The sequence below is a fragment of the Chiloscyllium punctatum genome, chromosome 32, assembly GCF_047496795.1.
Source record: "Chiloscyllium punctatum isolate Juve2018m chromosome 32, sChiPun1.3, whole genome shotgun sequence".
Classification (NCBI taxonomy): Eukaryota; Metazoa; Chordata; class Chondrichthyes; order Orectolobiformes; family Hemiscylliidae; genus Chiloscyllium; species Chiloscyllium punctatum.
In genome coordinates, this window is record NC_092770.1 from 2372700 (window position 1) to 2516878 (window position 144179).

Genomic DNA, 144179 nt, shown 5'->3' on the forward strand with positions numbered 1-144179 from the left:
GATCCTGCAAAGGGAGTTAGATAATAAGTTGAAAAGTAGGACCTCTCGGGTCGTAATCTCAGGATTACTTTCTGTGCCATATGCCAGTTAGACTAAGAATAGGAAGACACTACAGTTAAGTCCATGCTAAAGAGCTAGTGTAGGAGGCAGAGCTTTAAATTTCATTGGGATGTCTTCCAGGACAGATGGGACCTGTACTAAAAGGTGCAACCTAAACTTGAAGGACACCAATATCCTGTCAGGGGGGTTTGCTTGTGTCACTCAAGAGGATTGAAACGAGTGTGGTGCAGGGGGCAAGTAGTAGGTCAGTAGGTCAGCAAGTGAGATGACTGAGAAGGAGTCAGAGACTAAGACCAGTAAGGCTAAGACAAAGAACAGACATGGAAAGGTTACTGAATATGAAGGGACTGGCAGTATGAAGTATATTTGTTTTATTGTGAGCAATGTGACAGGTAATTCAGATGAATTTAAAGGTTAAATTAGTGCATATAACTATGATGGAGCTATTGCAGTGACTTGATTAAGAGAGGAACAAGACTGGCAGCTTAAGGTTCTGGGATTAGGATATTTCAAGTGAGATAGAGAGGGATGTGAAGAGGTGGAGGAGTTATGTTACTGATTAAGGAGAATATCACAGCTGACCCAAAAGAGGAAACCTAGGAAGGTTCATCCAGCAAGGCAATGTGGGTAGAGCTCAGGAATAGGACAGGCGCAGTAACTTTAATGGGGTATACTCCAGATCTCCCAACATCCGGTGGGAGATAGAGGAACAGTCACGTGGATAGATTACGGAAAAATGTAAAAACAACAGTGTTGGTGTGATGGGTGATTTTAACTTCTCCTATATTGACTGGGACTCCAATATTGTATCCAGTGTGTCCGACTAGGGAAGGAGCCATACTACAACCGGTTTTGGGGAATGATTAGATTACTTAGTGTGGAAACAGGCCCTTTGGCCCAACAAACCCACACCAACCCTCCGAAGAGCAACCCACCCAGACCCATTCCCCTATATTTACCCCTTCACCTAACACTATGGGCAATTTAGCATTGCCAATTCACCTAACCCACACATTTTTGGATTGTGGGAGGAAACCGGAGCACCTGGAGGAAACCCACACAGAGAATGTGCAAACTCCACATAGATAGTTGCCAGAGGTGGGAATTGAACCCGAGTCTCTGGCGCAATGAGGCAGTAGTGCTAACCACTGTGCGACCGTACAGCCCGAATGATCTCAGCCAAGTGATCAAAGTTTCAGTGTGGAAGAATTTCAGGTACAGTGATGAAAATTCCGGATTTCAAAACTATTTCTGGATAAGGATAAGAGTAGTCCTCAGAATAACATATGAAACTGGCTATCTACGACAATATTAGGCCGATACAGGGGAATGTAGATTGGGGACAGCTGTTGGAGGGTAAATCCACATCTGTCATGTGGTAAATTTTTTAAAGGCCAGTTGATTAGTGTTCAGGACTAGCACGTAGGCAGTGGTTAGCACTGCTGCCTCACAACTTCAGGGACCTGTGTTCAATTGCACCCTTGGGCGACTGTCTGCATGGAGTTTGCACATTGTCCCCATGTCTGCATGGGTTTCCCCCGGGTGCTCTGGTTTCCTCCCACAGTCACAAATATGTGCAGATTAGGTGAATTGGCTGTGCTAAATTGCCCATAGTGTGCAGGGATGTGTAGGCTAGGTGCATTAGTTAGGGGAAATGTGGAGTAATAGGGTAGCGGAATGGGTCTGGGTAGGATACTCTTCTGAGGGTTGGTGTGGACTTGTTGGGCTAAAGGACCTGTTTCTACATTGTAGGGATTCTAGGATTCTATGTTTCAGTGGAAACAAAGGATTGGATGGCAAAATTCTGGAACGTTAGATAAGAGAACTTGTGAACTTAGTCAAAAAGAGAAAGGAGGCACACAAGTTTTAGGACAGAGCCTCAAAGAGTATAAAGAAAGGAGGAAACAACTTAAGCAAGGAGTTAGGAGGGCTAAAATGAGTCATGAAATATCATTGGCAAACAGGATTGAAGAAAATCCCGAAGTGTTTTATAATGTATATAAGGAGTAAGCGAGTGGCTAGGACAGTGTAGGCTCACTCAAGGACAAAAGAGGAAATTTGTGTGTGGAGCTGGAGGAAGTGGTGAGGTCTTTAATAATACTTTGCATCGGTTCACAAAGGAGTAGGAGCTGGTGGATGATGAGTTTAGGGAGGAGTATGTTAATATTCTAGGGCATGCTGATATAAAACAGGAGGTATTGGGTGTTTTGAAAAACATTTACTTAGACAAGTCCTCAGGACCTCCAAGTGCTCTATCCCAGACTACGGAGGGCAATGAGGAAGGAAGTTACTAGGGCTTTGTATGAAATTTTTATGTCCTCTTTAGTCACAGGAGAGGTCATAGAGAACAGGAGAAGAGCCAATATTTTCCTTTGTTTGAAAAGAGCAGTAGGGATAAACTTGGGAAATAACAGGCTAATGAACCTAATGTAAAAAATAGGGAAATCATTGGAAAAGATTCTTAGAGACAGGATTTACTCACACTAGGAAAAATACAGATTTATTCGCGATAGGCAGCATGACTTTGCGCAGGAGAGGTCATGTCTCACAAACTTGATTGAGGTTTTTGAAGCGACAAAGGTAGTTGATGAAGGCAGGGCAGCAGATGTTGTCTATGTGGACTTTAACAAGATCTCTCAAGGCAGGCTGATACAGAAGGTGAAGTCACAAGGGATCTATGGTAAGCTGGTAAAATGTGTACAGAACATAGCTTGGTCATAGAAGACAGAGAGTAATGGTAGAAGAGTGATTTTCTGACTAGATATCTGTGATCAGTGGAGTTCTGTTGGGATTAGTGCTGGGAACCCTATAACATATATGATTGACATTCTCATCCAAATCAATGGTCTGGCAGTTAATCTGAAGATGATGCACAAATTGGGGGAGCTGTGGATAGTGAGGAGAATTGCCAGGGGATACAGCAGGATATAAATAGGCTAGAGACTTGTGTGAAGAAATGGCAGATGGAATTCAATCCAGACAAATGTGAGGTAATGCATTTTGGAAGATCTAATGCAGGAGGGAAATAGATAGTAAATCGCAAACCTCTTAGAAGCATTAACATACAGATGGATCTAGGCATACATATCCACAGTTCCCTGAAAGTGGCAACACAAGTGAATAACATGGTGAAGACTTCATCCTTCATCGGTTGGGGAATACAGTATAAAAATTAACAAGTCGTGTTGCAGCTGTATACAACTTTGATTAGGCCACTTTTGATTTTACTTTATTTAATTTGAGTTGATTTATTGTCATATGTATTTATTACAAATATAGTGAACAAGGTTATTTAGTGTCACTACTCCGACACCATCTTAAAACACAAAAAAAACAAAACACAGAATATAGGTTTGAAATATTGTGTACTGTTCTGATTACCACAGTACCAGAAGGATGTAAAGAATACAGAAAAGGTTTACCAGGACGTTGCCTGGTTTGGAGGGTATTAGATAAGAGGGGGGATTGGACAAACTTGTTTTCACTTGAACATCAGAGGCTGAGAGACAGCCTTGATAGAAATTTACAAAATAATGAGAGACATGGATAGTCAGAGTCTTCTTCTAGGGTAGAAATGTCAATTATGAGGTGATGTAGGTTTAAGGTAAAGGGGGAAAGTTTAAAATGAAGGCAAGTTTTTACACCAGTGCCAGGAATAAGCTAAAAGAGGAAATGGTAGAAGCAGGTGCAATAGGAATGTTTAAGAGCCATCTTGACAAATATATAAATAGGAAGGTAATAGAGAGAGTATGGTTGACATAGAGGCAAGTAGTTTTTAAGATTAGAAAGGTGTCACATGTCAGCAAAGGGCCCGTTCCATTACTGTACTGTTTGTGATTCATCGTTACAAGACTGGGAAAGTAGAAGATTTCAGTTTTGAGACGATGTCACAGTTGACAGGACAGAGCTAGATAAAATCAGTTGAGTCAAATTTAAAGATTTAAGATATAAGGATAGCTTCTTTGGATGTGAAACTGTGAAAAGGTGGCATTGGGAAGTGGGTTGAAAACGCTGTCTTACGTATTAACATCTGTCAAACTGTTCCCTATATTTAGGTAGCTTGGCTTGTTTTATCTTTTCCTATTTTGTAATAAATAACTGTTCATTATCAAAGAAAATCTGTAGTCTTCTTTATGTTTCAGTGACCACATTAAAATAAAACAAAGATTATCATGCCAAAGTTTTATTTTGGGATTTGATTCATTCGGTAGCAACGTCAGCTGGGATTATGCGGTACAGACAGAGAAGAGATGTCTGAAGATACTTTTGGAAGAGCATTTCATACTTACATGGCCTTCCGGGAGGCAGATGACTACCTCTCACAGGTTCAATGGAAGATAATTAAACTGACAATGTGCAAGTACAATGAAGATAGAACTTCAAAATGAGTCAGGACAAGAGAATAGTCGGAGAAATGCTGAATGGGTGTCAAACATTTCCCGTTATGTACCAATTATATCAGTTTCAACTCATGCAAAAACTGGAAAATATCAATACTATCATTGCAAGACAAACTGACTGGAGAGAAAGTCATAATCTTATTCACACACAAGTGCAGCTCAGTCTGGCTACAAGGAAGATATCTCTTACTCAGTAAAAAGGAAGACCTACAGTAAGATCAGCCTGCAATCAGGTAAATGAATGGCTTTCATAAACCCAGCACCATATTAGACAGGGAACTGTTGTGAGCTCTCTTGCTCTGACATCATTATAACATAGTGATTTTTGAGACAATTCGTAGCTCAGATTGATGATAAATATGTAAGTTAGCTCACTGAGCTACAAGATGTGCAGGTCAGGTGAATTGGCTATGCTAAATTGCCCGTAGTGTTAGGTAAGGGGTAGATGTAGGGGTATGGTTGGGTTGTGCTTCGGCGGGGCGGTGTGGACTTGTTGGGCCGAAGGGCCTGTTTCCACACTAAGTAATCTAATCTAATCTAAAAAAGATTTATTTTCAGACATTTTATCACCATACTAGGTGATATCATCAGTGAGAGCCTCTGGTGAAGCACTGGTGGTATGTCCCACCTCTCTATTGATAGGTCTTGGTTTCTAAAGGAGGTTGATGTCAGTTCCGGTTCTTTTTTCAAGGGAAGGTAGATGGGATCTAAGTTAATGTGTTTATTGAAGGAGTCCTGATTAGAATACCATACCTCCAGAAGTTCTAATGCATGTTTTGGTTTCATCTACCTTAGGATGTGTGTGTTGTCCCAAAGTCTATCCAACCCAGACTTTGGGTCTGCTATGTGGATGAGGTGAGGGAGGAGAGGGGAGGAAACTGGCGATATTGACATTGGGACCTCCAACCACACAGCATCAACATGGAAGAGGTGTTCTTCCTCCATGCGTCAGGTGGCTAGGATTTGGTGGTGGATGAAGACCAGAACTTGCTTGTCCTTGGCAGAGTGAGAGAGGGAGTTGAAGTGGTCAGGTTGTTTGATGCATATATCCCAAAGATGTTCTCTGAAATGTTCCATGAGTTGGCATCCTGTCTCCCCACTGTAGAGGAGACCACATCAAGAGCAACGGAAACAGTAGTGAGGCATTTGGAGGTACAGGAAAATCTCTGCCAGATGTAGAAGGATCCTTTAGGATCTTGGATGGAGCACAGGTTTTACACCTCATGGTGGCAAGGGAAGGTGCCGGGAGTGGAGTGTGGTTTGGTGAGAGGAGTGTGGATCTAACAAGGGAATCGCAGAAGGAATGATCTCTGCTGAATACTGATAAGGTTGGGGAGGGAACTATATTTCTGGTGGTTGGGTTTGACTGTAAGTGATGGAAATGGGGGATGATGCACTGTAGCTGGAGATTAGTGGAGTGGAAGGTGAGGACCAGGGGTTCAATCCTTGTCATAGTTGAAGGGGTGGGATTCAAGTGTAGAGGTGCAAGAAGTGGAAATGTGCTGGAGGGCATTTTCAACCATAGGGGGAGGGGAAATTGCTGTCCTAGAAATAGGAAGCCATCTTGGATGTTCTGGAGTGGAATTGCTTCTCTTGGGAGCAGATACAGCAGAGGAATTAGGAGTAAGGGATATTGTTTTTTAAACAGGAGGGGCTATAGTCCAGGTGGTTATGGGTGGGTTTGAAATATTTGTCAGTGTTGACTTGATTGCTGGAAATGGAGACGGACAGGTCTAGAAAGGTGGGGGGGGGGGGGGGGTGTTGTCTGAGATGATCCAGGTGAAGTTGAGGCCAGGGTGGAAGGTGTTTGTGAAGGTGATGAACTGTTCAACCCCCTCATGGGGGCATGAGGTGGTGCTGAGACAGTCACCAATGTGACAGCAGGAAAAAGGGTAATGGTGCCATTGTAACTGCAGAAGATGGACTGTTCCACATATCCAATGAAGATGTAGGCATACCTGGGGCCTATTCAGGTGCCTGTGGCTACCCCTTTGGTCGTAAGGAAGTGGAAGGTTTCAAAAGGGCAGGTCGTGCCTCACAAACCTTATTGAATTCTTTGAGAAGGTGACTAAGGAGGTAGATGAGGGGAAAGCGGTAGATGTGGTATATATGGATTTTAGTAAGGCGTTTGATAAGGTCCCCCATGGTAGGCTACTGCAGAAAATACAGAGATATGGCATTGAAGGTGAGTTGGAGGTTTGGATTAGGAATTGGCTCTCTGGAAGAAGACAGAGGGTAGTAGTTGATGGCAAAGGTTCATCTTGGAGTGCCGTCACTAGCGGTGTTCCGCAAGGATCTGTTTTGGGACCATTGCTGTTTGTCATTTTTATAAATGACCTGGAGGAAGGGTTAGAAGGTTGGGTGAGCAAGTTTGCGGATGATACGAAAGTCGGAGGAGTTGTAGACAGTGAGGAAGGATATGGCAGGTTACAGCGGGATATAGAGAAGCTGCAGAGCTGGGCAGAAAGGTGGCAAATGGAGTTCAATGTAGCTAAGTGTGAAGTGATTCACTTTGGTAAGAGTAATAAAAAGATGGATTACTGGGCTAATGGTAGACTACTTGGTAGTGTGGAAGAGCAGAGGGATCTTGGTGTCCATGTACACAGATCTCTGAAAGTTGCCACCCAGGTAAATAGTGCAGTGAAGAAGGCATATGGCGTACTGGCTTTTATTGGTAGAGGAATTGAGTTCCGGAGTCCTGAGGTCATGCTGCAGTTGTATAAGACTCTGGTGCGGCCGCATCTGGAATATTGTGTGCAGTTTTGGTCGCCATACTATAGGAAGGATGTGGAGGCACTGGAACGGGTGCAGAGGAAGTTTACCAGGATGTTGCCTGGTATGGTAGAAAAATCCTATGAGGAAAGGCTGAGGCACTTGGGGTTGTTTTCATTGGAGAAAAGGAGGTTTAGGGGTGATTTGATAGAGGTGTACAAGATGATTAGGGGGTTAGATCGGGTTGACAGTGAGAACCTTTTTCCACGTATGGAGTCAGCTATTACAAGGGGGCATAGCTTTAAATTAAGGGGGGGTAGATATAGGACTGATGTTAGGGGTAGGTTCTTCACTCAGCGAGTCGTAAGTTCATGGAATGCCCTGCCAGTAGCAGTAGTGGACTCTCCCTCTTTATGGGTATTTAAGCGGGCATTGGATAGGTATATGGAGGATAGTGGGTTAGTGTAGGTTAGGGGTGCTTTGATCGGCGCAACATCGAGGGCCGAAGGGCCTGTACTGCGCTGTAATGTTCTATGTTCTATGTAAAAGGAGTTGTTATTGAGGATCAGGACCAGTTCAGCCAACCAAATGAGGGGTTCAGTGGAGGGGTACTGGAAGAAAAAGAGAGGGCTTGGAGGCCTTCATCGTGGTGGATGAACATGTACAGGGACTGGATGTCCATGGTAAAGACAAGACATGGGGACCAGGAAACTATGTAGTCATGGAGGAGGTGGAGAGCCAAACTGTTGTGTGGAGCTCCTGGATCAAGGGGGAAATGATAGTGTCTAGATATGGAGAGAATTTCGGTGGAGCAGGAGCAGGCGGAGATTATGGGTCGACTGGGCAGTGGTAGAACCGAGCAGTGCGGGATTCCAGGACTATGAGGTTGGAGGCTGTGGATTGGCGATCCTAAGATAATGAGGTTGTGGATGATCTGGGCAATGGTGGTTTGGTACTTGGAGGTGAGGTCATGGTCAAGGAGGCAGTAGCAGTTGGTGTCTGCCTGGCTTCAGCAGTGTAGAGGAACTGAACATTCCAGGCAGATCAATTAGTCTTCAATGGGGTGGCACAGTGGCACAGTGGTTAGCACTGCTGTCTCACAACACCAGAGACCCAGGTTCGATTCCTGCCTCAGGCAAATGTCTGTGTGGAGTTTGCACATTCTCCCCCTGTCTGCGTGGGTTTCCTCTAGGCGCTCCGGTTTCCTCCCACAGTCCAAAGATGTGCTGGTTGGATGAATTGGCCATGCTAAATTGCCCATAGTGTTAGGTGAAGGGGTAAATGTAGGGGAATGGGTCTGGGTGGGTTGCTCTTTGGAGGGTCGGTGTGGACTTGTTGGGCCGAAGGGCCCGTCTCCATACTAAGTAATCTAAAGTTTGACACAAGACTCCTATATATTCATGAGGACATCACAGGATTAATAACATTACCATGTCTAATGTCTGACCAATTCTTTTTGTTCCCATGCTTTTGATGCACTGAGTACATTCATTCAAACACCATTAACAAGTGGCTTATTGACTAAATTACAAATATTTTTGTGCAGATTAAGAATTTTTTAAAAATAAAGCAGCTTTTGATGTTTTACCTTTAAAAGCATTCTAAAATTTAAAAATGTAACATCAAAAACATTCCAAAATTAAGATGTATCAAATCTTAGCATAGAAAAGGTTAGTGCACCAAATGTGGCATTTACATTTTAGCATAAAAGCAAAAATATGTTTTAGTTAAGTATTGCTATGCTGGAAATTTGCATTGAACAGATCTGGGGAAAAAAAAAAGCCAGGTCTGACAGTATCAGTGGATGGAGAAACTAAATAAAAAGTCATGCCTAGTGCAGTATGATTTCAGAACAGAGTAATTCTGGACACAATTAACTGTTTCTCCCTCCAGATCTAGAACACAGAACCATACAGCACAGGAAAAGGCCCTTTTGTTTAAGGTTATGCTGAACATGACACCAAATTAAACTAATCCCCTCTGCCTGCCCTTGGTCCATATCCCTCCATTAATTGCATATTCATGCACTTAAGTCCCTTAAACACCCTGATGGTGTCCACCTCCACCACCCTTGGCAGCATATTCCTGACTCACCACTACAGCTCCTTTGAAATTTTCCCCCCTCACCTTAAAAAGTAGGTCACCTAGTTTCAGGCGTTTCAACACTGGGGAAAAAAAAAGATTCAAAAGGCAACCCTATCTGCACGACTCAATTTTAAACTTCTACCAAGTCTCCCCTCAGCCTCTGCTACTCAAGAGAAAACTACCTGAGTTTTTCTAGCCTCTCCTTATAGCTCATTCCCTCTCATCCAGGCAGCATCCTGGTAAACCTTTTACATACACTCTCCAAAGTCTCCACCTCCTTTCAATAATATGACAACCAGAATTGAATGCAACACTCTAAAGTGTGACCTAACCAATGACTTCGAGCTGTAACATGATATCCTGACTCTTGTATTCAATTTTGAAAAATGTGGTGCTGGAAAAACACAGCAGGCCAGGTAGCATCCGAGGAGCAGGAGAATCAAAGTTTTGGGCATAAGCCCTTCTTCAGGAATGAGGCTAGTGTGCCAAGTGGGCTGAGATAAAGGGGGGGGGGGAGAAATTTGGGGGAGGGGCACTGGGAATATGATAGGTGGAAGGAGGTAAGTGTGAGGGTGATAGGCCAGAGAGGAGGTGGGGGCAGAGAGGTCAGGAAGAAGATTGCAGGTCAAGAGGGCAGTGCTGAATCCGGGGGGGGGGGTTGGGACGGAGATAAATAAAAAAAGGTGGGGGGGAGGGGAAGTGAGGAAGCTGGAGAAATCTACATTCATCCCGTGTGATTGGAGGATTCCTAGGCAGAAGATGAGGCACTCTTCCTCCAGGCGTCGTGTGGTCAGGTTCTGGCAATGGAGGCGGCCAAGGATCTGCATGTCCTTGGCGGAGGGGGAGTTAAAGTGTTCAGCCACAGGGCGGTTGGGTTGGTTGGTGCGGGTGTCCCAGAGGTGTTCCCTGAAAGTGTTCCACAAGTAGGCAGCCTGTCTCCCCACCGTAGGAGTGCATCCTTGAAAGAGGATTCGCAGTAGGTTAAGATCAACTAGGAGAAAGTGAGGACTGCAGATGCTGGATGCATCCTTGAAAGAGGATTCTTGTATTCAATTTCCCAACTAATAAAAGGCAAGCATGCCATGTGCCTTCTTTACCACCCTATTTGTGTGTAACCACTTTCATGGAGTTATGGACTTGAACCCCAAGATCCCTCTGTACATCAATGCTGTTCAGGATCTTCCCATTAACTATATAATTCCTCAGCATTTGATCCCTTAAGTGCAGCATTTCTCAGCTACCCAGATTAAACTCCATCTGCCATTCCTTCTTCCATATCTGCAACTTATCCATATCCTGTTGGATCCTTTGATAATTTTTTTTTTTTTTTTTTTACACTATCCACAGCTCCACCAATCTTTGTATTGTCTGCAAAATTTACTAACCCACCAACATTTTCATCCAAGTCATTTACATATAATCATAAACTGCAGAGGTCTCACTATAGATCTCTGCAGAACACCATTAGTCACAGACCTCCAGCCTGGAAAAGCACCCTTCCACCACTCCCCTCGGTCTATGGGCAAGCCAGTTCACAATCTACATGGCCATGTCACCATGGATCCCATGCATCTTAATCTTCTGATGAGTCTACCATGAAGGACCTGGTCAAAAGCCTTCCCAAAATCCATGGTGAGCATTGAAGCTTTTGAGATGATAGAGACAATCAAGTTAGTAAAACATGACCTGCCCTGATCAAAGCCACATTGATTGTCCCCAATTAAGGCTACGCTTTTCCAAATGCATGCAAATTCCATCCCTAAGAATTTTCTCCAATAAATTACCAACCAAGGAGAGACTCACTGGTCTATATTTTCCTGGATTACCCGCATTTCCTTTCTTGAAGGGAGGAAGGACACTAGCTACTCACCAGTCCTCCAGAATCTCTCCAGTGGCTAGCACGAATGCAAAAATCTTCAAAGCCCCTGCAATCACCTCTTGCCTCCCACAACAATCTGGGGTTGATACCTTTGGGAACTGGGATTCATCCACCTTAATGCTCTTCACGTCTTTCTTGATCAAAAGAAAAAGAAAATGCCCTAGAAGCATGCTTCACACAAGTCTCACTATCCTTCATATCCTTCTCCTTGGTGAATATTCAGATGAAGTACTTATTTAGGATCTTGTCCACATGCTCACCTCCAAATACAAGTGCTCTCATTTATCCTCAAGTGGTCTTGCCGTTTCTTCAGTTGTCCTCTTGTTTTTAAGTGCATAGAATGCCTTGGGATTCTCTTTAATCTTACTTGCCAAGGTCATTTCATGGTCCCTTCCTGTTCTCCCAATTCCCTTTTTGAGCTCTTCACTCAAGTCCTTTCCTGAGGAGTTTTTCCAGTGTTCTGTCTTTGAAGCAAAGCTTGGTCTTTTGTTGTGCAATTTGTTTTTCCAAGCTTTGAAGCTGCATTACCTTTGAACACCAAAAAGGTCAAGTTTGAAGAAAAAAGTTCAAATAAATTTGTATGGTGAGTTTAATGTTTTTATAATGTTTTCTGGTGCCATTGAAATTATGTACAGAAAGAATTTATCACAATCTTTTACATGAAAGATTAAAAATCTATACAAATTTTACAAAGATTATTGCTTACAAAATAATACAATGACAATACACATTAGTTTAAAGCTTTGAAAAGATTAGATTCTCAATGGTCAACCCAAAATATTGTTGCACAAGCTATTTAGTCACCTCTGTTCTACTGAGCTTCAAATATTTTCATATCTTCATTTCAGAAACTAACATTGTTACATATTATGCATGACAAAGTTTCAAACTCATTTACGTAGAGCTGGATAAATAGCAAAACATTTTCTTCCATTAAATTAGTTTTCATTGACCATAATTACTTATTTGTCTCAGCCTTTAAAGCAAGGACTCGTTTAAATACTTCAAGATCAAATCAGAGGTTTTTCCCCCCATTTTATTGGGCTAACATTAAATGATTCACTCAGTTGAAATTTGCATTACTATCAAATGCTGTAAGTTCAACAGCAGCCTTCCAAACTAAGGATAACAATGTCACTAAGATATCACACATTTCCCACTCCACATTGTAGCAAATATAGATATTTTTAAAAATTTATACTTCACATCTGTTTCAACAAGTCCCAAAATCTTCAACAATCCTCAGCCACAACTAAATCAATCATAGGGGTCAAAGGTTTCAATCTTACTGTCCATATCTCATCCAACACCAACTCCTGATCCCCATCTTTTCAGTCCTTGCAGGTCTATGATACCTGTTGCCCAAAATCATGTTCAAATTTAAAAGTCATTCTTCATGATTGCAGGTCTTCCTCCCAATGTCTTTCACCTTCAAAGTCTACAATTTTGTTTTTGACTTTGCTGTTTACTGGCTCTGTGCCTCACCTTTCTTTCTCCACCCACCTCCCCCAACCAAGATTTGGGAGCTAAGAATTAAGTATAGAATTTCCTCAATTTCCCTTAGTTCTCCACCTCCCTTTAATGCCTTTCTGAAAACAGCACTGACCAAGATTTTTGGTCACTTTCCTCAATGCTTTGCTGTGGGCTAAGCCTCCCATGTTTTACTTTATATTGTAAAGACACCTTAAGTGCTTCAATATATTGAAGTTGCAGCATAAATGCAATCTGGTGTTGAAAAATGGGAAATTTAAAGAGTTACTGTAATGCCCCTTCTGCTCATTAAAATATTTGCAATGTTTTATTTGCTCTATTTGGTTAAACAAATGAAGGGGAAGGCAGAGAGTTAACATTAAATGAAAGAGTTTTATGGCTTCTGAGGTATATGAAATACTTCACAAGGAAGATCACTAAAGCATATTAACGAAACAAAAAATTTTAGATCATTAACTGTTTGTAAAATAAACACAAGTAACATTCCTTAGAAATTAACTTTTTAAAACTCCTTAACATTATGGGAGCCTTCAACTTTTTAAACAAAATATACTCAAGTATTTTTCTACAATTTGCACTTTAATGTATTATGATTCTAAATAATATGTAGCTTAATTACACTCTGAACAGGGGTTTCATATGTAATGCTGCAACATAACTCCCCATATGTCCAGAAAAGGGCCAGAATACAAGTTAAAACATTTTGCATCATACTTATTATTTCTCAAATAATTAATTTACCATCTCCCTTTTGCACAATTATTCTAAAACAAAAGTTGGGAACTAAAGCTGGATTCTTGTCCACACTCAGTCATACAAGAATCAACTGAATGGAGATTAACCTCCTTCCTTGAAACATAAAAATGCAACCTGAACTCAAATACTCAAAGCCAGAGTTGTGGGGCAGGAGTAGAAAGAATTTTCAATTTCTAAAATGAAATGTTTATTTTATATTTAGAAAAATGCAATTTCAGCTGACCAATCACCAAACTATTTAATGTCTGTAACCATTCTAACTAAACAGGACATGCCAATATTGCATCTACATAAAATAGTAGAGCATCAATTTCTGACTGTTTTGGCAGATCCCATTACTATGAAAATTCCCATATTTCTGTCCTCAAAAAAGCCTGATTGAAAATAAAAGTTTTGCTTAAATGTGCGTGAATATACAAAGAATCAGTTGTTTGCAAATACACCTAGTGAAAAAGAATGTTGGAGCATTCTATTAACTGTGCATATGATTATGTCCCATCAGAATACTAGATTTATTTGTCCATGTAATTACTGGATCAAGTTTCCCTTGTGAAGGATTTTTAATAGCAGCAAAAGTGAAATTAAAAAAAATGTGGAGAATATTCTAACCTTCAAAGTAAAAATGTTAACAGCCAGATGTGAAAATGTCTCAAGGCATCAAGCAGTAAGCAAATCACCTTAATGTTTTAATCATTTTTAAGAAGTGAAATGATCATTGTTCCTCACTGCACCACAGAAGGATATTTTTCACAGTTCATCATCTGTGCTGAAGCTGCTTCTCCTACTGCTTCCTTTAGATGCACCGGGTGGTGATGTTGTAGACAACAGTGGATCAGATGTCAGTGGAGAGATTGTATTGTCTAATAGAATGCTATCGAGCCGGTTTTCCGGTTTCAAAGCAGCACTGAATGACAAGTCTGTAAAGTGTGACAATGGATCCAAGAAGTTACAGGATGCTTCATTAAGTTCACTCAACATTTGTGACAAGCTTGGCTGCTGCAGATAATCAGGGCTATTGTCCCCTTGGTAGGACTCATGCTTGACAATGTGAGTTACCAGCTCAGTTGGATTAATGGCTGATGACACAGTGGGCAGTCCGTGGACCCGGGCTTGCATTTCCAGCTCCTGAGAAGAGAAAGCCATCTTAGATGCATTGGATTTTGCATTTTGTAAATGACAAATGATAGCTTGCATTAAAATATGGAGGAAATAATCTTGAACACTAGAGTGTAGGGCCTTTCCATTGCTTAGTTAAATGTGGACTAAATTGTAATAGTGTCAGCCAAATGCCTGAAGGACTAAAATTTGACCCTTTTGACATATTTGTGGAAGGTCTAATTACAATATCCATCTCAACCTCAGTCCAAACTTACATCTATAGTTAAGTTAGAGACATATCCACCTTGTTAAAATCTTTTGCCTGGAACAAATAGCAATGTCGGAGCAAAGGAAGAAATGGAACCAAACAGCCTGTTCCAGATGCTGATTAAATGTTTGTGTACATCTAGGGCTCTACTCCTAAAAGTAGAACATGTTGTTATCTGCTGTCTCCAAGTTACTTATACCAAATTAGATGGCTCTACACTTTGCCCTAGATTTCAGAAGTTACAAAACTTCAAAATCTTTGTGACACTATATCCAAGCCCCTTTGCAAAATACTGTACACATTAACTACATTATGCTCCACCTAAAAACTCAAGTTAAGCACAAGTGTTCCCTTTATAAGTGCCTTACTGACCAAAACCCAAAACGTTGTCGTCTCTCCATGTTTCCACCTCACCAAGGGAAACTGATTGGTCTGACTGTAACAGGTTTAGCCACACACTTCTGAGCAAGGGTGCAATGTTTGCAGTTCTCAACACTACCACGCCCTAAGAGTGAAACAAGTTCTCCCTGTTCTAATCTAATCTTTCCATCAACCGCTTTACAATCCCTAGTAAACTGATATCACCAATGAAAAACCAGTATACCTATCCACTTTATCCAAAAGTTTGTTATTTCATACATCTTAATTAACTCAGCCTTCAGCTCTATTAGAAAGAGCCTTAGTCTAGCCAATTTCCTCAAAGCTGGCAATTTTCAAGCCATGATAATATTGTAAATCCCATTACTCAAGAGTGATAGTACTTTTTCTGTACTGTCATAACTAGAACCATACACAAGATTCCATTTGTGGACTGAGTTTCCTTCTGTAGTTTCAAGATTATAGCCCTGCATTTGTATTCAACAGCTCTACTAGTGAAGGAAAGCATCTTAATATCTTCTTTACAAACTTATCTACCTCTCCAACGCCTTCAAGGGCGTGTGTACAAACACAATACAGCAACCCCTTTTGAATAACCATGTGTTTGTTGTATGTTCCATTTCACCACATTTGCCCTTCTCATTTATAAGCTATACACTTTTCCAAAATGCGTTCTACTTGACATTTCTCTGCTCATGCAAGCAAACCATTGATCTCTTCCTGCAGTTGACAGGTATCCTTTCCATCAACTACCCAATGTTTTTATTGTCAGCAAGTGTCTCAATCATACCTCCAACATTTAAATTCCAAATTTAATACATTAGATAACAAGGAAACCAAAGCTGAGCCGTATGCAACACTACTTGAACAGCTTTCCATTCAATAGACAATAGGTGCAGGAGTAGGCCATTCTGCCCTTCAAGCCTGAACCACCAATCAATATATCATGGCTGATCATCCTTAATCAGTATCCTGTTCCTGCCTTATCTTCATAACCCTTGACTCTACTATCCTGCAGAGATCTATCCAACTCTTTCTTAAATGAATCCAGAGACTGGGCCTCCACTGCCCTCTGGGGCAGAGCATTCCACACAGCCACCACTCTCTGGGTGAAGAAGTTTCTCCTCATCTCTGTCCTAAAATGGTCTACCCAGTATTTTTAAGCTGTGTCCTCTGGTTCGGCACTCACCCATCAGCGGAAACATGCTTCCTGCTGCCAGAGTGTATAATCCTTTCATAATCTTATATGTCTCAATCAGATCCCCTCTCAGTCATCTAAACTCAAGGGTATACAAGCCTAGTCGCTTCAATCTTTCAGTGTAAGGTAATCCCGCCATTCCAGGAATTGACCTCATGAACCTACGCTGCACTCCCTCAATAGCCAGAATGTCTTTCCTCAAATTTAGAGACCAGAACTGCACATAATACCCCAGGTGTGGTCTCACCAGGGCCCTGTACAGCTGCAGAAGAACCTCTTTGCTTTTCTCGTCAATCCCTGTTATGAAGGCCAGCATGCTATTAGCCTTCTTCACTACCTGCTGTACCTGCATGCTTACCTTCATTGACTGGTGTACAAGAACACCCAGATCTCTTTGTACTGCCCCTTTACCCAAATTGATTCCATTTAGGTAGTAATCTGCCTTCCTGTTCTTGCCAAAGTGGATAACCATACATTTATCCACATTACAGGGTGATCTGGACAGATTAGGTGAGTGGTCAGATGTAGTGTAATCTCCTAACATCCTCATCACATTTCACCCTGGCACCCAGCTTAGTATCATCGGCATATTTGCTAAATGTTATTACTAATACCATCCCTGCAGTACCCCACTGGTCACTGCCTGCCATTCCGAAATGGAGCAGTTTATCATTACTGTTTCCTGTCAGCCAACCAACTTTCAATCCAAGTTAGTACTTTGCCCCCAATACCACACGCCCTAATTTTGCTCACTAACCTCCTATGTGGGACTTTTTTCAAAAAAGTGTTCTGAAAGTTCAGGTACTCTACATCTACTGGATCTCCCTCGTCCATCTTCAGAGTTACATCCTCAAAAGAACATAACCATTACCCTTTGCTGCCTGCTGAGTAAGTGTTGGATCCAACGGTTTCTTGTATCTCATGAATGTTTTTCTTAAGTCTGCGAAACCTTGCCCAATTCCTTAAAAAAGGATTGCATAAACATCTCTTGTACCACCTCCATCAATTCTCATTACTCTTTCAAAATATTGAAGTTAGCAACACATTACCTTCCCTGACAGAAACAATGCTGATTATCCCCAATTAATGTGCTTCTCCAAGTAGCAGCTAATATCATAGTGTTCTTTCCAGTAGTTTACCCAAAGTTTAATTGGGTGGCCTGTATTTACAGGTATTGGCATTTCCTGAATGTGGCACAATTGAGGACTGCAGATGCTGGAGATTAGAGTGGTGCTGGAAGAGCACAGAAGGTCAGACAGCAGAGGAGGCGGAAAGGAAGACATTGTGGGCAAAAGCCCTTCATCAGGAATTTCCTGAATGTGCTCATCTGGGACATATGGTGTGTACATGACTTCACATGCACCACATGCTGTCATAGTCTGTTACCTATAGACTACCTAGAGAATGCAGTTTGTTCCTTAGCTGTAGGAAAACCTATTCACTCCTAAACTCTTGAGGATACTCATTAATACTGCTACACATCCTCTTTGCTGAACACTATGAAATTACGTAACACCCAATTCCCTTCCTTGAAGCAGACCTATAACGACATCGAACAGAGTGCTTGTAACTCTTCAGTTATTATACTCTATTGTGCATTCAAGTGCACGATGAATTCTGTTTATAAAATTTCAATTTCTCCCTTATTCCAAAGCCAACTTTGAATTTACTGTTATCTATTCTACTGCTAATGATCTCTCCCAGTATTTTGTACATGATATTGTGATTCCCACACCCTTGTTGATTTTAGTTTCAAAACACCAAGACCACTAACAAATTTCTACAAAGGAAGTGTCAGCTCTGTTCAAATGCAACTACCTAGCTTGTACAGGTTCTATCTTCTCCAGAGCCAATTCCATTGACCCAGGAATCTAAAGCCCTCCCTCCTGCACCATAATTTCCAGCCACATGTTTCTTAAAGTCCTATTTCTTGACAGATTACTACTTTTACAAACAAGATTGCCAAGTTCTACTTAACTCAGTTCAACAGAGGACCACATCTCTTGACCTACCAACATCACTGGCACCAGTGTGCCTCACAACTCAAAATATTCACCTTGCCCCAGAAAAACAGCCAGCAGCCACTGACATTTTTGTCCTGAGGAAGCAAAATGCCATATGGAATTATAGAACTTCAGAAATGCTCACCCTATCTGATCCAAAATAAAACCTTCCCATCACTACTGCTGCTTCACTCTTCTTCCCTGGTCAGCCTGCAGTCACGTGAGTGTGGTTGTTGATGCATTCTTCAACTGAAGGCTTTTGCTCCAGAAGTAACCACACCCTTAAAGCTCTTCTACTAAAGGTTACAACACTTGCATCTACCTGAAATGTGGAAAATTACCCAGGTATATCTTCTACACAAGGCAGGACAAAGTCAATACTGGGGCAGTAATTGGCCAGTTAAGTGCTGGAAGATGTCATCAGTGCTAAGCAGCTCCTTCTCAGCAATACCCAGATTGGGTTCTGCCAGGACCACTCAGCTCCTAACCTCATTACAGCTTTGGTTCAAACATGGACAAAAGAGCTGAATTTCAGAGATGGAGAGAGTGTGACAACCCTTAGCATCAAATCTAATCTAATCAAGGCTGCATTTGCCTCAGAATAACATCAAGAAGCCCAAGCAAAATTGCAGTCAGGAGAAAGGTCTCTGTTGGGTGGAGTCATACCTGGCACACAGCAAGATGGTCTTGGCTATCAGAGGCCAGTCATCTTCAGAACATCACTGTAGGAATTCCTTAGGTTCAAAGTCTTCAGCTGCTTCAATGACCTTTCCATCATAAGGTTAGAAGTGGCAACGTTTGATGATTGAACAATGTTCAGTACATTCCCAACTCCTCAGATACAGAAGCAATCCATGTTCAAGTGCAACAAGATCAGAATATCCAGGCTTAGGCTGACAAGTCACAAGTAATGTTCACACCACAAATGCCAGGCAACGTCTGCCTTTTGACACTTACTTGATATTGTTTTATCATTACTGAACACTGCCTACCCCACCAAACTAACAAGTTGGGTTTATAATTGACCTGAAACAACTGGACCCGCCAAATAACTAGTGGTTACAAGAGTAGCTCAGGTGAGGAATGGAATACTCATTGTCTGAATGAGTGCAGCTCCAGTTTGACACCATCCAAGCAAAGCAGCCTGTTTAATTGATATTACATCCACTCCTTCCACCACAGACTCCGTAGCAACAATGCATCTTACAGATTGGCAAAATTCAACATTGTGTACTAAGGTTTTATCCCCTGTACCTTCGAAACCTCAAATACATCCATCTAGAAGGTTTATAGAAGCAAATACATGGGAACACCACCTTCTTGACTTGGAAACATAACTGTTCCTTCAGTGTCGCTGGATCAAAATCCTGGAATTCCCTTCTTAAGAGTATTGTGGATCAAACCACACAGTACATGAACTGCTGCAGTTCAAAAGGTGGCATCTCACCACCACCTTCAAGGGCAATAAATACTGTCTAGCCAGTCTTGCCCATGTCCTATTCATGAATAATACCAAAAATGGGGGACAACCACCCCTTTCAAGGGAGAGGCAATAAATGCTGGTTATACCAGAAAACCCAGCTACATTAAAGAAATTTAAAAAGCGATGGCTGTCTCCCATCCTCAATTCCAAAAAAGCCTTTCACCTTCAGATTTCCAGGCTCTTACACATGAGAGATTTGTCCTTTCCCTCTCACCATCATAAAATTGGGGTGAACCTTTACATGTTAAATATTAACTGAACGTAGCAAAGACAGGATTGCATCTTTCAGAATCTCTGGAATGGCACAGGGGCAATGAATTTCAGCAGTCCCTATACACATGTGCCAGACCTGATGGGGTTCATCAAGACCAGCATATCCACTGGGGGCGGAACCTACCTCAGATGCCTGCCCAGCGGCCACTACTGAGGAACCTTATCCAGAGGGGACAGGTAGGCGCCAGTATTACACTTTTTGGAGTGGGAACGAGACAACAAAAGCCTACAGGGACAAGTAGTGGGCCCAGGCTTTAACTGTAGAATGCAGAAGTTGCACTCTTTTCAGGCCAAGAAAGCAACTTCTGTATTAAGTCAGCTTATTGACTAAAGTTTTTCCTTCAGATTACACTCAAACATCTGGAAATAGACTCTAGCAGAGGAAAGATTATAAGAACACTTTAATCAGAACATTAAAAGCCTTATTTTTACAAAGAAAGTTATTTACATGACTGTGTTCTTCATTTGGGCCAGAACTAAAGTACACCAAAAAAATTAAAAGTGTTCTGTAGAAGACACCACTTAAAATGGGGTGGCTCAGTGGTTAGCACTGCTGCCTCACAGCAGCAGGGTCCCAGGCTCAATTCCAGCCTCGGGTGCTGTGTGTGGAGTTTGTACATTCTCCCAGTGTCTGCGCGGGTTTCCTCCGGGTGCTCCGGTTTCCTCCCACAATCCAAAGATGTGCAGATCAGGTGAATTGGCCATGCTAAATTGCCCATAGTGTTGGGTGCATGGGTGAGGGAGATGGGTCTGAGTAGGTTACTCTTCGGAGGGTCAGTGTGCATTGGTTGGGCTGGAGAGCCTTTTTCCACACTGTAGGGAAAACAAAAATGGGTCCATGAACTGCAAGGAAGCACATCAGTTTTTTTTTAAAAAGAACCTATAACTGAAGTGAGAGTTAGACTACTCTATAGCTGCTCTGCGGATGCTGCCTGAACCGCTGCGCTCTTCCAGCATCACTAATCCAGAATCTGGTTTCCAGCATCTGCAGTCATTGTTTTTACCTGTTTTTACTCAGAACTGTGAAACAGCCATGGCCCAAACTAACTTGTTTCAATGTGGCACATTGACATCCAACAGAAAACTGCTTTGCTTAGTTATCAACGAACCCTGGACAACAAACTAAATTTTGCATCTTTTACATATTTCAATAGTCTATTGAGCAATGGAAATAGTCAATGCTAACAAACACATGTCCATAATTGCCCACCTAAATCTAATCAGATCTTCCCAGGATCACAAGATACAAACTTAATGTAACCTTTAGTCCAACGATCAAAAGAACTTTATTTCAGAGAGGAGTGCAACTGCCTTTTATTTAAAAAGGGATTTCACCAAACGTTGTCAAGAAGTCCTTGCCAAAAAAATTAGTAAGTTATCGGAGAAGATTCGCCACTGGCTGGAGTCATATAAAGTACAAAATTAGCAATGTTCAAGCCCTATCATCTTCAGCTGTTTCAGTGACTTTCTCTCCATCATAACTAGGGAAGTCAACATTTCAGAAAACTTGCTGAATACAGTATTTAAATCTAGTTGTAATTACTCAAATTAAGCAGTCTATACCCTATAACAAAGTGGATAGCATCCTGCTAAATGCTGATTAACGTTTCACTGCAAGTGTCAGGCATTGACCAGCACCAACACGAAACTAAATCCTTCCTCTTGAAATTCAACAGTATAACCAGGAGGTAGGGGAAGTGTTGCTGGGAGCTCATCATCTACCAAAACTAACTGTACCAAGTACATGTACTGCAGCTACAGAGCAAATCTGAATGTGGTCTCGGTCTCTCACCAGATCCACTAAATCCTGTTTACAAGCTGCAAAAACATAGTACAGTGGAATACTATGAACTTGCCTGGATGACCGCAGCACCAACAAAACCCAAAAATCTGACACTTTTCAGACCCAACAGCCCATCAGCAGTACCATCTTAATGAAATTCATTTCTTCTAATTTATAGGGATAACGTGAAAGCAGTGTGCAACATCCATCAAAGCAAATTTGCTGAACCCACTGTCACTTCTAAAACAATAATTGCCACCATCTAGAACAAAGGCAGCATACATTAGGCACACAACAACCTACCTTCTCCCAATTCATACATCACCTCGACATCCAACCATCTTCTCATTCCTTTAATACCACAAGCTGAAATTTCTGAAGCACCCTACCACTTTGGGAAAATCTTCACCATTGTTTGCAGTGATTCAGAGGCAACTCATCACCACCTTCAAGGGAGGAGGCTGTGAGGCATCTTTGCCAGTGATATCTGCAACTTTTGCTTCTTGTTTCTTTCACCACTCAGAAGAGCAACTAGTCTTCTTTTGCTGGCAGCACTAAGGTGCTTCTTCCCTCTGTTCAAGCAACTGCTTAGTACAAACAATCTTTGACCTTTAGGTTAGACATACCTGAATCCGTAGCAGCAGCCGTCGGTTAGCTTGTTCCAGTTTTTTTTGCCTGTTTTCTAATTCTCGCACACGGTGTTGCTCTTTCTGAAGCCACTTTATGTACTCCACAGATGCTTTCAAAATGGTACCTTTGTTCCAACGCACATCACTGCAGCGTAAAATGTCATCTTTTAATAAAAGTCTGCCTCAGCAAAATTTTATCAAAAAAGGACACGTTTAAAATAATTAAATGCTCAGCCATTTCATAGTGTTTACTCTAAAGTTAGAACAAAATGATAATGTTAAAGTTCTAGATTCTTGGTTAAAGGTTTGAAGAGCTTGTCTACCTAGAAAAAGATACCTAATCCAAAAATCTGCAACTAAAATCAAGCTTCAACTGTCAACATATATCAGACATCACTTCAAACTGACTGCTAATTCCTGAAGGTTAAGAACACTACCCATTAAGTTCAACAGTTTAATATCGGTATCCTGTCTGATTTCAAATGTCATTTAATGTAGTAAAGAAAATACTTGAACTTGCTATCAAGCATTAGTCTTACTATTTTTGGACCCAATTTTAAACTGGTAGGGGTTCTTAAAATGCGTAATTTACAATGTATGGCTATCATGACCATTCTGTTCTTCAATGCAAATACCAGCATTAAATAGTTTTCAGAAGAACAACATCAGGGATCTTCTGCATAAAAATTAATTAGGATAGACATACATTAACCCCTTATGATAATAATGCATTTTACAGCTATTTTATAATTAAACTGTGAAAAAAACCCAAAATAATTAAAACAATTACAGGTCAAACCATGCAGCACAGATGAAGAAATAAGACTTTAAAAAGTTTGAAGTGATTGATAAGTTGTGCAGTGAAAAACAATCAGATGATTTTTTTTGCAGAAACGTAACTGAAATCCAAGATCAGGAGTTTTAAACAAGGATTCTCGAACCTCTTTATACTTACGGATCATTTGACTTTGGAATTAAGGTACCAAGTTCTTTGATACGATAATTGATGTTGAATCTTCGTCTTCGTTCAACTTTGAAATAACAGATAGACTAAGTTAGTTGTATAATGTAGTTAAATTTCATGTTCTGTAGGTAAATATAATTAAACCCAAATATTGCATAATGATATTGAATTAGACTACACTTACTCAAGTTGTGATTATCTTTCTTTTGCCTTTCTTTAACAAGTGCACGTGTTTCAGCATCTGCCACAGTTAATGAGGACTGGTTAGGTTCAAGCAGCCATTATTTCAATTTTAAATGGAATACAATCATACACATTGACAAACTTGTGCCTACACTAACAACCTTCATTTATACATTCAGCTAGGAAAACCATCACAAAGCAAAGCAATTTCTGATTAAGCCCCTATCCTTGAAGCATTTAAACTTACATCTTTAAAATTTTCCGAAATTAATTTAGTTGTTTTTTTTTAAAAGCAGGGCTATCTAACAAATAATTTTTTTACTGTTGTATCCCAGCAACCAATCTTAATCCAGTTAACCAAAAACTACCCTCTGGTCTCCTTCCTATCGAAAATTTGAATAATAAACTAGTGTTCTAAATAGATCACACAATCTGGAAGACTTCTATATTGATTTATGAGAGACACAGACACCAACACCTTCCTAAATTCATTAGGCTTTAAAAGAACGTGATATTAATAACAATGTTAGACAGAATCTTATTCTTGGTTACTAAACATGGTTATAAAACCATCTGAAACCACCTTTTCATGTCAAATTGGTGGAATGTAATTGAAATATTTTCCTACCGTCAGACCATGCAAAAAATAAAATGGATGGATTACTGGGTGTAATTTCGGAGGAGAGTTTAGTAATAGAATACACATTTCTGGCACAAACTAGAAGAAACTATTTTCATTTTAAAAGCAACTATTTGTACGAAGGAGTCACTAAGGCAAAAGGTTCATTGTACAGGATACAAAATGAAAAAACATACAGCAATATAAAAGCTTTGGATTTCAAAGCCTGAGGAGTGGCAAAGTTAAACAAAAATTCTAGGTCTTGGAGATGTTGAGACAAAAATCCTCAAATACAGAACATAATAGCAAGCTTGACTTCAGTACTGATAGAAGACATGAATGTCAAGTGTTTGATGTTCTTTCTATTTATAGCTGAAAAAAAATTAAAGTTCAACAACATATCACTGTGATATGGATAAAATGGAGTCAAAAGGCAAACAGAGGAAGAGCACCAGATTGGAGTGATTAGAAGCCAAAGTAGAATTACCTATTAGAAGTCAGGGTTTTATTTTTAATGTGACCAGAAGTACAATTATTGAGAACATTGCCAATAGCGGATTAAGGTACTAAGTTATCAAGTACCCTGATATTCCTCAGCTATCGGTACAAAAGCACAGTTTATATTTCACCAACACAAAAATTGTAGTGTCAGATTCGGACCAGATTGTAATCTGACATGTTAGACAGCACATTGTTGTACCAAAGCAAATAATAAAAGAACTGGAGGCAGAAATTGGGAAGGACGGTTCTTTGATAATGCCTATACAGGTCGCTCTGCTATGACGCATATTTTGTTAACACAAAACCATAGTACAATTGAGGAATTAGGGACACTGTCAAAAACAGGAACTTTTAAAACGTGTATTGGCTGTAAAGCAATTACATTGTTTTAGAAACAGCGTTTAAAGTGTTGGCACATTTTTTCTATAACGCAGGGTTGTACAATAACTCAACTATCACATTATAGAAGAACTACCTGTTTTTACTAGGAATTTTTGTAAAAAGCATTAAGAATCTAAAAAACAAGAGGAATTTTGCATTCTTGCATACGAAGACCTCTTAATAGAGAAGAAGTTTCACCATAGTTGAGTGGTCATGTTACAGCTGTACAGGACATTGGTTAGGCTTCTGTTGGAATATTGCATGCAATTCTGGTCTCCTTCCTATCAAAAAGATGTCATGAAACTTGAAAGGGTTCAGAAAAGATTTACAAGGATGCTACCAGGCTTGGAGGATTTGAGGTATAGGGAGTGATTGAATAGGCTGGGGCTGTTTTCCCTGGAGCATTGGAGGCTGAGGGGTGACCTAAGAGAGGTTTATACAACCATAAGGGGCATGGATAGGGTAAATAGACAAAGTCTTTTCCCTGGGGTGGGAGAGTCCAGAACTAGAAGGCAAAGGTTTAGGGCGAGAGGGGAAGATATGAAAGGGACTCAAGGGGCAACCTTTTCACTGAGGGTGGTATGTGTATGGAATGAGCTGACAGAGGAAGTAACAGGGGCTAGTACAATTGCAACATTTAAAAAGGCATTTGGATGGGTATATGAATAGGAACGGTCTGAAGGGATATGGGCCAGGTGCTGGGAGGTGGGACTAGATTGGGTTGGGATATCTGGTCGGCATGGATGGATTGGACCGAAGGGTCTGTTTCCATGCTGTACATCTCTGTGACTCTATTAAAACAGGATTTGACACTGCTAGAATTTAAACTACAATTAATGATCTCTGGTTGATAATTTTCTAAAGGACATCAACTTCGTAAAGAATTAAACAATTATAGGGAAAAGTAGTATTTGGCATTAAAGATCCTGCTCAAAGTTCTCTTTCACAAGAGATCTGAAGGAGTCTCAAAATCGGCAATTGGCAACATAGAATAAAATGTTATCTTTCTCTTTCCTCAACTGAGATTTTTAAAAAAGAAAACAAACATGTTAGTTTCTCTGTGTCTAAAAAAGAAAAGAGGACATTAAATAACTGACTTTAGGGGAGAACATAAAGATACATAACAGCTTGGAGAACTTTAGCTCCATATTAAATGAGTGAAAGTAGATAATTTGTCATGTTGTTGTTGTCTCCATAAAGCCAGATGTTAGTTAAACATAGAAGAGCACTGTTTCACATCAAATGCACTAAATTTCTGCACCATAAAAACAAATATCCTTTGCAGATATGATCTCATTGTATCAAATTGATTTGTTACCATTACTAGGATTAGTCAATAAACAGCCTTGGTGTTCATTGTTCACAGCAACCAGGAAATATGCTACCAACAAAAGCTTAAATTGATTCTGTCTGCATAGAGACTTTACACAGAACACTGCTTTGGAAAACAGTACATAGTTATTTACATCAGCCACATTAACCCAATTGAGTTTATTGGCATTAACTAAAGCATGTATTTAGAAAACAAAGTAGAAAAGCTATTAATTTCAAACTAATGAGATTAAGTAGGAATTATCCTCTACTTCTTATAGGTTTTCTAAATGGAGAACTAACAATCTCAAAAATCAAACAGTATAACAACATTGGAAATTTCCAATGTATTACTAAATAATAACACTTACTTCCAGGTTGTGTTGCCGTGATTTCCCTTTTCACTGAAAGGTTAGAAGAGCAAGAAGTACCAGTGAGTCCCATAGTAGTTGGAGTCATGCCCTGATCATTATAGACATCCAAAATATTACTAGATAATGGCATCTGGTAAAACAAAACAAATGACAATAGGTATAAACTCAAAGTTTCTAAAATAATGTCAATGAATTACCATTTAATACACTATATATTTTCAGTATTGACATTCACATATTATTCCTATAAAACCATACTTTGAATTTGCTTCAGTTTGAGAACATGAGAATCCTGAAAACCAGTAAATATAACTTGTGCTACTAAGAGCAATTACCATCTACTTAGTCAGTCTTTGGCAGCTTTCCTGATAAAACAATATCAACTGCACCTTGCCTGGATTGAAAACAATTAACTCATTACAGGGCACAGCTGAAACAACTGTTTAGAAGTCCTTTCTACCCTGCAATATGTAAAGCAACAATCTCTGGATGAATCAATTAGTCAGTCAGTCAGTCAGTATGATGGAACTGTGGCAATTGTTATATGTACAGAAAATGAGTCTTGTTAGAAACTCAACTGGTGAAGTGAATATGATTGTGTTACCTTGTGAAATTTCTCCATAACAATTCAAATATAAATGTGTTGTTCAATGAAAAATAGAAATAATTATGTTACCCGTTCTAATCCTATCTTCCTTTGAGTTGTAGCCTTTTAAGTTACCACACTTCAAATAAATCTCCCTATGTCTTCTACATCTAATCATCCTGGGTATTCTTTTACCTACAATTTTAACTTTATTCATTACCAAACTAAAACACTAACCTTGAGTCAGACTTGCTGTTAAAACAGTTGTTCTTATTTTGTTATAAATATTGGACCTGAGTTTTAAAAGGTCGGTATGCACCGTAATGTCTGAAGTAAGCAATTTATTAATTCTTGGTTCTATGACATGATACTTTTAATCTGTACTTATGTTGCTTTGTGATTTCAGGTGAGTTATTTCTTGCCATGTCCAGTTACTAGATCTCATGAAGTGCTCTGTGTAGTCAACATTGCCTACTAAATTCCAAACACTTGTGTTGCATTTTTCTAATCAACCTGCTCAAAGATATTATTACTCACCTCTGAAACAGATAAGACTTGAACACAGGCCTCCTGTTCCAGGGGCAGGGACATTATCACTGCACCACAAATGAGCCTTAACTTTTGCTGCACCCATTCAGTCGGAATACTCTCAGTTTTAACATGAACTATTTCTCTCTCAAAAAGTTAAATAGTTGTGTAGAAGTCAAGAATTAAGTCACAATTATAAACTATCCTATTGGAGAAAGGAATGGCAGCACTCAGTTCATTTGCTGAACAGATTTCTTCAATAACATCAGTCATGCACTATAAAACAGGTTGTATTTTTGGAAAACAATGATAACTTATTTGATCTTTACAGTAAAAATAAATTTAAAGTTTATTTTATAAAATAATTTATAAATTTCACAGTTCAGCTGAAGGCAAGACCCAGTACTGTAACATTCCCTAGTACTGGTGCCAGTACTCCATGAATTGATATCCATTTCACACACACCTGTCATGCATTCAACTTTCTGACCTTATTTATCCTATACCAATTTGTCCATGGCACAGGTGGTAAACCAGAGATAATTATTTTTGTGGTTCTGCTTTCTAATTTACTTTCTAGTTGCTGATACACCCACAACAAAATCTCTTTCTTCATCCTACTTATGGCACTAGTTCCCCTCCCAAGCACAACAGATTAATCTTTCCTCTCTCGCTCCAAGTTCTTCTTCAACCGTGAAGAAATGTCTTTCATGCCAACAGTAAGGAGGATACCTAGCCTTCAGGATTCATGGTCACAGCTGCAGAGAACTGCATCTATCCCACTGAATAAACTGTTCACTACTACAACTACATTCCTGTTTCCTTACTCTATTTGAATAGAGATATGATCAGCTTGTAAGTTTGGATATGGAGAGAATTCTTATGAGGAGATTTGAGAAAATTTAAGAGAACGAATAAGTTTGTAGAGCGGACTAGTGATGTTGGTGATAACCAGATTGTGTCAAGAAGAGGCAGAGAATGTGAACACAAATGTATGTTAGCAAATAAAGTTTGGGTAGGGAGGAAATGATAAAAAGACAGACCTAAATATTCATCATCTGAATCTACTCATAAAAAGGTGGATGATTTGATATGACAAATTGAAATAAATGAGTATGGCATGACAGCCATTAGAGACAGATTATTACAAACTGACCACAGCTTGGACCTACATATTCAATGATATCTGGTATCTTGGAAAGACTGAAAGAAAACAAATGAAGGTGAAGTGGCTCAGTTTAAGAAAGAATGAGATTAATACAGTGGCCAGAAATTATTTTGGTGCAGAGGATTAAAATGTAAAATAGATTTGGTTGAAAGTAAGAAATGGCAAAAGGGAAAAAAATAATCATTGGTGGGATTAGTTTATAGATTCCCTACCATTCAAAATGTTTGATAGATTATAAATCAAGAAGCAATAAACATTTGTAAGAAAGGTATTACAATAATTGTGGGAAATTTTAATCTCATACATTCGACAGATTAAAATGGTAAAATAGCCTGGAGGACAAATTTGTACACTATTATGGGTAGTTTCTCAGAACAATATATTCTATAACCAATCAGGAAACAGACTATTTTAGACCTGGTAATGTGTAATGAGACAGAATTAATAAAGCATTTCAAAATAAAGGAGCCTATAGGTAAGAATGACCATAACAGGATAGAATTTCATTTTTGGTTTCTGTAACTAGTGTCACAAATTTAACTGAAAGAAACCACCAGGATATGAAGACAGAGATGTCAAATAGGTTTAAAGATAGAACATAAAAAGTCTTGGCAGACATTTAAGGTATACTTTGTAATGCTCAATAAAAATATAGAAGAAAGTGAGAACTGCAGATGCTGGAGATCAGAGCTGAAAAATGTGTTACTGGAAAAGCGCAGCAGATCAGGCAGCATCCAAGGAGCAGTGGAATCGACGTTTCGGGCATAAGCCCTGGAAGATGGGCTTATGCCTGAAACGTCGATTTCCCCTGCTCCTTGGATGCTGCCTGACCTGCTGTGCTTTTCCAGCAACACATTTTTCAGCTCTCAATAAAAATATATTCCATTTGAGAAAGAAATTCTGTATGAAAGAATACACTAACTGTGGTGATATAAGCAAGTTGAGGTTGTTATTAAATTGAAAGAAAAGTTTTACAGTGCTACAAGGATTAGTGGTATCCCAGAAAATTGAAAAAATGCTAGAAGTGATAAAAGGGTGAATTAAAAAAAGGGTAATTGAAGTATCAGAGTAAACTAACAAGAAATATAGAAGCAAAGTGAACAGTTTCTATCAGTAAATTAAAAACTAAAAGCATAGCAACATGGAACATTTATATTTAAGTGAGTGAGACTGGGGAACTGAGCAAACAATTAAGCAGGAAGCAAAGAAATGGCAGAGACTCGACCCAGTATTCTGTATCTGTCTTCATAGTAGAAGACACAAGAAGCATCCCTATAATCATAGAAAAGCAGACAGCTAAAAGGAGAGACCTACCAAAAACAAGCACACTTAGGAAAGGAAAAAGTACTAGAAAACTCATGAAACTAAGAGCTGACAAGGTCCTGATGGCTAGACTCTTTGAATATTAAAGAAAGTGTCTGCAAAGATAGTGGGTGCATTGGTGATCAAGGAAGTTTTACTGTGTAAATCCTGTTCAAAACATGAAGGTCTTACAAAGCAAGAAACTAAAGATTCTATATTCAAATCATACCTTCACAGCCTCAGGATATTCTAAAGTGGTTTATACATGATGAAACATTCTTGAAGTGTAGGACCCATGAGGCAGATTTTCACAAACAGCAATGTCATAACTTACCAATGATGTGAAGGTGCTGGTGTTGGACTGGATAGACAAAGTTAAAAATGACATGACACCAGGTTATAGTCTAACAGGTTTATGTGAAGTGTTGCTCCTTTGTCTAGGATACATAGAGGCAGGATACATAGGACACAGAATTTATAAGTAAAAGATCACACTGGGGGAACACTTCAGTGGTCAAGGACACTCCGCATCGGATCTTCGGGTGAACGTCCTCCAAGGCGGACTTTGGTAAGTTATGACATTCCTGTTTGTGATACGCAACAATGCAGAGTTGCCAAGCAGAAGCTGATAGCCAAACTCGGTACCCATGAGGACAGCCTCAACTGGGATCTTGGGTTCATGTCACACTACAGGTGATCCCACTACAGTATATACTCTCAAACAAACACTCATACACATGGATGCATACACACACACACTCTCACACACAAACAAAATCACACAGATCCTCTCTCTCACACACACAGACATACACTCACATGCCCACCCTCTCAGAGGCATACACTCCATTACATTTCTGCACACACTCTCTCCCACACACACACTTTCCTACTCCCTTTCTAACATATACACACCTGCAAGCATACACACACATAAGTTTATGGGGTGAATTTGCATTTGCAGATACATTCTATTTTGTTCAAAAAGCACATAATCTGTAGGCAGTCAGTCAATGTGACATTTTATAAATTCCAACTTTGATAATAAAACTGGGTCTGACTTCAGGTTAGGATACAGATAGACACTAACCTTACACCTATAAGCATTGTCTGAGCTGAGATGTCACTTTTTTTGTAAACTGATAAAATCTTATGTTATCTCAGGGCTGTGACTTGAAACAAATTCTGGGATTTACATTTTAATCAATTGAAACCTGCATTCCCATTCTAAGTGATTAAAGACTTAACATCTATCTAGGAGGGGTGTCTAATACATTGCATCAGTTGTATGACACTTTGATCTTTTACTTATAAATTCTGCTTCCTATGTATCCTGCCCTACTAGCTACCTGATGAAGAGCAGTACTCTGAAAGCTTATACTTCCAAATAAACCTGTTGGATTATAACCTGGTGTCATGTCATTTCTAATTTATCAAATAACCTATTAATGGTTTTAGTTGAGGAATAAATGTGTTACACTGAAATGTTTAATCAATAGACTGGATCTCGTATCATCAGCCCCTAGCTCGGAGATGAGAGTATTACCAGTGAGATAAGGTTGAAAGGTTAAATATTTTGTTAATGTAGAATTAGTCAGAATAGATTTCATACCAACAAAATATGGAATCAAGTTCCTTTAAATTTGTTTATTTTATTTAAAGTCACACATAAGAAAGAACTTGCATTTCTGCAGCACCTGAAAATCCCAAAGAACCTTTCAGGGACTGAAGTTACCTTTTTATAGGCAGGCACTGTTATATTGAAAAAACATGGCAGCCAAATTGTGCACAGTGTACTTCCACAAACAGCAATAAGATAATGACTGAAAAGTCTGTGTTTCTAAAGTTAGTTGAGTGACAAATATTGGCCAGCACACATAAGAGAATGTTTCTGCTTTCTGCTAAACAGTGACATGGGATTATTTAAACTTTATCTTCTATAATTTCTCTCATGTATTTGATATATACAGCTTCTAATGTTTACCTTTAACTTGTGAAACCTCCCTAGAAATTCTGCAATGGCTGTCTATTATTTCCATATTGAGTAATTGCTGACACTATTTCACCATTTCCAGAAAGCATGACCAGCATTAAACAGAGAAATTTTTGCTGAGAAACGAACTTTGCACTAAAATGTAAAACTGCATTCAACATCTAACTCTGCAGTTAACTCTGTGTAACCTACTCAAGTCATGAAAATAATATACGAATAGAATCCATATTAAGTTTAATTTGTAGTAATACAGCAGCCTAGCAAATGCAGTTTAATCTCCTATAAACAATGTTAGATTTACAGTTTTAGGAACTGCCATTCCACATGGGGAATAATGTAAATTTCTGGCTAATTCTTTAAGATTGCTTTGTAAATTTTTTTAAAATGGGGATTTAAATAATATAACTACGTATTCATTTTATGTTACCATCAATGAATAAACTTCATTGCAAGATTGCTGCCTGTAATTACATCACAAAAGGATTAACATGTTCTCCAAAGTTCTTTGGTTACTTTATAATCCATTAATAACCTTTGAAAGTTGAAAGGCCTCATGAGAAACAAAAAAAATCTAAACTGCATTTTAAAAAACTGCAGTTTTTTTTACATATTGATTAAAAACTTTACTTTGTCATTTTTGCACTTCTGTGCACTGTATTCACTTTTATATTTTAATACTTCAATAAATCTACTTTCTGAGTTGATTTTGAAAAAGGTAATAATATTCGTCATGTCAAACGTATTTTCAAAGTAGCTAAAGTAGGCTTACAGAAAATAATAAATACTTATTAATGAATATCAAAGGAATAACATAGAAAACTAAAAAGAATTCCAAGAATGTTCTAAATTTGTACTGTTCTCTGAATAAGTAAAGCCATTGTTTTGCATCTGCTGCACAAATGTTGATACTGTTACCATTTTAGGGCAATGCATTCGGTACAGCGATTCTATTCTGTAGTAATATACTCCACCATCATTACAGATTTTAATTTTGTGCATTTTTCTCAATAAGAAGCTCTCTAAAATGCTACTGACTATTCTAAGTATAGTCCAAACAGCAATAGGAAAATTTACTTCTTACCAGTTTTATTTTTTGTGATTCTATAAACTCCACAATAGTAATTGTTTTGCTTTTCTCTTTCATTTTAATTTTCTTCTTTTCACAGAGCTTTGAAGTGAACAGAAATTTGAGCATATGCTCAGTTCACGTAAACAAACGAACTCTGACTTTTTGGACTTTAACACTAGTCTGATATACATGTATTAAGACCATTTTTTTCAGTGCAGGTTGTTCAGCTCTTTGATGATATGTCAGTTGTACAGTTGTTAATGTTTACTGGCTTGCAAGAAAATATTTCAATAGAAGTTAAACAGCGGGGTGAACAATCAATAAAGCAGTGTTTCACTATCTGATATTTAGAAGAAATATTTTCAGTTGAACATTAGAGATTTTACTTTTCAGGTCTTGCCATTGGTAACAGCAAGTTGCCTCTTTACTTCTGGAAATATTCATTTCAAGTTGCATTCAATAAGCTGGGGGCCATTTGTAACTATGGCTGTAAAACTCAATGCCTAGAGATAATTTGTCAAATCATTGCAATTTTGAATAGTTGAAGATGATTGCAAAGAACTCATACATCACCTAAAAAACTATCATGAGTACTATGCTTCATGGATAGACAAATTTTACCATTTTGTTGCATGTGACTGTACCAAGTTCAGTTTTATTTGCTGTTGTCGTTCATTGCAACTGATAAAATAATAATGGTTTCATGATTTTTGGAATTGTGTTTCATATTTTATTGAACAATTTAAAACCATCAATAGGTTACAATATGAAAAGCATAATGAATTTAAACATTGGAATTTATTGCACTCACTTCTCAGGCATAAAATGGATCAAGTTCAGATTTAGAATGTAAAATGTGCTATAATTTTAATGTCTCATTTTATATTTTCTAATATGGCATTGATTTTAAAGTGGGGAGGACGTTTCAGACATATGCAGTTAATGCTGCACACAATTAGCCAACTTAAAGATAATTGCGTATAATTCATTAAACAGCCTGAGTTCAAGTCTTACCTGCAATAACATCTCTGAACAGCTGGTTTTAAAAAAATATCTACAATGCATTAAATGGATGAGAACCAAGAACGAGCATGCTCTTGTAGGTACATCTGCCCACTTTACACATTGCAATTAATGCTATAATCATTGGTTCATTCACCCAATATTCCTCCAACTACAGGAACTGAAGGAGACAACGTGAGAAAGGAGAGTTTTTGCTGTGCAACAACAGATACCTCTAGACAGCAAAGTGGGGTAGGCTGGTCATCAGGGAAGGCATCAGCAAAGATGGGCATTAGCACATCCAGACAGCAAGAACAAATCATGGCCAGATGTTAGAGAGGTAATGTCAAAGACATGTGAGGGACCCTCAGAAATGGCCATGGAAATATGTTGGCTTGGTCATCAAGAAGTGCAACTGTTGGATTTAGTGAGAAACCTATGCCAGTGACCCTCAAAGTTACAACAATGCTCAATTTCTACACTAGCAACAGGAGTTAGAAACCAATGGGAAATACACTTGACATCTCACAGGTTGCCACATATTGATGCAGTAAGGAGCTGATTGATGCCCTACGTAATAGTCCCAGTGACTTCAAAAACCCTTTCATTGAGGACAATAGCCAGGTTCTGAAGCAGCCATACTCGATGTTATTGCTGAACTTCCTTGAGTGCAAAGTTTCAATAACTGCACACAATAACTGGGATATCATAGCAATCACAGAAACATGACTCAGGGATGGGCAGGATTAACAGCTTAATGTTCCACGATACAAATGCCACAGGAAGGATAGAAAGGGAGGCAAGAGCGGAGGTGGAGTGGCGTTTTTGATGAGGGATAGCATTACAGCTGTGCTGAGGGAGGATATTCATGGAAATACATCCAGAGAAGTTATTTGGGTGGAACTGAGAAATAAGAAAGGGATGATCACCTTATTGGGATTGTATTATAGACCCCCTAATGGACAGAGGGAAATTGAGAAACAAACTTGTAAGGAGATCTCAGTTATCTGTAAGAATAATAGGGTGGTTATGGTAGGGGATTTTAACTTTCCAAACATAGACTGGGACTGCCATAGTTTTAAGGGTTTAGATGGAGAGGAATTTGTTAAGTGTGTACAAGAAAATTTTCTGATTCAGTATGTGTGTGTACCTACTAGAGAAGGTGCAAAACTTGACCTACTCTTGGAAAATAAGGCAGGGCAGGTGACTGAGGTGTCAGTGGGGGAGCACTTTGGGTGCAGCGACCATAATTCTATTAGATTTAATATAGTGATGGAAAAGGATAGACCAAATCTAAAAGTTGAAGTTCTATATTGGAGAAAGGCCAATTTTGACGATATTAGGCAAGAACTTTCGAAAGCTGAGTGGGGGCAGATGTTTGTAGGTAAAGGGACGACTGTAAATGGATTCAGAATTGAGATAACGAGAATCCAGAGAAAGTATATTCCTGTTAGGGTGAAAGGAAAGGCTGGTAGGTATAGGGAATTCTGGATGACTAAAGAAATTGAGGGTTTGGTTAAGGAAAAGAAGGAAGCATATGTCAGGTATAGACAGGATAGATTGAGTGAATCCTTAGAACAGTATAAAGGCAGTAGGAGTATACTTAGGAGGGAAATCAGGAGGGCAAAAAGGGGACATGAGATAGATTTGGCAAATAGAATTAAGGAGAATCAAAAGGATTGTTACAAATACATTAAGGATGAAAAGGTAACTAGGGAGAGAATAGGGTCCCTCAAAGATCAGCAAGGCGGCCTTTGTGTGGAGCTGCAGAAAATGGGGCAGATACTAAATTGAATATTTTGCATCAGTATTGACTGTAGAAAAGGATGTGGAAGATATAGAATGTAGAGAAATGTCATTGCAAAATGTCCAGATTACAGAGGAGAAAGTGCTGGATGTCTTGAAACGCATAAAGGTGGATAAATTCCCAGGAGCTGATCAGGTGTACCCTAGAATTCTTTGGGAAGCTAGAGAAGTGATTGCTGGGCCTCTTGCTGAGATATTTGTATCATAGATAGTCACAGGTGAGGTGCCAGAAAACTGAAGGTTGGCTGTCGTGGTGCCACTGTTTAAGAAGGGTGGTAAGGACAAGCCAGGGAACTATAGACCAGTGAGCCTGACGTCAGTGGTGGGCAAGTTGTTGGAGGGAATCCTAAGGGACAGGATGTACATGTATTTGGAAAGGCAAGGACTGATTAGGGATAGTTAACATGGCTTTGTGCATGGGAAACCATGTCTCACAAACTTGATTGAGCTTTTTGAAGAAGTAACAAAGAAGATTGATGAGGGCAGAGCAGTAGATGTGATCTATATGGACTTCAGTAAGGCATTCAACAAAGTTCCTCATGGGAGACTGGTTAGCAAGGTTAGATCTCACGGAATACAGGGAGAACTAGCCATTTGGGTACAAAACTGGCTCAAAGGTAGAAGACAGAGGGTGGTGGTGGAGGATTGTTTTTCAGACTGGAGGCCTGTGACCAGTGGAGTGCCACAAGGATCGGTGCTGGGTCTTCTACTTTTTGTCATTTACATAAATGATTTGGATGCGAGCATAAGAGGTACAGTTAGTAAGTTTGCAGATGACACCAAAATTGGAGGTGTAGTGGACAGCAAAGAGGGTTACCTCAGATTACAACAGGATCTGGACCAGATGGGCCAATGGGCTGAGAAGTGGCAGATGGAGTTTAATTCAGATAAATGTGAGGTGCTGCATTTTGGAAAAGCAAATCTTAGCAGGATTTATGCACTTAATGGTAAGGTCCTAGGGAGTGTTGCTGAACAAAGAGACCTTGGAGTGCAGGTTCATAGCTCCTTGAAAGTGGAGTTGCAGGTTGATTGGTTAGTGAAGAAGGCGTTAGGACATTGGTTAGGCCACTGTTGGAATATTGCATGCAATTCTGGTCTCCTTCCTATCGGAAAGATGTTGTGAAACTTGAAAGGGTTCAGAACAGATTTACAAGGATGTTGCCAGGGTTGGAGGATTTGAGCTATAGGGAGAAGCTGAACAGGCTGGGGCTGTTTTCCCTGGAGTGTAACAGGCTGAGTGGTGGCCTTAGAGAGGTTTACAAAATGATGAGGGTCATGGATAGGATAAATAGGCAAAGTTTTTCCCTGGGGTCGGGGAGTCCAGAACTAGAGCGGCATGGTGGCACAGTGGTTAGCACTGCTGCCTCACAGCACCAGAGACCCCGGGGTCAATTCCTGCCTCGGGCAACTGTCTGTGTGGAGTTTGCACATTCTGCGTAGGTTTCCTCCGGGTGCTCCGGTTTCCTCCCACAGTCCAAAGATGTGCAGGTCAGGTGAATTGGCCATACTAAATTGTCCGTAGTGTTAGGTAAGGGGTAAATGTAGGGGTATGGGTGGGTTGCATTTCGGCGGGTCGGTGTGGACTTGTTGGGCCAAAGGGCCTGTTTCCACACAGTAAGTAATCTAATCTAGAGGGCATAGGTTTAGAGTGAGAGGGGAAAGATATGAGGAGCAAATCTTTCATGCAGAATGTGGTACATGTATGGAATGAGCTGCCAGAGGAAGTGTTGGAGGCTGGTACAATTGCATCATTTAAAAGGCATTTGGATGGGTATATGAAAAGGAAGGGTTTGGAGGGGTATGGGCCGGGTGCTGGCAGGTGGAACTACATTGGGTTGGGGTATCTGGTAGGCATGGACAAGTTGGACCGAAGGGTCTGTTTCCATGCTGTACATCTTTATGTCTCTATGATTCATGAGAACAATAAACACTCCTTCAGAACACCCAGACAATTTTGAAACTTAAAAGTTTAATCTCACAAATATACAAGTAGTATGAAACCACAGGAGAAGAGTATTTCAAGACTGTGCTCACTTCCCAGGGTGCTGTCATCATACCCAACTCAAATTCAAGAGATTTTGAAGCCACATTTGGATGGATCTTCAATGACAAGGCCGATTTCCTGTGGTCATTAGTGATGAAACCAGTGAGACATCCCCAGAGAGAAGCAGAGGAGTGCAACAATTGAGCTCATTTTTCCATGAGAATGAGTATACCATTGGAAAGAAAGCAAAAGTTACCTTCAGTTTTGGTTATGATGTCGGAAATGATGTTGTTAACAAAATCCTAGCCTTTGAAACGCACAAAGAATCAAACTGATTTTAGTCCTCTCCAACACATTCTTGCAATAGTGTAATATCAGTGATGTAGCTCTGAAGTATTTAAACCAAATAACCTACCACAAAATATAAACATAGTTCAGGTTTACCCTCTTAAAAAGATAATTTGAGTAAATGTGAGAATTGCTTCTCCATCTAATTCTGATTCTTTGAAAAACTTTCTCCATGGCCGTGAAAGAGTTATTATGGAGAATGGCAAGAATAAACATTTCCAGCCATTTTAAATTAACAGAAGAAGGATGAAAACATTTGGAGTAGATGTAATGCTGGAACCTTGCTGCTTCTTGACCACTTATTGGGTTTTAAAGATACCTCGCATTCCTCTAATGGTACTTACTGTGTTATGTATGAGAGAAGATGGTTCCATACAGCTGACAGAATCTTCATTGAAGCAGCTTGATTCCAAACTGATTATATCATCGATAACATCATCCATCTAAAAACAATGTGTAGTGAAGGTGAAAATAACATTTAGTAAACTGCCTTCAAATTCTTTATCACAAATCCTGAGTGAAATCATTGCATCATTCATGATAGGAAAGCGCAGACACTCATGTCAGTATATCTGCTGCATGCTAAATGTATATAATTTTCATTTAAAAGCATAATTTGTAGGAAAGTTAACAATACATGGCTCTGCTTGTGCCAGTCCATCCAGGAGGTTTGGTTTGGGGTATTAAGCAAAACAATCACATTGTCAATCCATTTCAATTTTTGTGTTTATGACATGACTGTTACCAAATCAATGAGAGATTTAAAAACTGAACTGTTCTATGATCATAGAAGCACTGCCACTGTAAAACCTGTGGGGCTCAGTTTCTAACTTGCTATCAACTAACTTTGTAGCGATGATAAGATAAAAGCAAAATACGGCAGATGATGAACATTTGACATATAATCAGAAAGTGCTGAAGAGTGGAGTTTGCCTAGCAATTTCTTTTTTTTTAAATGCTCAGCCAATCAATGACCATGTCAGTCACACCTGCCTTGCGTACACTATACATTATCAATCAACTGCAAGTTAGCTGTCAAACTGTGTGCATGGCTGTGATGTTGAAACTTGCTAATTGAAGAGCTGCCATTCTTCTGGCCTTCTGCAATGGACTCTGTCCACTTGGCCAGCACAGGCTTTTATCTCCACGTACTTGTTAAAGCAGGTGGACTGTGGCAGGTCAGCAACTCACTAACCTTGAGATGGTTGCTGGTCAGCCACATAGATACATAGTCCTTGCCGCCAATGGAGAGAACCCATGGAACCCAGTCTATGGGGCAATTGGCTTCTTATTTGTAATTGTGCTTTCCCACATTGTGCAATTGCTCTGCAGTGGAATTGGAATGTCCTCTTAAGGGTGTAAGCTCAGGCAAAAGTTATGTAAGACTCTGTTCTGCATAAGCATGAGGGTTCCTCTCACAACCTCCTCTGATTGGGTCCAAGAAAGTGTGGAATACAATGTTTGGTTGAAGGATTTGACAGGAAAATGATACAGTTAGATATCAGATGGCCTCCGTGCTCCAATCCAGAATTTTTGTAACCATTTATTCGTTGAGCCTCTAATTCTCCTGAGGTACTCATGAAGCAATTAGACTATTCACCCAGAGTTAGGGGTTTGCTTCATTTATGACAGGTTATGTCCACTAGGCAATGAGCCTGTAAGCTACGTATCTGGGAGTGAAACCTCCTCAGAGATCCTCTGAGGCTTTAACACGGAGGAGCTTGTCATGGATGAACCTCCAGGTGATGATGCTATATTGCCTGAATGTACCAAGAACAGGAAACCCACACTCCCCAAACATCTGTAAGAAATCGCTATCTCTGTGAGAAGGAAGGGGAAGTGCTCCAGGATATATGGGTATGATCCTGTACAATCAAGGTACCTCTGAGCATCACAGGAAAATGATTTGCCGATGTTGCCCATGTAATGCTGCATCTATCCTGAACTGCAGTCTGGTTTTAGAACTGGAAAATCTATACTTGATATGATCTCCTCAGTCCATCAGATGGAAGAGAAATACTGTGAAGAATGGGGACTGCTATGGTTTACTTTCATTGATCTCACTGAAATGTTCAATAATGGTCAGCAGAGGCAGTCTATTTAAGCACATGGAGAAAATTGACTGCCCACAACGTGATTGGAAAGGTCAGCTGTGATAGGACAACATCAAAACCACAGTGATGTCAAACAGGGGAAGGTTAGCATGCAGGTCCCTCCTGCCTTTTACCCTCCTCCCTTACCTGAGATATGAAGATCCTGAGGTTAAACTGATCACCAGCAATCTCCCTCAAATGAGAGAAGCCCTATGGTCTTCCAATGGATGGCAGCAGAGTAAGGTGCTCCAGCTGAAGCTCCTCTGCTTGGCCTGGTTTCATGTTCTTCTTTTCTCTCTTTTTATTCCTCCTTCCTGATTTTTTTTCAACTAATGACTTCAACTTACCCGGAAAGGAATGGAGGAGTTGGTGTGCCCCAGAAGCACATCCAAGACCCTGGGGAAAACAGTCCCAGAGTGAAGCCCAGTGAGGGGAATCGGGTCCCAGAGCAGAGCCCTGAGAGGGGAATTGAGACCCAGAGCAGAGCCCAGAGAGAGGAATTGGGTCCTGGAGTGGAGCCCAGAGAGGGAAATCAGGTCCTGGAGTGGAGCCCAGTGAGGGGAATCAAGTCCCTGAATGGAACCCAGTGAGGGGAATCGGCTCGCGGAGCGGAGCCCGTTGAGGAGAATCGAGTCGTGGAGTGGAGCACAGGGAGGGAAATCTTGTCCCGGAGCAGACCCGGTGCAGGGAACCGAGTCCCAGAACAAGCCCAGGGAGGGGAATCAAATCCCTGGAGCAGAGCTCAGTGAGGGGAATCGAGTCCCTGAATGGATCCCAGTGAGGGGAATCGAGTCCCTGAATGGATCCCAGTGAGGGGAATCGGGTCCCACAGCGGATCCCATTGAGGAGAATTGAGTCACAGAATGGAGCCCAGGGAGATAAATCTTGTCCTGAAGCAGACCCAGTGCAGGGAACCAAGTCCCAGAACAAGCTCAGTGAGGGGAATAGAGTCCCAGAGTGGAGCCCAGGGACGGGGAATCGAATCCTGGGGCAGAGCCCAGGGAGAGGGAATCGAATCCTGGAGCAGAGCCCAGGGAGGGGAATCGAGTCCCAGAATGAGCCCAGTGAGGGGAGATAGAGTCCCAGAGTGGAGCCCAGTGTGAGGAATCGGGTCCCAGAGCAGAGTCAGTCAGGGGCAATCGAGTCCTGGAGCAGAGCCAGGGAGAGGAATCAAGTCCCAGAGTGGAGCCCAGTGAGGGGAATTGAGTCGCGGAGCAGAGCCCAGTGAGGGGAATCGGGTCCTGGAGCAGAGCCCAGGGAGGGGAATCGAGTCCCCAAGTGGAGCCCCAGTGAGGGGAATCAGGTCCCAGAACAGAGTCAATCGGGGGAATCGAGTCCCAGAGCGGAGCCCAGGGAGGGGAATCAAGTCCCAGAGGGGAGCCCGGGGAGGGGAATCGAGTCCCAGAGGGGAGCCCAGGGAGGGGAATTGAGTTCCGGAGCACAGCTCAGTGAGGTGAATCAGGTCCCAAAACAGAGCTCAGTGAGGGGGATCAAGTCATGGAGTGGACCCCAGTGAGGGGAATTGAGTCCCAGAGCAGAGCCCAGTGAGGGGAATCGGGTCCCAGAATGAGCCCAGTGAGGGGAATCGAGTCCCAGAGTGGAGCTCAGTGAGGGGAATCGGGTCCCAGAGTGGAGCTCAGTGAGGGGAATCGAGTCCCAGAGTGGAGCCCAGCGAGGGGAATCGAGTCCGAGCACGCAGGCCAGCAAGAGGAATACAGTCCCAGCACACAGGCCAGAGAGGGGAATAGAGTCCCAGTGCACAGGCCAGCAAGAGGAATAGAGTCCCAGCGCACATGCCAGTGAGGGGAATAGAGTCCCAGCACACAGGCCAGTGAGGGGAATAGAGTCCCAGCACACAGGCCAGTGAGGGGAATAGAGTCCAAGCACGCAGGCCAGAGAGGGGAATAGAGTCCCAGCGCGTAGGCCAACAAGTGGAATCAAGTCCTGGAGTAGAGCCCAGTCAGAGGAATCGAGTCCCAGAGAAAACTTACCTTTGAGAAGCTGAGAATTGGTGTCGAGTGGGGATGGTTGTTGGACTTGGGCAGGGTGCAGTTAGTCAGAGCATGTGTTGAAGCCCCTGCACTCCGCTACCACAATGTAATATTTCTGTGTAATTTGTTTATCTGACTGTAATGGCTATCCTTTTAACTGAGATTTATTTCTGTAAAGTAATGCAACTATTTTTCTTTCTTATTCCTCTTTTGTGTCTAAGATTTGTACCTAGATACTTGTACCAAAGAGATGACATTGTAAAACATTTCACTGTACTCCTGCACTTCTGTACTTGAGTATGCATGACAATGAACAATATTTTTCTTCTCCTTCCGAAGGGCCGATGACAACTTTAGTTCTGACAATAGCGCTAATTGGCTATTCTTCTTTTGTTGCTTTCTTATATCTCAAAGTCACTCTCAAAGCTTGGCTACTTAAATACCAGAACTGACAGAAAACCTTTCATCTTGCCATGTACAACTTAAGATAAATTATGCCAAGTCATTGAATGGTAGAATTGTACAGCATGAAAACAGACCCTTCAATGCAACTTGTCCATGCCAACCAGATATTCATATACCCATTCAGATGCCTTTTAAATGTTACAATTGTACCAGCCTCCACCACTTCTTCCAGCAGCTCATTCTATACACGCACAACCCTCTGCATGAAAAGGTTGCCCCTTCAGTCCCTTTTAAATCTTTCCCCTCTTGCCTTTAACCTATGCTCTCTAGTTTTGGATTTCCCTCCCCTGGGCCTTGGCTATTTACCCTATCCATGACTCTCATGGTTTTATAAACCTTTATAAGGTTACCCCCTCTGCCTCCGATGCTCCAGGGGAAATAGTCGCATCCTATTTAGCCTCTCCCTGTAGCTCAAACCCTCCAAACCTGGCAACATTTTTGCAGCATTCAAAAAGCGGTCTAACCAATGTCCTGTACAGTCGCAACATGATATCCTAACTGACCAATATTGCACTGACCAATAAAGGCAAGTATACCAAATGCCTTCTTCATTACTTTGTCTACCTGTGTCTTTCAAGGAACTTTGAATCTGCAACCCAAGATCTCTTTGTTTGGCAACACTCCCCAGGTCTCTACCATTAAGTGTATAAATCCTGCCCTGATTTGCCTTTCTAAAATACAGCACCTCACATTTATCTAAATTAAACTTTATTTGCCACTCCTTGTCCCATCGGCCCATCTGATCAAGATCCCATTGTACTCTGAGGTAACCTTCTTCACTATACACTACACCACCTACTTTGGTGTCATCCACAAACTTACTAACCATTCCTCCTATGTTCACATCCAAACCATTTATATAAATGACAAAAAGCAGTAGACCCAGCACCGATCCTTGCGGCGCACCACCAGTCACAGGCCTCCAGTCCAAGAAACAATCTTTCACCACCACCCTCTGTCTCCTACCTTTGAGCTAATTTTGTATCCATGGCACAAAGTATCACTTTATAAGACAGGAAGCTACCAAAATCGACTAACCAACTGTCATTTTGTTTCTTCTCAGTATAAAGCTGATGAGTGCAAATTGTGGAATACTGAATGTTTATTTAGCAGTGATTGTTATATCCAATAATTATAGTGTATATTGTGTAAATAGAACACTAGTACATATTTCTTGTATGTTAAAGATATGCTGCATGTAGGGCAGTCCCTATGTATGCTCACAGGATGTTGCCATTTACAGATGCTGTTATCTATCATCAGGTGCTTTACAAATGAAATTAACACATCAATTACTCTCTTGGTTTGTCCTACTGATACATATCCGTTCCTTTGAACACCCTGTCTGTTTTATGGATTTATATGCATGTCAAGTAGTATTGCAGCTGAATAAATTCGGAGTTCAGCATTTTGGAACTTTAATCAATGAAACACAAACTACATGCTTATGCCTGTGATTCTCTGTTTTGAGTTCCCTCTTTTGACTGTGCCATCAAGAAAAGTGGCACACAGGATTAACAAACTTCCTAACAGAGAAGATGGAATATGGAACTGTGGGAACGAAGAAGCAGGAGTAGGCTATTCAGTTTCTTGATACTGCTACACCATCTTCTATTAAAGGTGACAGAGTCATGGAGTCATACAAAACGGAAACATACCCATTGGTCCAATTAGTCCACACCAACCACATTGCCAAACGAAACCACTTGCCTGAATTTGGCCCATATCTCTCCAAACCTTTCCTTTTCATTTACTTATCCAACTTTTGAATGTAGTAACCATACCTACGTCCACCACTTCCTCTGGCAGTTTATTCCACACACGAACCATTCTCTACGTAAAAAAGTTGTCCTTCGCATTCTTTTTAAATCTTCCTACTGTCACTTCAAAAAATATGCCCTCTTGTTTTGAACTTCCCCACCCTAGGGAAAAGAGCCTTGCTATTCATCTTATCTGTATCCCTCATGATTTTATAAACGTCAATAAAGTCAACCAGTTAATCTTCTACACTCCAGTGAAGAAAGTTTCAGCCTATCCAGCATCTCTTTATAATTCAAACCTTCCATTCCTGGTAACATCCTGGTAAATCTTTTCTGAACCCTCTCCAATTTAATAATACCTTTCCTTTTGCAGATCAACCAGAACAATACACAGTATTCCAGAAGAGGCCTCACCAATTTTCAGTACAACCTCAATATAACTTCTCAACTCCGATACTCAAAGGTCTGAGCAATGAAGGCAAGTTTGCTAAATGCCTTCTTAAACACCCTGTTGACATGCAATGCAAATTTAAAAGAATTATGTACCTGAAATCCTAGGAATCTCTATTCGACGACATTACCCAGTTCATTAATTGTACAAGTATTTACTCCATCTAACTGTGTGAAAATTCAGTTCCACTGTGGAAAATTTGCACTTTGAGAAATAAACAGCTAAGTAACAAATTACATATAATTTAGCTGGATTGAAATCAGTTTTTTAAATCAAACAAAAAGTGTGTTTGACTATTTGTAAGTGATGACTATGCAATCTAAAAATGTAACATTTCAAAATATGTACAAGCAATATTATTACCATAATGGGTTCAATGATAAGACTTTTAAAACAAATTCATTTGAATTGAGAGAAAATAAACAAAACCTCACTAAACCAGTTTATTTCCACCTTTTGTAAAATTGCCAGACTGCACCCCTTCCATGATTCATCTACTGAATCCCTCACCCCTGCTTTCCTTATCTCGAGACTCGATATGCCAATAGACACTAGGCTGATCTCCCACAGTCAATCCTTAAAAATTGAGGTATTTCCAAAATTCTGCTATATCTTAATTCACACCAAGTCAAGTTCTCTATCCTCTCTCTTCTCATTACTTTTTTGTCCCCAGTTTAGCTTCATCTTGATCTTAAAATTTTCATTCCTATTCCAACTCATTCCATGAGCCTATCCATGCTTTCATTGTCATGTTCACCAGGTTAATGACTTTTTGAGATTTATACACTCTTTCTAACTCTGGCCTCTTGTGAATTCCCTAATTTTATTTACTCTGTCATTGGTGGTTGGGCTGAAAAAAAACTTTCCTGCACCTCTCTCCTCTATACCTTGAATTCTTCCTTTAAGAGCTGACTTAAAATTTATACCTTTTTCCAAGCATTCGTCTGATCAAATGAGTCCTCATCTAACTCTGATAAATAATGCTCCAATGAAGTGACTTGGGACACATCAATTGTTATCTAAATTTTTTAAAAATTTAAAACAAGAAAGGAATTAACTTATTGCATAACACAGCAACAGCTCATTTGAAATACTTTCAAAATGTTCTGAAGTTACAACAGACATGGAATACCATGTTTTCATTTGGAGTAACTAAACTTTTAATAAAGACTATAGAATCTTTTATATGTACTTTTGCTGTGTACTGCAACGAACCAAGAGTAAGAAAGAGATGCAAAAATGCTTAAAGAAGGATTACCTCATTTTCATGATTTGTTCCTAGAGATAGCAGTGTGACTGGACTGTCAGGCGTATTACTTTCATTGCCAGGGGGAGCATGGGCATTTCTCATAAAGGGAGTTGGCCTAACAGATCCTCCTGGGTGTGAGTGAGAAATGGAGAGTGTCTGATTGGAAAGCTTGGTGCCCAGTGCCAGGTACTGTTTCACCTGTTGTCTCTGTGTTTGATGAAGATAGTACTTTGTTGGGTTTTCCAGATGTGTTTGAACCTGTTGAAAATAATGTGAACATCTTTGAAGCTTGTCATTAATACCTTATCTTCTAATTGATAACGAATAGTTATAAAGTACATGACTTAACATACTTTCACCATGTATGGCAACATAACACAAAGTTATACTGCTGATCTAGGTTACTATACCTAACAGAACAAGGAAATCTTTAACCAAATCAAGTCTTAAATATTGCTGTTGCTGTGACTATGTGATAAGAGAGAAAGAGGCCTGTTAGTTTTCAGAATTCTCTTTTACAGCGAGCAGTTGAGGCAAGATCATTGAATATATTCAAGGCTGAATTACTCAGATTTTTAATCGAGAAAGGAGTTAAGAGTGATGGGGGATCTGACAGAAAAATGGAGGTCAGGATGCAATCAGATCAGTTGTAATCTTATCAAATAACAGGCAGGCTCACTGTCCTAAGTTGTCAACTGCTGTATCAATTATGGTTTTATAAAACCGAAACAAAATCTTATACAACTTCATATCAACTTTCTGTAGACTAACCACACTTTTTAGAAAGGTTGTTTACTTTACACTAGGCAGAAAGAGATTGAAACAGAATTTTAAAATGTCTGTTATACCTTAAAGATTTTCCATTCATGCTATGCAGAGTCTAAGCCTGTTTAGAAAAATTTGGTTTATGACCCATCACCAGAGGAAGTCTTCCCACCCATCCCCAACACTAGTGCAACCAGACAGAATCTGTAAGAAATTAAGTTTGCAATAATATTGCACTATTTGCAACATTTATTGTAAAGAATATTTATTTGAAAGTGATTTTTGAAGTATTGAAATCTGTTAACTTCATTAATCTAGCTAACTTCAAATATGACAAATTTACCACCACGATCCAAAAGTTTGAGTAAGTTATCTCTTGGCAATATACTTTTAATCATCAACGATCATAATTGAGTTCAACTGAGATCACAGAGCTAGTCTATAACTAAATCTTATCTTGTACACAGACACATACAAAAAAATAAATAAAACTTCTTCAGGCTGTCCTCTGAAGACCATTGTGCCATTGAGAACCGAGGGAAACAGGATGTGCCTCAATCAGTGCAATAAAATACGAATGATTTTATTTTGCCAGTTCACTGCTACAATCAACTGAACAGGTTAAACTATTCATCATAACGTATCTGATTCTCACCTTGCAATATGCATATTCTGATATGTGTGGCATTCTGGATCACAGAAGTATATGTAGTTCACTTCAAGTTGGTGAGGACAATAATTCCACAGTCTTTTGAAGAATTACCTTTCTGCAGCCAACCTTCTGAAGAATGCTATTGCTGGACCCAAGCAGAAGACTTTATAAACTGGCAAGGAATGTTAAAGGATCTAATTGGTGCAGATAGAACCAATCTTCCATTACATAGTATGTCAATTACTTCAGATAGCTACTGAATTAGTAAGACGTCACTTTCCCTTAGTTTCATCACAACAGTAATTCTGTATAGTCTGGTTATCAAGAATTTCACACAGCAGCACTACTCTGCCTTATTATTAAGTAGTAACCATTTATTCAACTGCCTTCTGCCATATTTTCCTCCAGGGTATTAATGTATAATGCACTGTTTGTTCTTCCTCTCCCAAAACATGCTCCAGTCATTTTATTACTTTTTCTATACTTCATTGTGTTTCTTGTATTTACATACAGAAAGGCAGACTTTTATCTGAAATGGTGAGAGCAAAGTCCCATTGTAAACAAAAACATCACATGCTTTTTTTCAGATTTGAAGAGAAAGTTGCTTTCAACTTTTCTCAAGCCCCAGGAGGGATAGTTCATACTCCTACAACAAAACTACATCAGTGTTGGAGTGTTATTTTTAACCCATTTCTATACAGATATATTTTACAGAAGTATGAAGGGATGCCCTCCTGCTTTTATGGGATTAATTATATAACGATTTTCTTCTTTTACTTTCGGAACCAGGCAACATAAAATATCATTTTCCAAGGACAATTTTGCATGGTTTTATACTGAATATTATAAAAGTGTTTTCTATGATTCATTAGTTTTATTATGTACAGCAGTTCAAATCACAGTCTCAGGTTTATCATACATAAAACGTGTCTGAAGAACTGCACATTTTTCAAAACTGCTAATTCAAAAAGTCTCATCTGAATCAAAATGGATTAAGTGAAGCTCTTTCTTTTAATCAGCTGTTAATTCTGATTTTCCAGACATAAATGCTAAGAATATAATGTTTTCTTCGGTCCTGATCTTCATATTGGAGAAATATATGCAGAACTGGAGAAAGTGCAAAAAGATTAATCAAGGTGTGATCAGAACTGAGAGGGTACAACTCTCAAGAAAACACTGCACATGCTGAGACTGCCTTTGTCTAAAAAATAAAATGACTGAGGAGTGGCTTAGTAAAGGTTTTTAAAATCGATAGAGTAGATGTAGTTAACATGTATTCAGTTTTTGCCATGGTAGAAATCATAAATAACAGTCATCACCTCATAAGTTTTGTCAGAAAGTCAAGAATAACTTTGTCACTGCCAGATGTATGGAAATTCAGGAAGAGGTGCGAATGTAGAAATCCCTACCACATTGAGAGGTTGAGGTGCATCCCCAGTTGAATTGTGCTCAAATGAATGCAAGTTAAGTGCAGTGGAGGAGGAAGCATGGGATATTGGGAAGTGGGGAAGAAATGAAAGGCAGTGTATGTTGGTGGACATAAATGTTTATGGAGTTCATATGAAACACGAACACCAAGATAGATCTGTTGGTCCAAATGACATGTTTCTATGATGTAATTCAATGTAATTATCAACAAACAGTGACCTGATATTTACAAGAATTTACCAGCATCAAAATCTGAAATATTTATATGTTTTCATTGTTTACTTCAGGCTATTCCTTTGGTTGGTATGAAAACTCAATATGCATTCTGCCATACCAGATAAAGAGTCAAACTGTGATACATAAGTGTTTTCTTGCTCTTAGAAATCTATGTTCTGCCCATCATCAGGTCAGTTCCCGATGGTATACCGATAACACCCAACTATGCATCTCCATTTTTTTCATCAAGTCTAAAGCAATTTTTATTCTCTTCAACTGCATGAAAGCCGATAGATATAGTTGAAATCTAATCTAGTTTAAGTTTAATAAAATTGGAACTTGATATTATGGCCAAGCCCCTTTAATATCATTGCACACTAATTTCAGAAGTAGTTACAGAGTCATAGTCATAGAGATGTACAGCACGGAAATAGACACTTTCATCCAATTTGTCCATGCCAACCAGATATCCCAACCCAATCTAGACCCAACTGTCAGCACCCAGCCCATATCCATCCAAACCCTTCCTATTCATATACCCATCTAGATGCCTTTTAAATGTTGCAATTGTACCAGCCTCCACCAATTCCTCTGGCAGCTCATTCCATACACGTACCACTCTCTGTGTGAAAATGAAAAAGTTGCCCCTTGGGTCTCTTTTATATCTTTCCCCTCTCACCCTAAACCTATGCCCTCTAGTTCTGGACTCCCCCACCCCAGGGAAAAGACTTTGTCTGTTTATCCTATCCATGCCCTTCGTGATTTTATAAACCTCTATAAGGTCACCACTCAGCCTCCGATGCTCCAGGGAAAACAGACCTAGCCTGTTCAGCCTCTCCCTATAGCTCAAATCCTGGCAACATCCTTGTAAATCGTTTCTGAACATTTTCAAGTTTCACTTCTTTCCGATACGAAGGAGGCCAGAATTGCACGCAATATTCCAACAGTGGCCTAACCAATGTCCTGTAGAGCCGCAATATGGCCTCCCAACTCCTGTACTCAATACTATGACCAATAAAGAGAAGCACACCAAATGCCTTCTTCACTATCCTATCTACCTGTGACTCCACTTTCAAGGAACTATGAACCTGCACTCCAAGGTCTCTGCTCAGCAACACTCCCTTGGACCTTACCATTAAGTGTATAAGTCCTGCTAAGATTTGCTTTCTCAAAATGCAGCACCTTGCATTTATCTGAATTAAACTCCATCTGCCACTTCTCAGCCCATTGGCCCATCTGATCAAGATCCCATTGTAATCTGAGGTAACATTCTTTGCTGTCCTCTACACCTCATATTTTGGTGTCATCTGCAAACTTACTAATTATACCTCTTATGCTCACCTCCAAATCATTTATATAAATGATGAAAAGTAATGGAAGCAGCACCGATCTTTGTGGCAATCCACTGGTCACAGGCCTCAAGTCTGAAAACAACCCTCCACCACGAGCCTCTGTCTCCTACCTTTGAGCCAGTTCTGTATCCAAATGGCTAGTTCTCCCTGTATTCCGTGAGATCAAACGTTGCTAACCAGTCTCCCATGTGGAACCTTGTTGAACGCCTTACTGAAGTCCATATGGATCACATCTACCGTTCTGCCCTCATCAATCCTCATTGTTACTTCTTCAAAAAACTTAATCAAGTTTGTGAGACATGATTTCCCACGCACAAAGCCATGTTGACTATCCCGAATCAGTCTTTGCCTTTCCAAATACATGTACATCCTGTCCCTCAGGATTTCCTCCAACAACTTGCCCACCACTGAGGTCAGGCTCACTGGTCTACAGTTCCCTGGTTTGTCTTTACCACTCTTCTCAAACAGTGGCACCATGCTAACCAACCTCTAGTCTTCCAGAACCTCACCTGTGACTATCGATGATACAACTATCTCAGCAAGAGGCCCAGCAATCACTTCTCTAGCTTCCCACAGAATTCTAGGGTACACCTGATCAGCTCCTGGGAATTTATCCACCTTTATGCGTTTCAAGACATCCAGCACTTTCTCCTCTGTAATATGGACATTTTGCAAGGTGTCACCATCTATTTCTCTACATTCTATATCTTTTCCACAGTAAATACTGATGCAAAATACTCTTTTAGTATCTCCCCCATTTTCTGCAGCTCCACACAAAGGCCGCCTTGCTGATCTTTGAGGGACCCTATTCTATCCCTAGTTACCCTTTTGTCCTTAATATATTTGTAAAAACCCTTTGGATTCTCCTTAACTCTAGTTGCCAAATCTATCTCATGACCCCTTTTTGTCCTCCTGATTTCCCACTTAAGTATACTCCTACTGCCTTTATACTCTAAGAATTCACTCAATCTCTCCTGTCCATACCTGACATATGTTTCCCTCTTTTTCTGAACCAAACCTTTGATCTCTTTAGTCATCCAGCATTCCCTAGACCTACCAACCTTCCCTTTCACTCTAACATGAATGTACTTTTTCTGGACTCTTGTCATCTCATTTCTGAAGGCTTCTCATTTTCCAGCCATCCCTTTACTGCGAACGTCTGCTCCCAGTCAGCTTTTGCCTAATATCGTCAAAATTGGCCATTCTTCAAATTAGAACTTCAACTTTTAGATCTGGTCTGTCCTTTTCCATCACTATTTTAAAACTAATAGAATTATGGTCGTTGGCCCCAAAGTGCTCCCCCACTGACACCTCTGTCACCTGCCTTGCCTTGTTTCCCAAGAGTAGGTCAAGTTTTGCACCTTCTCTAGTAGGTACATCCCCATACTGTTTTAATTAATTTGTTGGATATGTTATGACAGATCTCTAGAGCAGGTGGACATGAATCCAGACCTTCTGATCCAGAGATAGGCATACTATCACCACACAAGAACCACCCAGAAGTCTATAAACTTGATGCACTTCAATATTTGATCATGAGTTGATTTTTTTTCTACCTGATCCATTCACAATGCTGGTTTTATCCATCTTCATGACATGGCTGCCTTCACAGAGTCATAGAGTCATACAGCATGGAAACAGTTCCTTCGGTCCAACCCGTCCATGCCAACCAGATATCCCAACCCAATCTAGTCCCACCTACCAGTGCCCGGCCCATATCCCTCCAAACCCTTCCTATTCATATACCCATCCAAATGCCTCTTAAATGTTGCATTTGTACCAGCCTCCACCACATCCTCTGGCAGCTCATTCCATACACGTACCACCCTCTGCATGAAAAAGTTGCCCCTTAGGTCTCTTTTATATCTTTCCCCTCTCACCCTAAACCTATGCCCTCTAGTTCTGGACTCCCTGACCCCAGGGAAAAGACTTTGTCTATTTATTCTATCCATGACCCTCATAATTTTGTAAACCTCTATAGGGTCACCCCTCAGCCTCCGATGCTCCAGGGAAAACAGACCCAGCCTGTTCAGCCTCTCCCTGTAGCTCAGATCCTCCAACCTTGGCAACATCCTTGTAAATCTTTTCTGAACCCTTTCAAGTTTCACAACATCTTTCCGATAGGAAGGCAACCAGAATTGCACTCAATATTCCAATAGTGGCCTAACCAATGTCCTGTACAGCCGCAACATGACTTCCAACTCCTGTACTCAATACTCTGACCAATAAAGGAGAGCATGCCAAACACCTTCTTCACTATCCTATCTACCTGCGACTCCACTTTCAAGGAGCTATGAACCTGCACTCCAAGGTCTCTTTGTTCAGCAACACTCCCTAGGACCTTACCATTAAGTGTATAAGTCTGCTAAGATTTGCTTTCCCAAAATGCAGCACCTCGCATTTATCTGAATTAAACTCCATCTGCCACTTCTCAGCCCATTGGCCCATTTGGTCCAGATCCTGTTGTAATCTGAGGTAACCCTCTTCGCTGTCCACTACACTGCCAATTTTGGTGTCATCTGCAAACTTACTAACTGTACCTCTTATGCTCGCTTCCAAATCATTTATGTAAATGACAAAAAGTAGAGGGCCTAGCACCGATCCTTGTGGCACTCCACTGGTCACAAGCCTCCAGTCTTAAAAAAACTACCCTCCACCACCACCCTCTGTCTTCTACCTTTGAGCCAGTTCTGTATCCAAATGGCTAGGTCTCCCTGTATTCCATGAGATCTAACCTTGCTAATCAGTCTCCCATGGGGAACCTTGTTGAATGTCTAACTGAAGTCCATATAGATCACATCTACTGCTCTGCCACCTTTTTCATTGCAGAAATATCCTATAACTTTATAAAATAATAGAGTAATTCAGCACAGAGGAGACTATCCTGCCCAACATCTGTCATCTCTTTTAAAGAGCTATCCAATTAATCCCATTCCCAGCTCTTTCCCCTACCCCCCCCCCCCCCCCCCCCCCCCAATAGTTCTGCAAGTTTTCCTTTCATGTTGAAGTATTGCTTTGATTTCCTTTGAATTGAATCTTTTTCCACCAGCCTTTCAGGCAGTGCATTCCAAATCACAATGGTTCACCGGATAGGACAAATTCACCCCACAAGCACCCAATGTAAGACAAATGTCAGGTTTTATAACATGTCAGATTTTATAAATATACCTGATGTTAATAGCACTAATGCATGGACAGCATTGAGTAAGCCTGTAGAAAGTTAGGTCTTTTGTGAGATAGAGCTGCAAGACAGATGTACTGTTTGATTGCAGAAAATGGTCAAAGTATTCTTGGCATCACAATGTTTAAATGTTTACATGATAAACCAAAGCTGGAGAGCAGCATCAGCAGTTTCCTTTATCCAACATAGTTGGCAACAAAGATTGGGATGTTTATAGGGCCGGGAGGAAGCACAGGGATGGGGAAAGGTACATAAATTAGGAAGGATGATAAGGCTAGTGTCACTATTGCCTTCCTGCCATCACTAGCATTTGAACAGCAATAGGTAAAGTACCAAAGGGCTTCCCATTAATAATGAAGCATGACTTAAATTTAAAGCACCTCTCTCTGTTGCTACTGTTAAATACTAGGACTGGAAGGGCCTTCCACCATATGGAGAAGCCACCAAGTAATTCCTCAGGGTCTCATGGTGACCTCAGTGTCAGGCTACCTTATCGGACATACCACAGCATACTGTGCCTTCCCTCCCAACTCTCCCCAGCAGTAAGGGCTGTCTCTATGGCAACAGCATCCACCACCTCTCAGTGGAACCTGTCTGTATATCCTCAGTAATTTGGACTCCACCTTAGCTGAGTTCCAGAGCAGCATCAATGCTGCTGCTCCTGGCACTGACTACTACACCAACTGGCATAGCTAGCACTGAAGAGTTGCCATGTCTGCTAATTGGCCAGCAACTCTAGGGGGCATGATTCCCAACACCAGACAGATAACTGCCTGATACATATAAATCTGGTCATGGTCCCTACAATCCAAGGGGGGTGTTGCCACCAACTTTATGTGAAAAATACATTCTTATGACTGAATAGCAACAGGATTTATTCAACTTAACTATATACAAAGGATGGTAAGAAAGGGCATCTTACTTGACCCAGTCTCCAACTCCTTCTGATTTGATGTAACTATGATGTGGTTCCCTTTGCTGTTTTTTTTCTTAGATAGTCCCTTGAAACTAAGAATGAATTTATTCCACTCTGAAGGTATAGATTCTGAGGTGACTCAATGATCCAAAGCTGAATACGTACGCCAAGTACAGGCATTTGAAAAGGTATGTGGGTGGAATTGCAACAGGAGATTGACAAGCAGGTATCATGGGCATAAATCCCAGGCTGCTAACACTTGAAGAAATCTTGTCTATGAGAGAAAGATTCATGTGAAAGATTCAATCAAAGGAGATGAGATCAGCTGTGGGTGGGGTGGGGGCTGTAGGACAATGTAGTCATATGACAGTGTGAAGTAAGAAAGATGAGATCGAGGACTAAGCTCAAAGGATCTAATTAGAGGTAAAGCAGCAGATCAAGCCAATTTATTGTATTATTTGTGAAGGTAGGACTTCTGCTAACATGCTCGTATCTAATAAAGATCACATGCTTTTGAACAAGACATCCAAATGTTGAGGCCTGTTTGGATACTGGGAAGAGCTCTCTCCCTTACAGGATGTTCAGGAATTCACACACTCCTTCTGCTATACCTTTAGCCTCCTCATGGGCCTGTCAGAGATGCTTCGAAAATTAACACTTTCACTAATACTTCTAGTTCAGTTTGCACATGCTGAATAGAAGTACAAGTCACTTATACTCTGCACTTGCCAACGCACAGATGCCATTGCCTCACAACCTGGCCAAATTTTCTGTCCAGCCTCAGCAGGATATCTTCTTTGTTTGTTTGATACTCTTCCATAAGGCAGATAGGGCAGATATTGACCTCCACCATACCACATCATCCCCTCTCCAAAGGAAAAGCGCTCCGAAAGCCTGTGATTTCAAATAAACCTGTTGGACTCTAATCTGGTGCCATGTGACTTCTGAACTTACATGTGTGTAAGACTGGAGCTAAGCACAATGTACAAGGAATGTAGAAGGGCCAGGTCTATACATGTCATTCCACACTATTACCCAGCCTCTTGTAAGTGATAGGATCAAATTGTTCCTGATTCCACACACCTCCATAAGGAAAGGTTCATTTTATATAATCAGCTTTTCTAAACATCATACTGCAATTCAAGGTGAGATGATGTATAATGGGGAGCTAATGCATCCACTCTCCCTCAAGGACATTGATCTGCTGTGAAAATCTACACAAAGTGCTACCTCACAGGTTAAACTTAGATGATGCCAAAGTACTTTAGGGCAACTTAATAATCAGTGCACTCTCTGAAACCTAGAAAGATTACCGATGTTGGAAGAGTCAAAAGTCCTCAAGGTTCCTCTCAACTGGCTGGTTATCATGAGAGATTTCACTGCAACACACTTGGATACAGTTATTTTGATGAAAGCCTTAAGAGCTTCTTAACCTCCACACCATGCAATGTTAATGCACTGCCTTGTTGTTGTTTTTGCATTAACTGTCAGTTGAACATGTAGGATGAAGATATTTGAAAGTGGGACCACCCAAAGATATGAAATGTACAAGCAGATGGATAATTAAGCACTTAATCAGGAAAACAAAAAAGGCACAGAGCGCAACGATAACAAAACCACAATTCCTTCACATTAAGCAGGGGCATACTGCCATATAGCTTAAGCAATTAAGCAATGACCAAACCCAACTCATTCATCCTGTAATGGTCTCTCGTACTTGAAGTGCATTGCTGTGTCATGCTTACTTGTCCATCCTGGTGCCTTCTTGTCAATGTGTTGATCCTAAGCCTCATCTTCATCCTCACAGAATTGTTGATCATTCTGCAGCCACGACATTGCCCCACTTTGTTGGCTCCAGTTGTAATGCACACAACATGCCCCAATGATATGGGATGCCCTTTCTGAGCTATACTGCAAGGTCCTGCTGTAGCAGTCCAAATGTCAAAATCTTATCCTAACAAGGCCTATGGTGTGATTCACATGGCTCTGGAGGAAGCATTAGTAGGACAGTATCATGTTAATGCTTCAATTTGACATGGTGAGGTTCCCGTTTTATTTGAGTTTAAGTTGCAGGTTCTACCTGTGGTGCATGAAGTGTCCTTCATGTTCCACTTTGCGTTGCTGTCCCAATGGCTCCCGTGATCTGTAACTTCCTTCCACCTACTACTACCGCCATTCCATATTCCTTCCCACTTCATTTCTGTTAAGCATCTTTTTTATAGGATTAATGTCCTCCCTTTACACCCAGACTCCACGGCTTTAGAAATTCCCAGTTCCTTGTCGTCCCTGTACTCTCCCTGCACAGAGGTCAGAGTTACAATAACTAGTGAGAAGTTGCCATAACTTATGAGAGACCCCTATACGGAGCTCCAATTCCCCTTCCATTCTCTCTCAAGTTCAACCTTACCATCTGCAATTGTCACTATCACAATGACAACTCCCTCAGCAACCAGTACAATAAAGCTCATATCCAGATTGAAATTAGCCTCTTTCTCCACAGACTGTTCCAATAAGCCCCATGATAGAGATAGACCAAATTCCCAGGACTGACTGTGGCCCACAACCTAGGCTGGTTTGGGAGGACAGCCCTGAATGCTGAATCCACAGCACCATGATTATACAGCGAGGAGGATGTTGGCTCGGCAGTATACAGGAATATTGTTGTAAAGAAGCAGTTGCATTTTGTCCAGAACAAACGAGCATTCAACAAGCTGTAATTACAGGTACCTACTCAGATTTACATGTTGGGATTTGTTACCATCCAGTTTCTCAGTGAAGGAGAAGAGAATTAGAAGTGCTGTATAAATACCTCCCTCCCCTTCTTGGACTTCACCTCCATTAATGGTGACCGACTCAACATGGACATCTTCTACAAACCCACTAACTCCCACAGCTACCCGGACTACACCTCCTCCCTTCCTCCTGTAAAAACATTATCTCTTATTCCCTATACCTCCACCTCCACCGCATCTGCTCCCAGGAAGACCAATTCCATCACAGAACATACCAGATGGCCTCCTTCTTCAAAGATTGCAATTTCTCCCGCAAATAGCCTCCAACCCATAGTCTGGGAACCCCACACCATCCAGTTCCACCTCCTACCCAAAACTCACAAACCTGACTGCCCCAGCTGACCTATCATCTCAGCCTGCTCCTGCCCCACCAAACGTATCTCTGCATACCTTGACATCATCCTGTCCCCCTGATCCAGGAGCTCCCCACCTACCTTCGGGACACCACTCATGCTCTTCACCTCCTCCAAGACTTTCGTTTCCCCGCCCCCAACAACTCATCTTCACCATGGACATCCAGTCCCTGTACACATCTATCCACCATGATAAAGGCATTCAAGCCCTCTTTTTCTTCCTCTCCCGTCATCGCCATCAGTACCCTTCCCATGATACTCTCATTCATTTGGCTGATCTGCTCCTCACCCTCAATAATTTCTCCTTTGTATCCTCCCACTTCCTCCAGACCAAAGGGGTAGCCATGGACACCCACATAGGCCCCAGCTATGCCTGTCTCTTCATCAGGTACGTGGAACACTCCATCTTCCACAGCTACACCGGCACCATTCTCTGCCATTACGTCTGCTACTTTGCTGGCTGTATTGGCGTCACTTTATGTTCCCACGAAGAGGTTGAACAATTCATCAACTTCACCAACACGTTCCACCCTGACCTTAACTTCACCTGGACCATCTGGGACATATCCCTCCCCTTCCTGGACCTCTCCATCTCCACTCACGGTGACCGACTCAACACAGATATTCTTTTACAAATCCACCGACTCCCACAGCTACCTCCTGTAAAAATGCTATCCCTTATTCCAAATTCCTCCATATCTGCTGCATCTGTTCCCAGGAGGACCAATTCCACCACAGAACATACCAGATAGCCTCCTTCTTCAAAGACCGCAATTTTCCTCAGTGCCTCTGTGGTGTATAAATAAACCTAGTCAAGTTAACGAAATACAAATATACTAAGGTAAAGTCATCACTACTCAATGGTGAGGTTCTGAGGCCAGTATTTAAAGCTTGAGGGGTAAATCAGGAATTTCTTTTCTCAATGGCAAGAATCTGATGTTTTCATTCAAACTGTTTCTTTACTTGCCATTCTTCACCCCACAACAGGGAGGGGAGAATTCCACCTTTAGATTCTACCTCACCTGGATTATTGTGTCCTGGTGTGAGCATCGCTCTTCAGGGAGAAAGTGAAGGCATTAGACGGGTGAAAAATACATTCATGAAAAAACATTCATGAGTAACTTCAGTTTTATTGAAGAAGCTGAGTGTATGCTTCTCATGGAGGCTTAAGAGGGGATTTGATAAAAGGATTTAAAATCATGAAGACCCATTCAGAGTAAACTGGGAGAAACTGTTCACGTTGGTGGCAGGGTTGAGAAGTGTGGGATGGCAAATGAAGCAACAGCAACAGGGGGAAACCAATTTCACACATCAACTGGATAAGATGTGGAATGCATGGCCTGAGGACGTGGTGCAAAGAGATTTGATTGTGATTTTCAGAAAGGAGCTGAACAATTATCTGAAAAGATAAAAAATGCAAGGTTACAAGGAAAGAGGGAGGGAGTGGGTCTATGTAAATTGCTATTGTAGAGAACTGTCATGCAAACGCAGGGCTTCTGTGTTATAACTATTCTTATAAGTATCCAAGAGCTTCTTGAGACAACTGCATCCTTGTCAAGTAAAGAATACATTGATGGGTTTCACTGCTGATATAGAAGAGTCTATTCATTGTTAGACTTTCCTAACTTTTGATCTAAATCTAACCTCTTGACATTCGCCTATAATTACCATGCTAAAATACATATTCTAAAATGGGATTTATTTCCAAATGATAAATAGCTCAAATGTTTAATGCCACAGAACATTATTATAAATTGCATAACTCATGGATTTTAACGACTAAAAATAGCTGGTCAAATATATAAATTAACATCTTGATGCTGTGGCTGATCCAACATGACCCAATTTCCAAGTGAAACAAATAACAAAGTACAGCTGCCAAAAATAAGCAAGTTTATAAAATGCATGAACATATCTGTATAACAATAGCATTGTGGAAGACTTTAGATTATTTATTACAAAAATGTAATGTAGTCAAAAGGTCATTGGTTAATAAAATACAGTTGTTGACATTTGGATGTGTAACTTTTACTCTGGGAGCTCAAATGCTGTCCTTGTCACATTTCCCCATGCTCAGCTTTCATAAGCTGATGGTTAATTCATCCAGTGTAGACACTGTAAATGTTACACTGACCATTGAGCGTTCATTAGGATCAAATCCAAATCTTTTTATTAATTAAAGTTGATATTGTGCTGGCAGCCATTACTGAATGCATTATGCGCTATTCATAATTGTGCGTGGATTGGCAGTGCTGGGCATGCAACCCAAGCGCAAAGTTCTTGTATGAGCTTACTGGCAATGACATTGAGAACAGTGAAGGTGGATGCTGTATACTGGTGAAGTGAGCACCATGAATAAGCATCACTTATATATATAAGGATAGACTGACGGGCAGAGGGGGTGGGGTGGCCTTGTTGGTAAGGGAGGATATTCAGTCCCTTGCGCGGGCGGACCTAGAGTCAGGGGATGTAGAGTCAGTGTGGATAGAGCTTCGAAACACTAAGGGTAAAAAGACCCTCATGGGAGTCATCTACAGGCCGCCAAACAGTAGTCTGGATGTTGGAGGTAAGTTGAATCAGGAGCTGAAATTGGCTTGTCGCAAAGATGTTACTACAGTTGTTATGGGGGATTTTAACATGCAGGTAGACTGGGAGAATCAGGATGGTATCGGGCCTCAAGAAAGAGACTTTGTGGAGTGCCTCAGAGATGGATTTTTAGTGCAGCTGGTGCTGGAGCCGACCAGGGATAAGGCGATTCTGGATCTGGTATTGTGTAACGAACCAGAATTGGTCAGTGACCTCGAAGTGAAGGAGCCATTGGGAAGTAGTGACCATAATACAATAAGCTTCAATCTGCAATTTGAGAGGGAGTGGGTACAATCTGAAGTGACAATATTTCAGTTGAATAAAGGGAAATATGGAGCTATGAGGGAGCAACTGGCCAAAGTTCAATGGTTTAATACCTTAACAGGGAAGACCGTGGAGGAACAATGGCAGATATTTCTGTGTATAATGCAGAAGATGCAGGATCAGTTCATTCCTAAAAGGAAGAAAGATCCCAGGAGGAGACATGGGCGGCCGTGGCTGACAAGGGAAGTAAAGAAACATATAAGGTTAAAAGAGAAAAAGTATAACTTAGCGAAGATAAGCGGGAAAACGGAGGACTGGGAAGCTTTTAAAGAACAACAGAGGATTAGTAAGAAGGAAATACGCAGAGAAAAAATGAGGTACGAAGGTAAACTGGCCAAGAATATAAAGGAGGATAGTAAAAGCTTTTTTAGGTATGTCCAAGGCAAAAAAATGGTTAGGACAAAAATTGGGCCCTTGAAGACAGAAGCAGGGGAATATATTACTGGGAACGAAGAAATGGCAGAGGAATTAAATGGGTACTTCAGATCTGTGTTCACTGGGGAAGACACAAGCAATCTCCCTGAGGTAACAGTGGCTGAAGGACCTGAACTTAAGGGAATTTCTATTTGCCAGGATTTGGTGTTGGAGAGACTGTTAGGTCTGAAGGTTGATAAGTCTCCGGGACCTGATGGCCTGCATCCCAGGGTACTGAAGGAGGTGGCTCGGGAAATCGTGGATGCGCTAGTGATTATTTTCCAGAGTTCAATAGAATCGGGGTTGGTTCCTGAGGATTGGAGGGCGGCTAATGTTGTGCCACTTTTTAAGAAGGGTGGGCGGGAGAAAGCAGGAAATTATAGACCAGTTAGTCTGACCTCAGTGGTGGGAAAGATGCTGGAGTCTATTATAAAGGATGAAATTACGGCACATCTGGATAATAGTAACAGGATAGGACAGAGTCAGCATGGATTTATGAAGGGGAAATCATGCTTGACTAATCTTCTTGAATTTTTTGAGGATGTAACTCGGAAGATGGACGAGGGAGATCCAGTGGATGTAGTGTACCTGGACTTTCAGAAAGCTTTTGATAAAGTCCCACACAAGAGGTTAGTGAGTAAAATTAGGGCGCACGGGATTGGGGGCAAAGTACTAGATTGGATAGAGAATTGGTTGGCTAACAGGAAACAAAGGGTAGTGATTAACGGCTCCATTTCGAAATGGCAGGCAGTGACCAGTGGGGTACCGCAGGGATCCGTGCTGGGACCGCAGCTTTTTACAATATATGTAAATGATATAGAAGATGGTATCAGCAATAACATTAGCAAATTTGCTGATGACACAAAGCTAGGTGGTAGGGTGAAATGTGATGAGGATGTTAGGGGATTACAGGGTGACCTGGACAAGTTAGGTGAGTGGGCAGATGCATGGCAGATGCAGTTTAATGTGGATAAATGTCTGGTTATCCACTTTGGTGGCAAGAACAGGAAGGCAGATTACTACCTCAATGGTATCAAATTAGGTAAAGGGGCTGTTCAGAGAGATCTGGGTGTTCTTGTCCACCAGTCAATGAAGGCAAGCATGCAGGTACAGCAGGTCGTGAAGAAGGCTAATAGCATGCTGGCCTTCATAACAAGAGGGATTGAGTATAGAAGCAAAGAGGTGCTTCTGCAGCTGTACAGGGCCCTGGTGAGACCACACCTGGAGTACTGTGTACAGTTCTGGTCTCCAAATTTGAGGAAAGACATTCTGGCTATTGAGGGAGTGCAGCGTAGGTTCACGAGGTCAATTCCTGGAATGGCAGGATTGCCTTACACGGAAAGACTGAAGCGACTGAGCTTGTATACCCTTGAGTTTAGAAGACTGAGAGGGGATCTGATTGAAACGTATAGGCTTATGAAAGGACTGGACACTCTGGCAGGAGGGAACATATTTCCGTTGATGGGGGAGTGCCGAACCAGAGGACACAACTTAAAAATACGGGGTAGACCATTTAGGACAGAGATGAGGAGAAACTACTTCACACAGAGAGTGGTGGCTGTGTGGAATGCTCTGCCCCAGAGGGCAGTGGAGGCCCAGTCTCTGGATTCTTTTAAGAAAGAATTGGATAGAGCTCTTAAAGATAGTGGAGTCAAGGGGTATGGAGATAAGGCTGGAACAGGATACTAATTAGGAATGATCAGCCATGATCATATTGAATGGCGGTGCAGGCTCGAAGGGCAGAATGGCCTACTCCTGCATCTATTGTCTATTGTCTATTGTCTATTGTAACAAAATTTGAGAATGGGATTGAATGACAAGCCTTTTATTTTATTCTGAATAAGAGTCAGAAAAGGTGGCCGATATTTTTATCACAAGGATAATACATCCAATGGCATAAAGATTGTATTTAGGACTGTGAGAGAAGCAAAACATCATTTGATAGTTTTTTTCACTCTGATGCTGGTCATCTTTAGACTTTCTTATCAATCCTTTTATGATCTACTGTTCTATCATTCACTGTACAGATCATTCTGCAATAACATATGTTTCATTAACGCGAATTCACTGTAATGTGGTTGACGAATTGGGGACATTGCCTCTAAAGTGCGAACTTTTAAAACATGTGTTGGCTGTAACGCAATTACCTCACCAACATTTTAAGCGCTGTTTCTATAAGCATGATTTTTCTATCACACAGGGTTACACAAGAACACAAACATCACGTTATAGAAGAACTACCCTGTATAGCTATGCAAGTTCAATGCCAAACTCAGTTGCTTGTTTAATTGTTGAACATATGAAATATACACCTGTTCAACTATTTTCATTGCACATTCAATATGATGTGAAAATAATAGTGCAAAAGAATAGTTTCTGTATTTTGTAGCACAGTCACCCAGATTTTATAGTTCTGGTTTCTTATTAATCCTTCACCTGTTTCAAAAGATCACTGTACAAATGCATATTACAAATTTTCTCACCAAAGAGCTGGTAACAAAGTAATTGATATCTCAGTGCAAGTGGAAAGAAGTGGATTGATAACCATGGGCAGGAGAAGATATTCCTGGACAACTGCTTCAGCTTTCAATGTTCAGGTCTGTTTGATGCCGTAGGTAAAAGCATCTGGTGAATCTGAGTACAGGGACTGCCTTGTACGTTTGTAAGACCGGAGAATCTATCAATCATGAAACAAAACAAAGTCTGCAGGCAAAAGGAAAGAATTTAATCTTGCTAGAATAATTTTCAGACTTTCTGGGAGTCAGAAGATCCTAAATGTCAGCAGTCAGAAGTCCATCTGGTGTCCTGTGGATGTGAAGTAACATCCCCCCTAATTCATCATAACATGTCCCGTTATCGGCAGACCCACTTGGGAGTGTGCCTGAAATGCCTACATTAGGAAATATGTATTTGCAACTGAGAAATCACTTCTTCAGTGATTAGGTGCTGCATTATCCCTATTTTGTGGATTGTTACCACAGCTTGAAAAATAAGTGTAATTAAGAAAAATGTGTGATAATAATATAATGCTGTGGTTGTGCACTGTTCCTCATTTATAATGAATGAGAAAAATTTGAACACTGACCTATGGTTTCTCAACCATGCTAAATAAGGAACTTCTCAAAATGTGTGCATTAATCAAAGACGAATAAAATTAAATCTCATGGAGAAACATTTGCACTGTTTCAAAACTCAGAATTTACTTCAGGAATGATATCCAGTATCGTGTTCATTGTATGTATGTTCCTTAATAGATATTAAAAGGCTGCATCTATGATCCCAGCTAGGCAATGGCCCACATCTTCAAAAAGGTCAATTTTCTAATTCACTGCACTGCAATTTAGAGAAAATATGTCTTTTAAAAATATATCAATATTTAACAGTGTCCCATGCATTCTTTATCTCAGCTATGCAAAGAAATACTGATTTTTACGGGTATCTCATTTTTACCCATAGCACTCTGAAGTATCTGCTTCACTCCTACAGTTCTAGCTTCCAAACACTTGTAACTTGTTACTTTTTCTAAACTGCATACCCAAGCTTATCTAGTAAGCGGAGCAATCATCAACAATAAACACTCTCATAATCTGATGCAGAGTCATATAAGAGAAGGCTTTCTCAGGGAGCTGGGTTGCAGACTTGCATAGAAATGGTACATTGGAATGACCTGAGAACAAGTTACAAACTTTAACTTTCTTTTCCTAAATTATAGTCTTATCATTTTGATTACCGATGTTCTAAGTATACATTGCTATTAATTTGAGATAGCCCGTTAAGTCAAAAATGGAATTAAAACAAGTCCATAAATGCAAAGAAAAGTGGATCACACCAACATCATTCTTGCCTCTGAGTTGGTAAGAGAATTAGATCATGGAGATAAATAGACCTAGAAGAATTCATGTTAACTTTCGATCTGTGCTGAGACACTTAATTGGCAGGATTCTCTCCTGCAAGTTTCTGAAACTGAAGTCAGCTTCAAATGGGGTCAGAAGCTGCACTGTTGGGAAATAGTAACCCATTCTAAGTTCCCCTGGAGAAGCCAATCAATGGCAAGAAGGCCATTCAATTAAGAACAGAAGTAGATTCTCAAAGCTGGAGCACCAATGAGATGCCTTCGAGCTTAGGAGCAGCAGCAGGATGCAAGGGCAGGTAAGAGTGAGCGAAGGTGCATCCAAATAAAGGCACCATCTCTCAAAGCTCCTAATTTCTGACAGCGTGACACTATCAGAGCCCCAGTTGGCCTCCATGCAACCAGATGAAGCAGAGTGTAATCAGGTTTGTCCAATCTCAAGTGATAGCTAGTAAAACAAAATGCATGTAGCTGTGAAATTGAACAGAATCTCCACTTGAGGTGGTTACATTCATTATCATTGACGTGAAACATACTCCACAAAGGATCAATCCCCTCAAGAGGGAACATGTGGGCAATATCAGAATGAGAATTTATAAAGCAGTGAAACTACAATATCCATGTCCATCGAAATCAAATGGAATACATTACATTCTGCAGGAGTGCTGATATAATCTCCACTTAAACTGTGGTATTAAACATGTTCTACGATCTATTAGCATTTCACCGCCTGTGTTGCATCTTTCTAGACTGCTTTTCAGTTTGAACAACCAGAAGTTGTTGGCCAATCAAAAATACTTAGCTTATTGATGACTCAAGCCAAATTGTAGGAAAAAATTAAGAACAGAAAAGTGAATTTTCAGCTCCATACAAGTACTGTCTTTTTGGAACCAAATGTTTGAAAAGCCTGGGATCCATAGCAATATGTGTTATTTCAAGAAAAACAGAGCAATTATGTTTGACTTTACACTGTCCAAATATACTTGATATCAATTTTTTCCATCCCCACCCTTTGGCATTTACTTTTTTTAATTCCATATATAGTCAAGAGTAAAATATCAAAGTGTTATCAAAGTAGTACCAAATATTCCATTCAATGTTGGCGTAAAATATTTTTATCATTTATAAATGTGAGTTAGGCTAATATTAAATTGATCAACTTTATGAATAGCTTTGCACATTTCAATATTTTCACATCTCATTAGTACTTCAATCTATCTAGCCAGAACATAATCATGGCCATTTATTTTGCAAATATATAATTTAAAAGTAGGTTTACTTTCACTCATTTCCAGGGGTTTGATTTCCGATCAACTTGCTGAGAACCTAAAGAATGTAGTCATACATTTTGTTCCATGATCGTAATCACTTAGGTGTTTTTAATCCTTTTGTTTTTGGCTTTAGAATAGCCATCAAGTTCTAAACTGCACCTTATTGCTTTAATTTAGAGAATAAGATTCTGGTCACTGATTCATCATTGGGTGGATCTTGATATGATGCAATAGTCTAAAATGGCTGCTAGCAAGTTGGCAGTTTCTTTTTACATCTCTCCCATGGTTTATTTCTGTTGAAGTTTGTGTAAAGAAAATATCAGAGAACAATACAGTGATCTGTCATTTTACATTACGATGCAAGGTTTAACATCTGTCCCAAAACATTTCATAAGCACCATATTTGTAACTACACAAGACTATTGAGAAACAAAATTGTTGCTCAATGCAAAGTTCATTATATGGTTGATCTATTTATGGCATTTCTGCATTTCTGGGAGGTGTTTTTGTGGAAAACTTGTTCTTAGGGACTAATACGATATATACAGTGATTTTTTCTTAGAACTAGCCTTTCTTTTTCAAAATATAAAATTGAAATTCTAATCTGTCCAACCAGTAACCAGACAGTAAGTCTAGACAAGTTTTAATCACATGTGTGGACCTAAAGCAAGTTCTCAGAGCTGTTGTGAACAGGATTCTGTTTGTTACTGGAATGCAGACCTTTGATGAGTGACCTAGTCAATTAGACCCGTGTTATTAATGCAAGGTTTTGATTGTATGCCTAAATAAGCAATTCAATTTTTTGCTTATTTCACAAAATATGAAAAGAAGTTAGTGAAATTTAGTGCATAGACTATTTATAGGATCCTAAGACAACTGAGTAATCCTTTGACATTGTCATCAATTTACAATGTCTATTTGTAGTTCTCTATCTCACTGTCCCTTCATAGCAACCTCTCAAACTGGTTTAGTTATGATTCAAATGAGATTAAAAGTTTTATTAGTATCAAGGTGTGATCCATATAGACAACACTTATAAAACAAAGCAAACAGTCAGGTTATCCTTTTTTGCTGTGCATATTCTGACAAGTCACATAAGAGCTATGTAAAGCTTGTCCCCTGTTCCCACATTTCTTTAGAATAGGACAGAAGAGTCATGGACACATAAACGAGACTCTGGGTTGCCTCTAGGTTTTTAAGCAACTGAAAACCTCCTTGTGGTGAAGGTCAGTGCAAGTAGGAAAATACTATCCCCTAGCATCCTACAGCATACCTTCCAGCATGCTAGACAAAACTAGGTGACAGTATCAGCCACCAGCAATGTCATTCCAAGAAGCAATGCAGCAAAAATTCACAACAAAATTCAGCAGCAATTCTCTCAATACTTCTTTACCCGAGTTTCCCAATATTCTGAAATATTTCCTCCTCTCTATCACGTCCTTTTGCATCCAATCTCAAAGGCACATTATAATGTTTCAATTTTTCATGTAAAATACATTAAAGCTTTCCTTTGCTCTTTTCACAAAACATACTAACTCCTTTGATCTTTTACATCCTATCATTTGTACAGCCTGCAATTTCTCCCAGCAGCCAACCCTCATTTTGTATAAAATCATGACCTGTCCAGTCACATTCCACTTTCCTTCTTCAGTACAGGTATAAATGAAAGCTTCTTGCAATTTCCACTTTGCTTTTCAACAGCCACTTATTAACTCTTACCCTTTGCTTTCTCCATGCATTTGGAAGACAGAGCTGAAAAGTGTCAGGTGGCCATAGACCTCAATCAAAGGCAGCAGGAAGTTGTAATTAATGGCATGACAAGCCTTGTGCAGTAAGGAAAGTGAAACTGGTGACTCGTCTTCGCAAAATCTTAGCTATGTTACTTGTAACTTTTCGTTCACCTCAGAAAATATTCTGCATGTTTTGTAACCCCAACTGCCCTCTGAAAACTGTCAATTGCTCCAGTCCAGCCTTTTGGAATCATTCTCACTATTGTCTCTTTTCTCTTTCCTCAATGTCTTTTTCCAGTCAGAATAGCTTCCTGAATGAATTATCTTCAAGACTTCTTTGACTGCACTTCCTAATCCCAGGATCTACATCACGTCAAAGAACAAGGGGACCAGTATTTATGAACATCATGACCTCCAAGTTCTCTTACAAATCACACATTTTCCTGGCTCAGAAATATACAAATATGCTATCTCTACTGGTCTGTCAAATTCCCCTTTCCAGTGATACCTATATCCCTTAAATTAATTTTTATTGGGGGAGGAAATTATCCATAGGATGCATAATCATGTGTTTTGTTCATTTTCCAAGCAGTAGCACAAACCATTCCATATCCTTTACATCAACATTTATCTTTCAGCATTTCATGATGCCTATTGGATAAATGGAACTTATTTACGACAGTAATGGCATCACTTTCAATGGCTTCTCTTCCTGCTCCCAATCCGTTAACTCTTCAGTCCCCAAGAGTCTAACCTTGGCCCTCTCTTATTTGTCTCCTACTGCTATACATTCCTCCAGAGAGTTAAAGGTTACACTGACTCTGGTGGCATCCTCAAATGAGGTTTGCATGGTCTGGTGTCATGGCCTCCTCTGCTTTTCCTGTGGGAAGATGATGTCCCACCTCTGCATCACTCAACCCATAAGGAGCTCTGGTTCTTGTCCCGCAAAGTGAGGCGCTAATTGTCCCTCCTCTGCCATGTCTGGAACACATGTCATGAACTGTGCGGAGCAGCTACAAACTAACAGTGTTTGTCTGGGTGCACAGCAGTGTTTTAAAGATCAAACAGACTTCAAGGATGACAGTGCACTCTGCAATATCCTGGTAGTGCTGAGTCATTCCAGATATGTTGTGTGACAGAGTGGGACCAATATCAGACCAAAGTGGTGCCCCACTATACAGTTTAACAGAATCTAAAATTTGATTTAGAATTAACAATAGATTAGATATTTATCATATTAGCAGTATTTAAAATGCACCCTATGAATTGCTTGCTTGTTTATTAATGCCCTTTCAGATATCAGTGACTATGAAGCTACAATCCTGATGCTAAAAATAATTAAAAGATTGTTAAGTGTTTTTTAACCATGCATCTGTAAGTAGGAAAGTTAAATCAAAAACAATGGCAAATAAATTTGTTCAATACAGTTTTTAACCTCTTTTTACTGCTGCAGACTATTTAATCAGTGTTTTGTTCCCTATTGTATATTTTATCTTGCAGCCTGTTAAGACAGCAATAAACTGCAGCTCCTACAAAATGCAGAGCTCTCACTTTTTATAGCTCAATCTGTCTTCGTAAGTGAAACAGAATCCACAGATAAAGTCACTGGTAAATGTGCTACCTACTGGCACTAATTGGATTTCTGTCAATGCTATCAGCTCTACAGCATAGCATTCAACTCATGCTCACTGATGCATTAGAGGATGGACTACGTACAGCTAAATAGTAAGACATACTATTTTAATAAAGAGCTGAATGAAAATCTTAGTATAAGATCTGGGTCTCAGTGTAAAGCCTAGTTGCAAAAGAGAAGCAACATGCCTTAGCTTCTTTCGTTTTCAACAGCACTTTGAGTTACAGAAAAGGATGAGAAAGAAATGACACAGCATTTTTGAGTAAAAGGACTTCCTATGTGAAATGTCAATTTACAACCGTATCAAGAAACAGCTGCAAAGCTTGCTTAAATCCATGGATGATGGATGGACCACATTCTGATCTCTCTGTTCCTCTCTCCCTTTCTTTTTCACCGACACTTCCTCTGAAAACAGGAGCTGAAAGTTCATACAAGTGCAGTTCCCATTCTTCCTAAATTAAGCTTATCTTAGGTTACACTGCCTTCTTATAATCTGGACTTCAGATAGTGTACAGTGATCATACTTTTTTCATTTCAATTTAAGCAAAAAAAATTTGCTTAACAAAAGTAAGGTAGAAGCTTATAAGTACAGTATATATAAAATTTAGGCTTTAAAATAAGTAAGTTTATCTTTAAGTAACGGAAGTTCTCTATCTAATAATTTACAAATCTTGTACTTTGCACGGTGTATGTCTTCTATAAATGATTCCTAATTCATGTCACATTTTCCCTAACCCTGGTGCACCAAGAATAGAGGGGACAGATACTGAGTGATGAGACACCCAATGATATAATCAGCTTCTCTATTTATTTTCATTCACTCATCGAATGTGAGTGTTGTTAGTTGGCCAGCATTTATTCTCCCTGTCCTTTGTTACCCTTGAGAAGGTGATGGTGAGCTGCCTTCTTGAACTGCTGCTGTCCACCTGCTGTAGGAAGACGGGCAATGCCATTAATGAGGGAATTCCAAGATTTTCACCAATAACACTGAAGGAATGGTGACATATTTTCAAGTCAGCATGATGAGTGACTTGGAGGCAAACTTGTAAGTTGTGATATTCTAATGTATCTGCTCCCTTTCTCCATTTGGAAGATAGTGATATGGGGTAATGTAACTGAATTAGATGGGCAGCTGGTTTGCAATGAAGACTGATAGCAACAGTGTGGGTTCAATGACCACACCAGTTGAATTTACCATGAAGGTGCCACCTTCTCAACTTCACCCCTCCCCTAAGATGTGGTGACTCTCAGGTTAAACCATCATCTATTGTCTCTCTATAATGGAGAGCAGTCTTAGGGTCCCCTGGGACTACAGTGATTTTCCCTTATTAGTGGTCAAGGTGCTTTCTAAGGACCTTTGGTGAATCTCGTTGATCGTGTGAGTTGCTGTGTCCTGGATGCTGTCAAGCCTTTTGAGTGTGGTTGGAGTTGCACTCATCCAAATAAGTATTCCAACATACTCCTGACTTGTGTCTTGTAGATGTGGATAAGCTTTGGGGAGTCAGGAAGTGAGTCACTTGCTGCAGTATTCCTACTGTCTGATCTGCTCTTGAAGACACTATGTTGAGTCCAGTTCAGTTTCTCAACAACTGTAAACCTCAGGAGGTTGATCATGAGAGGTTCAATAATGGTAATGCCATGGAATGTAAATGGATGGCTGTTAGATTGTCTCTTATGGAGATGGTCATTACCTGGCATGTGTGTGGCATGAATTTTACATGACAGTTTTCAGCACTGACCTGGATATTGTCCAGATCGTGCCACATTTGAACATGGACTGTTTAGTATCTGAGGAGTCCTGAATATTCCTGAACTTTGTGCAATTGCCGGTGAACATCCAACTTCTGACCTTATGATGGAGGTATCGATGAAGCGGCTAAAGTGGTCGAAGACACCACCCTGAGGAACTCCTGCAGAGTTGTCTTGGAGCTGAGATGACTGACCTCCAACAACCACAAGCATATTCCTATGTATCAGGTATAACTTCAAACAGTAGAGAGTATTCCCCTGATTTCCATTGATTCTGAATCATATTGAGCTTGAGTGCCTCTGCAGCTTCACCCATGTGGTGAATCCCACATTTTATTCCATCAGCCACTTCTTTGCCCACTCTCCTAGCATGTCCAACTCCTGCTGCAGCCTCCAACCTCCTCAATTCTATTAGTCACTGAACCTATCTTTTGCCATCTGCAATCTTAGCAAGATGCTTTCAGTTCCTTTCTCTAGATCATAAATGTTTAACGTGAATAATTATAGTCCCAACACAGACCCCTGCAGGACTCCACTAGTCACCACCTGCCCTCCTGAAAAAGACCCCTTTACCCCCACTTTCTGCCTTCTGCCAGCCAGTCAATCCTCTTCCTATGCCAGTACCTTGCCCCTAACATCATGGTCTCTTATCTTATTAAGGAGGCTCCTGTATGGCCTCTTGTCAAAGGCCTTCTGGAAATCCATTTAGATCATATCCACTAGCTCTCCTTTCTTCAACCTACTTGTTACCTTCTGAAAGAATTCTAACAGATTTGTCAGGCATGACCTCTTCCAACGAAGCCTGCTGTCTCAGCTCCATTTACCACATACTTGAAGCACTTTGCAATCTCATCCTTATTAATGGACCCTAAAATCTTACCAATGATCAAGGTCAAGCTAATTGGGCTATACTAAGGGGAAGGTGCTGGTGAAACTAAAGGATCTGAAGGTGGATAGATCGTGCAGACCAGGTCAACTACACCCCAGGGTTCTGAGATAGCTGAGGAGATTGTAGAGGTATTGGCAGTGATCTTTCAGGAATCACTGGAATCAAGGAAGGTCTCAGAGGACTGGAAAATGGTTAATGTGATACCCCTGTTTAAGAAGAGAAAGAAGCAGAAGACATGAAATTATAGGCTGGTTAGCCTGACCTTGAACCATTTGTATGATGGCATGAAGTATTTAGATTGGAATTAAGTTGAAGAATGTTGGGCTATAAAAATATTGGCGCCAACTCAATCTCAAAGGTTGTGTTACATTTGAGGCTCAATAACATTAATTGAATAGTGTTCTGGTGCCTGTATGAACTGCACAAATTCTTTATATCATCCCACAAATTTTCAGAAGTTCTATTTTTAAAAGCGTAATTGTTCAATCTTATAAACTAATTTTTCACGGTTTGTGTCTTCTAAATACTGCCACTGTCCTTGGAATTTTTTACTGATTATCAAACTGGTCTTGAAGCTCTCTGATAAGATTTAATAATATTCAATGGAAGTTCTGTAGACTTCATTTTTAATGGTTGCCACTTAAATAATAGCCCATTGGCTAGAGATACCACTGCCACTGTTTTTAGTTCAATACAATACTTTAATGTGGTTGCAACATGCTTCCTAGATGACCTTCACTATAACCCTTTCAAAAATCTAATTTACTCAATATCCTAAGTAAAATAATGTTTCCCTTGTGTCAAGTTCTATTAAATTTAGTCCAATTTTATAATAGGGAAATTGCCTGCAGAAAAAGTTCTCCTTGTATTTGAAAGTTGTCTATTTGTACATGAGTTTTTTTATGTATCATATTTGTACATCACATGTGCCAAGTATAGGCTTTCATGAGCAACAAAGTCAGAAATTGCTGGACAAACTCAGTGGGTCTGGCACCATCTGAACGAGGGAAAGGCAAGTTAACATTTTGAGTCCAGTGACCCTTATTCAAAACTGAGAATGTTGAGGGAGATAAGGTTGATAATTGCAGTGCTGCTTGACTGCACTCTTTCAGATCTCCTTAGGTACAGAGCTGATGCCCGAGGACTGGAGCTTTATAAATGTTGTAACTTTGTTCAAAAAAGCACACAAGCATAAACACAGCAATTATATCAGTCAAGTTAGGTAACGAAAATTCTGTGTCCAATTGTGGGCACTATGCTTCAGAAAAATGCAGGCTTTAGAGACGGCACAGAAAAGATTTATGAGAATGGATCTGGGGATGAGTAACTTTAGTTAGAAGGATAATTGGAGGAAAGGGTTAGTCTCCTTGACAGAAGAGATCTTTTGAGAGTGTGAGGACTGTGTCTTTTTTTAATGTTTTTTAAAAAATTGTGGACTGAAGTGAGAAAGAACTGTATTTTTTTAAAAAATCACTGTTTTAAAAGTGTGGCTGCAGATTTGAAAGCAAGTTACCTGATACCCATGACAGAGCTTTATAGCAAACTGTTTGAACCAGCAATAATTGAAGTTAAGATGCAGAAGATCTGGTTCCGAGGGTGTGCACTGATACAACTGTTATTGGCAATATTGTTGATTGGTCTGTGACTGAACATTTTGGAACAGGAGACAAATTACAGAGATACAGAGAAAGAGAGAGAGAAAAAAAGTATTGATTGTCCCCAGTCCAAAAGCTGTCTGTTGCCTGCAGTCAAAACTCAGTTTAAACTTGAGGAAAAATAATTACTTTTCCCACATTGTTGCTGTAAGCTGTGACTTTTGAATGCAGAAATCAGGGACAATTTCTAAATGAGACTGTATTTCTTACAAACTCGTGGAAGTCTCCAGAGAAAGATATCTGAACAACAAAGGGGTTCTGAGGAAGGGTCACTGGACCCAAAACATTATCCCTGATTTCTCTGCAGAGATGCTGCCAGACCTGCTGAGCTTTTCCAGCAACTTGTGTTTTTGTTTTGAACAACAAAGGGGTCTGGCTAGCTGAAGAAGGATCATTTCAACATTGGAACCAGGAATTAAAGACCACTGAACTGACTTTCCAGTTTTTCAACCTCCATCAATAATCTATTTTTTCTTAAAATAAAACTGTGCATGTTAGAAATTTGAAATAAACAAAACAAAAAGTGCTGGAGAAACTCAACACAAAGGGCAACTGGACTTGAAAGGTTAACTTGTTTTTCTTAATGGAAATAGTTTGTAAAGCTAGGTATTTCCTTAATTGTTAAATGTCACAAAAAGCTTTTTTTTTAACAGAATGAAATAGCTCAAATACAGTAAAGGTCAGCCCTCAGCCCTGCAAATCAATAGCACAAACCAAGCAAAACCACTTTACTTGTAATTTAAAGCTCTCTCACATTCTTTTAAGTAGATTAAAGATTAATGTTGATAATTTTTAAAGTTCTAGTTGCTCAATGGGGGAGTAAGAATAGTCAAATGTTTAAATTGTGCCTTAGTTATGATGGTATTCAGGACTTGGAAAGATTTGTGTATTCACAGCTGACTGGGACTATGTTCATAACATGTTTCAAAAGTAATTCAGAAATTCTCCCTTGGATTACCTATACAGGATGTTACTAAAATTAAACAACTACTTATATTCATTTGTATCTTCAATACAAGAAAATTAGCAAGTCACTTTATAGACTTATAAAATAAATTATGAATCATAGAATCCCTACAGTGCGGAAGCAGGCCATTCAGCCCATCGAGCCCACACTGACCTTTTAAACAGCATCCCAGCCAGATCAATCCCCACCTAACTGTATTCCCTGCATTTCCCATGGCTAATCCACCTAACCTATACATACATGGACACACTAGATTGTGCATAATTTAGCACAGCCAATCCACCTAAACTGCACATCATTGGACTGTAAGAGGAAACTAGAGCACCCAGAGGAAACCTGCACAAACACAAAAAGAACACACAAACTCCTCATAGGCAAATACCTGAACGTGGAATCAAACCCAGGTACCTGGCATTGTGAGGCAGCAGTGTTAACCACTGAGACGTCGTGCTGCTCCTAAGCCAGGCAGTAGCTATTAGGTCAGATGAATAAGAACATCGAACACAGAACACTACAGCATGGTGCAGGTCCTTTGGCCCTCGATGTTGTACTGACCTTTTATCCTATTCTAAGATCCCATTTTACTATCATCCATGTGCCTATCCAAGAATCCCTTAAATGTCCCTAATGTATCTGACTATCCTACCACTGCTGGCAGTGCATTACACACACCCACCATTCTCTGTGCAAAGAACCTATTTTATCAAAGCTTTCTAAAAGCGTTATCGAAGAGGAGTTTTTAAGGAGTACCTGCATGAGTCTTGAACAGCTGCATCAGTGTGGGGAAAGACCCAGCAGGGACAGAAAAATGTCTGTGATGAGTATCAGCATCTTCTCTGCTTTACCTTACACTCACTCTATCTCTGCTGCCATAATACCTCCCACTAAAGATTGTGCTGTACCACGCTCACTATTGCATCAAGGTCTTCCAATGCTCGCTCTCATCCATCCAATCCCCTCAGTCTACTAACCTTTCATGCCCTCTGTATCTTACTCACTTGCTTGGGATGGGATACCTGAGCCCCATTCCCACCTGCTCCTGTACTAACAGCTATTTTCATCTCACTCAATCCCTCCTTAACTTAATTTGCCAGGACGACCTGCCCTTGACTTAACTTGCCAAGATCACCTGACAGAAGGTTGTCTCACTGATTTGCAGAGCAGACTTGATGGGCTGAATGGCTTACTTCTGCTTCCATGTCTTAGGTCTCCCATGACTTGACTGCATTACTCTTCTCCCACTATGAGACATGGTCATTTTGTTGAAGCCAATGCCATCTGCCTACCATGTCAGGTGCTGGTGAACAGTGCAGGTGTAACATTGACTAATTACTGAGGGCAACCAGGTCAAACTGCCTAGCTTTGTGTCTATGCTAATAGGCAAGGTAGACACTTAGAGAACATCCCAGTAGGTGTAAGGTAAGCGAGCACTAAAAGAGCAAGCAGCAGCCCTGGGATGCAACCTGGTCCAATCCATGAACTGGGTGCTTGTCCCTGTGTGAGTAGCATTCCTATGAGAGATGTCAGTGCACTCTAAAATGCAGCATTGAAGTGCAGAAGTGTATCATAAATTGATCGGCAGTATGCCACAATTGTGTGAAGGGGTTTGTATGTGTCAAGTGTCAGTGTCTGCGGACATGGGATGCCACTGCCCTGGAATATGGCTTGAGAGGTTGGTGCCAAGTGTCCAAGATGCAAGTCTAGAGGAGCAAGTGGCGAACCAGACTCACCAGGTACCACTCAGACTTTCAGTCTTTTCAGAAAATGCTGTTACCCCCAGTACCAGGAAAGGTCTCATCTGACACCTCACATAATTCTCTCAAATGTTTTATTATAGCCTGTGTCATCCAGGACCTTTTAAAATTCCACCCAATACCTTCAATCTTCCCAATATTTAATAAAAGGATATTTCTGTTCATCCAGTACTGCAGGAGCTGGAAAAAAGGCCATTTCAAATCATTCTCTGGCTATAATTAGGAAAAGTCAGGAATCACATGACACCAGGTTATGATCCAACAGGTGGGCGGCATGGTGGCACAATGACACAGTGGTTAGCACTGCTGCCTCACAGCACCAGAGACCCGGGTTCAATGCCCGCCTCAGGCGACTGTCTGTGTGGAGTTTGCACGTTCTCCCAGTGTCTGCGTGGGTTTCTTCCGGGTGCTCCGGTTTCCTCCCACAGTCCAAAGATGTGCAGGTTAGGTGAATTGGCCATGCTAAATTGCCCGTAGTGTTAGGTGAAGGGGTAAATGTAGGGGAATGGGTTTGGGTGGGTTGCGCTTCGGCGGGTCGGTGTGGATTTGTTGGGCCGAAGGTCCTGTTTCCACACTGTAAGTAATCTTATCTAATCTAATTAAAATTAAAAGGTAGGTTTGAAATCACAAGCTTTCAGAACACCACTACTTCATCAGGTGAAGGAGCAGCACTCCAAAAGCTTGTGCTTTCAAATAAACCTGTCAGACTATAACCTGGTGCTGTGTGACTTCTGAATTGTCCACCCCAAAACACTTCATAATTAGAGAGCTCAGAATGGAAACCAGTGAGAATAGCCCACCCAAAACCAGTGAGAATAGCCCACCCAAAACCGGTGAGAATAGCCCACCCAAAACCAGTGAGAATAGCCCACCCAAAACCGGTGAGAATAGCCCACCCAAAACCGGTGAGAATAGCCTACTCAGTTGGATACCAGTGGAGAGGTGTTGGAGGAAAATTGTAAAATCATAAACTGCAGCCAATTGAAGAAAGATAAGCTGTAACAGCTAAATCTCTGATGAGAGCTGTAACATTAGGTTTGATTTTAGACCCTTTGCATGATCAGTCAAAAAATATGGCCCTAGATTGGGTTGGCGAATGGTGTTAAAATGTAAACACCTGTCAATTGAACCAGAAAGTGGAATAAACAATGAAACTGAGACAATACCTCAATGTGACTGGGCTTTTTATAGGTTCCTTCTGCTACCAGGCTCCCTTGCTCCCACCCAACCCATTATGAATATTGGGACGATTATCCTCTGTTGAATAAGGCACTTGAATAATTTTTGGTCGAACTATTTTTATAAGCCAGATTTTTTTTTTCAAAAGCAAAGACAAGAACAGTTAAAAAAATCAGATGTGAGGTTTCTCACCTGCCCTCCATGAATTCCACACAGATTGCCCAATAAGCAAATTGTGACTGCTGTCTGCTGAGAATTACAAACTCTATTCAAGACAAATGAAGGATGTAGCTCAGAAAATGAAACAAATCAATTCAAGAAAGATAACATTGGACAGATAGTCAGAATGTTCAGCCTGGATATAAAGTTCTCCAGTTCTAACTTATTTCAGATTTCTAGTATCTCCATTCAGGGAAACAAACCATCTTTCTGACTTTCTCCTCTTCTAGATAGTTCTGTGAATCTTATCTAGGTGTGCATCTCCATTTTGAGCAGTCTATACATTTAAGTTTCTGATCACAGAATATTGATGATGGGAACTCAGTGAAACCATTAAATATCAAAAGGAGATTATTAAATTATCTCTTGCTGAGAATTGTCGTTCTTGCATTTATGGGATGTGAGAATTACTTGTCACTTAATCAGCCCTGTCTGGAAATTTATCCAGGTCTTGATATATGGCAGGCGTGTCCCATTTAATTGGTAGAGGAATTATGTAAGAAATTGAACACAGCGCAATGATCTAATGGTGGAGGCAAGGCAATTCATGAAACAGCTGAATATCTTTGGGCCTATGTTACCCTGAGGAACTCCTGCAACATTGCCATGAAGCTGAGGTGACTTGTCTCCCATGACCTCAATTGACATTCCCTCTAAGCGGTGTGGCTGCATGTAAATCCAAGGTTCCATACATGGCCTGAAGGTTCCAGAAGAGGAGTGGCAGGTGGAGTTTAATTTAGATAAATGTGAGATGCTGCAATTTGGAAATGAAAATCAGGGCTGGATTTATACACTTAATGATAAGATCCGGGGGAGTGTTACTTAACAAAAAGACCTAGGAGTGCAGGTTCATAGTTCCTTGACAGTCGAGTTGCAGGTAGACAGGATAATGAAGAAGTTTTGTATGCTTGCCTTAAGTGCCAGTGCATTGAGTATAGGAGTTGGGAGGTCATGCTGCAGATGTACAGGGCATTGGTTTGGCCATTTTTGGAATACTGCATTCAATTCCAGTCTCGCTGCTACAGGAAGGATGTTGTGAAACTTGAAATGGTTAGGAAATGATTTACAAGGATGTTGTCAGGGTTGGAGGGTTTGAGCCATAGGGAGAGGTTGATTCGGTTCGGGTTGTTTTCCCTGGAGCCTCAGAGGCTGAGGAATGACCTTATAGAGATTTGTAAAAACATGAGGGGCATGGGTAGGGTGAAAAGCCAAGGTTATTGCCCCAGGGTACTGGAACTGAGTCCAAAACTAGAGGGCATAGGTGTAATATGAAAGGGGAAAGATTTAAAAGTGACCTTAGGGGCAACTTTTTCATGCAGAGGTGCGTGTATGGAATGAGCTGCCAGAGGAAATGGGGGAGGCTGGTACAATTACAACATTTAAAAGGCATCTGGATGGATATATGAATAGGAAGGGTTTAGAGGGATATGGGCCGGGTGCTGGCAGGTGGGACTAGATTGGGTTGGGATATCTGGTTGGCCAATCTATTCAATCTGCACATCTTTGGACTGTGGGAAGTTAGGATATTTGGTCGGCATAGACAAGTTGGACTGAAACATCTATTTCTGTGCTGTACATCTCTATGACTATGTGACTCTAAGGCACTGCCATGCACAGACCTCAGAGGTCCACACAGGCGGAAATAAACTTTGAGGAAATGCTGAGAGAAACATCTTCCTTTGTGATCAGCACAACTCCAGCAAATTTAAGACCAGCTTCTTCCATGCTGTTATCAAACTTATGAGCAAATTTCTCATATATTAGAGTTGATCTTTCTCTGAAACTTCTCCATAGCTCTAACGCCAAATTCTGCATTCTGTTCTATTACCCCGTTGTACTTACATAAGATATGATTTGTCTGGTTAGCACACAAAACAATACTGTTTCTCAATACATCTAACAATAATAAATCAAATCAAATCCAGTCATTGGATTGCTTTGTTCCTGATTCTCAAAGGCTTTACTTATTACAGACAGATAAACTGTATTGACTGAAGTAAGTAAATTTAATTCCAACTGTTTCTCACGTTCTCATATAAACTAGTTGAGTAAATCTTAACATGTATCATCTCACCAATTGTTTAACAGATCTTTGCAGAAAAATATGCAAATGACATAATAATGCACTCAATATCAGAAAGAAATTATTTAATTATGTCCATCAGATTCACGAACTAATCACTTGATATGTCATTTGAACCAACAGATGTAAATTGCTAAGAATAGCTCCACTGCCATTGACAAGGAATTTATGGCCGACCTAAATTTGTAACACGAAGACACAAGGAAACACTTTACCCCAAATGCATTCACTAAAAAATGTTTATTACCATTTAACAGTGATCCTCTGACACAAGATTTTTTTTAAAAATCAAATACATCATACCCTCTCTATTTTCAAAACATTGGGTGCCCTTGTATATTCAGCGCGGGAATTTGTGTGTGTTAGGCATTCTGCTTTGTTCAATAGCTTTAAACATTAACATTTTCTGCTGGGTGTTAACTGACAGTCCATGTAGCTGGAGTAATCAGATCATAAGAGCTGGCATAGAAAAGACAGAGTCGGGATCAGAGGTCAAGTCTATTCTTTGAATATAAAATGATTTTCCTCATGGCATTTACACAAAGGCAGGAATGTGAAGGATTAAGTCACAAGGTCAAGAGATACTTCATGGTCCACAATGCATCAAAATTAATCTTACTTTCCCAATGCCTTGGAAAGATAACTATTTTCATATAGTTTGTCAAAGAACTGAGAGTACAGAAGTGTTACATCCTAATTATAAATATTAAACAAGAGAGCTATTTAGTAATGAACATCTAGAAAAGTTCCCTCAACTGATGGTACAAGGATTAGGGGACACAGATTTAAAGTTTTGACAAAAGATGCAGATGTGTGTTGAGTGATAATGATATGGAATTTGCTGCCCATAAATCTAATGGAAATTGAGACAAAGAACGAAAAAGAAACTAAATGAGCACTTGACGGAAATAAATTTGGAAGGCCAAAGGGATACAGCAGAGTAGTGGTACTGATTACATTGTTCTACTAATGACTTCAACTAAGTGGGCCAAATAGCCTCCTTCTAAGCCATAATGAGTTTGACTGTCGGTGAGCCACCACAAAATGAGGTGGTCTTAATCTGAGTAAATAGTACAAAGAAGTGAACCAAGACAAAAACACAGACAAATTACATCTCCTGTCCCCAGCATTGTACATCTACAAAGAAATGTGAATGCTTCATCTTAAATTTCGAGTCTGTGACCATATGCGTTAGCAATGTAACTACTTAAAGAATTGATTTTTTGAGAATCAAATCAAGCTTCACTTTTTACAATTTAATTAGATACTAATATCATCATTCTTTTCAATCACTAATAAAAGCAATTCCTGAAACATGCACTTGAAATTGTACTGCTTTAGAAATATTTAGACAATCACTTGAACCAAGATGAACCACTGTTATTGTAGAGTATTTCTTACTAATTATAATTGCAGGATAGAAATTTGTAAATAGGATTACGGTTTAAAACAGCCTGTCTATGCAATTTCTGACCAGACTTGATAACTGAAGACTGTCTTTCTTCCCTAATTAAAATGAACAATTACCTGATGTAACTAAGTTTCATGTGGAATTCAGTTAATTCACATCTCTCGTAATTTGCGATGTTAGTTGTAAAATTAGATCAAGTGTGGCCTGATCCAACTTTGCACAAAAGGCTATCGATGTAATAGCTGAGTAATTGCGCAATAGGTCTGTTTTTCACAGTAACAGATACTTAACTACAAACAGCCTTAATGAGGATGCACGCAAATTAATTGCCTTGATTTCCCCTGCTCCAGCTAACAAAGTGTAAGTCAAAGATGAGACAGAAACTGATTAACTCACAAATAATATGGGAGGGAAAGAAAAGAAACACATGTTCTCTCTTTCAACTATAAGGCTGCACAAATGTACTATCACCGAAATGTATGTTTATATCTGTTCCACTCTCAATTTAACTTGAACACCCAGCATATGGTTTCCTTTTATTTACTAAGAAACAAAGATTACTGGAATTGTTTTCCATTCAAGTAATATGTTATGTTCATAAATGACTGGGAAGTACACACTCTGGTTTAGCAAAAGGCTATTAAGTGCAATTTATACAGTGACAGATAAAATTGAGGTTAGTTAACTATTGAGAAATATTATTCTGTGTGTTATAAGAATATGGACTAAGTGTAATGCTGGATGGTGTGCAAAGCCCTCCCCAACCCCTAAAAATGTGGATTTATCAATCTTAGTCATTAACTCACCAGGAACTGGATACTGATATCAGTAGTAGATTACTTCGACTGTCCAAGATCATGCATGCAGTAGTAAGTAAATGCATATTTTACTCTGTTAGAATCTACATTCCATTACAGAATTGGGTATAAGATACAAAAAATGTTCTGACAGAAGCAAAAATTCACTTCATCACAATTCCTACCTGGAATCACAGGCAAATGCAAGAGTAATGGTACAAAGTCCCATTGTGCTCTAATCCATGAATACAGTGATCATTATTGGTATAATCTTGGCTACTCAAGTATTTTAAGCTCAAGAAAATACTGAGTAAGGTCCTCTGTTAAACCTTAAGGAAGAAAAGACAGTATCCCAAACTACTTGTTTACAGACTGTATGATTTAAAATTGTGGTGCTTTGCTTCTTAAAAGTTGCTGAAATCATTAGTTTGACCCTTGTGCAATCAGCATGATTATGTCATTGTGCTGAATGCTATGACTGGGAAAGGGAAGTACAGAGGAAGATAAAAAAAAGGATACAAGACGTTTTACCAATTATAATTGCTTGAAAACTACATTGATTTACTTTCTCTATGACAAAGTTGTAAAGCTTAAACGTATTAATTCTAATCTTATCATTTGAATCTTGTAGTTAAATGGTCTGACCATTGTTAATGAAGAATTGTCAGATGTTTTCATTTGAACAGTTTAGCACCCTATAAAAGTTATTATAGAGCAATTGCATTCGATGTTAAGAACTTGTGAGAAGCTTTCTCACACTCACTTTGAGGAATTTATCTAAATCACACTTCTCCATTTACTATCATTTCTGAAAGGCGAACTCTGCTCCAATTAACTGCAAATTCTATTTAAATTGTTATCATTAATAAAATGTGCTTCACAAAATTTGAATATTTCTTGTATCTTCCACCACTGAAAGATCTTTCTCAGTGCATTTAGACACATTATCACTAAGGCTGAATATTAGATGGCAGAGGGAGGAAGAACTGTTCAGATCTAGACCTCTGCATATATCTATTCAAGTAAATACTAACAACTTCTGCTGTTAGGTGTGGAATGAAAGAATGTTTTGGCAATTATAACTAAACAAAACTAATTTAACATGACACCATTCTTTCATCACAGCAGGCAACTACTCAGAAAGATTTAATGTCGATTAAATCAATAATGACTCGATACACCATTACTGGAGATATGTTCACCACTTGAATGTTCATTTGCTCAAATGGTATTATGGAAAAAATACACCTTGTTCAAATCAATGATTAAGATACTTAAGCTGCTCATTCAAATTCAAGTCTCCGGAATAGCTTTAAGCTCTTAGCAGCCATTGTTAGAATTAAAGTTTGTGCTATTTAACATAGCAATTCATAAATTCAGAAAAATACAATTGTGAAGTTTTTTTTTACACTACTGAGGTGACTGCACTTCTGAAATAATTGCACAGAAGTCTGTATCCCATCACCAAGAACCCTTTGTTTACATATGCACAGTACATAGTTCTGAGCAGCCAGCTCAAAGCCAGTCCCGAAAGTTAAGAGACCTTCTGAATCATTTCTTTGTTTTTTTTTTATTAACACCCCCCCCCCCCCCCCCCCCCACTATCGCCTAACTGCGGTAGTGCTTATTTTTTCCCCAGCACCCATGTTGTGTGTGCGCAGGTGTAAGACACAGTGAGAGAAGGGCAATGCTGTGTGATCAAACAGTGAAGGGGAGGGTAGGGACTAAATCAAAATAGAGTTGGAGGGGGAAATAATGCACTCCACTCCCTGCGGTGCCCACCTCTCCCTGAACAACTCCAGGGTGTTGGTGGAGACCGCGTGCTCCTTCTCCAAGGACACCCGGGCTCTAATATAAATCATCTCTTTGTATCGTAAGCCAGGGCTCCCTGATTGGTCCAGGTTCACAACCCCAATGAAGGATCTCATAGCCAATGAGATCTACCTGGCCCTGGTTCTAATCACTACAATTTGTTTCAAGATACCTTGAGGCCTTGTGTCACACAGTTTGCATGGAGTCAAGTTTGTACTGTGTGTCCCTGTCATCCTATTGATAAGATCATGATTCATCACTTTCTTCATTAAATTCAAATTACATCAAGTGCATGCAGGTCAAATTTGCCATCATCCTCTTCAGACACTAGTCCAAATCAAATGTCCCTTTAAATGAAGCCCTCTTTCCTGCCACCAAGAGAATTCTATTTGGGTTTTGTAAGTCAAATTGCCAAATACCTGTTTCCAAGGACACCAAGCCATAGAAGGAGGTAGTAGCACAGCTGACTAAAAACTTTGGTCAGAAAGGTTTTTAAGGTGTATCTTACAGTAGAAAAGAGGCAGAGAGATTATGGAGAGAATTACAGAATCCAGAGCCTCAGCAACTGAAGTCACAGTCATCAGTTGAAGTGATTGCCATCCAGGCTTGTAAAGAAGCTACAATTGGAGCAGTAAGAAATATCTCAGAGGGTCATAGGCTGAAGGAGATTTCAGAGCTAAGGAAGAGATGTTCAAAGTGAGAGTTAAAAGACATGGATAAAAGTTTCAACAACAGGGTATTGCTAAACTGATTCTGAATGTAGGACAGTGAGTGTTATTATGACAGGTAAGCATGTCTTGGATGTGTATTAGAACACACGCAGTGGAGGTTTGGATGACCTCAACTCAAGGGAGTCAAGGAAACTTCAATAATGTCCCATGGCAATTTTAATGCCTGGTGGTTGAGGTTCTAATTTGCAGGAAATTTTAGACAAGGTGCCATATGGATGACTATTTGAGAAGATAAAGGGAATTAGGGGATTCAGAAAATTGAATTAGCAAATTAATGAACAGAACTAAAAATAATTTCTCAGAATGGTTGGGTGTGGATCAAAATGATCCACAGAGATCTGTCATGGAATCATATTTGTTAACCGCATACATCAATATTTAGTCATATTTAGAGAATGTCAAATTCAAATGTTCAGATGCTCTAAAACAATAAATAATCCTGAACAAACAGAGATTGCCAATGGGAATATTGAAAAGATGACGGAATGTGCGACTACTGGGCTCTATTTAAACGCCGTCGTCCACTTCCTGCCTTCAGAGCAGTGATGAGAAATCAGTGGTGGTTTAGGCCACCCACTCACCAACCTCTAAGCAAGGGGTTGTGAATGGGATTTTGGAATTCCCTGTGAGAAGAATGTGTAAGATTTGAGATGGGGGAAGCAGTGGTGTTCTTTGTGGAACTCAGATTCTCCTTCCAGCTTCATAAAGAAGTTTTTCAGATTCACATGAAGGGTTTCTCTCTGAATTCAAATCTGATATAAACCTGTTTCTGTCCAGAATCAGGACCCTGTGGCAGTTTCCTTTCACAAGTACTAGTTTAGACTTCAGTGGGAACCCTTTGATGTAACAATCCAATTTGGATACATTTTTGAGGTTCTTGTTTGCTACATCCAACTGAAACACCCTTTGATTAACATTCAAAATGACCAGCACCCGAGCAGAACAGTGGCCTGTTCATTTTTAGCATCCTATCATTTGGTTTCCACTGAGCAGGTAAGCTTAGGTCCAATGTACATTCATAATCTTTTGCATTCGCAATGTGAGGAGTAAAATACATTAGCTTTCCATGATCAACCCCTTTGTAATATGTCTTGCATCCTACACAATCTTGTCATGTAAAGAAACACAGATTTATAGGAAGTAAAGTGGAAAAAACAGTTGTTGATATATGAAGTCAAAAAGTGTGGCGCTGGAAAAGCACTGCCAGTCAGATAGCATCCGAGGAGCAGGAGAACCAACGTTTTGAACATAGAGTCTTCATCAAGAATGATATATGAAGAAGACCAGGAAAAGGCAACAAAAGCCGTGGAAGAAGGAGGACCATCTGAACACCTTGCAGTAAGACATGAAAGGATTGATTTAACCATTCAGTGATTCTGGTGATCTACCCATTCAGCTACCCTGAAAATCAAGTCTAAGCTTCACTTCGTTACAGTCATTTATGTCATTCCTTCATTCTTGCAATGAGAAAGACTGAAATCATCCAGCCAATTTATATATCAGTGGCACACTGATCATATAGTTGTTGAAACTTCTCAAAAATTCCAGTGTTCCAGTTTACCCTTTGGATTAAATGCTGAATAACTCAATGGAAGAGAAGTGAATTGTTGAGGATGGTGATAAGGAGGTAGTGAACAAGTACTGTTGAGAGAAATGCAAATATGAAGATCTTTACTCACCCTTTTCTAAGGTCAGTTGACTGTTTGTGCAGTGAAGCCATGGCCTGGGAATACTGATGTTGGCACCAGTGTCCAGGTTTGCTGGATAGCAGCACTGAAGGTGAAACAATCAATGTTTTGGAACATTAACTCCCACTTTTCCCTCATCTCCCCCATCAGAACCTTTAGGGAGGCATCAAGAAAACAAAGTAAGGCTTGCTGTCTCACAGAATCCCATTTTCAGATCAGATATTAAACAAAGTGCCAGTCTATTGACTCAGGTGAATGTATTTCAAAAGAAAGCAAAGCAGCTATCCTTGATGTCCTGACCAATTTTATCCCTTAATTAACATTACAAAAATAAATTATCTGGATCACTATCATGTTTCTCTTGTGGGAGCTTATTGTACAATAATTGGCTGCCATTACATTTCTGCATTACAACAGTTGTAAAGGCTACAGATATTTTATTGGGAAACATAAACCAGAAAATTGAAGTTTTAAAATTTTTTTTCTTATAACTTGAAGAAAATGTGGAACCATGCAGTGTTCTTTTGCTGGTTCAGGAATTGATACTTTTGTCCTGTAAGCAAGTGTTCTTGGAAGAAAAAATATCCAACTGCCCAGCAACAGGGTTGCAATTGGCTCATTTGTCAGAGCACTGAGTGGAGATAACACAACTAGGGCTCAAGCTTTTACGTCTGTCAGCAAGCTAAATGTCTCCCTTTTTTTCTCATCAGAAAATAAATAACACTCAAAATCTTCACAACAAGCAAGAAAACCTCTAAATCAAGCCAGGTCCGAGGTGCAATTGACCAACTAACAAATAATGGATCACCACAGTCAACAATAATGTGATATCATTGTCAGAAAACAGAGGAGAAAGTCACCCCATTCTACCCATTTTTGATTGGACCCTAATCCACAAATTTTTTGCCTTTTTGCTTATATTTTTCACCCATGATATTCATGAAAAGAAAGGCTGTCTCATTTATCTTTACCTGTCCTATATGAAAATTAATATTTTGTGTTTGGATTTAAACTGGCATAGTCTCCAAATTAATAATTACTATTCTGTTTTGCCACATTTTAGAGGATATGTTTGCTATAAGAAATAAGTGTTTGATCTTATTATTTATTGATAAATCCTAGTATAATTTTCTTTTATCTTTGATAGTAGTCACTGTCATGCATTAACTATCCTAGAGATTAAATCGATTACATTGCACATTTGAGATGAATCATGGAATACTGGAGCTTGATTTCCAGTGCACTATTCCACCAGAGTCATGACACAGTGATTACACTTCTTCCACTGTAACACGTAATGAGGATATGAGCAAGTCTAGTTAATTCAACTTCACACACATTTAAAGGGCAACTTTATGCAAAACTTTATATCTGCTGCCATCTCGAGTTTCACCTTTAATCCATCTCTGAGGTTTTGCATTTCTGATGTTAAACATCACTTGGAAGAAGCACTATCAGTAACAAGACACAGAATGTAACGTGGGAGGAGGACTTTATTGTCTAGGGATTTTTAAGAGTGGCTTGGTAGCACCATTACTATCAGAGCTGGTAGAATCGTAAAGAACATAACTGTGGGTCTCTGTCCACAGCAGTGGTGAGGGAATCAACACGTGGGAAAGATCTATTTGATTTCATTATCAGCAATTTATCTGTAGCAGATATGTCCATCCATGACAGTACTGGAATAACCACTGAATAGTCCTGGTGGAAACAAACCCCACCTTCAAATTGAAGATCCCCTCCATCATGCTGCATTGTACTACCCCTGTACCATATGAAACAGGCTTCAGACATAGCTAACAACACAGAACTGGGCATCCATAAAATATTGTGGGCAATCAGCAGCAGCAAAATTGCATTCAATCACAATTTTAATGTCATATTCCAACCCTAACATTGACACCAAGCCTGAAGATCAACATTGGTTCAATGAAGAGTGCAAAAAGGAATGCCAGCAACAGCACCAGGTAAACCAGATATCACTCTATGCTTCAACACACACAATGCACATGTGAAGCAGAAGAAGCAGCATGCAATAGATAAGGCAAAGCAATTCCACACCAACTGAGCAAATCTAGGCTCTGCAGTGCTATTACATCCAATCATAAATAATAGTGAACAATTCAACAACTAACTGGAACTGGAGGTTCCACAGGTATCCTAAAACTCGACTTTGGGGCCAACAAATCACATCAGTATAAAAGATAAGGTTGAATAATTTGCATCCATCTTCAGTCAGAAATGTCCATTTGATGATTCATTTTGGCCTCTTCCAGAGATCCCTGGCATTACACATGTGTAATTCAACTCATTTGATTTACTTCATTTCATGTGAAGAAATGGCTAGATATTAGATATATCAAAGGCAATGGTCCTGAAAATATTCCAGTAATAGTACTGAAGACTTGTTTGAAGAACTAGCCACACCCCCAACCAAGCTTTTCCAGTACATCTCTAGCATTGGCACAAATCCAACAAGGTGGAGCCTCTTCCTGATTTGTCGAAGAAGCAGGATAAATCAACCTGACAACAAATTACAGCCTATCGGTTTACTCTCAATCACCAACAAAATGATGTAAGGGGCCATCATTAGTGTTACTAAATGGCACTTGCAAAGTAATAACGTGCTCACTGCCTTTTAGTTTGGGTTTAGCCAAGGTTATTGACCTCATTATAGCCTTGGTCCAAACATGGACAAAAGAGTTAAACCTCAGAAGTGATCAAAGAGTGACTGCCCTTAATATCAAGACCAAATTTGACTACATGTTGTATCAAGAACTCTTAGCAAAATCACAGTCAATGGGAATCAGATGAAAATCTCTCCACTGGTTGTGTTTATTGGAGGTCAATCATCTCAGCTACAGAACATCTCTGCAGGAGATGCTAAACCAACCATCTTTAGCTGCTTCCTCAATGACCTTCCTTCAATCATATGGTCAGAAGTACTGATTGCAAAATATTAAGCACCATTCATCACTCCTCAGATTCTGAAGCAGTCCATGTCCATGTGCAGCAAGACCTGGACAACATCTTGATAAGTGCCACATAGGTGCCAGGAAATGGCAATCATAAACAAGACAGAATCTAACCATCACCCCTTAAAGATCAATGGAATTACTGTGTATTAATTGCTACTGTTACCAACCTGGGGGTTAACATTGAACTGAAATTGAACTAGACCAGACATATAAATACTGTGACTATAAGAGCAGGTTGGAAGCTAGGATTTCCGTGCTGAATAACTCACCTCCTTTCTCCCCAGTGCTTATCCACCATCCACAAGGAACAAGTCAGGAGTGTAATGGAATACTCCTCTCTTGCCTGGATGAGTGCAGCTCCTAAAACACTCAAGAGATTTGACAGGTAACCTATCTTTATATTGAAGATAACATCCATTGTGTTGTGTAGCAGTATCATTATCAAATGGGATAGAATTCAAACAGATCTAGCTCTGGACTGGGGATCATGGGATGATATGGACCATTGGCAGAAACAGAATTGTACTCCAACATAATCTCGAATCTTATTTCCCATCATATCCCCACTCTACCATTACCATTAAGGTAGTGGACCAGCCTTAATTCAATGAGGAGTGGAAGAAAGCATAGCAGGGGTATCACTTGGCATAGCTAACAAAGAAGTGTCAACTTTATGAAGCTATAAACAGGACTGATTATATAGCAAATAGCATAAGGAGCACAGAGAGATAGAGTTAAGCGATACCATAACCAGTGGATTAGATCTAAACTCTGCAGTCATGATACACCTAGCTGTGGGTGGTGGTGGACATCTAAACAACTAACTAAACGAGGACGTTCCATGAATATTCCTATCTTCAATGATGGGAGCCCAACACATCAATGCAAAAAATCAGACAGAAGCCTTTGCAACTATCTTCAGTCAGCAATAGTGAATGGATGATCCATCTCAGCCTCCTCCAGAGGTGCCCAGCATCTCAAATGCTAGTTTTCAGTGAATTTGATTCACTCCATTTGAAATCAAGAAAAGACTGAAAGCACCATATCTGCCCTAACAACATTTCAGCAATTGTACTGAAGAAGTGGGTTCCAGAACATGCCGCGTCCCTAGCCAACCTGTTACAGTACAACCACAACACTGACAGCTACAGTGCAGAAAATTGTCCGGTTATGTCCAGTACACTAAAAGCAGGACAAATCCAACCCAGCCAATTACCATCTCAACACTCTACTTTGATCATCCGTAAAGTGATGGAAGATGTCATCAACAGTACTATTGAGCAGCAACTGCTTAGCAATAGGCTGCTCAGTGACATTCAGTTTTGGTTCAGTCAGGGCTATTCAACTCCTGACTGCATTACAACTTTGGTTCAAACATAGACAAAGAAGCCAAATTCAAGAGGTGAGGTGAGAGTGCCAGCCTTTGACACCAAGACTGCATTTGACCAGGTTTGGCATTAAGAAGTCCTAGCAAAACTGGAATCAATAGGATTCAGGGGAAAACTTTCCACTGGTTAGAGTCATAGTGGCTGAAAGGAAGATAGTTTTTGGAGGTCAGTGACCTCAGCTCCGGAAAACTCTGCAGGAGTTCTGCAGGATAGTGTGCTAAACCCAACAAGTTTCTGTTGATTCATCAGCAATCTTCCTTTCATCATAAAGGTCAGAAATGGGGATGTTTATTGATAATTGTTGTGTTCAGCACCATTTTGTGACTTCTCAGATACTGAAACTGTCCATGTTCAAATGCAGCAAAAATTGTTCAAAATCCAGTTTAAAATGAAAAGGTGCAAGTTGGTCAACTCCAATTCACTCATCATGCTGATTTGGAAATATATCACCACTCGTTCATTGTTGGTGGATCAAAATCTCAGAACCCCCTCCCTAATGGCTTTATGATGCACTTACAAACATTGGACTGCAGCAGTTCAAGAAGAGGAAGCACCAGTGTTGGAATGAGGTGGACAAAATTAAAAATCACTAAAAACCAGGTTATAGTCCAACAGGTTTATTTGGAAGCACTAGCTTTCGGAGCTCTGTTCCTTCATCAGGTGGTTATGATGAAGGAGTGGCGCTCTGAAAGCTAGTGCTTCCAAATAAACCTGTTGGACTATAAGCTGGTGTTGTGTGATTTTTAACGCGGTTCAAGACGACAGCTCACCATCACCTTCACAAGAGTAAGTAGGGATAAGCAATAAATGCTGGCCCAAACAGTCACTTAGATCCTGCAAATGATTTTTTTTTAAATCCAGGATAAAATAGTGATAATGCTCACATCTCAAGAATGAATACAAAAAATGATATACAAGCAAAGCTACTAGTCAGAGGTTTCACTTGCTATTTCTGAGATTATAATGATTAGAAGTTATTTTGTTTATATAACTAGAGTTATAACTTCAGTCATTTCAGTTCCAGTGACCCTTCTTCAGAACTCCAAAGAATAGTTAGCACAGCAGATCAGGCAGCATCCAAGGAGCAGGAGAATCAACATTTCAGGCATAAGTCCTTCATCAGGAGCTGTTCCTGATGAAGGGCTTATGCCCAAAACGTCGATTCTCCTGCTCCTTGGATCCTGCCTGACCTGCTGTGCTTTCCCAGCAACAATCTCTCGACTCTGATCTCCAACATCTACAGTCCTCACTTTCTCCAAAGAATGGTTACCCAACCCAAAAGGTTAACTCTGCTTTCTTTCCACAGAGTTTAGATCAGAGTGGTGCTGGAAAAGCACAGCAGGTCAGGTAGTATCTGAGGAGCAGAAAAATCGACGCTTCAGGCAAAAGCCCTCCATCAGGAATAGAGGCAGGGAGCCTCCAAGGTGGAGAGATAAATGGGGGGTTGCTGGGGAGAAGGTAGCAAAGAGTACAATAGGTGAATGGGGGTGGGGATGGAGATGACAGATCAGAGGGGAGGGTGGAGCAGGTAGGTGAGAAGGGAGATTGGCAGGTAGGACAGGTCATGAGGACAGTGCAGATCTTTCTTTCCACAGATGCGACTAAATCTGCTGAGTTTCTCCAGCAATTTCTGTTTTGTTTCAGATTATCAACATCCACATTTCCTTGGTTATTTTTGTCCTATTATTGCTTTTAGATCAACACCCAATGTTGTATGTATTTGTCCTCCCTGAACCTTTTAATCATGAAGGCATTCAGTCATCATAATCTATTCCACTCACTGAATACACATCTGTTGGGGAAAAGTTAGATTTCAGGGGTTTTTGACATCACATCAAGGCAGCCAGTACCCCTTAATGTTGAGGAACTTCCTGTTTGCAGAAGACAGAGCTGACATAAGGAGAGGAATTGCTGAAACAAATGGGGCTGTTACACTATTTCATGGATGCTGGATTAAAAGCACAGCCTGTGGAAACAAGGGGAATCGCATATTCATCCATAATGACAGAAAGCCTTTGCAAGTATCAACTCTAATTGACAATGGAAGGAGGCCACAGATTATCTAAATATTAGGCTCTTTACACACAGGACATGATTGAAATTGTGCAAAAGGTTCACTGACCTCAATGGATAAGTAAAGCTAACAATGCTACTCTCAGGATCTGCTCACACTTCCCTCCCGACAGATTCATGGATGTTGGGGCTCACACTACTCATTGAATTACTGTTCTTTGATTCCCTTCAACGTCCTACAACACTTTGTTACGTATCTCCTTACACTTGCAGACTCACTATCCTTTCAATCCTAATCCACACATAACTCACATCCCATATCTCCCTATATCTCACACAAATCTCACTAGCATACTCTTTTAATGCACATGAAGGCTATGTGTAACTCCAAACAACAGGGGACACCAAAGGGGAAAGAGTTAACTTTGCCACTTACTCCCCTTCTCAAAGCAAGTGTACAGGCTAACATTCTCCCACCCCTATTTACCTTTCCAGACTTGTCACTATTTGAGCGTTAGAATGCCGTACCTCCTGTGAGGGTGACGTTATGGAGCATGCAACAGACAACCACACATCTGGATACATATTTATGGCTACACTTCCAAATCTTTCTGGCAATGAAAAAGTTGCTTGAGTCTGCCTTTTTTATGGTAGCATAGCTCTTATAATACTACACCTATGCACAAGTAGATCACGGGAGTCACAAGTCAAATCTCAAGACAAGCATCCTTGTCACCTAATAGGCAATGTGTTGCTTGTTGACCCTTTTGAAATAAAGGCAACAGAGGACAGGGCAGGCTTAATGAATTGTGACTATTGCCAGGATATGGAGCATAAGACCTTTATGATGTGCTGCCTCTGTTCATAAATCAGCAGTGAATATGGAGCAATGTACTTAAAAATTGCATGGCAGTGATTGGTAAAATGCAAAGCAAAATGGGTGCAACCTATGGGACATTGAGTCCTAAGAAAAATTATCAAGTGGACAAACTCTAGTGTAATTTCTCATCCTGTTTTATGTATCGATAGAGACAAAGAATTAGATCTTTAATAACAAGTAGAGATCTTTGCTAACTTTCTTGCCACATTAGAAGATGCCATCAATATCACCCAGAGCATCGTAGTGCAAAAACTAAGGGGCATCATGGACTTACAGCCACAGGAAATGCACCAAATGTCTAGTGTTTTTTTTCTATAAATTAATCAATAACCATTTATTTGCATCCTATTTTAATCTCCAGATGCCTCTGCAATAGTTTTATTTTGTAGCTTCACAACATTTCAAGGGAATGTTGAATTAGAAATTCAGGTTGGCAGATGTCCTAAAGCTGGAGTATTAAACACAGGCCAGCAGAGCTGTCTGAGTTCTGCATGTGCAGAAAATGGGCCATGTTATTTTTGAAGTATGTTATGTTAAACCACCTCGCTGTTGTTGAACTTAAAAGACCATGGAGAATTCTGTTGAAAGTTTCAATTACAATTAGGCATTAGTGCACACATTTTGCTGCACACAACTCCAGAAATTACAGTTGTAGTCAAGTAACAATGAGCATTAAAACAAATGATGTTGGACACAACATAACTAAAGAGCAATTGCACAAAATGTCAGGATAAGAAAAATCTTATTTTTAGCACTTGGCTTTGCAAACATATTGACAAGTTAATATACAATATTCTAAAATGATATTAGGAGGGATCAACTTCCTAACAGAGGTTGCATTACTGGAGAGTTTAGTTAATTTCAGTTAATATTAGTTAATAATGAACATCTACTGATAAACAGAGCTGATTTATCTTCAGTAAAACTTTGCAAATGCTTAAACTGCATTTAAACAGTTTTAAAGGCATAATTATTTTGGATGCTTTTTCCTGCATTATGACAGTGACTACACTAAATACCAAAATTACTTTGATGATTGTAGACCATTTTGGGATATCCTAAGATTAGAAAGATTGTTAATTAAGTGCAAATCTCTTTGTCGTGAATAATTGTAAATTTAAAATTAAAATAAAATGGAAACCTAAAACTAAAATAATGCAAGCATAAGCTGTAGATAGTATCCTGCACTTTTATTCAGGAATCTATGTCTATATATATCTCTTACCCAAAGGTTTCATTTTCTCACTCTTGCCAATAAAACGTGTAAAATAAATCAATCTGGTGAAGATCAAAAATTCTAAACGGGTTATCCTATTTACTCGAGTATTGCTTTGAACGTAGTGATATGTAGTTGGTAGAAAAATGAGTTCATCATTAAACTGAAACAACCGGATTTTACTTCATGCACGGATAATAATGGCACTAATATGTGTTTCTTGTCAGTATTAACATTTGTTTGAAAAACTGCAACTGTTGAAATTTCAACATTCACGCTCTGGTATGTAATAACCTCTTGCTATTGCACTTTACCACTAACCCACAAGAGGCATTGCAAAATGAGCAACTACAACGCTGTTCTCTGTCACACATCACACAGCATTTTGTGCAAGACCAGCAAAAAGATAAAATGCTGAGATTCACTGGAAATCCAAGCTCATCTGAAACTCCATGTCATCTTCAATTCAGAAGTTAATTATAATTCTTTCTCTGATAACATCATACGCAACATTCACATGATAGGCAGTTGCTAAAAATAACAAATTATCTCTAGATTTTATTAGTTAGCAGAGATTGGTTTACTATGACTTTTAAAAATACAAACTATCTCTTTAAACAATACTTACCTGCCCATACCAGCTGTATTCCAACATCACTGAATAAAGGGAATCTTGACTGAGATAAGTTGTTGAACTTCTGCAATCCAACTTGCAGAGAGCCTCAAAATCACTGTTAAGTGACTGTGTTACCTTTCAAACATAGCGCTCAGTCCTGTACCTACTATTCAGCTACAAATACAGCCACAATCAGAGCTTTGTTGAAGTGTTGGAATCTTAGTACTTAAACCTGTTGATAATGAACCTGAACCCATTATTTTGAGTCAATGAATTGAAAGAAATAGGGCAAAGAATGAAAGCCACAGGGCCAATTACTAACATTCTTTGATGTATTACTTGCTAGGACTCACCAAATCACTGTGTGTCTTTGTCCTGATCCCCTCTGTTATTCATTAATTATCCTGTAAGGGTTAAGAGTTCGAACAGCTAATTGCATGGACACTCGTACTTGGTAGTAGGGATTCTTCTAAGACTGACACTTTCCCCAACTGTGCCCAGCCACCTTGTGCTATGCCAATTAATCCAATTCTTGGTGTTTTTTGTACACCATCCCAGGTTCTTTTAATCTCTGTTCTAAAATATCCTCCAGGTCTCCAACTGCAATGTCGAGAGCAGGGATTTTGAGGAATTGCCTGGGTCTATTTTATAATGGAATTCTTCCTCACCAATGGAGGCCATCAGCCACTGGCCCTGGATTGCTCATCCTCTGCACAATGTTTTAAATTAAGGCTACCACTGTTCAGATTTCTCCTTGATCATGCATTTGCTACAATCATTGTCAACATTCACTAACAATGGATTGAACTGTGCAGAACCCAATGCTCCTCAACCACATACTAACCTGTTCAAGTCTAAGTGATTTTTAATCTTATTCTTTTTCTGAAATGCTGTTATTCAAAAATATGTTACCAATCCAATATAAAACATGAATATTGTTCAAGTACTTAACTGTAAACCTAGATCATCAAGTAGATTTATAATTAGCATGTTTAATCTACATTAAAAAATGTAATCATTACAAAACAGAAATGTTCACTGTATTTTATGAAGGGTTGTTTATTTACCTCTATGAGGCAAATTTGGTAAACACGAGTTGTATAACTTTGTGTTTTGAAGTTTCATTCAGTTTAATCAATATGTTCAAAATTATAAAAAGATTAAGTCGGGTAAATAAAGATTTTTTTTCCTCTGGTAGAGGAATCTAGAATGAGAGGGCATTATCTTGAAATTAGCACAAAGCTGTTTGGGTTAATTGAAATGTTCAATACCGAGATTCTTTGTTTACCTTTGTTAAGTATATAGGGGGATATGGAAAAATCTGGGTAAATAGAATTGAGATAATCACTCCGGTCCTAACTGAACAGCAGAGCCAACTTAAGGGGTTGAATGGCCTACTTCTGCTCTTGTGTTGCTATGGGTTTTTTTATTGATTGTACACTGCCTTTAGTTACCCTAGTTAGACAATTTTACTTACTAAATAAATTCCAGAACTGCTAAGAGGAACTATATGGTAATGATGTCAGGAAGGATCGCATTCAAATCTAAGCACACTCGTCTTAATAAAATGCTTTGACAATTTGTCTTTTTCTATCGTTGAATGTTTGTTTCCTAAGGGTTATGTAAATCAAGTAATACATTATTATTTCCACCATATTGCTTAAATTATTGCTCAAACTTCATTTAAAAATCCACAAATTGATTTAAACAGCAGTATAAACTCAATTACTTTTCATTTTTAATCTGATCTAAAATATTTTCTATTTATAAAGAATTTATTTCTTATTTAAAAATACTTCTATCTCATTTTAATGAATTGCTCAGGAAGAGACTTTTTCAAACCTTCATTCACAAACAATTTTGTTGGTTAACATTGGAATCCTTATTGGATCACAAAATTAGTAGGAGGTTTGAGTTTGTACCATATTTTGCAAGTCCAGAAGAAGTCCTTGGGTTACATTTCCTCACTTACACAGAATAACTAGAACTGTGTGACACTGATTGAAAGAGGAACTATCTAGCCCTTGCTATTATTGCAACTCTGCAGTTCAATCTTGAAAAAGTGCTGGTGAAACTATAAAATATATTTCTGATAAAAGACAATGTCCTGACATACCAAACCGAGTGAGCTCATTTGTCCCACATATCTCCCACAAATTGGCACCTGACAAAATTAATTCGTAGTGACAGACTTCACTTCAGATAGACAGGTATTTTGCAATGAAATGGAAGAGTTATTACATAGGTTTTCTGACACAGCAACAGGCCATTCGGGTTGATATCTCCATGCTGGCGTTTGTGCTTCACACAAGTTTCCTCAATGTCATCAAACTGAAAAAAGTATATCCTTTTATTCCGTTCTCCAATGTATTTATCTAGCTTCCCTTTAATTGCATCTGTGTTATTTGACTGACTGCTTTTATGGTAGCAAGTTCCATATTCTTAAGATCAAACATTTCTATAATATGGGTGAGGAAAAATAGGCTCAATCATTGGGGCCTGACCCATCATCTTTTCTCATGTTGACTTCCATTCTCTCTATCCTTCTCCTCACTCTCATAATATACAAAAATTCTTTCTTCTGTGCCAACTAAGTTGAGCATCAGCATTTCCAGCCTAACAAACCATGAATAGATTATTGTGGTTGAGTTTCATATAAATTAACTGCATTCTAAATACATTGAATAATAGGTGATGCAGATAATCTTTTCCACTAATCTCACTGTAGTCAGCAAGAATAAAGCATTCTAGCTCGTCTAAGGGTAAAGACTGGTTAGATAACAGGGAGGAATCGGGGAGAGAAGAAATGATAAAGCTAGCCCCAAAATGCAATTGTAGGCTTTGGAATAGACTTGTAAGTGATAACTTTTCTTTGGTGTTCACAGTATATTTGCTTTCTAACAAATCATCTAGATGTACTGTATGTTACACAATCACAAGTAAAGAAAATTCTCGAAGTGACTCTCTGATAAATGATGCTGCCAGATATTTGCAGGAGCATCACTGGTTCAATTATTAAGGAAAACAAGTGTGGAATGCAGGGATCTGTAAAAACCCTGCTGTCTCAATTGATAGCTCTAAAATATTTAAATTCATTTGATTTACATATAGGTTTTTTGTTCATAATTCAATTAAACAATCATGTTTAAACAAGCTGGTTTCTCAAGCTAAAATGGCATTTGGAATTAACTTTCTGTCGCAAATCTTTTGACCTCACATTCTTACTGTTCTGGTATTTCAGTACTTTTATCCTTGCAGTTTTGAAGCTTCAAAGGCATTTTCTGTCTGCAAATGTGTAACATTGTAGTTGAAGCATTGTAGTATTTTGAAATAATCCATTAAATAGTTTGAAGCCCGGTAGTTTCACTAAAGTGATACTCTGAACAGACTCTGAAAATTACAGTGTGATAATTATTTTTCAGTAAAATTGTTTGGTCATTAGAAAGAAAATACAAAAGGCCCAGTAGATTTTATCAACTCCAAGTGTCCATTTAGTATCTACAACATTTGTATGTTGGCCACAGGAGGAAAACTACATCATGTTTAAGCATTAAACAACAAAGATACTAAGAACTTTGAAACTATAGAATTCTGTTTCTCCAATACATATGACTCTACAAAAGGTGATGCACCACATTTACTCAAATGCAGACAACTTAGGTTCAGTTTAGCTGATACAAGTCTAAGAGACCCTTCAATGTCTACAGACATACTGATGGAATCGGACTATAATTTCACAAGTGACGTTTGCCTGCTTTTTACACACCTAGTTGTTTTGAACAGTTCAATAAACATTTTTATTTGACTTCTTGGTCTGTGTTCCTTCATGGAACTTTCTCAATTTCACGCATTTTTCACTTTCCAGAAGAGGTGCATTTGAATTATACAGTTGCAAACTTTGAAAGTGCAGTATCATGTTTGGACTTGATTGGGACGTTGTTGGACTTTAGTGGAACAGCCAAGGTAGCTGCAATATTACTTCCCAGGCGAGGATGCAGTTATATCAGGCACAAATGAGACACAATACAGCAGGATCATTGCAAAAGTGAAAGAAGCAAAAGGGAAGAGGAGGTCCCCTTATAAAAGCAAAGATATCATTTCATTGGAGACAGTTCAGTGAAGGTTCACTCGGGTGACCCCTGGTATGGAGGAATCGCCTTATGAGCAAAGGCTAAACAGACCGAGTCTCAATTCACGAGAATTTAGAAGAATGAGAGGTGATCTCATTGAAACATAAAGGATACTTTGGGGGTTTGACTGGATAAATGCTGAGAGGATGTTTCCCCTCAGAGGAGCGTCTAGGACCAGACAGCATAGTCTCAGAATAAAGGGACACCAATTTAAAACTGAGATGAGGAGAAATTCCTTCTCTGAGAGGGTTGAGTGTCTTTGTACTCTTTGCCACGGACAGCTGTGGGGAATCATCTTTGCATATGTTTAAAGCTCCGATAGATAGTTTTGTGATGAGTAGGAGAATCAAGGGTGATAGGGAAAGGATATAAAAGTGGATATGATGACTGTCCGATCTGCCATGATACTATCGAATGGCAAAACAGGCTCAAGGCTCCAAGACTCCCACTCCTATTCCTGTTTCTCATGTGAAGTTGTGATAAATGACAGAAATTACAGCACAGGTCTAGATATTTCCTAATCACCTGTTCAACAATTTTATCACACACTTCTAAACTTGAAGCCAGCTCTGCTTGTTCAGAGGTAGAGACAAACAACATGAACTATTTAAATCATATACATTTTCTAACCAACCTGTTCAGCGATGCTATTGCACATCTCTGAAGCAGGTGAGACTTGAACCTGGGCTTCCTGGCTCAGAGGTAGAGACACCCCATTGGCACTCAACATCGTGGATAAGGACAATCAAGAGATTTTTTCAGCCATCTCTGAAGCAGACTTTATGCCTTTAGAATGTGATTAATATTTCACAGATTATGACTAATATTGGTGACACTGAACCATACAAGGGCAGTGACCAATAAATTTTAATGAGTATCTTAAATGAGAAGGAAGAAGCAGAAAGGCTTAGGGCCTTTGCAGCTGAACGCCATAACTTTAACGTGGGGTGATAAAAACTGTGAGATGTGCAAGAGGTGGAAGTCAAAGGCATGCAGAGACCTCTATCAGCACCAAATGTTGTTAGTATACTGCTGCTCGGCTTGTAATTGTCTAAAGCTGAGAATTCCATTCTCAGTGACAGGTTTACCTTTCTAGATTTCATTACTGGGTGTCATGCCTCACTGGGTCAGTACTATAAATCTAGCCCCATTATTCACAGAGTCATCACAAAAGTTGATATTAAGGAAGTGGATGTGCTGGAAATTCTGGGAAGCATCAAGATAGATAAGTCCACAGAGCCAGACCAGCTATATCCAAGCTTACTACAGGAAGTGAGGAATGGGATTGCTATCCCTCTGGTAATGATCTTTGCATCCTCACTCTCCATGGGAGTAGTACCCGCTGATTGGAGGGAGGCCAATGTTGTTCCTTTGTTCAAGAAAGGGATTAGGGAAATTCCTCGGAATTACAGACCAGTCAGCCTTACGTCATTGGTAAGCAATGTACTGGAAAGGATTCTGAGAGATAGAATTTATGACTTTTGAAAAACATAGTTTAGTTAAAGAATGTCAGCATGGCTTTGTGAGGGGCAGGTCATGCCTCACTAGCCTTATTGAGTTCTTTGAGGATGTGACAAGACAGGTTGACAAAGGTCAAGCAGTGGATGTGGTGTATATGGATTTCAGGTTTTTTTAATATTCATTCACAGGATGAAGACATCACTGGCTAGGCAGCATTTATTGCCTCCCCCAACAGACCAGAAGGCAGTTAAGATTCAACCACATTGTTGTAATTCTGGAGTAATACATAGGTCAGACCAAATAAGGATGGCAGTTTTCTTCTCTAAAGGACATTAGTGAACCGGATGGGTTTTTCTGACAATCGACAATGGATTAACGGTCATCATTGGATTCTTAATTCCAGATATTTATTGAATTCAAATTCGACCATCTGTTGTGGCAAGATTTGAATCCAGGTCCCCAGAACATTATCTGGATTTCTGGAGTTCCTGTCTAGCGATACTAGCTGCAGGCCATTGCCTCCTCCTAAAGTAAAGCATTTGATAAGGGTACCCACGGTAGTCTCATTCAGAAAGTTAGGAGGTATGGGATACAGGGAAATCTAACTATCTGGATACAGAATTGGCTGGCTGAAAGAAGACAGTGAGTGGTAGTGGATGCAAACTATTCTGCCTAGAGGTCAGTGACCAGCAGTGTCCTGATGGGATCTGTTCTTGGGCCTCTACTCTTTGTAGTTTTTATAAATTACTTGGATGAAGAAGTGGAAGGGTGGGTTAGTAAATTTGCCAATGACACAACGGTGGGTGGTGTTTTGGATAATATGGAGGGCTGTTGCAAAAAGACATTGACAGGATGCAGAGTTGGGTAGAGAAGTGGCAGATGGAGTTCAACCTGGATAAATGCAAAGTAATTTATTTTGGGAAGGTTGAATTTGAATGCTGAATATAGGGTTAACGACAGGATTCTTGGCAGTGTGGAGGAACAACGGGATCTTGGGGTCCATGTACATAGATCCTTCAAAATTGCCCCCCAAATTGTTAGAGTTGTTAAAAAGGCATATGGTGTTTTGGCTTTCGTTAACAGGGGATTGAGTTTAAGAGCTACGAGGTTTTGCTGCAGTTCTATAAAACCACACTTGGAATATTGTGTCCAGTTCTGGTTGGCTCATTATAGAAAGGATGTAGGTGCTTTAGAAAAGTTGCAGAGGAGATTTACCAGGATGTTGCCTGGATTGGAGGGCTTGTCTTATGGAAAGAGGTTGAGTGAGCTAGGCCTTTTCACACTGGAGAGAAGAAGGAAGAGAGATGACTTGATCGAGGTGTGCAAGGTAATGAGAGGCATAGAGTAGATAGCCAGAGACTTTTCCCCAGTCAGAAATGGCTGTCACGAGGGGGGTCATAATTTTACCGTTATTGGAGGAAGGTATAGAGGAGATGTCAGAGGTAGGTTCTTTGCACAGAGAATGGTGACTGTGTGGAATGTACTGCCAGCGGTGGTAGTCAATTCAGTTCTGAAGAAAGATCACTGGACTTGAGATATTAACTCTGTTTTCTTTCCAAACATGCTGCCAGATCTGGACAGTCCTATGCACAATCAGGAAGGTGGAAGATTCTTGACTTTAAAAAGTTGAAGAATTTCAGTCATATGCAAAGCACAAGAGCAGGAGGAAATTTTCTGATACTCTGAAAACTGTCTAAAGACCCAAGGCTGCAGGTTCACCACCAGTTTTCAATGTCAATGGGTCTACACTACTCAGAGTACACATTTCAGGAAGAAGCAGATGGCCCTAAGACCGTCCTGATGGGGAATGGACGCGTCGAGAGATTGCACATCCATGGTGAAGAGGAGGTGGCTGATGCCTGCAAACGGGAAATTCTGAAACTCACCTTCTGAATGAGGACATAACAGCCTTGAGGACTCAATATCAAGTTTAATAATTTTAGAACATGACTACTTCTTCTGATATCTATTACCTACTCTCATATCCCACATCATGACATGGGTTGCTTTCAGGATACTGGATTAGTGGTGCTGGAAGAGCACAGCAGTTCAGGCAGCATCCAACGAGCAGCGAAATCAACGTTTCGGGCAAAAGCCCTTCATCAGGAATAAAGGCAGTGAGCCTGAAGCATGGAGAGATAAGCTAGAGGAGCTCCTCTAGCTTATCTCTCCATGCTGCAGGCTCACTGCCTTTATTCCTGATGAAGGGCTTTTGCCCGAAACGTTGATTTCGCTGCTCGTTGGATGCTGCCTGAACTGCTGTGCTCTTCCAGCACCACTAATCCAGTATTTGATTTTCAGCATCTGCAGTCATTGTTTTTACCTTGCTTTCAGGATAGCCAACCCATTTTCACCCACTCATACTCTCCATTATCACTTAGCAAGCTGCTTTTCTTCCATGGCTTACTCTCAACAATCCTTTCCAACTTTCTCTCTCTCTCTAGACTCCCTTTCCACTTGTCCGCTCACTCCTCCTCCTCCTCCTCCTCACCCCCTACCTTTCATCATCAGTATGAATACCACCTTTTCCTAGCTGCTATCAGTTCTGAAGGAAGGTCACTGGACCTGAAACATTAACTCTGTTTTCTTTTCAAACATGCTGCCAGATCTGCTGACTCTCTCCTCCAGTTCCCCGTTTCTGTGTGTTTCATACCTCTACACCAGGCTTGTTGGCCTGACCAAGTTACCTTGACACAGTTAGCATAGAGCACCTTTGGAAGCTAAGTTTGGCTGCCCTGAGAGATTCAGCACAATGGTTTGTCAATTCCATACAGCACGCTTGGACATGATGGTAGTCGTCTGACCTATTCCCAATCAGTAAGGGAATTAATCAGGGCTATGTCCTAGAGCTAACACTCTTCAGCATATTATTTTTCTCCACCATTCTCTTGGAATCCCATGATAATGATCCTGGCATTGACATCATATTTCACAAGGATGAGAAGCTTCTCAATATTAGACAACTCCAGGCAATGACCAAGGTCTCCAAGGATATATTTCATAATTTTCTATTTGCTGATGAAGGTGCATTAACTGCCAATGCAGAACTAGAAGTGCACAGTGTAAACATGTTCTCTAATGCATGTGACAACTTCACTTTTGTGGACAGCAACAAGAAAACTGAAGTAATGTAAGCCCCAGCTCAAACCCAAGGTTTCAGCCAATGACCAGATCCTACCTTCAGTGGTTAAGTTCATTTACTTCAGTGGTACATTCCCTCAAACTGAATGTATTGATAATGAAACAGTTTCAAGAATTACCAAAACAAACATAACTTTAAGAGATTTCAAATGAAGAGGAATAAGCCTGACTTCCAAACAGTAGGAGATCTTAAATGTATACCAATGGCATATAAAGAAGCTCGACCACTTTCAAGTAAGCTGTTTCTAAACACTTCTGAAGGATAGACAGTGGGAGAAATATTAGAAATTGAGGTGTTTGCCTGAGCTGACAAAGAAAGCATCCGTACCACACTGTGATAGTCACAGTTGAGTTAAACTAATCATTTAGCCAGAACATCTGACAGTCACTTACTAAAGTGGAGACCTTGAGCATGGAGTGCACTGTGATGGTAGTCAGATAAAGCACCACAAGGACACTCTGAAGATGCTACTGAAAGTTTTGATAACAACTCTGAGTTCTGAAGCTGACCAGGACAATTGCATATAGACCAGCAAATGTTTAAAAATTGCAGCCCCCTTCAAAACTAAGACAAACCTTCACTTCTTCACATACAGGCTGGGCAAGCAAGTTAAAATTTATCCAAGGGGTTCAACTGCCAACCTTCCCCATTGAATCCACAGGCTGTGATTTTGACCTGCTCTTCTGAACAGGGTAAGAAGGCCTCTTTAATATGTATCCAGTTGCTGGTGTTCTCCTGGGATGGTTAGGTTGAGGTGGGGGAGGAAGACCTGTGAAACCGACTTCATACGGGACTAGCTATTAACATATGCCCTCTGATGATCACACGCAGGGATATATATCTGTTTTTCAGTCAGAATAGGCTGAAAGAGCTGGAAAAATTGTTTCCGTTCTCTCGTGGACTTATTCTGGTACAATGATTGATATTAAGTAAAGGAAGGATTGCAACAAGTATTAAAGTTAAACTTAATTGTCCATCCTCTACTGTAAAACCAATTAGAAACTGAAAGAGAAATTGAGCTGTTAGTTCTAAACAGCAGTTATACAACTCTGTAACCGTCTGCTGTCTTAAACAAAAATATTTCCCCAAAATTGATATTTTCTCAAGTTCTGGAAAACATGAAGCTTGTCATTAAAGATGGCTATCTTAAAAATTCAGCAAAGTTGCCTTATTCTTTTCCCTCTGTTTATTATGACATAATTTGACTCAAGTTGTTGGGGAAACCTACACTTTGCAGATTTGCTGAAGTAAAGTACATGAAAAATATTTCCGGCACTTATTTTTACTGAATTGAAAGGAAAAATTAGCTGCTATATTTCAACAAGATTATGAAAATTAATTTGCAGAATCTAAAATAAAATTGCACATTTAAACTATTGCTGACAGTGAAGCTAATGACTTTGCCATCCAGAATTGTTCAAGGCATACTGATAGTGAGCTCACCAACTACTTCAGGACTGCTTACAAATTTTTAAAACATATTGCAAATAAACCAAAAGTGGATACTTCAAAATTTAAAGAAGTATGCACGTAAATTATTGTATATTGCTCCCACCTCCCCAACACTCAGTTGGCCAGGCATTTCCAGGTTCTATCCTCCAGTCGGTTATCTGACCATATCTTGAAAATAATTGCTGATCATCCACTAACCTTTAAGATCCTTTCTTTCTCATGTCTATTTTACCTGTTCATCACTAGCCTTGCTGCTTAAACGGAGGATGATTTAAAGAGGCAACCAGGCCTTTCACTGCTCAATATTACTGTAAACATTACTGTTAGCGCTGACAGTCGCATGATTTTTCTGTCCTGGATTTGAAATAAAACAAATCACTTCTATGTTAAGCTCCACCTTGTGGCTCGATAAAGAACTTACAAAACCCTGCCTGTTCAGTAAGCCATTTATGAAATTATTCCTTGCATGTAAAAAGCTGCTCTGACCGTCAAATTAATTAATAATTCTGTCCTCATGGCTCTCCCACATCCCAACCATTTTGATCAATTCTGTAAATTTGGTTTGCCTCCTCTCCTCTACTAGATTTCAAGGAAGTCCAATTTTAAAAAAAAACGAATCATAAAAAGTGGAAGAAAGAGGTCTTTCGAATGGCTTGGGAGAAGTTAGAAGGAATCAGTATTTAGCCAGAAGTAACAAGCCATTCTGAGGAAGAGTCACGGGACCCAAAAAGTTAACTCTGATTTCTCTCCACAGATGTTGCCAGACCTGTTAAGCTTTTGTAGCAATTTCTGTTTTGTTTCTGATTTCCAGCACCTGCAGTTCTTTCGGTTTTTAGTAACAAGTTGTTGTAGGACCAAACAGTTCAAATCTCTCAGGGATAGTAGAACATTCAGTCAAATAAATGAACAACTAAAAGAAAATTGCAAACAAAAGCAAGTCCAAGTCATTGTATCCACCAATCTTCGTGAGGTACGACCTGCATACATGGCAACACACCAGCACTGAAATTCAGTTGGCCTATTGCTCATTTCTGTGGTCGGCAAAGCAACTTTCTTTCTTGCTGGCAGCATCCTGTCAGTAGAGAATATGTTCATGTGCACTCTGCAAAGTAGCAGCATGAGATGACCAGTGTTGCCTGTGGCTAATTTTTTTAAGACACCATCCTTTTTCAAGATTGTTTTCAAGAAGGAGTGAGATATAATTCTTTGGGCTAAAGGAATCAAAATGCACAGGGAGAAAGTGGGAACAGACTTGGATGATTAGCCATTGTCATATTGAATGGCAGAGCAGGGTTAAAGGACTCAATGGCCCGTTCCTGCTCCTATTTACTATGGCTCTTTGTCTATGTATATTTTAAAATATTAACTTTAACAAGATCAGATTATGATGCAGTTTATTTTGCTTTGTCTCACTGGGTTTAATTTTTCTGACAATCAAATGAAGTGTTTTTTTTTAGCTAAGCTGGCAAGAGCTAAGTACTGGTATTAACGTGGTTCTTTATTCCCCTTTGATTTTAATTATGACTTAAACTTTGCATAACTGAGAAGAACTGCAGACTTCAATCAGTTATCAGTAATAGGATTAGAACATAAGCAATGAACTGAAACTTGGGGAGAGGAGGTATTTGCAAAGCCACCTGCTACACTGAGTAGTTAAAAAAAGTAATTGAGTTTAATAAGATCAGTAATGTCAAATGGTAAATTAATTTGGAGTCTTAAAATACCATAAATGTAGAAGTCTACAGAAAGTTTTCAACTTACCTGACAAAGCTGATAACCTTACTCCAATTCTGTTGTTCCCACATTTTCAAAAATTTTTTCTTCCTTTTGAACATATCAGAGACAGCCAAGTTCAACATGTAGCTGGTGCTGTTGTAAAGCTGAACAGTTTAATTTGGTATCTCACATGCTACTTTAAATTAGTATGATGTTTGTATTCATAGTTTCACACGTTTGATAATACAATAACAATTTTCCATGATTAAGACATTGATTTGTTCAGTTGAGCATTCATAAATTATCAACATTATTGTAAGCACATGGCCCTGATAGTCTTCTGCCACGTTTCACAAAGAACTCAAATACTCTGTGTTTGACCTGACCATGCCTTCCTAATATTGTAGGCCAATAACATGACATAGACCTGCTCTCAGACTCAGTGGTAAAATATCAGTAGCTTCTCCAACGTCCTCCCATTGCAGGACTTTCAAACTGTTATCCAACATCATCAGTTCAACGAGAAAAAAATACCACTGAGCTTTTTAGACTTCCTGGTCTTTCTGTCTGAGTAATGAAGAAAATTGCTGGGCTTAGCATGATCTAAAATGTCAAGAGGTAAAATGTATATTGGAGGCTTAAAATATTATATAAATACAAAGCAGTACAGGCAGGTTATAACTTAGTTGTAATCTTCAGGTAATTTGGCAAAGCTACCTATCTGTTCTGTTCTTCCCTTTAAAAAGTTGTTTTTTTACAAAGACACAAGGATTGGCAAATTTCAAAAACTTAAATCCTCCCCATTCCCTGGGGAGCTGAGTACAGAAATCTTCATCCCATCAAACAATAAAATCTCATGGCACCTCGCTAATCCACCTACAAAATGGTTAGGAAGCACAGACTGGATTATAGGGAACACCAGTAGATAACAGTAAAAAGATGCTGGAAGGACACTTGGCATGCAGGGACAGACACCCAACGCATGGATTGAACCAGGCTGCAGTTTCAGGATAGTCACTGGCTCTTTTACCTCTTGCTTACTTAGCCTCTACCTGCATGCTCACAGCATACACGTCCGGTCTTGCCTAATGTGTTGGTGTCAGAGTCTAAAAGCTCTCAGTTCTGCAGTACTGATGCATTGTACATGGATAGGCTGCTTGTCATGCTTGTCATACAGGAATCTGGTGATGTTGGCACATCAAACCATCAAACTGATATCTACAACACAGCCAGTTGTCTGTACAGCAAACACACAGTATGGTTACTCAAGCAAGTGGAAATTAGGTGGGGGCTAATCCTTGGTCAAGTCAACATAGGACTGCTGTCTGTTCCAGTGACAGGCACAATCCACACATGGTCTAATTTGTCCATGCCAACCAGATAATCTAAATTAATCTAATCTCATTTCCCAATACATGGCCAATGTCCCTATGAACCCTTTCTAATCGTACATATATCCAGATGCCTTTTTAAATGTTGTAATCGTACCAGCCTCCACCATTTCCTTTTGCAACTCATTCTATACATGCACCACCTTCTGTGAGAAAAACTTGTCCCTTAGGTCTATTTTATATCTTTCCCCTCTCACCTTAAACCTATGCCCTCTTGTTTTGGACTCTCCCACCCCGGGGGAGGGGGGGAAGACCTTGTCTATTTATCCTAACCATGCCCTTTATGATTTTATAAACCATTATAAGGTCACCCGCAAGCCTGTTATGGACCCAGCCAGACCCCTCAAAACATTTCAAGAAAGTAGCCCAGACCCTAACTTTACTGTTTGTTTTAAGCAGGTGTATGGTGGATATTCCAGGAGTGATGCAGTTGGTCCAACCACTCACTTTTAATCAAAACAGAATTTATTTACAGACTACTGAATGAAACACAAGCAGAAGAAAACAGAATTTAGGGTAACAGCTACTTGAAAACTAGACCAACACGATACCCCTGCAGCTTAATGAAGCATAACACCCCATAAACACACCCCACGGCCAAAAAGGTAAATTTAAACCCAGCTTCTTACAGGAGAAAGAGATTGCACAGAGGATCAGTCATGGATCATTGGCTGAAACATGGAACCTTTCTTTTCCCAGCAGATTCTCAGGGTAAAAACAATGACTGCAGATGCTGGAAACCAGATTCTGGATTAGTGGTGCTGGAAAAGCACAGCAGTTCAGGCAGCATCCCAGGAGCAGTAAAATTGACTTCATCAGAAATACAGGCAGAATGCCTTATCTCTCCACCCTTCAGGCACTCTGCTTGTATTCCTGATGAAGGGCTTTTGCCTGAAACGTCGATTTTACTGCTCCTGGGATGCTGTCTGAACTGCTGTGCTTTTCCAGCACCACTAATCCAGATTCTCAGGGTCCCTAGCTAAAACTAAAACCAAACTAGAAAAATGCCTGAACTGGAAGAACTGGCTTGTCCCCTTTCATTGTAAAAATGTTTTTTAAATAAACTAAAAGCCCTCTTCCCTGCTTGTTGTCTGAGGCAGTATCTGTTGGTCATAATCAAAGTGGTCTTATCCCAGACAAATCAGAACCTCTGCCTTTCACAACCCCGATTGAAAAAGCTAAGGACACCATAACCTTGTTAAAGGATCAGCATCTTCACAAGCCTTCAATGCTTCAGATAAAATACTCCCAATTTATTCGGTCTCTCTCTATAGCTCAAACCTTCCAACCCTGGCAACAACCTCGTAAATCTTTTCTGAACCCTTTCAACTTTCACAACATCTTTCCTATAGAAGGAAGACCAGAATTGCATTCAATTCTCCAAAAATGGCTGAATCGTTGTCCTGTAAAGCTGCAACATGACCTCCCAACTCCTGTACTTAATGCTCTGACTAATAAAGGCAAGCATACCAAACGCCTTCTTCACTATCATTTTACTAGACCATTAAGTTAATTTAGAAACCTTCTTCTATAATAGTCTGTCTGAATGTTGAGAAACGATGGTTTTGTTTCTCTTACACCCTGTTACTGAACTTATTAAAAAAATTGTTTGTTGAATCGCTTCAATGTCATATTTGTACAATTCAAAATGTCACACCCAGCTAAGAGACACTATTGTCTGACAAGAAAAGCAGAGCAAATGATTAATTACCAAAACAAGATTAAAATATACTAAAGTGAAAGTGACCCAACATTAGAAATCCTTCCAATGCACTGAAAAGCTGAGCAATTAGGACTTCATTTGTGTGGCTGTAAAAGACATTTAGAAGAAGGAAACTATATGGTTTGTTGTTTGATGTTAATTGAGCAAGTGAAAGGCCCATTTCATTGATTTGTGGCCCCAGAACTAAAGTGATTTAATAAAGTTATAATACTAATCTTTGTGAGATTAGTAGAATGTTAACAAGCCTTGGTAATCCTTTCTTCACAATGCAAATGCTCACTTTCTCCACATATTGTGCCATCATATCCTTAAGGTGACCCTACAAGTCAATTTTATTAAAACATTCAATTATGAAATCAATTCTAAAAGTTCCTATTTAGTTTTTTTTCTTGTGAATGCCTTGTAGGTTCTGAATTTACCTTTTGTGCTTTGTGCAATAAATCAAGAGAAACTGTTTCCTGTGGCAAAAAAGGCAGCAACCAAAGGAAACACACTCATGGTGACTGGCAAAAGTATTGGAGGTGACATTAGGCGATGTATTTTCATGCATCAGTTTTATAATATGGAATGCACTGCAAGAATTGGCGATGGAGTAAGATGGAAAAATATTATAGGATGATGGGGAAAGAGCAGGCAACATGATAATTGGGTACTACCAAAGAGCTGGTATAATTAGCTAAATAGCATTCTTTCATATTGTAGATATTGTAGAGATAAATCTGCATTATTGATAGTTATATTTTCCACAGCAGGCTGGTTAAGGATCTATGATCTGATGCATTTCCTTAAAAAGCTGAGAAGAAAAGAATTGAATTTAACTTCAACATCAGTGTCAACATATCAATTCACACAACAACAACATAAAATGGCCTAATTTTGAAATGAGTTAGCTAAGTATTTTAGATACTTAAATATTTCTGGATACCTATATGCACATTAAACGTATTAGGGATCAACAAAAACTTATTAAATTCAGATTAAAAAGATGGAAAGTTGATGAATTGAGAGAATGCTGCAAATGGTTAAATGGATTGAAATGTCTACTTCTGCTCCTATGACACTATATAAGAATAATTAGATATCTTAATGTAAAAGGCTAAGTGCTCCAGAATTTGGGTTTAGTAGTGTTCACTAATGACCTTGATGAAAGCAGTCCACAAAGACTTGAGAGCATTTATTTACCTTTTTAAAAATGTGACTTTCAATTATTTCTTGAAGCAGTCGAGAGCGTGGTGCTGGAAAAGCACAACAGATCAGGCAGCATCCGAAGAGCAGGAGAATCAATGTTTTGGGCAAAAGCCCTTCATCAGGAATGACACTGTGAGCCGAGGGGGTGGTGAGATAAATGGGAGGGGGGTGGGGCTGGGGGGAAAGTAGCTGAGAGTGTGATAGGTAGATGGAGGTGGGAGTGAAGTTATAGGTCGGAGAGTAGGGTGGGGAGGATAGGTGGGAAGGAAGGTTTGACAGGTCATGAGGATGGTGCGAGTTGGATGGATGGAACTGGGATAAGGTGGGGGAAGAGGAAATGAGGAAACTGGTGAAATCCACATTGATGCCGTGGGATTGGAGGGTCCCGAAGTGGAAGATGAGGCATTCTTCCTCCAGGCATTAGGGAATGGCAATGGAGGAGGCCCAGGACCTGCATGTTCCCAGCAGAATTGGAGGGAGAGTTGAAGTGTTTGGCCATGGGGCCATGGGGTTGGTTGGTGTGGGTGTCCTGAAGGTGTTCTCTGAGGCTCTCTGCAAATAGGTGTCATGTCTCCCCAATGTAGAGGAGACTGCATTGACCAATCCTTTGGGGCCTTGGACGGAGGTGAGGGGGGAGGTGTGGGCATAGGTTTTGCAATTCCTGCGGAGGCAGGGGAAGGTGCCAGGGGGGAGAATGGGTTGATGGGAGGTGTGGACCTGACGAGGGAGTCATGGAGGGAACAGCCTTTATGGAAAACTGAATAGGGATGGGGAGGGAAATATATCTCTGGTGGTGGGGTCTATTTGTAGGTGGTGGAAATGGAAGAGGATGATGCGATGTATACGGAGGTTGTTGGGGTGGAAGGTGAGGACCGGGGTGGGGGGGTTCTGTCTTTGTTGCTATTTATTGTAGCACTAAAGTGCTAGCATCAGGGAAATCATCATCCAGTCCAAACAGCAAATCAGACTAAAAAGTTCTTACAAAGACCAAAGGAGGAAGTGAAAAGCAGAAAGCCTAACTTATATTTAAACGGTTGCACATAAAGCAAAATAATGATTGTAATGGAAGCATGGGTTAAGAAGAAATACCAGAATAAATCTTTAAAAACAGATTAAAATTCTGTCATTTCAAAATGTTCTTCTGTGGGAATGTGATTCCATACTTCTTAATCATTTTCAGGGTCAGAGAGGCTATTCAATAATAATGATGACTTTGTATGCTGTTAAAAGTGCAGTTACTCATGACTGAACAAGGTTTAAGAGCTTCATTGGGTTTTATAGCAAAGACAATGTGTAAATAGTTGAATTTGATGACAAATGAGTAATTCCGCTCATGAAGACTGCAACAGCAACTCTGCAGAGGAGCAATATATCACTGATAACAACTTTTGTATTTCAATGTTTAACTACACAAGTGTGGTCACCAGATGTTACTGTCAATTCTATGTTATAGTAATGGTGTGTAGTGACAGCCTCACCATTATTAATATTACAAATCCCAGTCCATTAAGGTAACTGTGTGAGGATTTGAATTTCAAATGGAAGATGTTATTACCTGAAGTTAGGCTCACATCCAAAGTCCTACCTGAAATGCTAGTAATAGACCTAAACTGCGTTATCCAACCATGTTGAGGGAAATGTAATTATTTAATCTCACCTTTAAGGCAGGTTCAACTCTATTTATTTGTGTTTATCCAGATGGGTTAGAGAGGACTGCTCTGAATGCGGAGACGATTGACTTACTGATGCATGCAGACCTTGCAAAACAGCAGGAAACTGAGGACAGGTGTTCTAAAAAACGCACTGAACAAAAGCTGGCCTCAACAAATGAGAAATAGGAGTCAGCACAGCTGATAGCAATGCAGCATTTCAGTGTCAATGATGGCAGGTAAGTAACTTGTTGCCAAAGAGTAGTGGCAAAAAATACTTGTGAGTTTGACCTGGTCTTGTCTGTCTTTTGACAACCTGCTTTCATTTCAAAAAGTAATGAGGATGCCTGTGATGTGCGGCTTTCTTCTTACTTTTTTGTCATGATATTATGGAAAACATATGTATACTGTGCTGTCATTGTTGATTGATTTATCCTGTTGATCTACAAGGTTGGACACAGACTGCAATTTTCTTAAGTGCTCGAACTGAGCAAAGTCTTTACAATACAAGCCTTTAATGTCCATGCATGGTTGCAAATAGAATTGCGAACTAGTGTTTTGGAGACTGTTTGCAATCTTAAATTCAGCAATCTCTTTAGATTGTGACAAATTAAAATAATGCACGAGTTTATTAGATATCTTAAAAAAATAGTTGAATTATCATCGAGAAATTTGCACATTACCCCCTGGAAAGTCTGAGGTCTTTCTAACACTTTCTGCGCTTTCTGCCAGCACTTTCTACCAGAATGTGTACCGCAGACCAGGACTTCCATTTAGCCTCAGTCAAAGCTGGATATTCAAGGAACGGTGTCATATGCATTGGTAAAAGGTGACCAGTATTGACAACAGTACATCAGAAGCAACACCTCAACCTAAGCAATCCAGCACTCTAAGGTGGAACATCACCCTTTAGAGCTCCAGTTAGACCAATATTTTCTTTTAAAAGTTCTCTGCAGTATGCCATAAAGCCACTCCAATGAAGGAGGGTGCTTCAGTAAAGGCCTGATGCTAAGAAGACCTCAAATGCATCCATGTTGGTCTGAGCTTTGCTGAGAGCTTTCAAAGGTATAAAGACGGGTGTCTTATAGGGAACCCTCTCAGAACTTCCTTGTGATGTGGGGTGAGAAGTAAATGAGACCAAGGCTTCTCTTATCAGAATTGAATCATCCAGTCTAAATGGAGTAAAAACAGAAATTGCTGCAAAAGCTCAGCAGGTCTGTCAGCATCTGTGGAGAGAAATTCAGAGATAACATTTCAGATCCAATGACCCTTCCTCAGAACTCCAGTCTAAATGGAATTGTGATTGTTCACTGCCCAAGCTGTTTCACCACTGCCATACCCTTCCAAATGTAAATGTTCCTTTACAAGCTCTCCGGGTATTTAAGTTCAAAAATCATAAGGTCATAAAGTCATAGAGATGTACAGCATAGAAACAAACTGTTCAGTCCAACCCGTCCATGCCGACCAGATATCCCAACCCAATCTAGTCCCACCTGCCAGCTCCCGGCCCATATCCCTCCAAACCCTTCCTATTCATATACCCATCCATTTGCCTCTTAAATGTTGCAATTGTACCAGCCTCCACCACTTCCTCTGGCAGCTCATTCCATACACGTACCACCCTCTGCGTGAAAAAGTTGTCCTTAGGTCTCTTTTATATCTTTCCTCTCTCACCCTAAACCTATGCCCTCTAGTTCTGGACTCCCTGACTCCAGGGAAAAGACTTAGTCTATTTACCCTATCCATGCCCCTCATAATTTTGTAAATTTCTATAAAGTCACCCCTCAGCCTCCGATGCTCCAGAGAAAACAGCCCCAGCCTGTTCAGCCTCTCCCTATAGCTCAAATCTTCCAACTCTGGCAACATCCTTGTAAATCTTTTCTGAACCCTTTCAAGTTTCACAACATCTTTCCGATAGGAAGGAAACCAGAACTGCATGCAATATTCCAACAGTGGCCTAACCAATGTCCTATACAGCTGCAACATGACCTCCCATCTCCTGTAATCAATACTCTGACCAATAAAGGAAAGCATACCAATCGCCTTCTTCACTATCCTATCAACCTGCAACTTCACTTTCAAGGAGCTATGTACCTGCATTCCAAGGTCTCTTTGTTCAGCAACACTCCCTAGGACCTTACCATTAAGTGTATAAGTCCTGCTAAGATTTGCTTTCCCAAAGTGCAGCATCTCACATTTATCTGAATTAAACTCCATCTGCCACTTCTCAGCCCATTGGTCCATCTGGTCAAGATCCTGTTGTAATGTGAGGTAACCTTCTTCACTGTCCATTATGCCTCCAATTTTGGTGTCATCTGCAAACTTACTAACTGTACCTCTTATGCTCACATCCAAATCATTTATGTAAATGAAGAGCTGCAATGGACTCATTTTTGTTTCATTTCTTTCAATGTTTCTTTCTGACCATAATGTTGAAAAGTATCAATATAAGATCGCAGGCTATCCTTCAGTGCATAGTGTCAGTGGTCCAGCAATTCTGAATTAGAATAGCACAGAAGTAATGATTCATGGTATGTGCCTGTACCCATTCATTTTGAGGTAGGTACGACACAAAATATGTCTATGCACCCATCTGCATGATTACAGTGCAGGAATCAGTGCACTTAGCACTGGCTTTCTCTTCACAAGACTGCCAACATGGCCTGCACAACAATGTTTTCGAAACATATGATACAGGCAGCCAGTTTGTTTCTTGTTCTATGTAAATGTAAATAGAAATGGTACTTGAAATTGAGCCCCATATCCTCCCATATTCCATAATCCCCAAAATCCATTGATTTATGCTGGAGGTGTTTGGCTGTAGTCTTACAGCTGCACAGAGGTAGTGTTGGAGTCAAGAAGTGGGTAACTTCTTTGAGAATGGCTCATTTAGTCAACCACCTCCTCTGGCTAATCTTGCCTGAGTTGAGAAGGAAACAAATTCAACTCTGAACCGGTAGTCAATAATTGCCAACGTCATGGCCACTTGGAGGCTAGGTTAGGTGTTGCTGTGATCTTACCAGCGGCTTTATGCTGCAGGCAAATCCTGACAAGTCTCTGGATGCAGTCTTTCACTGGAAGGCCAGAGAGCCAGTGAGAACCTCTTTACCTTAATCCCCAAGCTCCTGCTTACCAACTGTGCTCCACCATCTCACCTTGGGCAGCTAGTGGCATAGCTGTGAGTCCTTATCCACAATTTTCACCTTTCACTGTGTCTAGGAGTCACTTTCAATAATACAGACCTACTCAGAGGGTGTCTCCAGCTGGACGCAGCCTTGTATTCTCCTACCTGTTGCTGCCGTACACATCTCTTGCAGTGGGGCTGCTGACAAGGTGATGCCTACTCTCTTCTGGCCCCAGTTGCCAGGTAATTGGCACTAGTTGGCTACTTAATGCTGTTGGCTCAGAGTTGCTCCTGTTTGCTGAATTCAGGCAGGATTGGTCAGAGGCGGAACTGCAGATGGGCAGCAAGATTGAGACCTGCTTTTAGTCTCAACCTCTGAAAATGTTTAAAGGCAATGAAATTCCATCTCAGTGATTTGCAAGGCAATGCAAAGACATAAAGGTTTTAGCCTTCACCATTGTGAAATGATCTATTCACAATAGGAATTGCTCATATTTCACATTGAATTGGAAGTAATTTGGTGACAAAACAAATATTCTGTAAGAAATTTATTGAGATTGTCCAAGCTGTTTTCAATTGGGACTAACATCTGAGAGAGCAAACAAATGCTCAACCTTTAACTCCATCTGTCAGTCATATTTTGTTGCTCCAAAACACACTAAGACATAAATTAAATTTGGAGACAAACAGTATATATTGTGCATAAAATATGTATTACAAGGTAATTATCCCTTCAGCTCATTCCTATAAATTGCGGGTTGCTGTGCTAATACCTGCAGTATGTGAAACATAGTTTCACTGAATTTATAAATTTGCAATCGTGGATTCAGCCAATTATGAAAGCAGCTGTTAAACAAGTTACAGCACTCTTTACAAATTTGGCACAATTAGAACACTGTTCAACAAAATACTTGAAATATTTGAAATTTCAATTAAGTCTTTATCTTCTCTGCTCCATTTTCTACTTGAACGCATAAGAACAGGAGTAGGCCATTCAGTACTCCAAGTCTCCGTAATAGCCGCAACATCATAGTTCCAAGCACAATTCATGCTCAAAGTTCATTATCTTTATTCCCTGGGTTGTGGTGTTCTCCCAGCCTCCTGCTTGTCTATTCAGCCCTTCACAGTGGCACAGTGGTTAGCACTGCTGCCTCACAGCGCCAGAAACCCGGGGTCAATTCCCGCCTCAGGCGACTCTCTGTGTGGAGTTTGCACATTCTCCCCGTGTCTGCGTGGGTTTCCTCCGGGTGCTCCGGTTTCCTCCCACAGTCCAAAGATGTGCAGGTCAGGTGAATTGGCCATGCTAAATTGCCCGTAGTGTTAGGTAAGGGGTAGATGTAGATGTATGGGTGGGTTGCGCTCCGGCGGGGCGGTGTGGACTTGTTGGGCCAAAGGGCCTGTTTCCACACTGTAAGTAATCTAATCTAAACCTGGAGAAAGTGAGGACTGCAGATGTTGGAGATTAGAGTCGCGAGTCTGGTGCTGAAAATCACAGCACGTCAGGCAGCATTACTCATTCCTGATGAAGGGCTTATGCCCGAAACATCGATTCTCCTGCTCTTCGGATGCTGCCTGACCTGCTGTGCTTTTCCAGCAACATACTCTCGACCCTATTCAGCTCTTCAAGCCTGTCCTGTATCTTATAAGATATTGATCCTTACTTCAACTCCATTTGTGCTCCTTTGTTCCATATCCATTAATAGTTCTACCTAACAAAAATCTATCAATCGTGGTTTTGAAATAAATAAAATGATCTTTCCTCGGCAGCTTTTTGAAGTAACGAGTTTCAGACTGCCAGCATCATTTACATGAACATTTATTCTCTGCATTGTTGCACAATCTGGCTGTAACTTTGCATTTATGACCTGTTTTTCGTAGAATCATACAATACAGAATAGGTCCTTTGGCCCATTGAGTCAATACTCAATTAAAATAAAGCTTAATCTAGTTTGACAGGGGGGATGGGAACTGGAGCTACAGATCTGAGGATGGAGTAGGTAGTGGACAGCCAGACACAGCATGCAGAGAGTCTTTGAGGAGGGATTGACAGTTGATAGGGGAAAATTGCAGTGAGTATAGTGGGTTGAAGTGTGTCTATTTTCACACAAGAAGTATCAGGAATAAGGGAGATGAACTTAGAGTATGGATCAGTGCTTGGGAACTATGATGTTGTGACCATTATGGAGACTTGGTTGTCATAGAGGCAGGAATGTTTGTTGCACGTTCCAAAGTTTAGATGTTTCAAAAGGAATGTTTGGGGGGGGTTAGGTAAAGGAGGTGGGGGAGTGGCATTCCTAATCTGGAATAGTATTGCAGCTGCAGAAAGGGAAGTCATCAAGGAGGGTTTGTCTGCAGAGTCAGTATGGGTGGAAGGTAGAAAAAGGAAAAGAGCAGCCACTTTATTGGGATTTTCTGCAAAACCCCCAGTAGCAACAGAGACACAGAGGAGCAGTTTGGGAGGCAGATTTTGGAAAAGTTCATAAGTAACAAGGTTGTTGTAATGGTTGACTTTAATGTCCCTAATATTAATTGGAACTTCCTTAATTCAAATAGTTTGGATGGAGCAGTTTTTGTCAGGTGTATCCTGGAAGGATTCCTGACTAAATATATAGATAGGCCAACAAGAAGGGAGGCCATATTGGATTTGGTGCTTGGTAACAAACCAGGCCAAGTATCAGATTTCTTGGTGGGAGAGCATTTTGGTGATAGTGATTACAACTCACTGACCTTTACTATTCCCATGGAGAAGGATAGGAGCAGACGGTATGGGAAAGTATTTTATTGGGGGGGAATTACGATGCTATTAGGCAGGATCTGGGGTGTCTAAATTAAGAACAGATGCAGGTAAATGCATGACAAAAATGTAGAGGTTATTTAGGGAGCACTTACTGATAATGCTGGATAGGTTTGTCCCACTGAGGCAAGGTAGGGTGTAGGAACCTTGTGTGACAAGGGATGTGGAACATCTAGTCAAGAGGAAGAAGTAAGCTTATTTAAGGTTGAGGAGGGAAGGATCAGACCAGGGTCTAGATGGTAACAGGGTAGCCAGGAAGGAACTGAAGAATGGACTTAGGAGTGCTAGAAGGGGATATGAAAAAGCTTTAGAGGGTAGGATTAAGGAAAACCCTAAGGCATTCTACACTTAACGTGAGCACAAGGTTTGGCCAGAGTGAGGGTAGGGCTAATCAGGGATAGTGGAGGAAACTTGTTCCTGGAGTCAGAGAAGGTAGCGGAGGTCCTGAATGAAAACTTTACTTCTGTATTCACTACTGAGAGGGACCTTGACATTTCTGAGGACAGCGTGAAACAGACTGATATGTTCAAATAGGCTGATGTGAAGAAGGAGGATGTGCTGAAAATTTTGAAAAACGTAAGGATAGATAAGCCCTCTGGGTGAGACATGGTACACCCAAGGTTACTACAGCAAGCGAAGGAAGAGATTGCTGTGCCTTTGGTGATGATCTTTGTGTCCTCACTGTCAACTGGAATACTGTCAGATGATTGGAGAGTGGCAAATGTTATTCCCTTGTTCAAGAAAGGGAATAGGGATAATCCTGGGAATTACAGACCAGTCAGGCTTACATCTGTGGTGCCCAAATTATTGGAGAGGATTCTGAAGATTTATGATTACTTGGAAAAGCATGACTTGATTAGAGATAGTCAGCATGGCTTTATGAGATTCTGGATTAGTGGTGCTGGAAGAGCACAGCAGTTCAGGCAGCATCCAAGGAGCTTCGAAATCAATGTTTTGGTTATGTTTTTGCCCGAAACGTTGATTTCGAAGCTCTTTGGATGCTGCCTGAACTGCTGTGCTCTTCCAGCACCACTAATCCAGAATCTGGTTTCCAGCATCTGCAGTCATTGTTTTTACCTCGATGGCTTTATGAGAGGCAGATCATGCCTCACAATCCTTGTTGAATTATTTAAGGATGTTACAAAACATCCTTAAATGGTAGAGCAGTGGATGTGGTGTGTATAAGAATTTTAGGAAGGCATTTGAGAAGGTTCCCCATGGTAGGCATATTCAGAACGTAAGGAGGCATGGGATACAGGGAAGTTTGGCTGTCTGAATACAGAAATGGCTGGCCCATAGAAGGCAGAGGGAGATAGTAGATGGAGAGTATTCAGCCTGAAGCTTGGTGGCCAGTGGTGTTCCACGGGGATCTGTTCTGGGACCTCTGCCGTTTGTGATTTTTAAAAATGACTTGGATGAAGAAGTGGAAGGGTAGGTTAGTAAGTTTGCAGATGACATGAGTGGTGGATAGTGTGGAGGACTGTTGTAGGTTGCAACGGGACATTGACCTGGATGCAGAACTGAGCTGATAAGTGGCAGATGGAGTTCAACTTGGAAAAGTGTGAAACGCTTCATTTTGAAAGGTTGAATTTGAATACAGAATACAGGGTTAACGGCAGGAATTTTGACTGTATGGAGGAACAGAGTGATCTTGGGATCCATGTCCATAGATCCCTCAAAGTTGCCATGCAAGTTGATAGAGTTGTCAAGAAGACGTATGGTGTGTTTACTTTCATTAGCAGGGGGATTGAGTTTAAGAACCGTGAGGTTATGCTGCAGCTTTATAGAGCCCTGGTTATATCATACTTGGAATATTGTGTTCAGTTCATTTTAGGAAGAATGTGGAAGCTTTAGAGAGGGTGCAGAGGAGATTTACAAGGATGCTGCCTGGACTTATGAGGAAAAGTTGACGGAGCTAGAACTTTTCTCATTGGGGTGAAGAAGGATGAGAGGTGACTTGATGTACAAGAGAGGTGTACAAGATGATGAGAAGCATAGACAGAGTGAATAGTCAGAGACTTTTTCTTCGGGCAGAAATGACTATCATAAGGAGGCATACTTTTAAGGTAATTGGGGGAAGGTTTAGGGGAGATGTCAGAGGTCAGTTCTTTACACAGACAGTGGTAGATGTGTGGAATGTACTGCCATCAGTGGTAGTAGAGTCAGATACATTAGGGACATGTAAGCAACTCTGGAATAGGTGCATGAATGTTAGTAAAATGAAGGGTATGTACATTAGTTTGATCTTAGAGTAGGATAAAAGGTCAGCACAACATTGAGGGCCAAAGGGCCTGTACTGTGCTATACTGTTCTATGTTTTATCTTATACTGTCAAAATCATATTAATACCTACACTAGTCCTCCCTTCCTACACTAGGCCCATAGCCTTGTATGCTATAACATTTCTAATAGGTTTTAAAGGTTGTGAGGTTACCCACCTCAACTATGCTCTCAGGCAGTGCATTCCAGATCACTGTCAGGGTGAAAATGTTTTTTTCTCAAGTCTCCTCTAAACTTCCTGCTTTTCAATGTAAAATTATGCTCCCTTGACTAAGGGAAACAGCTGCTCTCTATCCACCCTGTCCATGCCCACATAATCTTATACAACTCTATAAGGTCCCCCCTTTTCTGCTCCAAAGAAAAATCAACCTGAGCTTGTCCAGCTTTGCTTTGTAGTTGAAATGCTCCATCCTAGATAGCATCTTAGTAAATCTCCCTTACAACCCTCCAGTACTAACGCATCCTTCCTATAGTGTGGTGACCAGAACTCTACACAGTTCTCCAGCTTTGGCCTAACCCATATGCAATACAACTCCAACATGACCTCCCTGCTCTTATAACCTATGCCCCGACTGACAAAAGCAAGCATCCTGTATACCTTCTTAACACACAATTAACATGTCATACCACCTTCAGTGATCTGTGGACAAGCACCTATGACCCTCTGTTCCTCTGAGCGTCTTAGTACCTTACCATTCACTGAGCACTCCCTTATTTTGTTTCTTCTGCCAACCTACATCACCTCACATTTATCAGGGCTAAATTCCATCTGCTACTGATCTGTTCATCTGACCAATTTGTTTCTCTCCTCCTAGTATCTGAATTTCTTCAGCCAGAGCATAATGAATCTATAGAACACTTTGCTGCCAAGGCTGTGAAGGGTAAGTTATTGAGTGTCTTTATCATCGATAGATAGGTTATTAATTTGTAAAGAGATCAAAGATTAGTGCAGAGAAAGCAGATGAATGGAGTTTAAACACATCAACAATGATCAAATGGCGTAATTCTGCTCCTATATCCTATGGCCTTATTGTATCCTAACACTTTCGTCCTCACTGCCAACCATCCAGCCAGTCTTTGTGCCATCCGCAAACTTACTTATCTTCCCTCCTACATCCTCATCTACATCACTTATGAATATCACAATAATAATTGAAGCAGCACTGATTCTGTGGAACGCCACTGCAAACGAGGGTCTCGTCACGCATCTAACACTACCCTCTGTCTCCTATCACTAAGCCAACTTTGGATCCAACTTGCCAAGTTACCTTTGATCCAATGAGCTTTTACTTTCTTTACCAGTTTCTCATTTGGAAACTTACCGAATGCCTTACTGAAGTCTGTATAAACTACAACAACTGCCCTACCCTAACCGGTCAACTTGTTGAAAAATCCACCAGATTGGTTCAGTGTGACCTCCCTCTGACAAAGTCATGAGAACTACCTGATCAAATCTTGCTTCTCTAAGTGGAGATTAATTTTCTCCTTCTCGATTTTCTCCAATAGTTTCCCTACACTGATGTTAGATTCATTACTTCCAGAGTTCCCTTTCTACATCTACTGCCCTTGTAAATTGGAACTTCCTGGTAGTTAATAACTATCCCATGAGAATAAACAATGTATTTCAACCTGACCTAATAAATTCTGTCATCACCTTAAATATCTTAATTAGATAAGGGTTACTGTTTGGGAATACAAGCCATTAGTTTATGCAACCCTACTCAAAATGTAACTTTTTTAGCCGTGGTACCATTCTGATGAACCTGAACTGCATACCTTCCAAAGGTGGAGTTGTCAGAATTGAATGCCATACTCCAGAAGCAGTATAATCAGAGCTTCATATGATTTTGACATGGTTTCCTTTACTTTACATTCCAGAAACCTGCATACTGGATAACCATATATATCTGTGAGAGTTAATCATATAGTTTGAAAAAATATGTATGCAAAGAGCATCTGTGGTTAACTGCCCAATTATTCATCTGAAAAATTTTATTAACTGTGCTCATTTCTGGACTAATGGACTAATTTTTTTTTTCTGATACAGTGCAGAGGTTCTTGAATTATTTGAGGTCTCACTCACAATTACCTCCTTCCACATGGACCCTGTCATTGTATGTAATGGCTTCCGTTCTATTGCTTTTCCTGATTTTCTAACCATAACATCCCACCATTCTTATATGTGTAACAACATCTTTCTACGCCAGCCTTTAAAATATTAGAAGCTGTCATTATCTCCAACCATTTCAGATACTTTTCCAATAAAACTCTGAATGCAGATGGAGAAAGAACATAGGATTAAGAAAAGATTTAGGTACACATCTATGATATTGTAGAAGAAACTTTAGACATTTGAAAAGCTTTTCGTGACAATAGAAATTATTTCTGCATCACAGAATTCTCTTCAACTTCCAAAAAAAGGCAATACAGGAGACCGAAATTTCATTAACGCTCTAAAGCTTGGGCTATGTTTCTGTTTACTAACTGAGTCCACAGCTGATTGAGTTATTTGAAGTAAATTACATTTCTTGTAGGCTCTAATCAAGAATTTAGATATAATTCACATTGTTATCCATAATATTCTTCCAGATTATAAAATTTAAGCAGTACAAATTATAACATAAATTATAAACTTTTCCAGCAATTTCTGTGTTTGGTAACAACTTTATAAAATTTGTCAAGAATCAAGTTACTGATCTTATAAAGCTTCCATTAGATTACTGTGCTACCTTTAGAATATTCTTTGGTATTTGTACTGGTTTTGATGTATCTGTTGGAAAGAAGTCTTGGAATGCATGACTTGTGGACAAGACTGGAAGACGCTGTTGAACATATTGCGAAGTATTGTGGTGTTGATACGCATTATCCCATCTTTTTTGCTGCTGCAGTTGTTCTCGCATCAGTTGTAACCGAAATCCAGTCCGTGTCTGCATTTTTACTTTGTTCTGCTTATGGAATTCTTTCAGCTAAAATAAAAATTAAGAAGATATTTCACTTCAAATGTTTTTTTTTCAGTGAAGGTTCATTGTCATGCATCTTAACAGTAATTAATAGGAGGTTCAATTAATTCAACGAGGCTGCATTCCAAGGACTGACAATGTTATCAATGTGAGGTGAACGTAAAGATAATATTATTTTGAAGTAAAATTACTAATATGTTTGCAGAAAAAAAGACATGGAAATCAGATTTCATTCAATTTTCAACAATCATCAATCAATCTGTTATGTCTCATTTGTCAAAGAAAAGATGGATGTTCTTCTACTCATAAACTCATACTTGCACCAACCCTGAGAAAACAACACAGTGGTGACCCATGATGCCCACTTTGCATTTCTCAGGTATTTCTGAGGTTGAACCTGAATGGGCACGAGATGCTTGTCAACAACTATCAGCAAAGTGATGAGCAGGAACCCAGTGATGCTTCTCATCTCATTATATTCTGATAATGGAAAGTGAGAAAGCAATTGCTTGCCAATAAATATTGAGCTTTAAGCCCTGCAGTCAATTTCTGTGTGATCTGATGACCTGAGCATAGGTAAGCAGCAAGAAGGCAAAGTGTGTAAACATTATTTTTTCAGACCCAGTAGCCCTTTGGGTTATATTAATAGATGGGCAGCGGGGTAGTTTGTCTTTACAGCTGCCGTGTTCTTTCAATCTTCCCACAGTCACAGGTACTTGTCCTAGTTCAGGGGATTAACTGCACTGGAAGAACATAATAAAATTGTATTAAGTTGAATTGCAGGGGACACCACCCACAAATACATTTAAGGGGAGCTTTGAGATAGCCAAGGAGGCCTCTGTGCAAACAGTCTTATCCAGAAGCATACTCTTTATCACAAAAATAACAATTAAATCACAGTAAATACGAGTAAAATGTCTATATTTGTGATTTGTTCACACCTTACATTGACCTGACCTTACACAATAAAAGACATTGAAAAATGGTGAGAGTTAGCTCTGTAAAAGCTCAGTTATCTTGTTCTGCTTAATGTGCTGTCCTCAAATATGTGATACAGTCACCATATCGATAATACAATTTTTTTTTCTCTGTCTTCTTGTGTGGCAGTTCAAAATGCTGCCAATCTTGGTGGCTTCCATGGTTTCAGGTAGGGAAACAGGAGAACAGCAGTCTTTCATTACATTCTTCAAGGTCATTAGCCTCCTGAGTTGAAGAACATATTACAGTTACTTTTGCCTCATCTGTCAGTTCCACTGGGCAATGAACAGTGTCATCCACCTCTGGGTAAATTTCCATGACAGCATCTTGCAGGTATGTGAAAAGAGCCTGGTCCTTGGGCTGGTTAGCCTCACCTTGCTCCACCTCAGTTTTGGTGTCTTGCACAGTCAAACCCTGTTTAAACTTAAATTATTGTGGCTTTCATTACCGTCTTCCATGCCTCTGGTTATGTTTCTGACTCTTACTGATTGTCCCAATTACCTGAGAGATCAGTTCCTACTAATAGATGGTTTTTCAGTTTCTAATCACCCCCTGCCTCTTGATTGGAGCTTTATCATGGTGTTGGTAGACAGGAGCATCACTTTGATCCTTTTCAGTCCAGCATTATCTAGGTGAGTGGGGCTGTTGTCTGAAATGATGACAAGCCTAGTTTTCTTCCATTTCATGTGTTTTGTCCACTTTCCTTATCTATGCCTCAAAACTACTGGCCATCATCTACATAGTTTTGTTAGCCTCACCCTGAGTGGGATCCTGACATTCACAAAGCAACATCAATTCTTGGACTTCCCTATCACAAGAAGAGGCCAATCATGTTGGCACAGATTATAACAATGTCGTGTTCCTTGCTTCTCTTTCCACCTTTATACATTAAATGTGATCTGATAAAAGACAGTAAATAGTTTGGTTTCATCTGCATTAACAATGTCTCTCAGTGTGTACTTGTTCAGGACAAGGCTATTTTGCAGCCAAATATCAATCATTGCTGCCGACACTGTCAGAACCTCAGGGTTTACTGTGTACATAGTTTCTTCTGAATTAATCCAGCCATCCCTAGCTGCAGGTAATGACTTGTGGTGAAATACAATGTTTATGCTGCCGGTTGAGGGTCGGTCCTCTGATAAGTGTAATTTTCATTTCGGAATGATTTTCTGTCAAGGCAAAATGGCTGCCAGCCCATGTGAAGGGTCACAGCTGAAACGTCAACTTCTCCGCCTCCAGATGCTACCTGGCTTGCTGGGTTCTTCCAGCCTCCTGCTTGTCTATCTTGGGTTCCAGCACCTGCAGTTTTTTTTGTCTCAGCCCACGTGTCGATGCAGTTCGGGGTGTCAGCTGGCCATGAGATATGGAAGGAAGCACTTGGGCACAGCTTCCCCTCCTTGGCGGTGTCTGCAGCGTAGGTCTTTTCAGCTGCCAATCCTTCACAGCACTCCTCTAAACTCCTGGCCATTCGGCCTTTTTGTGGTTGTGCTGCTATGTCAAGGATGGGCACTTTCTAAAGTCAGCAGATCATGCACAAGGACTAGGGCCATTGCTGTGAATAACACTTCCCTCCACACTCTTAAATCCCCCCATCCCCACCAGATTCTCTCCCTCAACACCTCCTGGTCCAGATTCCAGAATATTTATTGACAGACGCTGGAACTGTGCCTCTGCCCGAAGCTTCACTGCTTCATCCACCTTGCATTGGCTCACAAGCTGACCCCCATCTCTGAATGATGATGAAATATGATGCATGCCATTCAGTAAATAATGACACAGAATGCCAACAGACCTATGGCAGTGCCGTCTTCAGGATTGGCTGCTGTTTTCCATTCCCTCATAATGATGCCGGGTTCTCCTTCACTCACGCGAGCTCTTTGCGCCACCTGTGGGGAGCCCTTTGTCGTTTTTACAGTGTTTAAATTTCTCTGTTTCACCTTGAAAATATTCTCAATGTATTGGCTCTCCTAGCACAAGTAAAGTGTTTTGTTGATGAGAAAAATGCTCTCAAAGATCTTGTTTGACTGACTGTCTCCTCATTGTACTTGTTGTCTATTCAGATTGAAAGAAATTGAGCACATTGTCCTGTATCATTTTTCACCCAGCATGAACCCTCAGTGTACCCACTGTGGTAGCTTCCAAACATTAAATGGGTAGACACAGTCTGAAAAGAACTTTGTCACAGTCAGCGACACAAGTCCTTCAGGCCAGATGCAAACACTTAATGCTGTTCTGCTGTGTGGCAAAAGCCTACTCACTGCTGTTAAACTGATTGTACAGGAAATTTGCATTATTCCTGAAGAACACTGGAAAACTGTGTCACGTGCTGGTGACCTTCTCTGCTCATTAAAACATTCCCAAAGATAGCTCTCTGCATGAGACCATGTAGCTTCAACAAGCATGAACTAATTTCTAGTCTGATTTTGATCATGCAGTGGTGAAAAAGCTATGCAGTATTTTTCTTTAGAGACAGAGAAATCTTTCAGCAGCTCAGCACGTCCAAATACCCTTTTAAACTCCACACACCCATAGATTTGCTCTTTTCAACACTAATTATTTCTTTCTTACTCTCTGTGCAAACTTAATAGGCAGATCTTCACTATTTTACAAATTCAATTCTCCCCAACACAATAACTACAGCAGATTTGCCCATGCAGCAGTAGGTAATGAAATTTATATAAGAAAATAATCTGATATGAGTTAAGCATAGCGCTTGAATTAAAAAGAATCAATTTCCTGGGCTTGCTTCTACCAAATATAAAGCCCATCATACTCTCCTGCTCCTACAGAATTGGAATAACATTTGGATAAAAAGATAAATGTCTCAGACAAAGATTTCCTCTCATTGAAAGGATTTAGGTTTGTTTAAAATCAAAAGAAAGTGCCCTTACTGAAGTCTATCTAGATCACATCTACCGCTCTGCCCTGGCAATATACTTCATTGCGGCTGATTTGCTTACCTTTAGGAATACAGCTGGGATTTGATCTTCAACACAGTCATTAAGTTACTTATCTGAAGAATAATGCTGTCTCAGTTGTTCCTTGTGCAAGACTAATGAATTGCAAATATCACCTCGTTTTAATGTAATCTTTCAGATCTCAGGAAAGACAATCTAATATTTATAGAACCATGAGGCTGATTTTTCAATTCTATATTGAATCAGGATTGGGAGAGGGAAAATGGGCATGTGGAACTTCCCAGCTTGTCATCCAGATGCTGCCATTTTGATTGATTTAGACAGTCAAACTTCTCACTTGAAAGTACAAAAACCATGTAAGTTAGTGTCCTGTCACATCACTGGGGCATTGTCATTTTCATTAATCTTAGAGAAGTGACTGGGTGGCACAGAGCAGAAATGTCTAATGCTATTTGAGTTATTAAGTTTTGTGTGCTGAGGTTGTTGGTATTTATCTGCAGAGCTGAAGCAGTGTTTTTAAGGAATTGGTTTGCTGAACCTGCTAATATGGCATTCCCTTGCTCAGTGCAGTATTTGTTTTACTGAAGATTGAGAACAACATTGGCCACTTAGTAAAGAGGGAAATTTGCTATAGTCCTTCCAGACCAAAGGGCTGCTGTCTCATTACAAGGAGATGATGAGTGGTGGTTTCATCCAAGGGTCGCCAAGCCTCAGGCGAGGGGAGAAGTTGAGAAGAAGAGAACCTCATGATAACTTCAGCTGGTATAGGAATTGAACCTATGCTGTTGGCAACACTCATTCAGCTGTCCAGCCAAATGAGCAAACCAATCCCTGCCTCTTAGAAGTAGCTGCACGGAAAGAAGGAATAAGAACTGCATCAAAGAGAAAGAAGGTTTCATTTAACACTGTGGGCGGCACGGTGGCACAGTGGTTAGCACTGCTGCCTCACAGTGCCGGAGATCCGGGTTCAATTCCCGCCTCAGGCGACTGACTGTGTGGAGTTTGCACGTTCTCCCCGTGTCTGCGTGGGTTTCCTCCGGGTGCTCCGGTTTCCTCCCACGGTCCAAAAAATGTGCAGGTCAGGTGAATTGGCCATGCTAAATTGCCCGTAGTGTTAGGTAAGGGGTAGATGTAGATGTAGGGGTATGGGTGGGTTACGCTTCGGCGGGGCGGTGTGGACTTGTTGGGCCGAAGGGCCTGTTTCCACACTGTAAGTAATCTAATCTAATCTAATCTAATCATATGGGACTGTAAGGAGCTGAAAAAATTGCCTTATGCTCGTCAGGATCAACAGACCCACATTGAACTACCTAAGCACTTATAGAAGGAGATTGTACTTCATACAGGAGGCTATATCAGCTTCCTGAAGAATGCTACAGCTAAAACTAGAGCTCACCCAATCAGTAAGAACTGCATTCCAATAGCAGTTAAAATAATTATATTCATTAATTACAATGTATTACAGCCATTTCAGGCTGCAACTAGAGATCATGCACCTCAGACTGCAGTGTATTCCTCCAGGTAACAGACATACTGCTTGCAGAACATTCTGAGAAGCAGTAGGTCCAGAGGCTTGAGCTCAAATATCATGGCAGATGTTCCTGTGCAGCATGTAGTGAATGTTGCATGTTAGACGTGTTGTCTTTCAGATGAGACATTCAAACAAAGTTAGGTGCATGTAAAAGATCCCATGTCCTTATTGCAAAGAAGAACTGGGAGGAGTCATCGACTATGTCTCAGCAAATATAGTTTTCCATTCAATGAATATCAATAAGAAAATTATTCAATTATTATCCCATTGCTATTGGTGTAAACTTGCTGTGTGCTATTTAGCTTTCATGTTTCTTAAAGCAATAGTGACTGCAATGCAAACATAATGCACTGGCTTAAAGTGTATTGCGATGTTCTGAGATCATGGTAGATTCTGTATAAATGCAGTATAAGAGGACAGATTGCAATTTTTAAAAATCAGTGCTCAGACTTCACCTTTTATTCTTTTAATGCCTGAGTTAAAGCAAACATATTAGTGGTGTCTAAGATGTGGTTCAGGGTTAATAACTGGCTTCCAGATGGAAAGGGCTAGCTGAGCAAGCTATCAAGCAGAAAGACAAAACTGGAATTATGGTGCAGAGGTTTTAACATAATCCCATCAGGATACCTTCACTCATTGATGGTAATTTGAAGGTAACTTTTGCTTAACAAGGACATAACATTGACAAAGCAGTTTGTTCAGGAGACAAGAAACATGGCAGATCATATGTCCATGTCCTAGACACTGCAGTGACTATACAGATGGCTACAGCAAATATTGTGATTCCCAATGTATGTTATTCCACATTGCATCATTTCGATAAGAAATCACAGAATCCTTAGGCTGTCCTTTTCATTGTGTCCAGCAGATGGCTTCAGATGAGCGTTCATGAGTTATTTTCAACCAGCTTGGTTGAGGGAAGAATATTTTCAGCTAAGTTACTTCTGAAAGTAGATTGACTGATCCAAGTAGTTCACCAATTCTTAGCATTAATAACTTGAAGACTAGACAAACTAGATAAAACCTCATTTTGTGAAAAGGCAATACCAATTGTAAGAACTCCACATCCTGGAAGCAAATTAAAGATTGATGGTGTTTTGTGATTTTTCAAAACAATTTTAACCTTTTAAAAATGAAACATTTAAACATGACTTTTATATCGCAGAGTTCATGACTTCAGAATATTGCAAGAATGTTGCAGATAATTAAGATACTTTTGAAGAATGTTGATTATTGTGCCTTATAGTTGGTGGAGAAAGTGAGGACTGCAGATGCTGGCGATCAGAGCTGAAAATGTGTTGCTGGAAAAGCGCAGCAGGTCAGGCAGCATCCAAAGAACAGGAAAATCGACGTTTCGGACATGAGCCCTTCTTCATGATTCCTGAAGAAGGGCTCATGCCCAAAACTTCGTTTCTCCTGCTCCTTGGATGCTGCCTGACGTGCTGCGCTTTTCCAGCAACACATTTTCAGCCCTTATAGTTGGTGGACAGGCATTGGGGAATCTGGAGATGAGTTACTCATTGCTGTATTCCAAGCCTTTGACATGCTCTTGTAGCCACTGCGTTTATGTGGTGAGTCCAGGTGAGTTCCTGGTTAATGATGATAGTGTGGAATTCAGTGATGGTAACCCCATAGAATGCCAAGGGGTGATGGTTAGATTGTTTGTTACTGGAAATGATCATAGCCTGGCATTTGTGTGGTGCAAATGCTACTTGCCACTTATTAGCCCAAGCCTGGATATTGTCTCAATTTTGTTGCATTTGAACATGGGCTGCTTCAGTGTCTGAGGAGTCCCGGATGGTGCAGTCATTGGTGAACATCCCCACTTCTGACATAATGACAGAGGGATGGTCATTGATGAAGCTGCTGAAGATGGTTGGATCTAGGATAGTACCCTGAAGTTCTCAGCTTCAAATAACCTCTTTAGGGTTTTAACCAAGTACCATTGGTCTGGAGGTTTTAAGATAAACTTTTACACTGAGGAGACATTTTTCTTCACAGCCTGAAAGCTACCTCTCTTTCTCAGGGGCCATTGTTTTACCCATCCAGCTGTGGCCAGGTATTCTGCAAACTGCTTCAAACTGAAACAAAAATCTTTTCTTCCAAGCTGTGGGTGTTACACCCGATCCAAAAAAGGTAGTTCTCGAATTTTCTATCTGAAAGCTTTATGCACTATACTGTTTACTTTGATTATTCATAAGCTCTCCTGATCCCCATTACTCTCCAGGATGTTTCCTTCTAATACTATGTTTGAAAAAATATCACGAAAGCTACATAAATGCTTACAATTTAATAATTAAACCCCTTTAGACACATGAAAAACCCATATGACACTAATTCAAATTTCAAAACTCCAAAATAAATTGCATTAAAACATAGATAAATCACAGACTTCTACGTCAAAATGTAGAAAATATGACAGTCAAATTGTGCACAGCAATCTCCCACAATTAACATTAATGACTTGGAAATCTGGTTTATGTTACGATTAATATATACTGTCATTGGGAAGAATACATTGAGGGTTTGAATCATAGAATCCCTACAACTCAACAAGTCCACACCGATGCTCCAAAGAGTAACCCACCCAGATCCATTCTCCTACCATATTATTTTATATTCACCCCTAACTAATGCACCTAACCTATAAGACCATATGACCATAAGACATAGGAGCGGAAGTAAGGCCATTCGGCCCATCGAGTCCACTCCGCCATTCCATCATGGCTGATGGGCACTTCAACTCCACTTACCCGCATTCTCCCCGTAGCCCTTAATTCCCCGAGACAACAAGAATCTATTAATCTCTGCCTTGAAGACATCTAAAGTCCCGGCCTCCACTGCACTCCGTGGCAATGAATTCCACAGGCCCACCACTCTCTAGCTGAAGAAATGTTTCCGCATTTCTGTTCTGAATTTACCCCCTCTAATTCTAAGGCTGTGTCCACAGGTCCTAGTCTCCTCACCTAACGGAAACAATTTCCTAGCATCTACCCTTTCCAAGCCATGTGTTATCTTGTACTTCTCTATTAAGTCTCCCCTTAATCTTCTAAACTCCAATGAATACAATCCCAGGATCCTCAGCCGTTCCTCATATGTTAGACCTACCATTCCAGGGATCATCCGTGTGAATCTCCGATGGACACGTTCCAGTGCCAGTATGTCCTTCCTGAGGTGTGGGGACCAAAACTGGACACGGTACTCCAAATGGGGCCTAACCAGAGCTTTATAAAGTCTCAGTAGCACAATGGTGCTTTTATATTCCAACCCTTTTGAGATAAGTGACAACATTGCATTCGCTTTCTTAATCACGGACTCAACCTGCATGTTGACCTTTAGAGAATCAATATACTTCCTTGAACACTATCCATGGCCAATTCACCTAACCTGCACATCTTTTCAGTGTGGGAAGAAACCGGAGTACTCGGAGGAAACCCACGCAGACACGGGGAGAATGTACAAACTCCACACAGATAGTCACCCAAGGCTGGAATCAAACCCAGGTCCCTGGCGCTGTGACGCATCAGTGCTAACCACTGAGCCACCGTGCCACCCATATGCATGTATGCATTGTGCATGTTTGTAATTATATTTTCATTGCGGCTGATTTGCTTACCTTTAGGAATACAGCTGGGATTTGATCTTCAACACAGTCATTAAATTGCAGATGTACTACTCAGTATTCACATACATTCCAGACATGAAAAACTAACATGAAATTTGCAAACTTTACACCAATTTTCTTTATGTCGTTTTAGTTCTCTCAATGCAACAATATGGTGAGTCAAATATAGCATATCCATCACAGTCTTAGTTAAATCTTACAAAGAAATCATTTCATTTTATTGCTTTTCGTGACCAAGTAACATCATGCAGTTTGACTCAGATATTTATTAAAATGCATAGTAAAGGAGTGGTTTGCCCTTTGACAAAATGTAATTACTTTTTCTTAACAAATCTAATATTTTAGTTCTTTGTGCAACAGACTGCTGGTCCAATAGCTCTCCTTGACTCATACAACTTGTACCAGGATACTGTCGGACAAAAGGACAGGACAGTGGTTGGCACTACTCACGGCATCAGGGACCCAGGTTCGATTTCACCCTCAGACGACTGTCTGTGTGGAGTTTGTATGTTCTCCCCATGTCTGCATGGGTTTCTTTAAAGGTGCTTCAGTTTCCTCCCACAGTCCAAAGATGTGCAGATTGAGTAGATTGGCCAACCAGATATCCCAACCCAATCTAGTCCCACCTGCCAGCACCCGGCCCATATCCCGCCAAAACCTTCCTATTCATATACCCATCCAAATGCCTTTTAAACGTTCCAATTGTACCAGCCTCCACCACTTCCTCTGGCAGCTCATTCCGTACATGTACCACCCTCTGCGTGAAAGGTTGCCCCTTAGGTCTCTTTTATATCTTTCCCCTCTCACCCTAAACCTATGCCCTCTAGTTCTGGCCACCCCTACCCCAGGGAAAAAACTTTGTCTATTTATTCTATCCATGCCCCTCGTAATTTTGTAAACCTCTATAAGGTCACCTCTCAGCCTCCGACGCTCCCGGAAAAACAACCCCAGCCTGTTCAGTCTCTCCCTGTAGCTCAGATCCTCCAACCCTGGCAACATCCTTGTAAATCTTTTCTGAACCCTTTCAAGTTTCACAATATCTTTCCAATAGGAAGGAAAGCAGAATTGCACACAATATTCCAACAGTGGCCTAACCAATGTCCTGTACAGCCGCAACATGATCGCCCAACTCCTGTACTCAATACTCTCACCAATAAAGGAAAGCATACCAAACGCCTTCTTCACTATCCTATCTACCTGCAAATCCACTTTCAAGGAGCTATGAACCTCCAAGGTCTCTTTGTTTAGCAACACTCCCTAGGACCTTACCATTAAATGTATAAGTCCTGCTAAGATTTGTTTTCCCAAAATCCAGCACCTCGCATTTATCCGCATTTGCCTCTTCTCAGCCCATTGGCCCATCTGGTCCAGATCCTGTTGTAATCTGAGGTAACCCTCTTCGCTGTCCATTACACCTCCAATTTTGGTGTCATCTGCAAACTTACTAACTATATCTCTTATGCTAGCATCCAAATCATTTATGTAAATGACAAAAGGTAGAGAACCCAACACCGATCCTTGTGGCACTCCATTGGTCACAGGCCTCCATACTGAAAAACAACCCTCTGTCTCCATCACCCTGTCTTCTACCTTTGAGCCAGTTTTCTATCCAAATGTCTAGTTCTCCCTTTATTCCATGAGATCTAACCTTGCTAATCAGTCTCCCATGGAGAACCTTGTCGAACGCCTGACTGGAGTCCATATAGATCACATCTACTGCTCTGCCCTCATCAATCTTATTTGTTACCTCTTCAAAAAACTCAATCAAGTTTGTGAGACATGATTTCCCACGCACAAAGCCATGTTGACTATCCCTAATCAGTCCTTGCCTTTCCAAATACATGTACATCCTGTCCCTCAGGAATCCCCCCTACAACTTGCCCACCACTGAGGTCAGGCTCACCAGTCTATAGTTCCCTGGGTTGTCTTTACCACCCTTCTTTAACAGTGGCACCATGTTTGCCAACCTCCAGTCATCCAGCACCTCACCTGTGACTATCGATGATACAAATATTTCAGCAATAGGCCTAGCAATCACTTCTCTAGCTTCCCACAGAGTTCGAGGGTACACCTGATCAGGTCCTGGGGATTTATCCACCTTTAACCATTTCAAGACATCCAGCACTTCCTCCTCTGTAATCTGAACATTTTGAAAGATGTCACCATCTATTTCCCTACAGTCTATATCTTCCATATCCTTTTCCACAGTAAATACTGATGCAAAATATTCATTTAGTATCTCTCCCATTTTCTGTGGCTCCACACAAAGGCCACCTAACTGATCTTTGAGGAGCCCTATTCTCTAGGAGAAAGTGAGGACTGCAGATGTTGGAAATCAGAGCTGAAAATGTGTTGCTAGAAAAGCGCAGCAGGTCAGGCAGCATCCAAGGAGCAGGAGAATCGACGTTTCAGGCATAAACCCTTCTTCAGGAATGAGGAAAGTGTGCCAAGCAGGCTAAGATAAAAGGTAGGGAGGAGGGACTTGGGGGAGGGGCGTTGGAAATGCGATAGGTGGAAGGAGGTTAAGGTGAGAGTGATAGGCCGGAGTGGGGGTGGGGGTGGAAAGGTTGCTACAGCAACACGATGGCTGGAGGAAGAGTGTCTCATCTTCTGCCTAGGAACCCTCCAACCACAAGGGATGAACTCAGATTTCTCCAGTTTCCTCATTTCCCCTCCCCTCACGTTGTCTCAGTCCCAACCCTCGAATTCAGCAACACCTTCCTAACCTGCAATCTTCTTCCTGACCTCTCCACCCCCACCCCACTCCGGCCTATCACCCTCACCTTATCACTCTCACCTTAACCTTCTTCCACCTATCACATTTCCAACGCCCCTCCCCCAAGTCACTCCTCCCTACCTTTTATCTTAGCCTTTTTGGCACACTTTCCTCATTCCTGAAGAAGGGCTCATTCCCGAAACGTCGATTCTCCTGCTCCTTGGATGCTGCCTGACCTGCTGCACTTTTCCAGCAACACATTTTCAGCAGACCCTATTCTCTCCTTAGTTACCCTTTTGTCCTTAATACATTTGTAAAAACCCTTTGGATTCTCCTTAATTCTATTTGCCAACACTATCTCATGTACCATTTTTGTTCTCCTGATTTCCCTCTTAAGTATACTCATACTTCCTTTATACTCTTCTAAGGATTCATTCGATCTATCCTGTCTATACCTGACATATGTTTCCTTCTTTTACTTAACCAAACCCTCAATGTCTTTAGTCATCCAGCACTCCCTATACCTACCAGCCTTCCCTTTCAGGATGACAGGAATATACTTTCTCTGGATTCTTATTATCTCATTTCTGAAGGCTTCCCATTTTCCAGCCGTCTCTTTACCTGTGAACATCTGCCCCCATTCAGCTTTCGAAAGTTCTTGCCTAATACCGTCAAAATTGGCCTTTCTCCAATTTAGTATTTCAACTTTTAGACCTGGTCTATCCTTTTCCATCACGATTTTAAAATGAATAGAATTATGGTCGCTGGCCCCAAAGTGCTCCCCCACTGACACCTCAGTCACCTGCCCTGCCTTATTTCCCAAGAGTAGGTCAAGTTTTGCAGTTTCTCTCGTAGGTACATCCACATATTGAATCAGAAAATTGTCTTGTACACGCTTAACAAATTCCTCTCCATCTAAACCTTTAACACTATGGCAGTCCCAGTCGATGTTTGGAAAGTTAAAATCTCCTACCATAACTACCCTATTATTCTTACAGATAGCTGAGATCTCCTTACAAGTTTGTTTCTCAATTTCCCTCTGACTATTAGAGGGTCTATAATACAATCCCAATAAGGTGATCATCCCTTTCTTTTTTCTCAGTTCCACCAAAATAACTTCCCTGGATGTATTTCCAGAAATATCCTCCCTCAGCACAGCAGTATTGCTATCCCTTATTAAAAATGCCACTCCCCCTCCTCTCTTGCCTCCCTTTCTATCCTTCCTGCAGCATTTGTATCCTGGAACATAAAGCTGCCAGTCCTGCCCATCCCTGAGCCATGTTTCTGTAATTGCTATGATATCCCAGTCCCATGTTCCTAACCATGCCCTGAGTTCATCTGCCTTCCCTGTTAGGCCCCTTGCATTGAAATAAATACAGTTCAATTTATTAGTCCTACCTTGTTCCTGCCTGCCCTGACTGTTTGATCTGCTTCTGTTCTCAACAGTACCAGTCTCTGATTGATCTTTTTCCTCACTATCTCCCTCGGTCACACATCCCCCTCACCCCCACCTTACTGGTTTAAATCGTCCCGAGCAGCTCTATCAAATTTCCCTGCCAGTATATTAGTCCCCTTCCAATTTAGGTGCAATCCGTCCTTCTTGTACAGGTCACTTCTACCCCAAAAGAGATTCCAATGATCCAAAAACGTGAATCCTTCTCCCATACACCAGCTCCTCAGCCATGCATTCATCCGCTCTATCCACCTATTCCTGCCCTCACTAGCTCATAGCACTGGGAGTAATCCAGATATTACTACTCTCGAAGACCTCCATTTTAAATTCCTACCTAACTCGCTGTAATCTCCTTTCAGAATCTCAACCTTTTCCTTTCCAATGTCGTTGGTTCCATGTGGACAATAGCCTCTTGCTGACCTCTCTCTCCCCGTGAGAACATTCTGCCCCCTCTCTGAGACATCCTTGATCCTGGCACCAAGGAAACAACACACCATTCTGACTTTTCACTGCTGGCCACAGAAACGTCTTTCTGTACCACGGACTAGAGAGTCCCCTAACACAATTGATCTCTTGGGAACCCGACGTACCCCTCGTTGCATTAGAGCTAGTCTCAATACCAGAAACTTGGCTGTTCGTGCTACATTCCCCTGTGAATCGATCACCCCCTTCATTTTCCAAAACAGCATATACTTGTTTGAAATGGGGATAGCCACAGAAGACTCCTGCACTACCTTCCTCTCTCTCTTACCTTCCTGGAGTTAACCCATCTATGTGACTGTATCGGTGACTTTTAGCCCTAGATGTTCAGTGCAGCCTGTCCAAGGAATAGCTGTAAGTCAGTTTGGGAGCTATACAGATATCACTGAGTCTAATCAGCTGTCAGTTGTGGCTCTTTTTCCCGGTGAGAGAAGAAACTGGGCCATGCTAAATCCTTTTTAAGTGTGTTTCACTGGAAGTCAAGAGTGTGTTGCTGGAAAATCACAGCAGGTCAGGCAGCATCCATGGAGCAGGAGAATCGACTTTTCAGGCATAAGCCCTTCATCAGGAATTTCACTGGAAGTCACTGGAAGTCAAAGGAAGCTTATCAGGGCCACTGCTGTGTTGGGCAACTTGGGAATTTAATTAAAGGCGGCAACATGCTGGAATGCAAGATAGCATGAGCGCAGTACAGCAGGGATGTGTTGCATACATGATGTAGTGAGCTGCAGATAACTGTGAAATAACCCATTAACACTGATGGAGAGAAACCCTCCATAAAATTCCTGAAATTGACACTGCTGATTTTTAGGTAAGTTCAGCCCTTTGAGAACATTATTTTGGTAACTTAATGTGAGTGAGAAAATAACTAAGAAAGTGTAAAACCAAACCCTAAAAGATAAAGGTACTGAAATTAATAGGACTAGAATGGGTTGGGATATCTGGTCGGCATGGATGGGTTGGACCGGAGGGTCTGTTTCCATGCTGTACATCTCTATGACTCTAAGTATTCTTAAGCTGGTTCGAGTCTGCTACCAGCATCAAAACAGCATTGTTTTATCAGCTCGAATATCTATTGTATTTAATTAATAAGATTGTCAAAAACCAGAAGTAATAATATACAATGAGGATGCCCTAGGCTGGCTCTTTTACATATATTTACTATAGTTTTAAATAGTTGAGCAATGACTACAAATTTCTTTAAACTCATGGCAGACTTCAAAAAGAAATTTGTGCTCAAATTTTCCAAATAGGTTTAAAACTCTGGATTAGATAGTATGCCAAAATGATGGTTTTCAGGATGAGCTTTGGCAAAACATGGGTGTACTGCAATCCTGAATATAAAAGGATAATTTCAATACTTTTCTGGATTAAAGAAGTGTTCATTTGTGCACATTATTCACCAATTTTTTGAGGGTAATGGTTGTGAAAATTAATTGAACTACCTACCACTTTTTGTACCATCAGCAACAGTGTCAATTTCAGAATCAACAGATTTTAATTGCATCCATTTTATTTTTCAGCTTTTCTTTGGAGGAAGTAGGAGTTTGTCAATTTCAACAGCATATTACCCCAAATTACAGATTTTTTTTCCCAAGAGAGTATATTTCTAATCTATTATTTCAACTAAAGTTGAGATAATAGATTTTGAGACATAAAGAAGATATCTTTAGACACCTATAGTGATGAACAGAGGAACACAGAATCAGGATGAGATCATTTAACCCCTTGGTGGGATTTTCTAACTCAGACAGAAGGCTGGTTGAGTCATCGGAAGCAGAGGATGGACAAAAGTATGCTATTTTTGAGTTGGCAGAAGTGATGTTATAGGTGCAGGAGTAGGCCATTTGGCCCTTTGAACCAGCACTACCATTCATTATGATCGTGGCTGATCATCCACAATCAGTAACCTGTTCCTACCTATCCCCATAACCCACTATCTTTAAGAGCTCAACACATCTCTTTCTTGAAAGTATCCAGAGACTTGGCCTCCACTGCCTTCTGGGTCAAACATTCCATATATCCACCACTCTCTGGATGAAGAGGTTTCTCCTCAACTCTGTTCTAAATAGCTTGCCCCTTATTTTCAAACTGTGTCCTCTGGTTGATAGACAATATTATGTGGCTCAGGAATCAATGTGGGCCCTCAATTATTTCCAAGTTATATCACTGACTTGGATAAAGGGACCAAATTTGTAATTGCTAAATTTGCTTTTGAAACAAAGCTTGGAAGGAAAGTAAGCAGTAATGAGGACATAAAGATTGTGCAAAATGATATAGTTAGTTAAATAACTAGATGCAAATTTGATAGATGGAGTCTAACATGGGAAATGTGAACTTTTCCACTTTGGCAGGAAAGTGTAAAAGCAACATATTATTTGGATCGAGCCAGACTGTGGAACTCTGAGGAACAGAGGGATCTGGGTGTCCAGACCTATAAATCACATAAAGTTAGCAGGTGCAGCAAGTGATTAGGAAGGCAAAAAGAATGCTGTTGTTTATCGTAAGGGGGATGGAACCTAATGGATCCTTTCGTCCAAGTATTCCCAGGAACAACTGCCCAAGTCTTCAGAACCAATAAATAAAGCTGAAATGCAGAAGTCAGGACTGTATTAGATGGGAGGGAATGGGGGGTAGAAAAAGAATTTTTGAGTGCACATAGGTGCAATGGGCAACACATAATTTTACATGAGCTTACATTTTTGTAAAGATAAGCTCACTTTACTCTTTACGTGTCTGCTGTAAATGCATTTTTCGCTGTCAGCCTGGTTAAGTTGCACCCATATCAGAGATGAGCGTCATCTTCAGACATCCTAAGCACAAAAAATTGTAAGGGCTGCATATTGCTCTTTTCTCACAAGCTACCAATTTGTTCGCTGTGGATCCTTGAACTGCAACATTCAGGACTATGACCGTGGTGATCTCGATATGAGATCCATAAGTGGATATTCTGTGGAAATCATCAGAAAAGTAATATATGTTCATTGAAAATACACCTCAGCCATTAAATCCATCAAAACAAAATCTCATGTTATGGCTTCACACAGTTTGGCATGGGGGCTTCACAAAGAGCTCATATCAAGCTTACATAAGAGCTCTGATGTAAGTAAAATTACCCAATTGTACTCAACACAACTAATGTTTTTGAGTCAAAAAGTGTGGCGCTGGAAAAGCACACACTTTTTGACTCTGATCTCCAGCATCTGCTGTCCTCACTTTCTCCACGACAAATGTTTTAGTACATTGGGAATAGAACTTTGCCAGTAAACTACCATTAACTCTCACCACCCACAGCTTCCAGATCACAGATCATGTCCTTGAATACTTAACATTTCACAGTGAGAATCTGACAGCTGTGCAGCAACGTCTGCTAGTTATGGAATGTGTTCAGGGAATGCAAACCTCAGATTTCGCTTTGAAGTGACTTTGTCAGATTACAGTTGCTTTGCTGATATGTCAAGGATGAAATTAATGCATACAATGTGATCCTCCTTATAACGTGAGGCCAAGATTTGGAATGTGTGTTGAACAACGAATGCCCTGCCAATGAAATGCAAATTGAAGCCAGATGGATAGTGTTATTGAATCGGTAGAGGTTTGATAATTACCCTTTACATGGACTCCAATTACAAGAAATATCCTCCACCTCTGAAGAATATAAATAGTACGGTTGGCGCTATGAATTCCCATGGCTGTACATCCTCCCAATATCAAGGGCAAAGTGACTGTGATCTTGAGAGCCCCCTCTGCGGAGCACTCTGTCCTCTCCTCTTCTGCACGTGATCCCACCTTTTAATCTAACATTGTGCCCTATCACTCTAATAATTCCCCAGGCACCACAATGCAATGAACACCCATCCACAGACCTACATTTGCCTACATTCCACAGGAATCCATGCTCTGCTAAAACCCCTGACTGTTGTCTGCAAATGCCAGGACTAACTTTGGCGCAACACTTTGGACTGACTTGGCAGAACAGCCCACATCGAGCACAACACAGGCCCCACAGCCTGATGTCTCAGTATCACCCCAACTGACCTGTCTGTAGTCCCTGGAATGGGTTGTAGTTGACAGGCAGGTCTGGCCTTGGCCCTATCCCTGGACTACAAGGACAGAGATCACGGACTCTTGTAGGACCAAGTGCCTATTTGACCATGGCCAGCCTGCTGGACTGGAATCAGATAAGGTTCTTGACTGACTGTAGAGACTCCCTTTGGATGACCTTTTTTTAAATTTATTCATCTGTGGGATGTGGGCACCAGTGGCTGCCCAGCATTTATTGCCCGTGCCTAGTTGCCCTTGAGAAGGTGGTGGTGAGCTGTCTCCTGGAACTGCTGCAGCCCACCTCCTGTGGGTTGACCCACAATGCCCTAAGGGAGACTCTGAACCAGCTATAGTAAAGGAACTGCAATATAGTTCTAAGTCAGGATGGTAAGTGGTTTAGACGGGAATTTGAAGGTAGTGGTGTTCTCATATATCTACTGCCCTTGTCCTTCTAGATGGGGGTGGTCGAGATGGGTTTGGAAGGTGCTGATTGAGGATCTTTGATGAATTTCTGCAGTGTATCTTATAGATGTTACTAAAGAGCATCGGCGGTGGAGGGAAAGGATGCTTATGGACGTAATGCCAATCAAGCAGGCTGCTTTGTCCTGGATGGTGTCAAGCTTCTTGAGTTCAGTTGGGGCTGCACTCATCCAATCACTTTGTGAGTATTCCATCACACTCCTGACCTGTGCCTTGTAGATGGTGGACAGGCTTTGGGGATCCAGGAGGTGAGTTACTTGCCACAGTATTCCTAGCCTCTGACCTGCTCTTGTAGCCACTTGTGTTTATATGGTGAGTTCAGTTGAGTTTCTATCAATGATAACCCCCAGGATGTTGACAGTGGGGAATTCAGTGAGAGTAACACCATTGGATGTCAAAGTGCAGTCGTTAGATTGTCCCTTGTTGGTGATGGTCATAGCCTGGCATTTGTGTGACATGAATGTTACTTGCCACTTGTCAGCCTAAGCCTGGATATTGTCCAGATCTTATTGCATTTGCATATGAACTGCTTCAATATCAGAGGAGTTGCAAATGGTGCTGAACATTGTACAATCATTAGCGAACATCCCCACTTATGACCTTATGAAGGATGAAGCCGTTGAAGATGGTTGGGCCCAGGACACTACCCTGAGGAACTCCTGGAGAGATGTCCTGGAGCTGAGATGAATGACTTTCAATAACCACAATTATCTTCCTTTGTGCCAGGTATGATTCCAACCACCAGAGTGTTTGCCCTCGGATTCCCATTGATTCCAATTTGCCATGTGGTCCCAACTGTCCCAATTGGAAATTGGTGCCCTATGATGTGCAG

At 40.3% G+C, this 144179-nt stretch overlaps 1 protein-coding gene across 5 annotated transcripts; it reads right to left on the reverse strand.

Moving 5' to 3' along the window:
• Positions 1-11755: 11755 nt before the first annotated feature.
• tfec (transcription factor EC) lies at positions 11756-96238 on the reverse strand. Of its 5 annotated transcripts, none has more exons than XM_072551484.1 (8): positions 96125-96238; positions 46634-46882; positions 38960-39058; positions 26827-26959; positions 23645-23701; positions 23452-23527; positions 22494-22674; positions 11756-14508 (listed from the first exon to the last, which is right to left on the reverse strand). In XM_072551484.1, the coding sequence occupies exons 1-8, from the start codon at positions 96149-96151 to the stop codon at positions 14131-14133; spliced, it is 1200 nt and encodes a 399-aa protein (XP_072407585.1). In that variant the 5' UTR covers positions 96152-96238; the 3' UTR covers positions 11756-14130. The 5 variants fall into 5 exon arrangements, with proteins under 5 accessions (XP_072407585.1, XP_072407586.1, XP_072407584.1 ...); XM_072551485.1 differs by lacking the exon at positions 96125-96238 and adding an exon at positions 48045-48122 and having other exon boundaries at positions 22494-22641; XM_072551483.1 differs by lacking the exon at positions 96125-96238 and adding an exon at positions 48045-48122.
• Between the last annotated feature and the right edge of the window lie 47941 nt (positions 96239-144179).

Coding starts and splice junctions, on each gene's coding strand:
- tfec (XM_072551483.1), bottom strand. CDS start 48,077: ATGCCACACATATCAGAATATGCATATTGCAAG. Junction 23,702..26,826: donor CACGGCAACACAACCTGGAA/GTAAGTGTTATT, acceptor TAACTGTGGCAG/ATGCTGAAACACGTGCACTT. Junction 23,528..23,644: donor GAAAGATAATCACAACTTGA/GTAAGTGTAGTC, acceptor GTTATTTCAAAG/TTGAACGAAGACGAAGATTC.